At 43.3% G+C, this 118,702-nt stretch overlaps 4 protein-coding genes across 11 annotated transcripts; 3 read left to right on the forward strand and 1 right to left on the reverse strand.

Moving 5' to 3' along the window:
* Positions 1 to 15,162: 15,162 nt before the first annotated feature.
* On the reverse strand, positions 15,163 to 40,067 carry sbk1 (SH3 domain binding kinase 1). The gene is made up of 4 exons (XM_020454628.2): positions 39,300 to 40,067; positions 18,796 to 19,043; positions 17,962 to 18,164; positions 15,163 to 17,523 (listed from the first exon to the last, which is right to left on the reverse strand). The coding sequence occupies exons 1-4, from the start codon at positions 39,335 to 39,337 to the stop codon at positions 16,681 to 16,683; spliced, it is 1,332 nt and encodes a 443-aa protein (XP_020310217.2). The 5' UTR covers positions 39,338 to 40,067; the 3' UTR covers positions 15,163 to 16,680.
* Positions 40,068 to 45,046: 4,979 nt separating this feature from the next.
* LOC109865732 (retinol dehydrogenase 13) lies at positions 45,047 to 51,424 on the forward strand. Of its 2 annotated transcripts, XM_020454136.2 has the most exons (7): positions 45,047 to 45,264; positions 45,535 to 45,653; positions 47,875 to 48,030; positions 48,205 to 48,309; positions 48,463 to 48,675; positions 48,834 to 48,935; positions 49,123 to 51,424. In XM_020454136.2, the coding sequence occupies exons 1-7, from the start codon at positions 45,200 to 45,202 to the stop codon at positions 49,452 to 49,454; spliced, it is 1,092 nt and encodes a 363-aa protein (XP_020309725.1). In that variant the 5' UTR covers positions 45,047 to 45,199; the 3' UTR covers positions 49,455 to 51,424. The 2 variants fall into 2 exon arrangements, with proteins under 2 accessions (XP_020309725.1, XP_031655575.1); XM_031799715.1 differs by lacking the exons at positions 45,047 to 45,264; positions 45,535 to 45,653 and adding an exon at positions 46,065 to 46,102.
* Positions 51,425 to 52,400: 976 nt separating this feature from the next.
* On the forward strand, positions 52,401 to 57,950 carry decr2 (2,4-dienoyl CoA reductase 2, peroxisomal). Of its 4 annotated transcripts, none has more exons than XM_020454438.2 (10): positions 52,401 to 52,625; positions 53,226 to 53,346; positions 53,538 to 53,606; positions 54,016 to 54,067; positions 54,175 to 54,310; positions 55,410 to 55,534; positions 55,726 to 55,819; positions 56,019 to 56,123; positions 56,900 to 57,088; positions 57,496 to 57,950. In XM_020454438.2, the coding sequence occupies exons 2-10, from the start codon at positions 53,249 to 53,251 to the stop codon at positions 57,528 to 57,530; spliced, it is 903 nt and encodes a 300-aa protein (XP_020310027.1). In that variant the 5' UTR covers positions 52,401 to 52,625; positions 53,226 to 53,248; the 3' UTR covers positions 57,531 to 57,950. The 4 variants fall into 4 exon arrangements, with proteins under 4 accessions (XP_020310027.1, XP_031655634.1, XP_020310028.1 ...); XM_031799774.1 differs by having other exon boundaries at positions 52,408 to 52,625; positions 53,230 to 53,346; positions 56,900 to 57,143; XM_020454439.2 differs by having other exon boundaries at positions 52,408 to 52,625; positions 53,230 to 53,346.
* A 1,651-nt stretch (positions 57,951 to 59,601) lies between these two features.
* rab11fip3 (RAB11 family interacting protein 3 (class II)) lies at positions 59,602 to 105,040 on the forward strand. 4 transcript variants are annotated; one of them, XM_031799214.1, is made up of 13 exons: positions 59,602 to 62,920; positions 76,369 to 76,462; positions 79,043 to 79,119; positions 84,772 to 84,944; positions 91,094 to 91,297; positions 93,662 to 93,799; positions 94,961 to 94,996; positions 95,202 to 95,295; positions 97,196 to 97,440; positions 98,837 to 98,918; positions 99,205 to 99,342; positions 99,672 to 99,968; positions 100,849 to 105,040. In XM_031799214.1, exons 1-13 carry the CDS (start codon positions 61,247 to 61,249, stop codon positions 100,960 to 100,962), a joined length of 3,366 nt encoding a protein of 1,121 aa, XP_031655074.1. In that variant the 5' UTR covers positions 59,602 to 61,246; the 3' UTR covers positions 100,963 to 105,040. The 4 variants fall into 4 exon arrangements, with proteins under 4 accessions (XP_031655074.1, XP_020309306.1, XP_031655075.1 ...); XM_020453717.2 differs by lacking the exon at positions 93,662 to 93,799 and having other exon boundaries at positions 59,603 to 62,920; XM_031799215.1 differs by lacking the exons at positions 59,602 to 62,920; positions 76,369 to 76,462; positions 79,043 to 79,119 and adding an exon at positions 81,734 to 82,078.
* Positions 105,041 to 118,702: the final 13,662 nt, after the last annotated feature.

Genomic DNA, 118,702 nt, shown 5'->3' on the forward strand with positions numbered 1-118,702 from the left:
GCCCAATTTTTCAGTTTTTGATTTGTTAAAAAGGTTTGAAATATCCTATAAATGTCGTTCCACTTCATGATTGTGTCCCACTTGTTGTTGATTCTTCACAAAAAAATACAGTTTTATATCTTTATGTTTGAAGCCTGAAATGTGGCAAAAGGTCGCAAAGTTCAAGGGGGCCGAATACTTTCGCAAGGCACTGTATGGTGTCATTTCATGGGGCTGGCCTTTTACTCCGCCCATTCCATTGGTGGCTGAATCACATGTGCACTTACTGCACTACAGAAAACTCTTTAACCAGACAACAGTGCAGGTCATGCTCACTAAATTAAAGGGCAACTACACTCAAAACTACACTCCCAGTGTCACAGGTGTGTACGGGAGGCGAAGTAAGGTGTAGGAGAGCAGAGTGTAGTGCTTTAATTCCGTTCCAAAATACACAGCACATAAAAACAATAACGTGCCAAAAACACGGAACATCAAATGTATTTATACAGCCCTTCTTACATCAGCTGATATATCAAAGTGCTGTACAGAAACCCAGGCTAAAACCCCAAACAGCAAGCAATGCAGGTGTAGAAGCACCGCGGCTAGGAAAAACCTAGGAAGAAACCTAGAGAGGAACCAGGCTATGAGGGGTGGCCATTCCTCTTCTGGCTGTGCCGGGTGGAGATTATAACAGAACATGGCCAAGATGTTCAAATGTTCATAAATGACCAGCATGGTCAAATAATAATAATCACAGTAGTTGTCATGGGTGCAACAAGTCAGCACCTCAGGAGTAAATGTCAGTTGGCTTTTCATAACCGATCATTGAGAGTATCTCTACCGCTCCTGCTGTCTCTAAACAGTTGAAAACATCAGGTCTGGGACAGGTAGCACGTCCGGTGAACAGGTCAGGGTTCCATAGCCGCAGGCAGAACAGTTGAAACTGGAGCAGCAGCATGGCCAGGTAGACTGGGGACATAAAGGAGTCATCATGCCAGGTAGTCCTGAGGCATGGTCTTAGCGCCAACCCAGACAAAAGTAAAGTGCCCGACAATGATCCACAATACCAAACAAACAATTACACACAAATACATGATGGGAAACAGAGGGCTAAATACATGTAGAATGATTAGGGAATGAAAACCAGGTGTGTATGGGACAAGACAATACAAATGGATATATGAAAAATGGAGCGGCGATGGCTAGAAAGCCGGTGACGTCGATCGCTGAACGCCGCCAGAAAAAGGAGGGGAGCCGACTTCGGTAACACCCAGACCCCAAAAGTCATCCCCTGAAGTGGTATAAGTGTTGTTGTGATCACAGAAAAACATTTTTTTTTCTAATAAAAAATGTGTGAAAAAAACTGGGGGAAACAAGAAAAAAATGGGGGAAATTCGAAACCTGGAAAAACAAAACCAAGAAAATGGAATTTGGCAACAAAAAATAGAAGTAGGCAAAACATACAAATTGATTTTAAAAGGCCCTACCAACTTTTGAGTGTGTGTCATCCTGCAGCACAGCATTTTGGGGGAAGTTGAGGTCAGGTCCAATGTTGACTATGCACCCAAGAGGGAAAGAGGTTGGGTCATCCTAGAAATGTTTTCGTGAAATATGATATATAATATTTAGTAGATGCTTTTATCCAAAGCTTGAGTCATGCGTGAATACATTTTTACATATAGGTAGTCCCAAGAATCTAACCCAATATCCTGGCATTGCAATTGTCTACCAAGATGCATGACAGGGTTATAAATGCTTTGTGAAGCCTCCATTTAATATGATTTATAAGGCCTTTATTAAGCGGTGCTTATGACACTTTATAAAGCAGAGGTTTATTAGCCCTATAGGGCGGCGCACAATTAGCCCAGCGTCGTCCGGGTTTGGCCGGTGTAGGCCGTCATTGTAAATAATAATTTGTTCTTAACTGACTTGCCTAGTTAAATAAAGGTTCAATAAAACTTTTTTTTTTAAATGTCATATTTGACATTGCTTGTTATGTCACACAGTTATGCCACATTTATGAACCCTTTATAAAGCATGTCATATGATTATAGATGCTTTGTAAGACATTTATGTAGTTCTTATCAAGGCATTATGAATTCTTTACAAGCTGGACGTAATTTAAGAGGGACCGATTTAAGAAACACACTTTCAAACTAAAGGAAACTTCTTGGCAGCCATAAAATAACGCAATATATGTCACAACAGGTATAAATATATAGGTCGTGACAGTGTTATGACAAGTTATGTCAGCTGTCATGACCTATTATGACACGGTTATGATCATGTTATGACACTGGGTGTCAAGTAAAATGCTACTCTTTTTTTTGTCAGGATTTGTTCACACTTCAAGGATATCCATACAAGATGTGTTTTCGACGACCTCCGGAAGTGGTCAGGAAGATCTAATCACAATCAGATCACAATATCTTTTGATTGTCTACACCTGTGTGCCTCTGCTACATGGCCTCTCTTTCTTACAGGTACATGTTATTTTCTTTTATTGTCAATGTAGCTCTTCAATGTAATTCAGTCTATTTTTTCATCCCTTGCTGTTACTCGAATGGACTTCTTCTCTTCTCTCACTTCCTTGGCTGCTATCTCAACAATCTCAAGGGGCGCCGGACCCCTGCTTGTTTAACCTTTCTAGCGACAACATTCCACTGAAAAGGCAGCGGCGCGAAATTCAAAAATAATTTTTTGAAATATGTAACTTTCACACATTAACAAGTCCAATACAGCAAATGAAAAGATAAACCTCTTGTTAATCTACCCATCGTGTCCGATTTCAAAAATGCTTTACAGCTAAAGCACAACATATGATTATGTTAGGTCATAGCCAAGTTGAAAAAACACAAAAACACAAAGCCATTTTTCCAGCCAAAGATAGGAGTCACAAAAAGCAGACATATAGATAAAAATTAATCACTAACCTTTGATGATCTTCATCAGATGACACTCATAGGACATCATGTTACACAATACATGTATGTTTTGTTCGATAATGTGCATATTTATATCCAAAAATCTCAGTTTACATTGGCACCTTACGGGCAGTAATGTTTTGATTCCAAAACATCCGGGGATTTTGCAGAAATACTCATAATAAACATTGACAAAATACAAGTGTTTTTCGAATAATTAAAGATAAACTTCTCTTTAATGCAACCACTGTGTCAGATTTTTTAAAAACTTTAATGTCACGTCCTGACTGTAGTTCCTTTTTTATGTCTTTTATGTGAGTTGGGGTGGGCATTCTATGTTTTGTTCTGTTTTGTATTTCTGTGTTTGGCCTGGTATGGTTCCCAATCAGAGGCAGCTGTCTATCATTGTCTCTGATTGAGAACCATACTTAGGTAGCCTGTTCCCACCTGTGTTTGTGGGTAGTTGTTTTCTGTCTCTGTGTCTGCACCAGACAGAACTGTTTCGTGTTGGTCTATTTTTGTTATTTTGTCTAAGTGTTCTGAGTTAAAATAAATATTAACATGGACACTTACCACGTTGCGTTTTGCTCCGATCTTGACTACTCTTCCTCAGACGAAGAGGAGATTCGTTACACTTACGGAAAAAGCATAATCTGAGAACAGCGCTCAGAACCCAAAACAGCCAGAGGAATATCCGCCATTTTGGAATCAACAAAGTTAGAAACAACACCATAAATATTCACTTACCTTTGATGATCTTCATCTGAAGGCACTCCCAGGAATCCCAGTTCGACAATAAATGACTGATTTGTTCCATAAAGTTCCATCATTTATGTCCAAATAGCCACTTATTGTTAGCGTGTTCAGCCCAGTAATCCATCTTCATGAGGCGCGAGCATTTGGTCCAGACAAAAACTCAAAAAGTTCCGTTACAGTCCTTTAGAAACATGTCAAACGATGTATGGAATCAATATTTAGGATGTTTTTAACATAAAACATCAATAATGTTCCAACCGGAGAATTCCTTTGTCTTCAGAGAAGCACTGGAACGAGAAGTAACTCTGTTGAGAGCGCGCGTCATGAGACCAAGGCTCTCTGCCAGACCACTGATTCAAGAGGTCTCATGAGACCCTCCTTTATAGTAGAATCCTCACACCAGTTTCTAAAGACGGTTGACATCTAGTGGAAGCCCTAGGTAGGCCAAGCTTTGAAAAACTACGAACCTCAGATGTCCCACTTCCTGGTTGGATTTTCTCAGGTTTTCGCCTGCCATATGAGTTCTGTTATACTCACAGACATCATTCAAAGAAAATTGTGTTTTCTATCAAATACTAATAATAATATGCATATATTAGCATCTGGGACAGAGTAGGAGGCAGTTCACCCTGGGAACGCTATTCATCCAAAAGTGAAAATGCTGCCCCCTATCCCAAAAAGGTTAACGTTTGTAATACGGGGAATGATGATATCTGCTCTGTAAAAATACAAATGCACATCTTGAGTTCATATCTATGACACGTTACACAAATACTATGCATATTATGCATAAAACTGACCAAATCTACTTGGTTTAGACTCAAGCAATTTGAAACCTATAACACAATAAATTAATTTGGCTTCCTAGAAAATCAGTTTTGGACATAACTTGCTTACCACTTTTTCCATGTGGTTTGTTCCTTGACAAACTCCATGAAATTATGACCTCATCCTAAATATTTGGTCACATGATTAATTTTGTATATGGTTTCCTAGAAACAAGGTGTGGCTCAACTAACCCTTTGGCTCAACTAACCCCACTCTCCCATACCATAAGCTCATGCCACAGCTAGCTTGAAATGTCGCCGATGGAGCTATTGAATTAGATTTGATAGCTCAAACGGTTGGCATGTTACCAAGGAGGGCCGTCACATGTGCTAGCAAAGCAGAGGTCCTGGGTTTGAGCCTCGGTGTCAGCCGAATTAGGAGGAGGAGGCACTCGTTAAGCAAGCAGCATGATGTCTGTAACACTCACAAACCAGTCTTCAATTTCTGCTAACTGCCTTGCCTCCTAACAATTAAATGTAGCATAGCCTAGCATCTCCCCATAGCCTGGGCTTAACAACTCAGCACCTCTACTGAGCTTGACAACTCCATCCACCCATGAAACATCTTGGCTCCATCCATCCTTGCCTATCAGCTCCACACCGCTTGTATTTAGAGACCCTATTCCTCTCCGGCAAGACCCGAGGTATAGGCTGCTGGAGCAGTTAATGCTAACTCAACTAGTCTGCAGTTCAGTCGTTATGCTACTGTAGCTAGCTAGCTACCTCAGGTCACCTGCCCTTCAAAGAGCGGGAGAACATTCTGTTGCACATTACAAGATTCCACACGCCAACTTCAGCACTCTCTCTGCCACATTGACCTTTCCGGAGCTTTTGTATTGTGTGACCTAATTAGCTTAGTACAGCAGCTGCTACAACCCACCATTTCCCAATCATCCAACTCAGCCCCATTATGAATATACCACTAATGCCTCAGATCAAAGAAGACAACATTAGCACGTGCTGAAGGGTGGCGGCTGATAATTATTTTCGTCCACCGTGGCATATACCAATTGCTCTCGACCTCTTTGAGGTCCGCCAGATAACTCCTATCTACGGATGTGTTAATTGGTCTTTCAGCAGGAAGTCGGCTTATTAAAGCAGTCTGAGGGGCTAGTGTACACACCAGACCAAAGCCTCGGGAAATGAGACGTGCTTTGAGCTGACCTTCAGCTAATGTGCAGTCGAAAGGACAGTCTAGGACTGGATTTGCATACACAGATAGACCGAGTGGAATTAAATGCAGGGAAGAAGGAGGATAAACTAAGACATTCAGCCATTTGTAGATGTTAATGTTAATGTTAATTGTCATTTTAACATTATATAAAAAGTTGGCATCAGTGGTGTACAGAAAGTTTTATTTTAGCTCGATATTAAACATTTTTATTTGTTTGCATGTTAAAGACATTATACATTTGTACATTTACATAATTCAACTGGCTGGTGATGACCAGTGTAGGATCAGGACGTAACTGGGGTAAACAGTAGGCTACTCAGTACAGAGCTAAAATCAACACTACACAATGTGATCATAATGCCTACACAACCTAATAACAGTCTGTGACAACTGACTTGACACTTATGACAACTGACATGACACTGTTCTGATGTATAATGTTGTGCGATGTTGAACGAAACTATAAATATTCACCATATCACACAGCAAAACAGTGTGTGTCATAAGTGTAAGGCTACACATAAGCAAGTTATGCAAGCATTGGGACCGCCATTTCAAGTGTCTCTAGACTACCCCTGTCATTATCTACTTTATTGCACAGACGGACAGTGGGACCTAAGGCAGAGCTATTAAGCGTTCTTACAACCAATGGGAGACTGATGCTTCACCCTTTGAGTGATCACAGAAAAGCTGCGCCCAGATTGAGGTCTATGAATCATCGATCTCTGACTACGGTCACCCTTAAATTGTGACATCTGACCAGGGCACTGCAGGACTAGCAGGTAGGTGTTCGAGAGACGATGAAGGACTAATTAAGATGAATTGGACATATTTTGACAATGTAATTAGTACAACAGATGTATTTACATAGCATATGTGATGGAATGAGACCGACTTTGATGAGATAGAGATAGTAGAACAGACGTACTGTATAATACGTAGTGACTTCAGAAAGTATTCATACCCCTTGACTTATTCCACATTTTGCTGTGTTAGAGCCTGAATTCATATAGAATGAAATATTTGTTCCTCTTCTCTCCTACACAATACCCCATAATGACAAAGTGAAAACATCTTTCTAGAAATTCGTGCTAATTTATTGAAAATGAAATACAGAAATGTCTCTTTTAAGTATTCACGCCCCTGAGTCAATACATGTTAGAATCACCTTTGGCTGTAATAACAGAGTCTTTCTGGGTAATTCTCTAAGAGCTTTGCACACCTGGATTGTACAAAATATGCACATGATTCTTTTTAAATTGTTCCAGCTCTGCGAAGGTGGTTGTTGATCATTGCCGGACAGCCATTTTCCAATCATGCCATAGATTTTCAAGCCTATTTAAGTCAAAATTGTGACTAGGTCAGGAACATTCAATGTCGTCTTGGTTAGCAACTCCAGTGTATATTTGGCCTTGTGTTTTAGGTTATTGTCCTGCTGAAAGGTAAATTTGTCTCCCAGAGTTTGAACCAGGTTTACCCTAGGATTTTGCCTGTGCTTTGCTATATTCCGTTTATTTCTATCCTAAGAAACTCCCTAGTCCTTGCCAATGATAAGCATACCCATAACATGATGCAGCCACCATAGTGCTATATAAAAATATGAAGAGTGGTACTCAGTGATGTGTTGGATTTGCCCCAAACATAACGCTTTTTATTCAGGGCATAAAGTTAATTTCTTTGCCACATTTTTAGCAGTCTTACTTTAGTGCCGTATTACAAACTGGATGCATGTTTTGGAATATTTTTTATTCTGTAAATGCTTCCTTCTTTTCAGTCTGCAATTTAGGTTCGTATCAATGCTTCTATCACAGCCATTCAAATGAAACTTTGAACCTGTTTTTCACCATTGGCCTCATGGTGAAATCCCTGAGGAGTTTCCTTCCGCTCCGGCAACTGAGTTAGGAAGGACCCTTGTATCTTCCAAGTGACTGGGTGTATTGATACACCATCCAAAGTGCAATTAATAAGTCCAGCGTGGTCAAAGGGATATTCAATGTCTGCTTTTAAAAATGTTTACCCATCTACCAATAGTTGCCCTTCTTTGTTAAGCATTGGCAAACCACCCTGGTATTTGTGGTTGAATCAGTGTTTGAAATTCACTGGTTGACAACTGAGGGACCTTACAGATAATTGTATGTGTGGGGTACAGAGATGAGGTAGGCATTCAAAAATCATGTTAAAAACTATTATTGCACACAGAGTGAACCCATGCAAATTATTATGTGACTTGTTAGTCACATTTTTACTCCTGAACATATTTAGGCTTACCATAACAAAAGATTTGACTACTTACTGTCTCAAAACATTTCAGCTTTATATTTTTATTTAATTTGTAAACATTTCTAAAAACATAATTCCACTTTGACATGATGGGGTTTTGTGTGTAGGACAGTGACACAAAATATAAACTTTATCCATTTTAAAATCAGGCTGTAACACAACAACATTTGGATAAAGTTAAGGGGTTGTGAATACTCTCTGAAGGCACTGTATGTATGTATGTATGTATGTATGTATGTATGTATGTATGTATGTATGTATGTATGTATGTATATATATATGTATATATATATATATATATATATATATATATATATATATGTATATATATATATATATATATATATATATATATATATATATATATATATATATATATACATATATATATATATACACACACACACACACACACACACACACACACACACACACGACCAAAAGTATGCAAACACCTGCTCGTTGCACATCTCATTCCAAAATCATGGGCATTAATATGGAGTTGGTCCCTCCTTTGCTGCTATAACAGCCTCCACTCTTCTGGGAAGGCTTTACACTATACGTTGGAACATTGCTGCAGGGACTTGCTTCCCTTTAGCCACAAGAGCATTGGCAAAGTCGGGCACTGATGTTGGGGGATTAGGCCTGGCTCTCAGTCGGTGTTCGTTCCAATTCATCGACAAACCATTTCTGTATGGACCTCATTTTGTGCCCCGTGACATTGTCATGCTGAAACAGGAAAGGGCCTTTCCCAAACTGTTGCCACAAAGTTGGAAGCACAGAATCGTCTAGAATGTCATTGTATGCTGTAGCATTAACTGTGACCTTAATTGCCTACCGTCTGTAAGCTGTTAGTATCTTAACGTTAACATTAGTGCTGTTAGTGTCTTACCGACACTAACGTTCCCTTCACTGGAACTAAGGGGCCTAGCCCGAACCATGAAAAACAGCCCAAGACCATTATTCCTCCTCCACCAAACTTTACAGTTGGCACTATGCATTGGGGCAGGTAGCGTTCCCCTGTCATCCACCAATCCCCAATTCGTCCATCGGACTGCCAGATGGTGAAGCGTGATTCATCACTCCAGAGAACGCATTTCCACTGCTCCAGAGTCCAATGGTGATGAGCTTTACACCACTCCAGCCGACGCTTGGCAATGAGCATGGTGATCTTAGGCTTGTGTGCGGCTTCTCAGCCATGGAAACCCATTTGTTGCTCCTAGACGTTTACACTTCACAACAACAGCAAATACAGTTGACGGGGTAGCTCTAGCATGACAGAAATTTGACGAACTGACTTGTTGGAAAGGTGGCACCCTATGACGGTTTCATGTTGAAAGTCACTGAGCTCTTCAGTAAGGCCATTGTATTGCCAATGTATAAATATATAAACTCAGCAAAAAAAGAAACGTCCCTTTTTCAGGAGCCGGTCTTTCAAAGATAATTCGTAAAAATCCAAATAACTTCACAGATTTTCATTGTAAACATTGTTTAAACACTCTTTCCCATGCTTGTTCAATGAACCATAAACAATTTTATGAACATGCACCTGTGGAACGTTCGTTAAGACACTAACAGCTTACAGACGGTAGACAATTAAGGTCACAGTTATGACAACTTAGGACACTAAAGAGGCATTTCTACTGACTCTGAAAAACACCAAAAGAAAGATGCCCAGGGTCCCTGCTCATCTGCGAGAACGTGCCTTACGCATGCTGCAAGGAGGCATGAGGACTGCAGATGTGGCCAGGGCAATAAATTGCAATGTTCGTACTGTGAGACGCCTAAGACGGCGCTACAGGGAGACAGGACAGACAGCTGATCGTCCTCTCAGTGGCAGACCACAACACCTGCACAGGATCGGTACATCCGAACATAACACTTGCGGGACAGGTACAGGATGGCAACAACAACTGCCCGAGTTACACCAGGAATGCACAATCCCTCCATCAGTGCTCAGACTCTCAGCCTATTGCGGACAGAGGCTGGACTGAGGGCTTGTAGGCCTGTTGTAAGGCAGGTCCCCACCAAACATCACCGGCAACAACGTCACCTGTGGGCACAAACCCACCGTTGCTGGACCGAGACAGGACTGGCAAAAAGTGCTCTTCACTGACAAGTCATGGTTCTCTCTCACCAGGGGTGATGGTCGGATTCGCGTTTATAGTTGAAGGAATGAGCGTTACACCGAGGCCTGTACTCTGGAGCGGGATCGATTTCGAGGTTGGAGGGTCTGTCATGGTCTGGGGCGGCGGTGTGTCACAGCATCATCGGACTGAGCATGTTGTCATTGCAGGCAATCTCAAAGCTGTGCGTTACAAGGATGACATCCTCCTTCCTCATGTGGTACCCTTCCTGCAGGCTCATCCTGACATGACAATGCCACCAGCCATACTGCTCATTCTGTGCGTGATTTCCTGCTAGACAGAAATGTTAAATGTTCTGCCATGGCCAGCGAAGAGCCTGGATCTCAATCCCAATGAGCACATCTGGGACCTGTTGATCGGAGGATGAGGACTAGGGCCAATCCCCCCCAGAAATGTCCGGGAACTTGCAGGTGCCTTGGTGGAAGAGTGGGGTAACATCTCACAGCATGAACTGGCAAATATGGTGCAATCCATGAGGAGATGCACTGCAGTACTTAATGCAGATGGTGGCCACACCAGATACTGACTTTTGATTTTGAACCCCCCTTTGTTCAGGGACACATTATTCAATTTCTGTCAGTCACATGTCTTTGGAACTAGTTCAGTTTATGTCTCAGTTGTTGAATCATGTTAAGTTCTTGCAAATATTTACACATGTTAAGTTTGCAAAAATAAAACGCAATTGACAGTGAGAGGACGTTTCTTTTTTTGCTTAATATATATATATAAATATATGTATATTTTCAGTTGAAGTCAGAAGTTTACATACACTTAGGTTGGAGTCATTAAAATTTCTTATCAACAAACTGTAGTTCTGGCAAGTCGGATAGGACATCTACTTTGTGCATGATACAAGTAATTTTTCCAACAATTGTTTACAAACAGATTATTTCACTTACAATTCACTGTGTCACAATTCCAGTGGGTCAGAAGTTTACATGCACTAAGTTGACTGTGCTTTTAAACAGCTTGGAAAATTCCAGATAACTGTTTGGCCATAATGACCATTGTTATGTTTGGAGGAAAAAGGGCGAGGCTTGCAAGCCAAAGAACACCACCCCAACGGTGAATCACGGGGTGCTTTGCTGCAGGAGGGACTGGTGCACTTCACAAAATAGATGGCGGAAAAGGAGGGAAAATGATGTGAATATATTAAAGCAACATCTCAAGACATCCATCAGGAAGTTAAAGATTGGTCGCAAATGGTTCTTCCAAATGGACAATGACCCCAAGCATACTTCCAAAGTTGTGGCAAAATGGCTTAAGGACAACAAAGTCAAGGTATTGGAGAGGCCATCACAAAGCCCTGACCTCTGTCCTATAGAACATTTGTGGGCAGAACTGAAAAAGTGTGTGCGAGCAAGGAGGCCTACAAACCTGACTCAGTTACACCAGCTCTGTCAGGAGGATTTGGCCAAAATTCACCCAACTTATTGTGAGAAGCTTGTGGATGGATACCCGAAACGTTTGACCCAAGTTAAACAATGTAAAGGCAATGCTACCAAATGCTAATTGAGTGTATGTAAACTTCTGACCCACCGGGAATGTGATGAAAGTAATAAAAGCTGAAATAAATAATTCTCTCTTATTATTCTGACATATCACAATCTTAAAATAAAGTGGTGATCCTAACTGACCTAAGACAGGGAATTTTTACAAGGATTAAATGTCAGGAATTGTGAAAAACTTTGAAATGTTGAAATGTATTTGGCTAAGGTGTATGTAAACTTCCGACTTCAACTGTATGTACAGTACCAGTCAAAAGTTTGGACAGACCAACTTATTGCAGGGTTTTTCTTTTTACTATTTTTACTATTTTCTACAATGCAGAATAATAGTGAAGACATCAAAACGATGAAATAGACATATAGAATCTTGTAGTAACCAAAAAACTGTTAAACAAATGAAAATATATTTTATATTTGAGATTCTTCAAAGTAGCCACACTTTTCCTTGATGACAGCTTCGCACACTCTTGGCATTCTCTCAACCAGCTTCATGAGGTAGTCACCTGGAATGCATTTCAATTAAAGGTATGTCTTGTTAAAAGTCCATTTGTGGAATTTTTTTCCTTCTTATTGCGTTTGAGCAAATCAATCAGCCAAGAAGATAGCCCTATTTGGTAAAAGACCAAGTCCATATTATGGCAAGAACAGTTCAAATAAGCAAAGAGAAACAACACGCCATTATTACTTTAAGACATGAAGGTCAGTCAATACAGAACATTTCAAGAACTTTTAAAGTTTCTTCAAGTGTAGTGCAAAAACCATCAAGCGCTATGATGAAACTGTCTCTCACGAGGACCGCCACAGGAAAGGAAGACCCAGAGTTACCTCTGCTGCAAAGGATAAGTTCATTACCAGCCTCAGAAATTGCAGCACAGATAAATGCTTCACAGAGTTCAAGTAACAGACACATCTCAACATCAACTGTTCAGAGGAGACTGCGTGAATCAGGCTTTCATGGTCAAATTGCTGCAAAGAAACCACTACTAAAGGACACCAATAATAAGAAGAGACTTCCTTGGGCCAAGAAACACGAGCAATGCACATCAGGCCGGTGGAAATTTGTTCTTTGGTCTGATGAGTCCAAATTTGAGATTTTTGTTTCCAACCGCCATGTCTTTGTGAGAGTATGTGAACGGATGATCGCCGCATGTGTGGTTCCCACAGTGAAGCATGAGGAGGTGTGATGGTGTGGGGGTGCTTTGCTGGTGACACTGTCTGTGATTTATTTAGAATTCAAGGCACACTTAACCAGCATGGCTACCACAGCATTCTGCAGCAATACGCCATCCCATCTGGCTTGCGCTTCGTGGGACTATCATTTGTTTTTCAAAAGGACAATGACCCAACACACCTCCAGGCTGTGTAAGGGCTATTTGACCAAGAAGGAGAGTGATGGAGTGCTGCATCAGATTACCTGGCCTCTACGATCACCCAACCTCAACCCAATTGAGCTGGTTTGGGATGAGTTGGACCGAAGAGTGAAGGAAAAGCAGGTCACAAGTGCTCAGCATATGTTGGAACTCCTTTAAGACTGTTGGAAAAGCATTCCAGGTGAAGCTGGTTGAGAGACTGCCAAGAATGTGCAAAGTTGTCATCAAGGCAAAGGGTGGCTACTTTGAAGAATCTAAACACTTTTTCAAATGTAACAATTTTTTGGTTACTACATGATTCCATATGTGTTATTTCATAGTGTTGATGTCTTCACTATTATTCTACAATGTAGAAAATAGTATAAATAAAGAAAAACCCTTGAATGAGCAGATGTGTCCAAACTATGTATACACACACATACATACATACATACATACTGTACATACATACATACATACATGTGAAGATGGCAATTGCCATGAGAACTCATGGCTAGCAGGATGGTGTTGTTATTCATACTAGGGAGGTGTTGTTGCAGAACAACCAGACAAGTCAATTATGTTTGATGTTTTGGGAGTGGACAGGAGCTGAGAAACTAACCAGAAAAACACTGACTGTCACTATAGCAACAGGGATGATGGTCTGTCATCATTGAAAGGAAAGGAAGGGAAGGGTGAGACTCACTAACAAACAAATACATACACACACAAACACACACCTGTAAGACATGACAGTAGCGGCAGCTTAGCAGATAAATAGAGACGAATGCTCGATAAAGCAGCATACAGAGTGCTTTTTAGATGCTTATCTAGCACATGTGGATGTGTGAAACTTACACGGAACCCAAACTGGCTGCGTGCGTGCTCCATCCTCCCCCCCCCCCCCCCCCCCCCCCTCCTTCACACCAGACTTGCAGCGCGATCTGCGTAACAAATAGAACTGACTTCTATTTTAGCCCTTGGCAGCGCAGATGCTTGTTGGCGCGCGCGAGCAGTGTGGGTGCACTGTTTGAATAATATAGATTTCTAATTTTATTTTGCAACACTTGTGCACGTGAACGCGAGCGGTGTAGTCGGGGTATTACTCCTCGGCCTGTAGTGTCCCCATTTGCGCCAGCAAATAGCTAGCTTTTTGCGTGGCGCCGACGGGTAAGACGCTCCAGGAGAGCAGTCACGTGTGCAGAGGTCCTGGGTTTAAGGAGGAAGTTGTACTCACTAAGCAAGCAGCGTGACGTCCTTTACACTTATGTAACTCATTTTCTTTTTTTCCCCGTGAGATGAGACTCTCGCCACGCAACGGCCTCTATTGATCATCAGCCCACAGCATGCCAAAGGGGAGAGAGAGATCATTCCACCAGACAACACAACATGGCTCAGAGACTCATTCGCAGGAGAAAGACAGGCAGATGAGAGGGAGGAATGAGCGAGCGAGAGAGAAAGGAGAAAAAGGTGAAGGACAGAGAGTGGGAAAATTGGGTGGCTGGGGGTTTGAGGAGCCTGGAGTGAACATGGGATCTTTGAACACTTGTGTTGGAATTGCTTTGGTAATGTTATGCAGTATGTATGTGTGCAGTAATACAGAAAAGCAGTCATTCAGTAAAGTACTTGATTGAATTGAGTTGTGAGTAAGGCGAAGGGGACTATTGATGGTCAAGATGTGCTCAGGTCATGATGGGGTCACGGTGTTCAGAATGTGCTCGGGGAGAGACATTACCAATGTTAAACAGTACTATTCCAATGGGCCCTGGTCCGATCCCTCCCACACTCTAAAGGCTGCTACTGTCCACCAAATATCGTCCCGGGTTTCTGCACCATGATTCACCACTACAGAGCATTATCTTTTTATAGCTTTCCTATACTGTACATACTTTGCCATATTCCTTTGCTACATACAGTGCATTGCTCTAAAAATAACATAAAATCCTGTATCCCCTCCCAGTAGTAAAACTAAATTAGTAAAGCTACATGGTTGAACTACCTGATGATACAGAGTACCACTTCACATATGAAATATTTACAGTATAAAGTCCATTTTTCCTTTGAACATTTCTCCCCCATTACAAAGAGCGTGTGATTTAGTTGTTCAAACACACACATATACACCCATATACATACACACCCACAGTCCCACACACACACAAATAGCGGGTATAAAATAAGCAATCGCTGGACTCTATTCTATAACAGCTTCCAAGCATTTGAATGTCAATATAATAAATCATTTATTTTCACACCTGAAGATACCTGTGCCTGTATGAACCAATGAGCACACTGTTACTGTATGAAATGTGTCCTTTTAAACTGTTTGTCTACCAGAGGAAATCACTTGTAACCCTAATAAGGAAGTCATTGTGAGACAGGAGGTGACCCGCTAAGATGTCCTGAGATAATGGGGGAATCTCATTTGGATTTGCTCAACTCCTGTGTCCTCTCTCCTGCGTCCTCCCTCTCTCGCTTACTATATATGAAACAAGACTCTATCTCCACTCGCGCAATATTAGGCAAATTATGTTTACAAGGGTGGAATCATAGAGATATATGTTATATATCCATGGGTGGAATCCCCAAAATAAATGTTTGAAGTGATTAAAAACGAATTTAGATAGTTGTGCAAGACATTTTATAGATAAAAGGATAAGTAGCATATCATTTTTAAATGTTTGCATGCTTTTCACCTTCAAGAAAACAACAGCTGATTCAAAGGGGCAGGTATTAAAATACTTTGGCGCTTGCCACCACGAGGATACACCTGTGCTTCCTCTGCAGAAGTAGGTAATCGAGGAGGTGAGCAGGCTCCTTCGTTCGCCTACTAACGAATTGACACTCTCCTCCACCACTCGAACACTTATCGGTTTTCGGATTATGGAGAGAAGACGGAGGAGTCGAGGAGAGGACAAACTTTTACCTAAATTAGAATCTCCCGATGTCTGACAGCAAGGTCCTATCTCAGTCCAGACAGTCTAGATGAGCAATGTCCTGTCGTCATAGTAACTGCTCCATTGGAGAGTCACTTTCACATATTTTCTTCTTTTGAAAAACGATCCTTCTCCCCTATTGTCCATTTTCACACTTTAGAAATGTTCAGAAAATCTGTGAGATCCCATTGGTTCAGCGATATGTCAGCTAGAAGATCAGTTTTCCCTATTGGATTACTGGCCCTCAGATCAGCTAGTTTTCTAAAGAAAGTCACCTGACCAGCTAACGTTTCAGCCTCCCCAGGTTAAATGTATTCATAGAGAGAGAGAAGTGTAGGAAGAAAGAAAAAAAAATGAGAAAGGGGGGAGAAAGGGGAGAATAGATGTGACATCAGAGCATTGCTGTGTTTTTACCAAACTCCTTGTTTAGAAATGGCTAGCGTTGTTTCTTTCATTAGCATCAGTAGCAGTGTTACTGTGTGGGCTTAGAAGCAAAATGGCTGAACAGCAGAACGAGTTGCTGTGAGAAACGGTGTCTGTCAGTGGACTCTTGAATGTTGCTTCTCCAACTCTTAGGTCACAAATCAAAATGACAAATGCATGCTCTAGTGATGACTCGTCCTATAGTACGCTCTTGTGAGTGATGACACCAATTTCTGTGGCACAGTCAGGATTTTGACATTGGGCTTCTTCTCGGCAGCGTTGTAATCCCTCCAGTCTCAATGGCAGTCACTATTACTTTGCACAGCTTCCGATCGCTGTGGCAACAGCCACAAACACTGCTGCTCATCCCCTCATTCTCAGACACAGATCTCTATGGCAGTAGCCATCACCATCTGGCTCTTGGTCTTCTCCCGGCCCGGAGAAGAGTGGTGCTGGCCAGGAGACTCCTCCTGAGGGGAATGGGTGTCAGAGAGGACACTCCTCTTCAGGGGCGCTGGGCGCAGGAGTGAGGTCGTCCCAGGGGGGGTGGAGGGCTCTGGGTGTCTGTGGGAGCGTGATGAGGAGGAAGACGAAGAGGAGTTGGAGGTACAGCTTGCGGAGCATACGCCAGACGAACTGGACCTCTCGCCTCTCTTGGCCCGGCAGGAGGCGCGGCGTCGGAGCTCGCTGACTAGTTCGTACTTGACAAAGCAGAAGACGTCCTTCACGCCGCAGCGCTTCTCTGGCTCAGCGGCGAGCAGCCGCTGGAACATGCGTAGGGCGTCATCAGTGAAGCGGCGCCACTGGGACGGGTAGGCCGCCGTGGGGCACCCTGCTCGCTGCCAGCGGCGGAATTCCTCGTAGAAGGCATCGGCGGGCAGCGCTGCCTCCCAAGGGAAGTTACCCGTCAGCATGCAGAAGACGAGCACACCGAAGGCCCACACGTCTAGACTGGTGGTCACCAGGAAGCCTTCAGCACGACTGGCACGGCACACCTCTGGCGCCGTGTACGGGATGGTGCCGCTCACACGCTTCACGCGGCAGCCCACGCGCCGTGTCATGCCGAAGTCAGCCAGCTTGATGCGTCTGCACTCGCGGTCGAAGAGGAGCACGTTCTCGGGCTTGACGTCACGGTGCACCAGATTCTTGCTGTGCATGAAGTCCAGAGCCAGACCCAGCTGCTGCATACAGCGCTTCACCATCTCCTCCGGAAGACCAACCTATAGGGAGGAGGATAGGAAAGGAGGAAGGAGGGAAGAAAGAGAAAGGGGTGAACAGATTTGTTTTAGTGTACAGTGGAGGGGAGGAAAACCAAGTGCAATAAATTAAATGAGATAGAAACAGAATAGAGGTGTAGAGGGAGTAAAGTGGGACCAAATAGGTTTTGTTAAGCATTATATTTGCACTCATATTTAACAACCTAGAGTAAGAACCTTTGAGTCAAAGGTAGCCCTCCACTGAAAAGCACTGGAATTAAATGAGAGCCTTACAGTGCACACTAAAGGAGCAAGCTCAAATCTGAGTAGGGACTTAGACAAGGCGCCAAACCCAGAAGGGCTTGTTAAAACCACATTGCTTTGAAACACTGCGCTTGATTGGCTAAGGTGTGGGAGAACAGGGATTGGTGGGCAGATGATCAGCATGATCCAGTACAGTACCTGGGGGGGAATGATGTCGAACAGGTCTCCCGCGGGGGCGTACTCCTGTCCGAAGACGTAGCTATCCTCGGTCTCGAAGAGTACATCCAGGACTTTGATGATGAAGGGGCTGCAGCTCAGTGTGCCCGTCAGGCTGTACTCCCTCAGGAAGCTCTTCAGCTTCGTCTTGCTCTTTGTCACAAACTTCAGAGCCATTTTGGTGCCTGATATGTTCACACAGAGAAGAACAGTATGAATGAATGAATGAATGAATACTTTAATGTCCCATGGGAAAAGTTGTTTGGCAACACTTCAGAAGATAGACAGACTGTATCAAAATACTGTACAGTATCAGAGCAATATTTTAGAGTCAAGGCAAACGTATAAACTAAACTGACATTTATTAAGTGAATTTAACTAAATATGCCTGTGCAATCTGATTCTGTGTATCTGAAACCTCCTCCACTCCCCTCTCTGTACCAGCTGCCTCTGTGCTCTGAAACACACCCTCAGCTGTTGACTAGGCACACAGCTGTGCAATCAGAGCATCTTAGAAATCTCCCACTGCACTTTTACCCGGTCTAGTGCCCTCTTCACCTTAATGACATGTAACCTTTTAATGAACTCTCAACCTAAAGAGCCTTTTCACCCCGAATTCTTACACTATTGTGACCTTTGACCTCACAAACACCCTGTCACTGTAGTGCCCCGTTTAATTGAACTCTTGACTTAGCCTACATTCTATTGCACCATCTGGCTCTCTGGTTCTGTTGTGGTATGACTGTGTAAACTCTATTGAAACCTTTGCTCCCAACAAAGTCCCTTCACCACACCCATGCATGCCCTCTGACTCACCCTGTGTGCGGTGTGCCACCAGGTCCACCTTGCCGTAGGTGCCCTTGCCCAGCTTGCGAATATGCTCGTAGTGTTTGGCCACATCTGCAGCCGACAGGGAGGTTATGGCCAGAGCCTGCATGTCCTCCACAGGTACACCGCCACCACCGCAGTAGCCCACCTTGGAGGTGGGAGAGCCCCTGGCGCTGCCCACCTGGCCCGGCCCCAACGGAGACAGAGACAGGCTCGCCTTGACGCTGTGGGGCACACTGGGGACAGAAGAGAACACACAAACATAACATTACGTAACATTATGTCATGTCTGAGACAGTAAAAACTAGGAGAGTTTCGTACTAAATACAGTAAGCTTATTGGCGATCAAACACACACACGTGACAACTTTGACTTAGTGTGTGTGTGTGTGTGTGTGTGTGTCTGTGTGTGTGTGTATGCGTGTTTGCCTATGTGCAAGTGAATGACTACACTGAGGTGAGAGCTGTGATCCCTTATTGATGTCACATGTTAAATCCACTTGAATCAGTGTAGATGAAGGGGAGGAGACATGGATTGAGACATGGATTGTGTATGTGTGCTATTCAGAGTGTGAATGAGTAAGACAAATGATTTAAGTGCCTTTGAACAGGGTATGGTAGTAGGTGCCAGACGCACCTGTTTGAGTCTGTCAAGAACTGCAACGCTGCTGGGTTTTTCACGCTCAACAGATTTCCGTGTGTATCAAGAAAGGTCCACCACCCAAACGACATACAGCCAACTTGATACAGTAGGAAACATTGGAGTCAACATGGGGCAGCATCCCTGTGGATGCTTTCAACACCTTGTAAAATCCGAATTGAGGCTGTTCTGAGGACAAAAGGGGGTGCAACTCAATATTGGGAAGGTGTTCCTAATGTTTTGTCCACTCAGTGGACTCATTTGTTGCTGTCGAACCGACAGGTTCGAGTACATCTTCATTTGCATACAATCAATGCAGTGGCAGGGGAGTAGAATGGGATTGGGTTGTGTGCCTGGTAGTGGAGGCTGGTGGGAGGAGCTATAGGAAGACAGGCTCTGTGTAATGGCTGAAATGGAATTCATAGAATGGAATCAAACATGGTTTCTATATGTTTGATGTGTTTGATACTGTTCCATTGATTCCATTCCAGCCATTACAATGAGCCCGTCCTCCTATAGCTCCTCCCACCAGCCTCCTTTGTTGCCTGGTAAACATATTTGACATAGAGTCCCTCTGGGAAGTTAGCCATGTGTCTTAGACTGGGTCTAAGGGTCGCTGATCTTCTAGGAACTCATGCAGACAATATTGACAGTACACAAGTTGGATGTAGGGATAGAAACAGCTGACAGAAATGGTAAAGACAGTGGAGGATATAATATAATACTAATAATATAATCCAGATTATACTCAAGTGCCTTTTCCAATAGAAATGCATTTCTATACAATCGATAGCGTGAAGGAAGAAAAAGGGATTACTTTAGTTGTGCCCAGTAAATATTATTTGGCTTGTAGTGTCTCTGGGCTAGCTGTTGGAATGTTGGTTGTCGACTCCAGTTGCTGAACCCTGAAAAAGTTGTCGCCGAGATGTTTGGTAGGACTTTGCAATAGGGCGGACTGACCATTGGAGGACATTGTGGTCTTATAGGGCATCAACACTTCATTACACTCTTTGACACAATAGATAAGCTTATTCGGAATGCAAGGCTGACCTAAAAAAACGAACAAATGTATACATCTCTACCATTGTCATTATGTGTGACTGTTTGTACGTGCTGTGTGTTTACTTGTACTGTACACACAGATAGGGTTATTGATAAGGCAAGGCTGATCTCACATGGAGATGTCGTCTATTGTGCATGAATATCAACACACACACACACAAACCCAAACAGTGTGTACTTCACACAGAGATGGACCATTGGGCCTCCCGGGTGGCGCAGTGGTTAAGGGCGCTGTACTGCAGCGCCAGCTGTGCCATCAGAGACTCTGGGTTCGCGCCCAGGCCCTGTCGTGACCGGGCGGTGGCCTACCCCGGCCTCCCCTAACCCAGACGATGCTGGCCAATTGTGCGCCGCCCTATGGGACTCCCGATCACAGCCGATTGTGATACAGTCTAGGATCAAACCAGGGTCTGCAGTGACACCTCTCAGGAGCCATGCTGGGACTAAACAAGGCCAAAGTGACCCTAAGTATCTTCCATAAGAATACTAATTTATCAGTCACGTTTAGAGAGATATATACTAATAGACATACTGTAAGTTGCAGCATGTCTTCTGCCTAGGAGTGAAAACTGTACCGTGCAGTGTATATCTATGTTGCTCATTTGTTGCTATCAAAAAAACTGCTTTGAACAAGTTTGGTTCAATTGCCCAAATAGCCTTTGAAAGTTAGAGGACCGGATCCCCCATCCCGCTCCTGATCCATCAATCATAATGAATGTTTGTTTACTGGCTCTCCTTCAGCTCTAGCATGCTAGTTGCAGCCACCTAGGGCTCCACGGGGAACATGTAACGCTCCGCCATCAAGTCTAATCGCATTACTCAGCCTCCACTAAGACAAAAACATCCCGAACCAAAGACGCTGCTACCTCATTTCCTTTGCAGAGCATGATTAAGAGGCCCAGAATGTGATGAGGGGAAGAGATGCATCAGCTGCAGTCTAAAGTTCTAAATGGGAACCAGGAAATGGGAACCTGCAAAGTGCTTTGTGAGTGTGTTGATGGAGGGTTATGTGTGAGTCTGGGTTTGGATGAATGCGTGTGTGCATAAGTGTGTGACCGAGCTACGTTTGCATGTGTATAGGTTTTTGTGTGAGCGTCTGTCTATGTGTGTCTGTGCACTCATTTGCGTATGTGTGATTGCCCCCCGTACACACAGTCCGGCAGTGACACTATCAAAGGGCCATTGTGTTTTCTATCTCTCCCAGAGAGCAGCTGCGGCGCTGCATGAGGGAGGCAGAGCGTCTCCACCGGGTCTCTTTCCTCACGACTCAGCGTAAATGTTCAGTTAAGGCCACATGCCATACTGTGCTCCCATACTGCTCTCTGATCCCACTCTGTCTTCGGCAGCTATAACAGAGTGGCACCGTGGATATATACGGATTTCACTGGTGTGAGATCCTTATGTCCCTTGCTTTATTGAGCCAGTGTAGATCATTAAAATAACTGAATAAAGTCTGCACACTCAAATGATCCATACACACATGTAATACATTTAAACTCAGTTTTCCACAATTCCTGACGTTTAATCCAAGTAACAATTCCCTGTCTTTGGTCAGTTAGGATCACCAATTTATTTTTAGAATGTGAAATGTCAGAATAAATCGAGAGAGAATGATTTATTTCAGCTTTAATTTCTTTCATCACATTCCCAGTGGGTCAGAAGTTTACATACACTCAATTAGTATTTGGTAGCATTGCCTTTAAATTGTTTGACTTGGGTATCCTTCCACAAGCTTTCCACAATAAGTTGGGTGAATTTTGGCCCATTCCTCCTGACAGAGCTGGTGTAACTGAGTCAAGTTTCAGATCTGCCCACAAATTTTCGATAGGATGGAGGTCAGGGCTTTGTGATGGCCACTCCAATACCTTGACTTTGTTGTCCTTAAGCCATTTTGCCACAACTTTGAAAGTATGCTTGGGGTCATTGTCCATTTGGAAGACCCATTTGCGACCAAGCTTTAACTTCCTGACTGATGTCTTGAGATGTTGCTTCAATATATCCACATAATTTTCCTCGCTTATGTTGCCATCTATTTGGTGAAGTGCACCAGGCCCTCCTGCAGCAAAGCACCCCCACAACATGATGCTGCCACCCCCATGCTTCACGATTAGGATGGTGTTTTTCGGCTTGCAAGCCTCCCCCTTTTCCTCCAAACATAACGATGGTCATTATGGCCAAACAGTTATATTTTTGTTTCCTCAGACCAGAGGACATTTCTCCAAAGTGTACGAGTTTGCAACTGCACATGGCTTTTTTATTGCGGTTTTGGAGCTGTGGCTTCTTCCTTGCTGAGCGGCCTTTCAGGTTATGTCGATATATGACTCGTTTTACTGTGGATATAGATACTTTTGTGCCTGTTTCCTCCAGCATCTTCACAAGGTCCTTTGCTGTTGTTCTGGAATTGATTTGCACTTTTCGCACCAAAGTACGTTCATCTCTAGGAGACAACGCGTCTCCTTCCTGAGCGGTATGACGGCTGCGTGGTCCCATGGTGTTTATACTTGCATACTATTTGTTCGTACAGATGAACGTAGTATCTTCAGGCATTTGGAAATTGCTCCCAAGGATTAACCAGACTTGTGGAGGTCTACAAAAATATATATATTTTGATTTTCCCATGATGTCAAGCAAAGAGGCACTGAGTTTGAAGGTAGGCCTTGAATACATCCACAGGTACACCTCCAATTGACTCAAATTATGTAAATTAGCCTATCAGAAGCTTCTAAAGACATGACATTTTCTGGAATCTTCCAAGCTGTTTAAAGGCACAGTCAACTTAGTGTATGTAAACTTCTGACCCACTGGAATTGTGATACAGTGAATTATAAGTGAAATAATCTGTCTGTGAACAATTGTTTGAAAAATGACTTGTGTCATGCGCAAAGTAGATGTCCTAACCGACTTGCCAAAACTATAGTTTGTTAACAAGAAATTTGTGGAGTGGTTTTATTATTTTATTTATCCGTTATAAACTTGAAAAACTAGTTTTAAATGACTCCAACCTCATTGTATGTAAATTTCCAACTTCAACTGTATCTACTACGATCAAAACACTTACATAAAGGTATGTTAGTTAAATAATACAGTATGACTGCCATTAAAATGGGTGAGCGGATTGCAGTGAGAAATCTATTCCAGTTTATCGTTCCCAATTCATGTCATTCTTAGCACCTCGCAAGCCCTTCATTTGCGGCTCGCAGTGATTTTCCTATTTCCATTCATAGTGCATAACAATGATACAATTTCAATTCAATGTGTTTAATGCAGGCCTGAATCACTTCATTGGATATTTCTATTGTTCCCTGGATGGCAGATAGATGGCAGTATAGCACAGCTGTTGAACAGTAAGGCCGAACTGGAACGTTTGCCAAAATAAAACGCAACTGCTCAGCTACAGGGACCGACACATATCAGTTTGCTACTAGCTAATTTTGCAGTCTGGTCGACATGGATCGATTTATTGTAAAAAAGAAACGTAAATCTATTGACAATGAAAATGAGGGGAAAGAGCTGGAGAACAACGTGACAGCTATGAACAAACAACCACCGGAGAACCAGGAAAATGAGGAAGATGGCGGCAGGGAAATGCAGCTAGCTAACGTAGCTAACATACAGTGCCTTGCGAAAGTATTCGGCCCCCTTGAACTTTGCGACCTTTTGCCACATTTCAGGCTTCAAACATAAAGATATAAAACTGTATTTTTTTGTGAAGAATCAACAACAAGTGGGACACAATCATGAAGTGGAACGACATTTATTGGATATTTCAAACTCTTTTAACAAATCAAAAACTGAAAAATTGGACGTGCAAAATTATTCAGCCCCTTTACTTTCAGTGCAGCAAACTCTCTCCAGAAGTTCAGTGAGGAACTCTGAATGATCCAATGTTGACCTAAATGACTAATGATGATAAATACAATCCACCTGTTTGTAATCAAGTCTCCGTATAAATGCACCTGCACTGTGATAGTCTCAGAGGTCCTTTAAAAGCGCAGAGAGCATCATGAAGAACAAGGAACACACCAGGCAGGTCCGAGATACTGTTGTGAAGAAGTTTAAAGCCGGATTTGGATACAAAAAGATTTCCAGAGCTTTAAACATCCCAAGGAGCACTGTGCAAGCGATAATATTGAAATGGAAGGAGTATCAGACCACTGCAAATCTACCAAGACCTGGCCGTCCCTCTAAACTTTCAGCTCATACAAGGAGAAGACTGATCAGCGATGCAGCCAAGAGGCCCATGATCACTCTGGATGAACTGCAGAGATCTACAGCTGAGGTGGGAGACTCTGTCCATAGGACAACAATCAGTCGTATATTGCACAAATCTGGCCTTTATGGAAGAGTGGCAAGAAGAAAGCCATTTCTTAAAGATATCCATAAAAAGTGTTGTTTAAAGTTTGCCACAAGCCACCGGGGAGACACACCAAACATGTGGAAGAAGGTGCTCTGGTCAGATGAAACCAAAATGGAACTTTTTGGCAACAATGCAAAACGTTATGTTTGGCGTAAAAGCAACACAGCTCATCACCCTGAACACACCATCCCCACTGTCAAACATGGTGGTGGCAGCATCATGGTTTGGGCCTGCTTTTCTTCAGCAGGGGACAGGGAAGATGGTTAAAATTGATGGGAAGATGGATGGAGCCAAATACAGGACCATTCTGGAAGAAAACCTGATGGAGTCTGCAAAAGACCTGAGACTGGGACGGAGATTTGTCTTCCAACAAGACAATGACCCAAAACATAAAGCAAAATCTACAATGCAATGGTTCAAAAATAAACATATCCAGGTGTTAGAATGGCCAAGTCAAAGTCCAGACCTGAATCCAATCGAGAATCTGTGGAAAGAACTGAAAACTGCTGTTCACAAATGCTCTCCATCCAACCTCACTGAGCTCGAGCTGTTTTGCAAGGAGGAATGGGAAAAGATGTCAGTCTCTCGATGTGCAAAACTGATAGAGACATACCCCAAGCGACTTACAGCTGTAATCACAGCAAAAGGTGGCGCTACAAAGTATTAACTTAAGGGGGCTGAATAATTTTGCACGCCCAATTTTTCAGTTTTTGTATTGTTAAAAAAGTTTGAAATATCCAATAAATGTCGTTCCACTTCATGATTGTGTCCCACTTGTTGTTGATTCTTCACCAAAAAATACAGTTTTATATCTTTATGTTTGAAGCCTGAAATGTGGCAAAAGGTCGCAAAGTTCAAGGGGGCCGAATACTTTCGCAAGGCACTGTAGCTAATGTGGCTTCGATGGCTAAGAGAAGGAAATCGAACGGAAGTTCCAAGAGAAATGGACAGACAAGTATTTTTTTTAACTGCATGATGGGACCAGCTCACTTTGTCTTATTTTCCAGAAGGCAGTCAATTGTTTTAAACGAGCAAATGTAGAGTGACATTTCCAGTCACATCATGCCCACTTTGACAAAACATATCCGCCACAAAGCAACATCAGAAACAACAAAATAGCGCAGCTCAAAGGACAGCGACAAATGATGGACAGATCTAGCACTGTTGCAGAGATTGCTTGGATATTCGCGAGAAACAAGGCTTTCACAGATGCAGAGATTGCTTGGATATTCGCGAGAAACAAGGCCTTCACAGACGCAGAGATTGTCAAAGAATGTTTTTGGGCCTCAGCGCTAATTATTGTATGCTGATTTCACAAACAATGAAGCTATTTTAAAGCAAATTAAGAGACTGCAACTCTCAATAACAAGACGGATAGAAGACATTGACGAGGACATCGGTAAGCAACTGATTACTGACATGTCCGTGGCGTTGTGTTTTAGTATTGCGCTTGATGAAGGCACTGATGTAAGTGACATTGCCCAATTATGTGTTTGGGTCCGATTCCCTCAAAATGAGTCATTCAGAGAGGAACTTCTATGCCTCTTTAGGGACAAAAATGAGGAGAGGATATTCTGAAAGTCCTTGTTACATTGTTTGCTGATAATATTGACTGGTCAAATCTGGCATCTGTGTGCACTTACGGTGCCCCAAACATGCGAGGAAAGGAGAAAGGACTCATAGGCCTGATGAGAAAGATAGAGGATATTCCCGAATTTGTTACGTTTCACTGTATCATTCATCAGGAAACACTCAAAGACTGTGACTTACAGAATGTGATGCAGCAAGTCGTGTGCGTGGGTGAACATTCTTATTGCGAGGGCATTGAATCACCGGCAATTCCGCGAGTTGCCGGAGGAACAAAGACTTGATAATTCACAACGAGGAGAGATGGCTGTCTCGTGGCAGAGTTTTGGAAAGATTTCTCTCCTCCTTTAAATCCGCAAATTTGTTGCAAGCAAGGGGAGAGACGAGCCAGAGCTGGATGATCCACAGTGGATACTGAAGCTTTCTTTTCTAACTGACATCACCTGCCACCTGAACACGGTGAATCTCCAGCTCCAAGGGAAAGCTAAAACTCCAGGCAAAATGCTGCGTGTGGTCACAGCATTTCAAAATAAAATCACCACACTGTTTGTTTGACAGACAGTTTGTTCAGTTCCCAAAGCTCAGAGCAGTCACCACATCCAACCCAGACATACTGCAACATTTTAGCTATGATGTATTTGTGCGTGTGTTGGAAGAGTTGAAGCTGGAGTTTGAGTCAAGATTCAAGGATATCATGGAGTACAAGGAGTTTTTTCAACTTCATTGAGAACCCCTTTCATGTGCCAGTGTCATCTCTGACCCCAGTCATCACAGCCCTCTGTCCTGACCGTGCTGGAATAGAGAGTGAGATAGTGGAGCTGCAGGCACATGACACATTGCAAGGTGAACTAAGATCAGGTGTTACCCATCTCTAGAGCCTTGGGTCAGACACAGAGTATCCACTTCTGAAGCAGTGTGTGCAAAAGGTAACACCATTTCTGGTCAGCACTTATTCATGTGAAGCAACATTTTCAACAATGAACATTGTGAAACAAAAACAGAGAAAGAGACTGACCAATGCACACATGGATTGCCTCACAAGGATAACAACAACAGACTATACATTTAGAATGAATTCAGTCAAGGAGCAGAATGGACATTTTCGCTCATCCAACTACTGCGGTAACCCTTAATATGGGTCTTATACATGTGATGTAGCCTATTTGATGTGTGTACAGTGGGGAGAACAAGTATTTGATACACTGTTGGTAGGTTTTCCTACTTACAAAGCATGTAGAGGTCTGTAATTTTTATCATAGGTACACTTCAACTGTGAGAGACGGAATCTAAAACAAAAATCCAGAAAATCACATTATATGATTTTTAAGTAATTAATTTGCATTTTATTGCATGACATAAGTATTTGATCACCTACCAACCAGTAAGAATTCCGGCTCTCACAGACCTGTTAGTTTTTCTTTAAGAAGCCCTCCTGTTCTCCACTCATTAACTGTATTAACTGCACCTGTTTGAACTCGTTACCTGCATAAAAGACACCTGTCCACACACTCAATCAAACAGACTCCAACCTCTCCACAATGGCCAAGACCAGAGAGCTGTGTAAGGACATCAGCGATAAATTGTAGACCTGCACAAGGCTGGGATGGGCTACAGGACAATAGACAAGCAGCTTGATGAGAAGGCAACAACTGTTGGTGCAATTATTAGAAAATGGAAGAAGTTCAAGATGACGGTCAATCACCCTCGGTCTGGGGCTCCAAGCAAGATCTCACTTCGTGGGGCATCAATGATCATGAGGAAGGTGAGGGATCAGCCCAGAAGTACACGACAGGACCTGGTAAATGACCTGAAGAGAGCTGGGCCCACAGTCTCAAAGAAAACCATTAGTAACACACTACGCCATCATGGATTAAAATCCTGAAGCGTACGCAAGGTCCCCCTGCTCAAGCCAGCGCATGTCCAGGCCCTTCTGAAGTTTGCCAATGACCATCTGGATGATCCAGAGGAGGAATGGGAGAAGGTCATGTGGTCTGACAAGACAAAAATAGAGCTTTTTGGTCTAAACTCCAATCGCCGTGTTTGGAGGAAGAAGAAGGATGAGTACAACCCCAAGAACACCATCCCAACCGTGAAGCATGGAAGTGGAAACATTCTTTAGGGATGCTTTTCTGCAAAGGATGGATGGGGCCATGTATCGTGAGATCTTGGCCAACAACCTCCTTCCCTCAGTAAGAGCATTGAAACACACATCCAGGGCAACTAAGGAGTGGCTCCGTAAGAAGCATCTCAAGGTCCTGGAGTGGCCTAGCCAGTCTCCAGACCTGAACCCAATAGAACATCTTTGGAGGGAGCTGAAAGTCCGTATTGCCCAGCGACAGCCCCGAAACCTGAAGGATCTGGAGAAGGTCTGTATGGAGGAGTGGGCCAAAATCCCTGCTGCAGTGTGTGCAAACCTGGTCAAGAACTACAGGAAATGTATGTTCTCTGTAATTGCAAACAAAGGTTTCTGTACCAAATATTAAGTTCTGCTTTTCTGATGTATCAAATACTTACAGTGGGGCAAAAAAGTATTTAGCCAGCCACCAATTGTGCAAGTTCTCCCACTTAAAAAGATGAGAGGCCTGTAATTTTCATCATAGGTACACTTCAACTATGACAGACAAAATGAGAGAGAAAAAAATCCAGAAAATCACATTGTAGGATTTTTTATGAATTTATTTGCAAATTAGGGTGGAAAATAAGTATTTGGTCACCTACAAACAAGCAAGATTTCTGGCTCTCACAGACCTGTCACTTCTTCTTTAAGAGGCTCCTCTGTCCTCCACTCTTTACCTGTATTAATGGCACCTGTTTGAACTTGTTATCAGTATAAAAGACACCTGTCCACAACCTCAAACAGTCACACTCCAAACTCCACTATGGCCAAGACCAAAGAGCTGTCAATGGACACCAGAAACAAAATTGTAGACCTGCACCAGGCTGGGAAGACTGAATCTGCAATAGGTAAGCAGCTTGGTTTGAAGAAATCAACTGTGGGAGCAATTATTAGGAAATGGAAGACATACAAGACCACTGATAATCTCCCTCTATCTGGGGCTCCACGCAAGATCTCACCCCGTGGGGTCAAAATGATCACAAGAACGGTGAGCAAAAATCCCAGAACCACACGGGGGGGACCTAGTGAATGACCTGCAGAGAGCTGGGACCAAAGTAACAAAGCCTACCATCAGTAACACACTACGCCGCCAGGGACTCAAAACCTGCAGTGCCAGACGTGTCCCCCTGCTTAAGCCAGTACATGTCCAGGCCGGTCTGAAGTTTGCTAGAGAGCATTTGGATGATCCAGAAGAAGATTGGGAGAATGTCATATGGTCAGATGAAACCAAAATATAACTTTTTGGTAAAAACTCAACTTGTTGTGTTTGGAGGACTAAGAATGCTGAGTTGCATCCAAAGAACACCATACCTACTGTGAAGCATGGGGGTGGAAACATCATGCTTTGGGGCTGTTTTTCTGCAAAGGGACCAGGACAACTGATCCGTGTAAAGGAAAGAATGAATGGGGCCATGTATCGTGAGATTTTGAGTGAAAACCTCCTTCCATCAGCAAGGGCATTGAAGATGAAACGTGGCTGGGTCTTTCAGCATGACAATGACCCCAAACACACCGCCCGGGCAACGAAGGACTGGCTTCGTAAGAAGCATTTCAAGGTCCTGGAGTGGCCTAGCCAGTCTCCAGATCTCAACCCCATAGAACATCTTTGGAGGGAGTTGAAAGTCTGTGTTGCCCAGCAACAGCCCCAAAACATCACTGCTCTAGAGGAGATCTGCATGGAGGAATGGGCCAAAATACCAGCAACAGTGTGTGAAAATCTTGTGAAGACTTACAGAAACGTTTGACCTCTGTCATTGACAACAGAGGGTACATAAAAGTATTGAGATAAACTTTTGTTATTGACCAAATACTTATTTTCCACCATAATTTGCAAATAAATTCATTAAAAATCCTACAATGTGATTTTAGTTGAAGTGTACCTATGAGGAAAATTACAGGCCTCTCTCATCTTTTTAAGTGGGAGAACTTGCACAATTGGTGGCTTACTAAATACTTTTTGCCCCACTGTATGTCATGCAATAAAATGCTAATTACTTACTTAAAAATCATACAATGTGACAAATTAAAGATCTGTGCGGCCCTCTGAATGATTGTCTCAACCCAAAGTGGCCCCCTTACAAGAAATAGCGAGTAACACTGTTCTAGACTCTAGAGATCACCACATGCAGCCATTTGGTGTTTTCTGCAATGTTTCCTTTGCTGTGAACTGAAAAATGACCTCTAGCAGCAATCAGCGCAGAGGTCGTCTACTTCGCTAACCTAACAGATAAGACATCCCCTTTAAAGCCCAGAATGCCCTAACAGACAAAAGCATACCATTTAAGGTCCAGAATAGTCCACACTAACAGACAGAAGAAACTGCGTGAACCACACACACACACCAACATTTCTGCTAAATTGCAAAAACTGTATTATTATATTAAAATGGTCTACAGCCTGGACCTCCATATGCCCAGACACGAGATGGCTAGTGAAATAGCCAGACGACCTTTACTGAACAAACTCTTGGCTTGAGATGAGAATAGAGATGAACCCTGCGAGACTAATGCCAAAATGTTTTATTTTTTGTCTCAGTTTGATTGGCTGGGCCACTCAAGGACTTTCACATTCTTGTTCTGATGCCAATCCAGCATTGCTTTGGCTGTATGCTTGGGGGTCATTGTCCTGTTGGAACATACATCTTTTTCCCAGTCTAAGGTCGTTTGGACTCTGAAGCAGGTTCTCATCAAGGACTTCCGTGTATTTGGCATTCATTGTTCCCTCTATCCTTACCAGTCTCCCAGTCCATGCCGCTGAATAATCCCAATAGCATGATGCTGCCACCTCCATGCTTCACAGTAGGGATGGTGTTAGACTGGTGATGAGTTGTGCCTTGTTTTCTCCAGACACAGCGCTTTGCATTCAGGCCAAAATGCTCAATAGTATCATCAGACCACAGAATATTTTGTCTTATCTCAGAGTCTTTCACGTGTCTTTTTGGAAACTCCAGGCGTGCTGTCATGTGCCTTTTTCTCTGGAGTCACTTCCGTCTGGCCACTCTCCCATAAAGCCCAGATTGGTGGAGTGCTGTAGAGACTGTTATCCTAGCCAAGAAACTCTGTGGTTCTGTTAGAGTGGTCATTGGGTTCCTGGTCAACTCTCTGACCAAGGTCCTTCTTGCCCGGATTTTTGTAGTTGTTGATATGATGGAGACCACTGTGCTCTTGGAAACTTTGAACGCTCTAGAAATTGTTTAATAGCCGTCCCTAGATTTATGCCTCATCCCAATTAGATCTTGGAGCTCTACGGAGAGTTCCTTGGACTTTATGGGGGTATATTTTCTGCTCTGACATGCACGGTCAACTGTGGGACCTTATATAGACAGGTCATGTCCAAACAATTTAATTTACCACAGGTGGACTCCAATCAAGTTGTAGTGAGTGACATCTCAAGCATGATCAAAGAAATTGGATGCACCTGAGCTTAATTTGTGGTGTCATAGCAAAGAGTCTGAATACTTATGTAAATAAGGTATTTCTGTTTTTTATTTGTAATAAATGTGCAAACATTTCTAAAAACATGATTTCACTTTATCATTATACGGTATTGTCTATAGATGGATGAGAAGTGTTTTAATCTATTTAATCCATTTTGAATTCAGGCTGTAACAGAACAAAGTGTGGAAGAAGTCCAAGGGTATGAATTCTTTCTGAAGGTGCTGTATGTCTCCTTTGTTCTTTACTTTAGTAAAGAAGCGTTGTTTTGTGTAAAGATTGTTTGGTCTTGAATCTATAATTGATCCCTTGTGCCTCATCTCATCCTTTTCCCATATTCACTGAAATGTTCTATCTGTACAATATTGGCCTCGTGTTTGAGTGCCTATTCATCTCCATTCATCTCAACATGAGAACACATCAATAATTAGGCTCTTTTGTCTTTCATATTGGTGTTAAATTAAAGGCCCAGTGCAGTCAAAAATATGATTTCCTGTGTTTTATATATATTTCTACACTATGAGGGTGGAATAATACTGTGCAATTGTGAAGATGGATGATGCCATGTTAGTGTAAGAGCTGTTTGAAAAGACCGCCTGAATTTGAGCCTGTTTTGGCAGTACATTAGTTAATAGAACAATGGGAAAGAGAGTTTCAAACCTCTCTTCCAATAACAGCTAGTTTTTCGTTTTACCCTCCCCACGCAGACCACCCACTGGACACAGATGTCAGTTCAACGTCTAGTTTTGATTTACATTTGGTTGAGTTGTCAACTAATGTGAATTCAATGTGAAATCAACCCCCAAAAAATAGGAAATTCCCTTACGTTGATGCGTTTTTGAAAATTCAATCAGTTTTCCACATCATCACCAAAGACATCATGCCCATAGGGGGCACAGGGGCACAGGGGCACATGCCCACTCAGATTTGTCCTGTTTTAAAAAAATAATTGTATTTGTATATTTTGGTTGTTGTTTCTCTGTAATATTACTTGCCATCTAGCAATTTTATGAAGTTTCCTTTAGGTAGCCCAGATAGGTTCCCAATCTCTCAACCTCATAACTAGCTACCAAGAAGCCATTTCAGGCTATCAATCAAGTTAGAGTAGCTGGCTTGTCGAACTATCTTAGCTGGCATGCCTGCTGACAAGGTTGGTAGACTTTAGAAAAGCAATTACAAAATGTACTGAATAGGATTCACATTCCTTTCAATCATTTACAGATTTTGCAAAGATGCATAGAAACATATTTAGTTTCTAAAAATAAAAATAAACACCAGTCAGGAGGATACAGACAGCTCAAGAGGTATGCTTAGATATGCAGAAAAATACTTATTTTTTAAAAATGGAATTAAGCATAACGGTTTTGTCTCTAGATAGCAGGAAAAAGCTGTTTCAGATGTTTGAAAAATGATTCCCCTGGTCATCACAATGAATTTTGGGTTGAAATGACTGGAAACAATGTTGATTCAACCAGTTTTTGTCCAGTGGGCACTCCCAGACAGTCCTAGCAAAATTCTTGCTTGAGAAATTGCTCTTTGCAAAGAAGCTATTTTTGTTTATTTTTGACCATTTTAATTGAAAACAATCACAGTAAGGTACTTAATTGTTACATAGAAATGATTTGATATTGAGATAAAAACGGCTGCATTGGACCTTTAACATTACATTTCCATGGGAACCGTTTCCCCTGATAATAGACGCAGCTTGGCAACTTCAAGTGGACATCTCACTCTTACACTTTAATACTGCAGTAGGGATCTCATCTACACAGTAGCATCCTATACTCTGAGTCTGGCCATTTAATTAAAACTGTATGAATAACGCAATCAGAGTTAATTGTAGCCTGTGAGAAAAAAGTTCTGTGATGAATGGCATGTCATAAGCTTGAGTTGAGGCGAATCAGCCGATATAAAGAATATTTTAAAAAAGCTTTATTTAAAAGGTATTGCTTTGGACAGCTCACGTTATTCAATCATAGCTGTATTAATGTCACCATTAGGTCTGCTTGTCATGCCCTGGCCATAGAGAGGCTTTTATTCTCTATTGTTGTTAGGCCAGGGTGTGACTAGGGTGGGCATTCTATGTTCATTTTCTATGTTGTTTGGCCGGTGTGGTTCTCAATCAGAGGCAGCTGTCTATCGTTGTCTCTGATTGAGAACCATACTTAGGAAGCCTTTTCCCCACCAGTGTGGTGTGGGTAGTTATTTTCTGTTTAGTGTGGTTTGCACCTGACGGAGCTGTTTCAGTTGTTCTTTTGTTACTTGTTGTGTTCAGTTTAATAAATAACATGAACACGTACCACGCTGCGCTTTGGTCCTCACCTTCTTCCACCAACAGCCGTTACAGAACTACCCACCACCAAAGAACCAAGCAGCATGGTAAGGAGGAGCAGCGCTATCTGGAGAAATGGACATGGGAGGAGATACTGGAAGGCAAGGGACCCTGGGCACAATTTGGGGAGTATTGCCGTCCACAGGAGGAACTGGAGGCAGCTAAGGCTGAGCGGCAACACTACGAGGAGTTGGCACGGCTGGCAAGGAAGCCCGAGAGGCAGCCCCCCCCCCAAAAAAAAACATTTTGGGGGGGGGTTACATCTCAGCTCCCCGCATCTGCCGGGCTAGGGTGAGGATCCAGCCAGGACGGCTGGTGCCAGCCCTGCTCTCCAGACCTCCAGTGAGTCTCCTCGGGCCAGGATATCCTGTGTCGGCGCTGCGCACTGTGTCTCCCGTGTGTCTACACAGCCCAGTGCGTCCTGCGCCCCGCACGTGCCGGGCTAAAATGACCATCCAGCCAGGACGGGTTGTGCAGGCCCGTAGTTCGAGACTGCCAGTGCACCTCCACGGCCTGGTCTATCCTGTGACTCCTCCAAGGACCAGGCTGTCTCTCCGTCTCCTCCCGCCTGTCCGGCGCTGCCAGAGCCTCCCGCCTGTCCACGTCCCGCACCAGAGCCATAAAGAAGGCCCACCCGGACCCTCCCCTTTAGAGTCCACACCTTTGGGGGGGTACTGTCACGCCCTGGCCATAGAGAGGCTTTTATTCTCTATTTTGGTTAGTCCAGGGTGTGACTAGGGTGGGCTTTCTATGTTCATGTTCATGATGGAGCTGTTTCAGTTCTTTTGTTACTTGTTGTATTTAGTGTTCAGTTTAATAAATAACATGAACCACGCTGCGCTTTGGTCCTCACCTTCTTCCACCAACAGCCGTTACACTACTTTAGCTGCTGTGTTAGAGGTGTCAAACCTTCAATGACATGAAACATGGCCGCTCTTTACAATCCATTCTGAGGAATTGGCCTACTGATTCTAAAAAGTGGGGGCGTGGGTGTCTGACACAGCAAATCAATATGGAGAGTTTGCGCTCTTCATAGCTTCTAAAGTCCACCTCCTCAATTCCCTCTTCTCTATTCTTGAGAAATGTAAACAGGAGACTAATGAAATAAATAATTTGATTGCATCGTCTGACTCACTTCTCTCTCCCAGGCCCTAATGGACTCTACATTTTGTCTCAGCTGAAAATTCATAATCTCTCACACACGCGTGGGTAGGTGGGTTTTCTATTACAGCATATTGGATGACCATCATTCATATGACATTGATAGGTTTAGGCTACTCACATTTGCTGTATACCCATCATGCGGTTGCTACAACCTAGCCTACAAATAAAAGTTCATAATGTAGTTGCACAGGTCGAGAGACAAATTGGAGTAATCAAGGTGAGACAGTGACGTGTTCAATACCGTTTCACACTCTTGCCTGTATCTAGCTGATCTGAGGGGTAATCAATAGTCCAAGTAGTTGCATTCCGTTTTGCAACTAAAACGAGAGTTTCTATTGGACAAATTCAGGTAGGTTCATCCAAGTTTCGTTCCGCTTCTGTTTTAAGAAATATTTTGCAACCGAATCGGCAGAATGAATACACCCCAGATAACCCGCACACACCTTTCACTTTCATAGGATCCACATACAGCATCATCACTTTGCTCGTATAATTCTCTCACATCTACGCACTCCTCCTCTCAGCTTTTCCCTTCACTTGTGGATTTCAGTGCACAACACAACGAAATATAGCTAGCTCTCTCCCTCTGCATCTCCTTAATTTTTAAAGATCAACCATTTTGAGAAAATTAATTTAACTATTGTCCTCTCTCTTTGAGTCAACAACTCACCATACTGCAGTGCTAGCTAGCTGTAGTTTATACAGCTTATGCTTCCGGTAATAGAGTAATTCTCTGAACCTTTGATTGCTTGGACAACATTTCAGTTCATGCTGCAAGAGCTTTGATAGGTCGGAGGACGTCCTCTGGATGTAGTCATAATTACTGTGTAAGTCTATGGAAGTTGGTGAGAGCCATGAGCCTCCTAGGTTTTGTATTGAAGTCTCCTACCCAGAGGAGGACGGAAAATAGCTGTCCTCCGGCTACACCATTGGTCTACCCTAGAGGGTGCTGTTGAGGCTACTGTAGACCTTCATTGCAAAACAGTGTTTTAACCAGTTATTTGGTGACGTGAATATGTTTAGTATAGTTTCAACTTTACATTTAAAGAAATGAAATTCACTGAGTAGGATGGTCCTTCCCTTCCTTCTCTGAGGGGCCTCCACTGTCTCACACACACACACTGTATCACAGTTTGTGAGCACTGAGGACATGCTTGAGAGGAACAACAAAACACTTTATTCAATATAACCTCAATAAACAACTTGTTAAATAGGAGCGCCCTGTGAGTGTTATCTAGCTCCACGGTCCACCACTCAGTAGTAAATAACTGAATCATCTACCTTAACAGCACGAGTGCCAGTAGAGCCAGGTAGGAGGAGAGCTAGCTACAGTAGCACTCCTCAGTTTTCCTCACACAGGCCCATAACATTGGAGACTTCCTGCTGGCCGGACTTCCTACAGACCAGCAGCCGGGGCCACATCCACTCATTTTGACAAATCACCTTCACTCTGCTGATCCGGCTCTCTCTTCTCTGTCCTCCACCCCCCCACTGAGCCTCTGAGCCGTGCGGGTGCCACTTGACTCCCTCTCTCTTTCTCTCTCTCATGCCTGCCTCAACACCTGCTGCTTCTGCTGAGAGCTGTCAGGGACGGTCAGGGACAGTCAGGCATAGTAAGGCATCACCTCGCCACCACGCCGAGTGGGACTGGACAACACGGACCACAGCACAGAGCGGTAACCCTACCCGAGGGTAAACATCCAGAGAGCAGTCAACTGTCCACCTATTATTGCTCTATTGTGAGCAGAGCAGCTAGATTCAAAGAAACTAGACCGTGTGCTACTGCTAATTACAATGGATTGAACTATAAGGATGTAGAGCACCATTCCCCATGAAATGTCTAGTCTACATCATGCAAAAGCAATTATCAAAACAGTAGAGCCACACAAAACCACTCAACAGTCAAAAAGCTGTGCTCAGCCAGCCAATAGGAAAATATACCGTATGCCCCCTCACCCTGTATGCACACTACAGTGTAGGAATGTTTTATGTCATGACTGACACTATAGGATTGAGGACATGAAATGGGAGCGAAACACAGCAGCCTTCCCCAAGGCAGGGAGGATAATTAATCTCTTTGATATGAAATGGATGGGTAACCGTGACTCCACAGCTGTACTGACAACAACTGTAGCAGACTAGAGTCTAGAAGAGTCTACAACAGGCTGGGAGAGACACAGTTTGGCTGTATTATGATGAGGAGGATCTAAAGAGAAACTTGGCCATTGGCTGGAGGGGACCACTGTAACCAGAGAATCAGGCCTTGATGTATTACCATGACGATGGGGGGATCCTACCGCCAAACGCCAACCCTGTGGTGACATCAGGCTGGATTGATTGCTGAGGCTGCTGAGATCACTGAACCAGATGGGCTGAAATCCAATCAAGTCCAATCCTCTCACTCGTTCCTTCCCCTTTCCTCTGGCCTCATTGACTTCGGATGGAATGCCTCCGCTGTAGATGCCTCCGCTGATCTAACATCACGCCTATCCATTCAGTTAAGCACATCAATTTACCTGCCACCGAAGCGTGTCATGATTTACCAGCCCACCAGGTCTGTCGTGTCCAACCTGCCCCCTGTCTACACGCTACACAGGCTATACAGTCGGTGTACTGCTCAGTGCACTGTGTTAATTGCAAAACAGGGCAGAGTGGTGTGCATGCTGTCGACAGGACAGCGTGTTCTATTATATATATGGTACGTTACAGTGTATGATAGCCTACCATGAATTATACAGTATGGGTATTTAACCATTTTCCAGTATATAGAGTGAAACTGTACTGTGATTTATTCATATAGTAGAGTAACGTACTGGCTTCACGAAGTTGTTGATGAACACTTTGCAACGCTGTTAGTGAACAATGGTCCTGTGATTGCCCTGCAAGGTCAAGGAAGTAACGCTGTTTCATCAAGCAATAAATGGTGAATAAAATGAATGTCCAACTCTTCGCCGTCATCATGTTTCATTTAGAGTCCATTACACCCCAGAAGGCCTGCTGCTTTTATAGATTTTTGTTCAATACATGCCATTATCAGTGAGATATTTACGCCACTGACCAGAGTGTACACTCGCTTTATGGTGCTTCCGAGAGCCCATTGTGTTACTCTATTAGTGCATAATGAATGGTGCTAAATAACAAATGCAAAGTGCTGGCTGGGAAAGGAAATCCTGCCTGATTTAAAATGTACATGCACTATGGAAATGTGTGGAGGAAACCTCAATCACATCCACCTAGAGAGAGAAACACACATTCAAGTTCACCTGGAGAATATACTGAATAGCCCGTCTACCTTGAAGGTATGTCTGTGCTCATCAAATTGTTTAATTGTAAAAAATAATAATACGTTTAAAAAAAAAGACAGGTACAATAGAGACAATTTTGAAGATGTCACCTTTTCCTCAAAGAAAACATATTGCATAGGTGCATAGGTGAATAGTGAAAGAAATATGGTTCTTAAAATCTGTGAAATAATGATCACAATTTGTTGAATGAATTGTCCACAATCCACTTGCAAATAAATAAAGACCACTGAAAACCTTTAGAGACTAGGCTACACTAAAAATGATGCACATAGCCTAAAGCACAATACACAGAAACAAACACAATACATAGAAACAAACACAATACATAGAAACAAACAAGCAAACACAGACTGACCAATAAATAACAGTTCATTGCGTTTATGATTCAAGTTGCCATTGCATCATATTTCCCAAGATGTGTGCATATGCTAATGAGGGAACTTTCACAAGATCTGTGTGATAATGAAGTCCGATCAGAGGTTGTAACTTAACTCACCTGCTGGCGACCTGTCTGTCTCCTCCATGGTCCTGCATTTGCGCAGCGCGAGGAGCCCCTGCGCTCTTCAACTGACCGGTTGATTCACCGGGGTTTGGTGGCAATAAACCGAAGAGATCTCCTGTTTTTTTTAACTATTCTATTTTAAATTAAATGAATCATATTTCAACATCAACGAATGAGTCCATATATGAACGTTTTATTTTTAAACTGCAGTTGTGTTTTTGTTTAAACTATGCAGGGTTCTCTTGTCTGAAAAATGAATAGCCTATAGTGTGAACGGACTTCAGGTCCGTCTTTGTGTCTTGTTTTCCCCTCTGTGTTGGTAGTAATTCTCTGTTTGGTTCCGTGCGTAAAGGCGCTCTTCTATTTAGGGTTATTCGGTGCCAATGGAGAATTGACTCCGTTATCTTCTATGGTTTGGCGAATGGTCGGTAAGATTGCCCGTTTGTCTCTTGAAAGCGCACATCCACCCTCAACCTGCGAGGCAACTAGAGGCGGGTGTGTGTTTATCTTTCGCTCTTCTTGGGGTCTGCATGACCCAATTCAACACCACACCAAATCCATTCATTTGCAGCATACTTTTCAGCCTGCGTGGAAAATGACCCGACTCTCTATCTGCACCTATTCACCGTTTCTCCATGTGTCCTCTTTGAATCAGAGTGCTATTGTTGCTTTTCGCTCTCCTTTTCACAGCTGTTCCAATCTCTCTGCTGCTTAGCACTACCAGCCAGCTCTTTCATTGTTCCCTCCCGTCTCGTCGTCTCCACCACTCCACCTTCTGGCAGCAGAAGCGCGCTCTCACGTGCACTGGGTCCTAGTGCCTGGGGTTTGTTCCCAATATGTCTGTGACTTACCACACCAATGACTGTTGCGTAATTCAGTAGTTTATGGCCTCAAGTACTGTCAATGAATTTACTGGTTGGTGGTTCCCTGGCCTTGTTTAACAACAGGCAGGCATGCAGGCATCTTTGTCATCCTGAATAGATTGGATTGGTGGAATGGGATTAGAATAACAGGGATAACCTTATCAACCTTAGCGCATAGTCGCCCACTAATCCTTCGTGAGCAGTCATCAGAAATCACGGATCAGAAAGGTTGACGAGTAGAGGAGTTGAACGGTTGGGAACTCGTCGTCGCCATATCCCCCTCAGGCTGGCCATTTGTTCCACTCAAGACCCACTGCTCCAGAACTAAGACAGCCTAGGCCTACAAGGTGCAGAAGATAAGCTGGTTACACACATAACCAGGACTGGATCAGCCCACGGGAAGAGGGAAGAAAAAGGAGCTTCAGCCTCTGTAACAACTACACGGCCAGTTTATTAGGTACACCACCCCGTTCACGAAAATGGATCGCTCCTACAGACAGTGACTCGCCTGGCCATGGCTTGCTATATAAAACAGGCAGACAGGCATTGAGGCACTCAGTTACTGTTCGATAGAACATTAGAAGGGGGAAAAAGAGTGGCCTAAGTAACTTTGATCGTGGTATGATCGTCGGTGCCAGGCTCGCCGGACCCAGTATCTCAGAAACGTCCGCCTTCCTGGGATTTTTACGCACGACAGTGTCAAAGTGTTACCGAGAATTTTGCCACAAACATGAAACATCCAGTCAGATGAGGTCCTGTGGGCGAAAACACTTTGTTGATGACATAGGTCTAAGGAGAATGGAAAGAATCGTGCAAGCTAACTGACGGGCCACAAACAGACAAATAACGGCGCAGTACAACAGTGGTGTGCAGAATGGCATCTCGGAATGCACAACTCCTCCGTCATGGATGGGCTAACGCAGTAGATGACCACCCCGGGTTCCACTCCTATCAGCTAAAAACAAGAAGAAGCGGCTCCAGCGATCACCAACACTGGACAATTGAGGAGGGAAAAAAACATGGCCTGGAACATGACAGCAAGTTCAGTTAACTTGAGTGGCCTGAGCAGTCCCCAGATCTCAACCCAATAGAGCATCTTTCGGATGAAATGGAACGGGCTGCTCGCAGCATGAATGTGCTGTCGTCCAATCTGCAGCAACTGTGTGATGCCATCGCGTCAGCAAGGACCAAGGTCCCTGGGGAACGATTCTGACACCTTGTAGAATGCCCCCAAGAATTCAGTCTGTTCTGGTGGCAAAGGGGCATCCGACCCGGTACTAGATGGGCGTACCTAATAAAACTGTTCGGTGAGTGTATGTCAGTACTGAGAGTATGTCTGCCTCTACCTATGTCTTGAAACAATATCAGTGACCTCTATTGTATTCTATTGCAGTCTTTTCCTGTTTAAGTAACATGTATTGAAAAGACAGTTATTTGATCAAGTATCATCAGTTCGATGATCTCACCTTTTGAGAGGTTCAAGACTTCTCACACTCTTTGGGAATTGGGCAAGAAGCAGTGAGGCAGAGAGTGAGAACTAGGCTGTCATAAATCATGTTGAAGGTCAAGTACTGTGGACTGACAAAAGGGAGCGGTGTGGGTCAAGTAAGTCCAGGGGGGCTTGAGCCGTGAACAAATAGAGCAACACTACTTGTCTGCTCTCCCCTCTCTCCCTCTCTCTCTCTCACACTCTTTCTCTCTCCAGAGAAGTTGCTCTGTATCCTTCCTTCCTTCCTCCATCTCTCTCTCTCCTCTTTTTTCAGACACCAGACCTTCATTGCTCTTGTCCTAGTTTTCACTTTTGTGTGTCACCTCTTCCTCTCATTTACAGGGGTGGCCTCCTTTCTCTCTGTTCTCAAACTTGTTTTCTTGTTCCCCAAAGTGAACTATAAAACAGTGGACTGTTTCACTGCACTGTTTTTCTTTCTAAAAGGATATAATAACATCAGTGGCCTGTCATGCTTACATTTGTTCTCTAATTCCTCTGAAAATAAATCAAAGCTTGGCAAAAAATGTCATCATGAAATATAATCTTCCTAACCTTTATTGTCTCTCTCTATTTCCTATTGCCAGTGCAAGAAGGTCTGTGGATATCCATCCTTACCCCATAAATTGTTTGTAATGTCCCAGTGTTATATAACAAGAGGAGAGTGTTCAAGGGGAGGGTGGTCTAGATATGGAGAGCTTAGATGTGTGTTATAAACAGGGGTGCAACTTTGGTTTTAGAAGTGGTGGGGGACATAATTTTTTAAATATATATTTTTATCCAGTCGGATAAACACTCCAAACAGCCTATTCGACCGCTCGGGGGTGTCCGCATGGTCCTAAAACACACCGTTGCCTCGTTTTGTTATCACATTCCAATGATAAAACTGGGGAGACGAAAATGCAATTTCAGAATATGGGGGGGACATTTCCCCCCTGTCCCCGGTGAAAGTTGCGCCCCTGGTTATAAATGTGGCTCAGACACTGAGCTGTTCTGACAGCATAGGAGACTTGTTTACTCCACTGATGTTGGGTCAGCTTGAGAGGACGTGTCTGGGATCATCAGCATCTCTTTAGAGAACATCAATAAGACATGTCCTAATGTACAATGCAGACAGGGGGTCACCCTGTACCAGAGAGAGATAGAGAGAGTGAGAGCAAGAGAGAGTGAGAGCAAGAGAGAGAGAGAGAGAGAGAGAGAGAGAGAGAGAGAGAGATAGAGAGAGTGAGTGAGAGCAAGAGAGAGAGAGAGAGAGAGAGAGAGAGAGAGAGAGAGAGAGAGAGAGAGAGAGAGAGAGAGAGAGAGAGAGAGAGAGAGAGAGGTCATAATAATGGCATTAGAGCCATAATAAGGAAAGAATAATAAAAGCCAAAAATGTATTTTGTTTGCACTGGACCAAAGCCCTGTGTGGGTGTGACTGTTCAAGTTTTTTTTAAAGGCACTTACCAGAGAAAGTGTATCACCTACAGTAGAGGTTAGTACAATAACCACCTATTCAAATCAAATGTTATTTGGCACATGTTTCGTAAACAGCAGGTGTAGACTAACAGTGAATTTCTTACTTACGGATCCTTTTCAAACAATGCAGAGCTAAAGATAAAAAATATAAATAGTGACATGAGGAATAAATACACAGTGAATAACGAAAAACAATAACAAGTAAAAAAATAACATGGCTTTATACAGGGAGTACGAGTACCGAGTTGATGTGCAGGGGTAGGAGGTAATTGAGTTAGTTATGTACATATAGTAGTGCTAAAGTGACTAGGGGACAGGAACGATAATAAACAGCAGCAGCAGTGTGTGGTGAGTATGAAAAGTGTGTGTGTGTATGAGTGTGAGTGTTTGTGTGGCATCAGTATGCATTTGTGCGTGTTATATGTGTGTGGGCATATGTAGTGTGTGTGTTTATCACAGGAGGTTGGTGGCACCTTAATTGGTGGAGGACGGGCTCGTGGTAATGGCTCGAACGGAATAGGTGGAATGGTATCAAATACATTAAACACATCGTTTCCATGTGTTTGATGCCATTCCATTTCCTCCATTGCAGCAATTATTATGAACCGTCCTCCCCTCAGCAGCCTCCAGCGGTGTGTATGTATGTGTTGGTGTGTCAGTGTAAGTATGTGTGAGTGTGTAGGTGGAGTCCAGTGTGTGTGCATAGAGTCAATGCAAGAGAGTTAATGCAAAAAAAGGGTCAATACAGGTATTCTGGGTAGCCATTTGATCATTTATTTAGCAGTCTTGTTTAGCGTTCTTATGGCTTGGGGGTAGAAGCTGTTCTGTTGGTTCCAGACTTGGTGCACTGTTACCGCTTGCCGTGCGGTAGCAGAGGGAAAATTCTATGGCTTGGGTTGCTGGAACCTTTGACAATAGTTTGGGCCTTCCTCTGACACCTCCTGGTATAGAGGTTCTGGATGGCAGGGAGCTTGGCCCCAGTGATGTACTGGGCCGTACTCACCACCCTGTGTAGCACCTTGTGGTCGGGTGCCTTGCAGTTGCCGTACCAAGAGGTGATGCAGCCAGTCAAGATGCTCTCAATGGTGCAGCTGTAGAGCTAGTGCTACACTTTCACAAAGACTTCATTGATGCTTGTTCTTAAAAAGCACAAAAAACTGACATCGATACAAAAAATGAACAGTTGGGAAACATGCACAGACATCGGGTTTATAACCCATCACGAGTGGGAATATCAAAATGTCACACCGCACTTCAGGCTTCTGCAGGGGTATTCGTCAGTTGGGACACCTAGTCCAAAGACTTTGATTTAATAGCAAGTAAGCCTAGTTCTTCTTAATTTGCTGAATTAGAATGTTAACATCATAGAGATCCTATTAAGTATTCTAATGACTAATTCTGTGGTTAAAGCTGCCATATGTATATTTTGGGCACATGTGAGTTATAAATCTGTCATTCTCATTGAAAGCAAGTCTAAGAAGAAGTAGATCTGTTCTATATGTGCTATTTTTATACTTCTGGTTCTTAAGTTTCGTTTTTGGCCCTAATAATTGGAGTCATTGTCCACAAGGCAGCACTATGGGCTGTCTAGTTCCTGCCTATCCTTTCTTTGGATTGGTGGATGCATCTCCGCTGAATTGGGCCTAGCTCTTCCTCTCTAGCTGATTAAGATTATGTCATAGAACAAAATGTATAAGATCTCCTAAGCCTGTGTTGAACACAGACCTTAATTTCGGGGGTTTATCCTACAAAACGCCATTAAATTCCCCATAAGCTTTGTCCAACTGACCATTGTGGAGTTAGTGCCTACAAAAATACGTAATTACTATTTCTCTCCATAGCACTTTCAACATTTTGTCGTACATGATAGTAAACGCAGTTATATATTTTTTTAAAGTATTACACTATAAATCCCATAATGCTATTGGCGAATGTTTTCGTTGTGATTGGTCAGACGCCTGTGAACTGGTTGACGTGTATTACCGTGCGCCTTTAACCTTGTCCATGAGGATATTATGAAAGTCTCCTGTTTGTTCGCAGTTTTATAACCTGTCTTATGTTATTTGTTTGTAAACCTTCGAAAAACGATGAGCAAATATATTCTGCCCGTCTCGGTCTTTGGAACAGTGTTTGGGTCCGCTGTTTTATTGAAGTGAGTCGCCAAAGAAATTCCTTCTCAAAAAGCTAGAAGAATCCTAACAACTATACCTTTTGCCATCCGCTGATGCTTCTGTAGTCTTATGACAAAGCTCCCCAATCCATCAGGGGTTTGATGTAATGAAACTGCCAGTCACAGTTAAAGATATATAATGCACAGTGCTACTTAACATTGCATGTTGTAATGTGTAGCCAAAACCTTTCTAAACCATCTCTTACAGCTTGAGTGTCACTCTGAATTATGATTGTGTCATTCTCCCCATAGGAACCATGTTACTGGAGGCCCTTGTCCCAGTAAGGCTAAAATTCCAGGGAAGACCGTGGTCATAACAGGAGCCAACACAGGGATTGGTAAAGAGACAGCCAAAGAACTGGCCAAGAGAGGTACAGAGAATTTGGCTACATCATAGCGACAACTAACCACTTATTTTACGCAAGGGCTTGTTAGTAGGCCACATATTTAGACAATGCAATTATATTCCATTTTGGTCACTGTAAGGGATCTCGTCCTCCTCTTCTGAGAAGGATCGGAGGATCAATTTGCAGCGTGGTAAGTGTTCATGATGTAAACTGAACACTGAAATACAAAAAAAACAAAGTGACCGAACGAAAACCGAAACAGTCCTGTCTGGCGACATACACAAAGACAGAAAATAAACACCCACGAAACACAGGTGGAAAAAGGCTACCTAAGTATGATTCTCAATCAGAGACAACTAACGACACCTGCCTCTGATTGAGAACACAGAAACCAACATAGGAAAACAAACAGACTGCCCACCCCAACTCACGCCCTGACCATACTAAAACAAAGACAAAACAAAGGAACTAAGGTCAGAACGTGACACACTGGCTATTATTATAGTTTTACTATTATTATGTAATGTTTGTCTTTACTATTGTGTGATTGGCTAGTTGTTACAAGTAATTCAAGCAACCATAATTGCTTGAGAAAACAACCAGAACGACCTTAGTATTAATAATGAGTTACCTACAGTTGAAGTCGGAAGTTTACATACACCTTAGCCAAATACATTTAAACTCAGTTTTTCACAATTCCTGACATTTAATCTAAGTGACAATTCCCTGTCTTAGGTCAGTTAGGATCACCACTTTATTTGAAGAATGTGACATTTCAGAATAGAGTGATTTATTTCAGATTTTATTTCTTTCATCACATTCCCAGTGGGTCAGAAGTTTACATGCACTCAATTAGTATTTGGTAGCATTGCCTTTAAATTGTTTAACTTGGGTCAAATGTTTTGTGTATCCTTTCACAAGCATCCCACAATAAGTTGGGTGAATTTTGGCCCATTCCTCCTGACAGAGATGGTGTAACTGAGTCAGGTTTGTAGGTCTCCTTGCTCGCACACGCTTTTTCAGTTCTGCCCACAAATTGTAAATGGGATTGAGGTCAGGGCTTTGTGTTGGCCACTCCAATACCTTGACTTTTTTGTCCTTAAGCCATTTTGCCACAACTTTGGAAGTATGCTTGAGGTCATTGTCCATTTGGAAGACCAATTTGCGACCAAGCTTTAACTTCCTTACTGATGTCTTGAGATGTTGCTTCAATATATCCACATAATTTCCCTACCTCATGATGCCATCTATTTTGTGAAGTGCACCAGTCCCTCCTGCAGCAAAGCACCCCCACAACATGATGCTGCCACCCCCGTGCTTCACAGTTTTGATGCTGTTCTTCGGCCTGCAAGCTTTCCCCTTTTTCCTCCAAACATAACGATGGTCATTATGGCCAAACAGTTATATTTTTGTTTCCTCAGACCAGAAGACATTTCTCCAAAAAGTATGACCTTTGTCCCATTGTGCAGTTGCAAACCGTAGTCTGGCTTTTTTATTGCAGTTTTGGAGCAGTGGCTTCTTCCTTGCTGTGCGACCTATCAGGTTATATCTATATATGACTCGTTTTACTGTGGATATAGATACTTTCCTCCAGCATCTTCACAAGGTCCTTTGCTGTTGTTCTAGGATTGATTTGCACTTTTCGCACCAAAGTACGTTCATCTCTAGGAGACAGAACGCGTCTCCTTCCTGAGCGGTATGATGGCTGCGTGGTCCCATGGTGTTTATACTTGCATACTATTGTTTGTACAGATGAACGTGGTACCTTCAGGCATTTGGAAATTGCTCCCAAGGATGAACCAGACTTGTGGAGGTCTACAATTTTTTTTCTATAGTCTTGGCTGATTTCTTTTGATTTTCCCATTGATTTCCCAATACATCCAGAGATACACCGCTAATTGACTCAAATGATCAGAAGCTTCTAAAGCCATGACATAATTTTCTGGAATTTTCCAAGCTGTTTAAAGGCACAGTCAACTTAGTGCATGTAAACTTCTGACCCACCGGAATTGTGATACAGTGAATTTTAAGTGAAATAATCTGTCTGTAAACAATTGTTGGAAAAATGACTTGTCATGCACAAAGTAGATGTCCTAACCGACTTGCTAAAACTATAGTTTGTTGACAAGAAGTTTGTGGAGTGGTTGAAAAATGAGTTTTAATGAATACAACCTAAGTGTATGTAAACTTCCGACTTCAACCGTAGCTACTCTTTCCCATTTTCTATCCTTTTCCATCCAATCAGGTGGTCGAATCATTATGGGGTGCAGGGATATGGAGAAATGTGAGGCGGCTGCCAAAGAGATTCGGGGGCAGACACTGAATCCTCATGTTTACGCACGCCACATAGACCTGGCCTCCATCAATTCCATCCGCCAGTTTGCAGAGAGAGTCAACCAAGGTCAGTTAAAATACGCACTGGAGAGACATCAACTCAAATGAGACCCATTGGAAGTAACGGCCACTTTATGAGTTGAGCTACACCCAGACAATGGTGTGTGTGTGTGTCTCTCTCTTTCTCTCTGTGTTTCTCTCTGTGTCTCTCTGTGTGTGTGTTTTCTTCATGTCATTGCAGAGGAAACTCATGTGGATGTGCTGATAAACAATGCAGGCGTAATGAGATGTCCAGCAGGGAAGACAGAGGATGGGTTTGACATACAGTTTGGAGTGAACCATTTAGGTATGTTCCTGACTACTCCCAAGTAGTGTGCACTTTCTGCAGGGTTTTATTTCGTACTGTTGCTTTACATTGTATTATAAATACATAGCTATAATATAGGAGAATATGGGCATTGTCATATGTTCATGTTACTGTGTTCCTCTGTTTCTTCAGGTCACTTCTTGCTGACCAATCTGCTGCTGGAAAAGCTGAAGGACTCTGCCCCTAGCAGAGTGGTCAACCTGACCTCTCTTGCCCACATCGTCGGGGAGATCGATTTCAATGACCTCAACTGGGACAATAAGAAGTTTGACACCAAACGGGCCTACTGCCAAAGCAAACTCGCCAACGTTCTATTCACAAGAGAACTGGCCCAAAGGCTAGAAGGTAAGTCCAGTAGCTCTGTGTATGTGTGTGTGTGTTCTCTGTGTGGGTGGATAGGTTTGTCCTCTGTTTGGGTAGGTTTGTTATTTTTGTGTTGTTGGGTTTGTATTTTCCATTGATTACAGTATTGATTACTGTGTTGTTAATCTTTGTTGTGACAGGTACTGGGGTCACTGTGAATTGCCTACACCCCGGGGTTGTTGCCACAGAGCTGGGGAGACACACTGGCCTCCACCAATCGCAGTTCTCCAGCTCAGTGCTCAGTGAGTCCGCCGCCTTCTCATTGTCTATTACACTTGGAGATCCACTCACGTGAAAATGTTTGCTAAACCATCATATCAGTTTAGATTAATAGGCTCAGTAGGTCATAGTTGAAGCTCCCAATCTCTCAGGAAAAGTTATTCACAAAATGCTTCAAATGACCCCTAATGTCTCTGCCTCTCCCTGAAGGTCCGTTCTTCACCCTCCTGGTGAAGGGGCCAGAGCTGGGGGCACAGCCTAGTGTCTATCTGGCTGTGGCCGAGGAGTTGGAGGGGGTTACGGGCTGCTACTACGACGTCATGATAGAGAAGGAGCCAGCACCCAAGGCCCTCGACCAGGAGGTGTCCCGGAGGCTGTGGGAGGCCAGTGCCAGGCTGATGGGGCTGGAGCAGGCAGCATCAGCAGCAGTGCCAGCCTCAAATAGGGCCCAAGAGAAGCCCAGCACAGACCCAGACACAAAGATCATAGCCAAGCACTCACTGTCAGCGCTTGAGCAAACAGGAATGAACCCTGGAGTATGAGCCCTGATATGGAAAGAAGTCACAGTGAACGGTTGACTTTGCATAGGCGCCATTTTCTCTTGACAAGAGCATGTACAATATGAAATCGGAGCTAGCTGGAGATTTCGATTATGGCTCGTGAGACATATGCATATGCTACAGACTAATGCTTGATTTCACCTGCTTGTCCAATGTCCATACATCTGGAGATGTTATCGAGGCAATGATACAAGAGTGACTTGTCCAACATCACAGTGAGTGTTGGCTTACAGTAGGTTCCAGAGGGAGCAGGTTTTCATTCCAACCAATGTCAAGTTATATTTTAATGAATAATTATGGAAACCTTTCATGCCCAGATACTCTGAGACAGAAGGAGATGGAAATCACTGTTATTAAAACAGTTGTAATGTGTTATGAACTGAACACACAGGCTCAAGTTCACTGCATGTATTGTAATGAGTAAAGTATAATGTTGCCTCATCTGGCCATGATGAGGCTCAAGGGAAATGGTTCCCCTGTCATATTATTTTTTACATTTTTAACATTTATTTAACTAGGCAAGTCTGTTAAGAAAAAAATCTTATTTACAGTGACGGCTTTCTCCGGACGACCATGGGCCAATTGTGCGCCGTCTAATGGGACTCCCAATCACAGCTGGATGTGATACAGCCTGGATTCGACCCTGGGACTGTAGTGACGCCTCTTGCACTGAGATGCAGTGCCTTAGACCACTGCGCCACTCGGGAGAAGCAGTTGCTTATCATTGATTATACTATTATTCACTGAGCTAATCTAACAATACTAGAGTGAAAGTCGGAATCAGAAAAGTGGATACGCAATAATGAGATACCTAGAGTCGCATTATAGATCCCAAACTTAAAAAATATATATATATTCTCGGATTTCTTTAAGACATGATTAAGATAAGCACATACTGTGGAATCTGGAGCTGTATTTATGCTTTAACCCTGTCATGTTTGTTTGGGCTGGTTTATGTATTATTAATCGTTTGTGAGGAAGAGGGTTAGCATTCTACAGGCAGTGTTTTAAAAACTGTAATCTGCCAATTACCACCACCTGGTGGTGAGCTATCAAACTGAGGGCAACACATTTTGACCACTTATGTAATGAAGAAAATGGAGACCAAAGAAAACATTTCTTAACCCCCCCACAGAGCTTCTGCAAGCTTTGACTGCGTCTCACCAAAAATATGTTACTTACATGTCTTGATGTTTTCCTGTAGCTACATTGTTGCTTTATAACAACACATCACCTCACTATCTGGAGTCAGAAAACTGTTGATAAAACTGTCCAGGCTGGCATGCATTAATGGATACTGTTGGCATACACACAGCTTAAGTGCTTTGGATATATTAGCCCTGAACTCTCGGAGGGATCCATTTCACAGGGCTCTTCCTGTCAATAAAATCCCTAAATTCAGATTGAGAGAAAGACATCCACCATCTGAATGTACTCTGATGAGCATCGATCCCTGGAAACTAATACCGTTCACCAGCCAAATCTGGTGTCAGTTTACCAGCAATGACACTCCCTGGTGCCACCCTAAAAAGCTGAGGGTAATAGGAGATCAAGGGTTTTCCACATCCCTCTGATTTGGAAAAGCAGGTAATGTTTTGTAAAGTGGAATACCAGAAAGACTTTAACATATGGTTGTGAAGGGCCATAAAAGAGACACTGTTATTGCTCTCCCTAAACATGCACAAACATACAAAATCATATTCTTTAATGGCCATCTAGAATATGGTGTTATGGAAACACTTTTGACAATGAAAACAATGACCTTTTTGTTTCTGTATCTTATCTGAAGGTTCTGCAGTGATTTATTCATTCTTGCCTTGTGGTAGAATTTAGAAACATGTCTATCATGTCTGTGTGAGCCTTGAGGCATTTGTATACTGAACAAAAATGTAAACGCAACATGTTTTGGTCCTATGTTTCATGACCTGAAATAAAAGATTACAGAAATGTTCCCTATGCACAAAAAGCTTATTTCTCTCAAATTGTGTGCACAAATTTATTTACATCCCTGTTAGTGAGCATTTCCTTGCCAAGATAATCCATCCACCTGACAGGTGTGGCATATCAAGAAGCTGATTAAACAGCGTGGTCGTTACAGGCACCGTGTGCTGGGGACAATAAAAGGCCACTCTAAAATGTGCAGTTTTGTCACACAACACAATGCCACAGATGTCTCAAGTTTTGAGGGAATGTGCAATTGGCATGCTGACTGCAAGAATGTCCCCCAGAGCTGTTGCCAGAGAATGTAATGTTAATTTCTTTACCATAAACCTCTTCTAACATAGTTTTAGAGAATTTGGCAGTACGTCTAACCGGCCTCACAACCGCAGATCAAGTGTAACTACCTCAGCCAAGGACCTCCACATCCGGCTTCACCTGCGGGATCGTCTGACACCAGTCATCCAAATTAAACTGAGGAGTATTTATTTTTGTAATAAAGCCATTTTGTGGAGAAAAACTAACACCCATGGCTGCGTCCCTGTCCAGTCATGGGAAATGTGTTTAGTATACTTACATTTTTGCCAAAGTTTTTTTTATGGTGTTTAGTAGTGCAAGGGCACTTCACAGACTATTGCACACGAGCACTTCAGACTGCCCTCCCAGGCCCACACATGGCTGCACCCCTGCCCAGTCATGGGAAACCGATAAATTAGAACCTAATGAATTAATTTCAATTGGCTGATTTCCCTATATGAAATGTAACTCAGTAAAATTGTTGAAATTATTGCATGTTGCATATATATATATATATATATATATATATATATATATTGTATTATTTAAGCATCTCAACAGAAAAAACAACACTAGATATTCTATCCCAGTATTTTTATGAATAAGCAAAGAACACATGTTCTATCCTCTGCATGGATGACAGCATGAGTATGACGTTTGCGCTCTTGAACAGACTCTCTTGAACTACACATCCCAAAATGCACTTGTCGTTTCACAAAAAAATAGGTTCAAAGTACAGTATTTTCATGACCAGAGAGCAAATTTGCTGTTTGACAATTTAGTGAATTTGTAAACGTCTTGGGTCGCAATTTGTGAAGTTAATCTGCAACATAGTGCATTTGGTCGTCAAGAGACGTTTGTGAGGCGGTGTCATTACAGAGGAGAAGCTACAACAGGAAAAACACAACAACACTGTCGGTGAGTGCAACTTTACCATAGAGAGAACAATAAGCCAGATGTTTTACCGGATGTAGAAATCTGAAGCATCCGGTTGGCGTTTCCACTCAACACCAAATATGGTGATGAGAGGAAGCCCAGTGGCCGGCAGTGGGAGAAGACGGAGCGAGATGAATTTTGGACGAGATTCTGCAAATTTCCTCATCGATGAAACGTTTGATCTCAATACAGTTTTCTGTTCCCAAAACTAAAATATGTTACGAACATAGTACTTTTTGCCAAAGTTTCAAAAAAAAATTGCGTTGTTTTGTAAGTGCAAGGGCGAATTGAGATTCAGGCTAAGCGTTCCCTAACTGAAATATGCAAATACATGCTAGAACGCGCCAATAGGATCTCGTTAGTTCGTGCTTGTTCTGCCCACTATGATTAATTGTCTACCATTGGAAACGATTGGCTGTGGTCTATCTTTGGGTTATAAAAAAATCTTTGACTTTACTTTGTCAACTTTAAATTCTTCCATGCATCTTCCGCTGCAGTCTGCAATGCAGCATATGTCCCAGCGATTGCTACATAGCACAAAGTGTGCCTTAGAAGTGTAATAAATGTATATTTTTGTTCCAGCCAGGCACCTTTGGAACATCAGTATGGCAGCGCCACAGAGGGTGAGAGATTTGCCTGAGGATGTAGACACAGATGACTGCATGACTTCATACACTCACATTTACAGTCCAGATTTACTCAAGTAAGTGGAAATACAACCTTAACGTACCAACTGTACTTGAGCTGTGCATTGTCATTTGGAACAAAAGCAATGGCCAGTAGATTTTATAGGGAAATGTTATTACCTTAAGTGATGTAATAGGAAAAGATGACATAGGGCACTCTGTATAATACTGGTACTGTACATAAATTTTTAACAATATCTTTTCACAGAGACCAAGTGGCGTTCATAACTGGAGGGGGAACTGGAATTGGACTGCGCATAGCTGAAGTGCTCATGAGGTACTGTACCTGGAGTCTCTTGACGTACTACTCCATGCTCCCTGAGACTGTACCTTAACCCTCTGGTTGGGTTATCACTGCCTATCTTCTTTGACCTATAGAGCATGTTACTCTTCACCTAAGACCTTGTCACGTTTGGCTTTCTGGTACATCACATGATCTCAGCCTTAACCTTGCACCTTTCACTTGACATGTCCCTGCTCCCCTCACCCCTCATCTATCACATTCCCTTGGCCTTTACCCTGCCTACACCTGGGACTGCTCACCTCATGCCACTGTGTTCTACCTATAGCTTACTTGTGTCATCCGCAAACCACCATTAGAGGCAACTAAAACCTTATGCCGCATGTCATCACACACGGAACACCTTGCACCTCACCCCTAACCTCTCACCTCTCGTCTCTTTCAGGCACGGCTGTGACACAGTGATTGCCAGCAGAAACTTGGAAAAGCTGACAGAGGTCTGCTACCCTTATATCGTGTAGTAGACCAAACAAAAACGATGTTGATTAAATGTTGAATAAATGTTGATTTATCATGCTGATGTCTCGTCTATGTTTTCTTCCAGGCTGCTAAGAAGCTGATGGCAGCGACGGGACGCCGCTGTCTCCCTCTGACCATTGACGTGCGACAGCCCCAGACCATCTCCGCTGCCGTGGACGAGACGCTGAAAGAGCTGGGCAGGATTGATATCCTCATTAATAGTATGTAGAACTCACACGTGTGCACAGACAAACATGCACATGCACCCATACAACAACATTGTAGGTATGGGGGGGAAATTAAATTGGCTCTGCTGTGAAATTGTGTGCGACATTGATTTTAAGAAGCCATGTCGCGGTGAAAGCAGTGTGATTTTTGTTTAAATTATGACATTTTCTCAAGCAATGTCAATCTCTCTTTATCAACTGTTATCATATAGGCCTGTTTCAGATCACAAAGTCATCATCTGTTCTAGCTTTTATCGTTTTTGTTACGTTTATAACTTGATTTGCATTTCACAACATTTCAATCTCAGTCTTTCTTTACATTTGTACATTTTCTTTTTAATACCCAATTTTGAATGGAAACGTGTTAACGTTGGTTGTTTGAAATAGGTATATCTCTCTGGTCACCCCCAAAACCAATTCTTCCTTTGGCCGCCTCTCCTTCCAGTTCTCCTGCTGCCAATGACTGGAACGAACTACAAAAGTCTCTGAAACTGGAAACACTTATCTCCCTCACTATCTTTAAGCACCAGCTGTCAGAGCAGCTCACAGATTACTGCACCTGTACATGGCCCATCTATAATTTAGCCCAAACAACTACCTCTCCCCCTACTGTATTTATTTATTTATTTAGCTCCTTTGCACCCCATTATTTCTATCTCTACCTTGCACATTCTTCCACTGCAAATCTACCATTCCAGTGTTTAACTTGCTGTATTATATTTACTTTGCCACCATGGCCTTTTAAAACATTTTTTTTGCCTTTACCTCCCTTATTTCACCTCATTTGCTCACATTGTATATAGACTTATGCTTTCTACTGTATTATTGACTGTATGTTTGTTTTACTCCATGTGTAACTCTGTGTTGTTGTATATGTCAAACTGCTTTGCTTTATCTTGGCCAGGTCGCAATTGTAAATGAGAACTTGTTCTCAACTTGCCTACCTGGTTAAATAAAGGTGTTCTCAACTTGCCTACCTGGTTAAATAAAGGTGTTCTCAACTTGCCTACCTGGTTGAATAAAGGTGAAATAAAAAAATGAATGTAAAAAAAAATATGTAAGGAACTGTCTAGCGATCTATTTTATTTTATAGATGCTGCTGGAAACTTCCTGTGCCCTGCAATCTCCCTCTCCTTCAATGCCTTCAAGACAGTCCTGGAGATTGACACCATGGGTACATTTAACACCAGCAAGGTGGTCTATGAGAAGTGGTTCAAGGTACGGTACACTCTCAGTATGCACTGAGATTTTTCAATCAATTTCCTTCAATCTAACTACCTACCTTTTTCACATGACTTGCATGGATATTCCTGTTTGTTTTTCATTGTTGTGCTATTACCTCAGATAGTCATACTTCTGGTAAAATGTATGGATAGATAGACTTGATCATGTCTGATGTTTGTGTTCAGGACCACGGGGGTGCCATTGTAAACATCTCTGCCACCCTCGGCTACAGGGGTCAGGCTCTCCAGGTGCATGCTGGCTCTGCCAAGGCTGCCAACGGTAAGAAACGTTACAGTGTTATAACTCTATGATTGTAACTATATTGTTGTGTTTTTATGTGGTTCTATGTATTTGGTAGAAGTAGCTGTAGTCTTTTGAGTCAGCACTATTTCTCAGATATAACAGCAAGCCCACTAACAACTTCCCCTCTCTTTATTCATCCCACTACTCTTTTTCTTTTCACGTCTCTCTCCCTCAGATGCCATGACCAAGCACCTGGCTGTTGAATGGGGACCAAGTGGGGTAAGGGTTAACACCCTGGCACCAGGTCCTATTTCTGGGACAGAGGGCTTCCATAGACTGGGTAAGGATCTGTGGCTGCCTGGCTGTGATTTGATAAACATGTTTGGTTTGATTAAGCCGTGAGCCAAACTCACACATGGCCACACATACTTTTTAGTGATAAATCTTGCCACTCCTCTCTACCTTTTAATGAAGTATGTTTTATTACACACTTAAGTAGATCTGGGTAATTCTGTGTTATTTCTCTGCTAGTGAGGTCAAAGTTATCAAGAGCAGAGCCTTAGGGGCTTCCCGGGTGGCGTAGTGGTCTAGAGACTGTGCCACCAGAGACTCTGGGTTCGCGCCCAGGCTCTGTCGCAGCCAGCCGCAACAATTGGCCTAGCGTCGTCCGGGTTAGGGAGGGTTTGGCCGGTAGGGATATCATTGTCTCATCGCGCACCAGCGACTCCTGTGGCGGGCCGGGCGCAGTGCGCGCCAACCAAGGTAGCCAGGTGCACGATGTTTCCTCCGACACATTGGTGCAGCTGGCTTCCAGGTTGGATGCTCGCTGTGTTAAGAAGCAGTGCAGCTTGGTTGGGTTGTGTTTCGGAGGACGCATGACTTTCGACCTTCGTCTCTCCCGAGCCTGTACGGGAGTTGTAGCGATGAGACAAGATATAGTAATTACTAACAATTGGATACCACGAAAGTGGGGAGAAAAGGGGGTAAAATTAAAAAAAGATATAAAAAAAAAAGAGCAGAGCCTTAGGAGAGGTAAACTAAATTAAGTCCTCTTCAGTCTCATTTTTCTTTGCCCCAAATACTTGTTCTCACCCTCCCCTCCCCTCTTGTCTTCAGGTGGCAACATAGCAGACAGCATGGGCGCCTTCTCATCCATTCCGCTGCAGCGGGCAGGCAACAAGACTGAGATGGCCCACAGCGTGCTGTTCCTGGCCAGCCGCGCCTCCTCCTATGTGACGGGCCACATCATGGTGGCTGACGGCGGGAGCTGGCTCACCTCAGCCAATGATGTGTCCATGCTGCTCGGTATAGCTTCCTCTCAGTCTGCTAAACTCTGACACGGCCCCTCTCCCCGTCCCAGGTGTGTAGTACAGGGAAGGAGGTGCAGCTGTAGGTGTAGGGGAAGAGGACGTTGTGAAGTGTGTTGTGGATAAGTAGAGTGCATTTATCTTTAATCTAGAAAAAATATTCTTCTGCACTTTGTGACATCGGCTGATGTCAAATTTGATTGATTGATTGGAGTAAAGTGGCATAGTTATAGGGGTAGTGTTTTGCCCTGAGTTGGGAATAACTGATTGCTTAATTTGTCTGGCTTGTGTTTCATTTTCTTCTGTGGCCTTTCGCCTAAGGACACTTTAGATAGAGAAGCATCAACTTATTATTTGATATGCAGATACTGTCTTCAAATTAAATTGTGTTTATTTTGCTTTCAGGCTATTGGTCAGCTGAACTGAAGAGAGACAAGTAGATGGTGAAGAATCTGCTAAATATAAATCTATGGATTTGCCATGTATGATCTTTGAGACTGGAAAGCTACCATAGCTGATAGTGGTTAAGTGGACAATAGGAGGTAAACACAAATATTGACTGGAAATGATTGACCTAAAAAGACACATCACAGCCACATGTTGAAAATGAGATAGATTGGCCCAATCATGTTTCAAGCGTTGGATAATGAGTTAATCCACACCATTTAAAAAAATTGTAATGACTAAATACAATAACTACTTTGGATTAAGAATCAATATGTTGATGAACGTGATTAGTAAAATTGCCTTCTGTAGTTGTTGAATCATGTAGGCTAGTTGTTGAAATTACATTGTAAAGCACTTACAATTTCCATACACAATGTCCAGAAATGTTCCTAATAAACCTTGACATAATGACATTTAAAAACTCTGCCTCCATTTCAAACATCACAACACTTTTCTAACCTCATCATACATGTACTGAAATTGAGTATTCAAAATGAATCCTCCAAGCAAACACTGAGTTTTCACATAGCATGCCCTACTGTATGACCATATTGCTCTAGATAAATGGCGAATGAAACAGTAACACCAATAGTATAGCCAGAAAGATAATACATTATTAATATGCATTGATTAAAATCTGCCAGAGGGGGGCGCCAACGTACAATGCAGTAGAAATTGGGACCTTTGCTTTGGATTCAATGTGTGTTGTGTTGCTAAGATGTTAAACTTGCCAATATACCCTTTACATTATTCGTTCACCATTATTATGCTAAACAAAGCCCAAGAAAACCAAGAACATTTAATCTATTGCCTACATGAGAAAGGCTGGGTACCACTCACAATCACTGTTGGTGCTAGTTGAAGTCTTTTGGAGAATGTGCATGGCCATGGATGTAAAAATACACTACATTACCAAAGGTATGTGGACACCTGCTCTTGGAACATCTCATTCCAAAATCATGGGAATTAATATGGAGTTGGTCATCCCTTTGCTGTTATAACAGCCTCCACTCTTCTGGGAAGGCTTTCCACTAAATGTTGGAACATTGCTGTGGAGACTTGCTTCCATTCAGAGCTTTAGTGAGGTTGGGCACTGATGTTGGGCGATTAGGCCTGGCTCGCAGTCAGTGTTCCAATTCATCCCAAAGGTGTTCGATGGGGTTGAGGTCAGGGCTCTGCAGGCCAGTCAAGTTCTTCTACACCAATTTCAAAAACCATTTCTGTATGGACCTCACTTTGTGCATGGGGGCATTGTCATTCTGAAACAGGAAAGGGCCTTCCCCAGACTGTTGCCACAATGTTAGAAGCACAGAATTGTCCAGAATGTCATTGTGTGCTTTAGCGTTAAGATTTCCCTTCACTGGAAGTAAGGGCCCTAACCCGAACCATGAAAAACAACCCCAGACCATTATCCCTCCTCCACCAAACTTTACAGTTGGCACCATACATTGGGCAGGTAGCATCCACCAAACCCAGATTCGTCAGTCGGACTGTCAGATGATGAAGCGTGATACTCCAGAGAATGCATTTCCACTGCTCCAGAGTCCAATGGCAGTGAGCTTTACACCACTCCAGCCAACGCTTGGCATTGTGCATGGTGATCTTAGGCTTGTGTATGGCTGCTCGGCCATGGAAGTCCATTTTATGAAGCTCCCGATTAACAGTTATTGTACTGCCGTTGCTTCTAGAGACAGTTTGGAACTCTTTAGTGAGTGTTGCAACCGAGGACAGACACTTTTTTACACGCTAAGTGCTTCAGCACACAGCCGTTGTGTGACAGCTCTTAAGTAAGGCCATTCTACTGCCAATGTTTGGCTATGGAGATTGCATGGCTGAGTGCTCGAGTTCATACACCTGTCAGCAACGGGTATGGCTGAAATAGTTGAATCCACTCACTTTAAGGGTCGTCCACATACTTTTGTATATATAGTATATGAAATAAACAATGGTTAGACAATGCAATTAAAAGCCTACACAGGTATTTTGCATCGTATTTTGGACTGCGGTTCGTTCTGTGCGCGTGCGTGAAACGTCACCGCTGTATGCGGCTGAGGGATGGCAAGGGCCGGGTATTTGCTGCTGATGCTGATGACAGTGTGAACGGCCTCTGCGCTCCTTTATATCGTTATACCTCAGTGCTGTAATCACGGTTTAGAAATGTGGCAACATATTTTGTATGTTTGACCCATACAGAAGCATCTTCAGACGGAGAATCATGTCTTTGGAGAGCGTTAGGATGGTAAATACATTTCGGGAGGCCGGGAGAAGCTGAAGAGATTTTAAGCAAGCGGACTGAATTTGTTCCTGACACAGGTGGATGATTGTTGGATCCGAAACGTCTGGATAAAAACACAAAACGCGGATGTAAATGAAAATTTTCGTCAGAACGAATAAACTGACTTAAATGGGAAAAGGAAATTAGCTGAAGGTCTTCATATTCAGTCTAATTTTGCTTCAGAATCAAGGGCTGACGAATTGGCTCGTTAGCTAGCTAGTTAACAAGCTAACTAGCTCGAGCTTCCTTCAGGATATTATAGGGATGTCGGACGCCTTCCCGTTAAATCAATGTTAATATTGCCAAACATGTTATTGTCAGTCTGCAAGCATTGGCATGCTTTACATGGAGTTCAGCGTTGCTAGCTAACTAAGTTAGCAAGCTAGCTATTTATTTACTCGAAGGTTGGCGTATTATAATCCACTGTCAAGTTAAAACACATCTCGCATTGGCTAAAAGCTAGCTAGCTAGCTGGTTAACCAGTTGACGTTAGCTACAGTCACACTTTGAAACCAAATAGTCGATAACCCAGTGGCAGTGCCACATATTAGTACATGTTAAAAGTAGTTAAACGTTGGTGATATTATTGCATCCAATTTATAGCACGAATCCAATGTTCTGCTTATTTTCAGACTGAATTTTTTGGCAGTCAGCCTTATTAGCAAGACGATGCTTGACAACAACCGGGGCAACTGACAGCTAAAATTAGTCCGTCCCAATGATGCTGGAGATGGGGACAGTGAATTTATATAGCACGCCGTGTTTATCATTTGCTTCCTTTTTCCCTGATCAGGTTGGAACATTTTCTATCAAGCTAAACTGATCAATTCCCTTACTATCACAGGAACTCATCTTTTTGTCTGTTATGTCACTTCATATTGTCTTGTAATATTATAGTCATTGTATGACATTGGCATGAAATTAGAATACTAACTATTAGAATATAGTAATTTAATAGGATCGATATGGACATTAGCATGTTGCCCCAGTAATAGTTTGGTTCTTAGAACATTTCTATTTAGTCTGTGCTATTTTGCTAAGCCACATGTCACCAATTAATGTTGCATTCTAAAGTATACATCAAAGTTCATAATTCTATGGAATGAATTATACATTTTTCTGAAAATGCACATTGGATTAGTTGACAACATTTAAAAAAAAATGCAGGGTTAGTCACTGTAAATGCATGAGTAGTGGATCATTTAAGGCAACATCAACAATTATGGCAAGTAGACAAATCAATGAATATAGGGAGTACACTGGTTATAAGCACTAAGGTGTTTACACAGTGCTGAGATGTCATAAATTCAGAGCTAGACAGGCAGGTTTTTATTTACCATCATGCAACATTTGCCTATGGATCTAATCAATTTTGACTTTAATGTAAGAGGAATTATAAGCTTTCTCAAATTTGCTCAGGAATTATCTATTTAAATGGAACAGACTCTGATGTCTAGCCCTCTGGGGCATTCTGAGTGGGATCCAGAAGGCACAAGCTCCCATGGATTCATCCTCTTGGATTCAGACAAAGGAGCCATAATGCCTCAGAGAAAAGGTGGTCAGACAGCTTTGGATTTCCAGAAAGTTGACCAGGATGTATCTCTATGCCTGGAAGAGCTTTTCCAGGAGAACGCCTTAAATTTAGACAGTCTTTTCAGGACCTCCAGTTACTCTGGTGGAGACAAGATTTTGCCATGGGAGGGAGATCAATCTAATCATTCTCAAGATGTTCCCCTGGACAAACCTCTAGAGTTATCACCTCTCAAAGACAAAATTGAGGAACATAACAATGTAAGTGACAGTCCTCTACCTTGGCTGTTATTCTCCAAAACCACTGATTTGCTCAGGGACGACTCAGTGTGTGAGGAACTAAATTCCCTGCAAGATCCACCTGTGAGTTACACAGACTCTGTTAACAGTCACAAGGAGCTGATAACCCTCAGTGAACCTCCTTCTCCTGTGAAGGTTTCAAATAGGACTCCAGATACCAACACAGAGACTTCCTCTTTGTTGGTAGATCACCTCTCATCTGAAAACTTCACCTTCCCCCCCAGCCCTGCCCCTTCAGGTGAGGTGAACCCACAGGGTGTCAGTAAGGAGCTTTTACTCCTGTCACTGGATGAGGACAGTGGCTTCCCTCCTCCCTTACAGGGCGGGGAGACTGTGTCACCTGAAACCGGGGACAAAGGTTTATTCCTGGAACCTGTGACTGATCTACCCACAGTCAGTAACAGTACCCCTGAAGGTTTACCTGAGAGCAGCTTCTCACACAACAACATCCATACTGACTGCGCTAGAGAATCTCCAGGGGTTCAGGTGGGATCTGTGCCTTTGCTGGATCTGGAGATTCCTGACTGTGACAGCAGCCTCAGCCTCTGCCCTACTCCTCTTGAGTCACCAACCTGCACGGGTGCATCACCTGCAGAGGATTCAGAGCAGGAACACACTTTGGCTACTTCAATCCTGACTCTATCAGAGCACAGAGGTGAGGGGGACTCGTCCCTCCTTCTGAACTCTTCACCATCGATTGAACCCCCGTCGCCAAAGTTCCTCTCCAACAGAGATGCTTCGGTCCTTGGTCAACTGCCCAGTGGCTGCAGCTCCGAGGAGAATGGCCCCCAAGATTTGATGGAAGACAAAATTATCTTTGATTTTACCAAACATGAGGGAGAGGAGGAAATGGCTCTGGATCAGTGCTTGACCTCAGACGTGCTGCCCGATGAGGAAACGTGGGACTTGAAACCACCTGAGGCTGTACAGGGTGACAGTGTTCCTGCCTTACAAACTGAACAGCGTGATGGGGAAAGGTTGGCAGACTTGGACCTGTTTGCCGGAACCACGGGTTGTCACAAACGTGATAGTTTTGATTGCCCAGTTCTGGAGTTGAATGGTTTGTCTTCTGATTCTGGATGGACTAGTGAACAAACAGTAGAGACGCTGTCACTCTCTAAAATGGTGGGGTCTGACTCCATGGTCCCCATAGTGAATCAGAGAGAGGAAGACCCATCACCTCTGAAGGCAGTGTTTGATGCTCTGGACCAGGACGGTGATGGATTTGTACGCATTGAGGAGTTTATGGAGTTTGCTGCTGCCTATGGGGCTGACCAGGTGAGACGCATCTCTTTTTAGATTTGTGTCTGTGCATTGTTTTTGCTATTCAGTTCCCAGTCAGTGCATGAGGGAGTGTAAGGTCATGGTGAATTGGTCATCTGAAAGGGTTCTGCATGCGTGTTAACCTAGAGATCATAAGCCTCATTCTGTTTAAATGATTTACTATTGATTTTCCGCTTTACTGTAGAGCTTCCTGTAAAATCTTAGTTAATTCCATCAACTGCAATCCATCCCTCAGTGTTTCCTCAAAGGGCGAGAGGCTTTAATTTGTAGGCTATTTTGTAACAGAGACTAGGCAGCCAAGCTAACTGGTAGGCCTCTGTTAATGGCCATTATTACAACTAGTTTCAGATTGAGTAAGAGGAGCCTAGATTATAAACGTCAGGTAACATGTTCTCACATGGGATAGGCATACTCTTATTTGTTATTTTCCATGAAGAGGGAACGCACTGGGGGGATTTATGTTACCCCAAAATGCAATAGAACCCAGGAAACCTGAGCACTTGGACTTTTGTGTACGATACTGAAGAACACCGGGCAATGATTTTATAATTTAAACCCTAAATGTAGCGTTTGCCGGCAGAGGGCGATATTGAGTCATGTCCTTTTACCGTCCAAACTCATTGTATGCAGCCTGCAATACATTCGTATCCCTCGTAGACCGTACCGAAAACATTATCTATTGGCTTAGATTTCCTCCTTAACTTTATTTAATGGCGAGGAGGCTGGTAAAAAAGGGAAATATGCGAACTTTCCATGTGAATCACCATTTTTCACCACCATGGTGGCTAAATGCCAATCCTGGTTGTGTATCGTGTTCAGCCAATCAAGTTGCTGCAGTCTTTTTTCACCGTTAACCTAACGCAGCGCTGTATCGCGGAAAACTAAGACTGTTCTCAGGGCGAGTCTGCCGGTTTTGACTAGCAGAAGTGACTTTTCGCAGCAGGTTAGGAGAATTAGGTTAGGGTTAGCTAAAATGCTAAAAATAGTCTCTGGCGTGACTCAAACATATCTAGCAACAACCAGGTCTGCCCTGAGAATAGTCTTGGTTTCCACTAATGCGATGAAACCCTTGGTCTGATAGTTTCAACCGTAGTGGCTGAACGCGATACAACACATCCAGGATTAACATTTAGCCAGTCCAGTCCCGCCTTATCGCCATCGAAGCCCATGCAGCCTGAATGGAGAATGTATATATATATATTTTTTTCACAAATTGGTTCACGAGGGATACAACTGTATTGCTGGCTGCATATGCATTTGGACGGTAAAATGACTTGACTCAATATCGCCATCTGCCGGCCGTTGGGCTACCCTAAACACAAACTTTCAGCTTTGCATTTATCAGCAATAACAGTAAACTAGGCTACAATAGGTCACAAATGGTTTGTGAACACACTATTGAAACATGATCAGACAAGGCTTGAGAGTAATTTCATGCTCTATAGCTTGGGTTTGAAATGAATTATCAGAGGATGAACTCGGGTCACTTATTCCCGTTAAACCCAGAGAATGCTTTTTGGCCAATGGATTTGAGAATAGATTTGGCCAATACTGCCACTCATTCTTAACCTTGTTTTGATTAATATTTTGCCTAATCTCTCATTGGTCAGTGTTCAATAGCTGGGATTTGGCATGAAAATCGTGATAAATCTGAAGGAAAATATACGGGCTGAAATTAATTCTGACTGGACAGGCCTGGTACCTCCTGCCCTCTTATTCTACAAAACAAGCCACGAAGATGGTCAAATCTGCCCATAGGCAACATACCTCACTCCATTGTACTGCATAATCTCATGTGTATTGGCTGTTCCATCCTGCCCCAGCTATGACCTTCACCCATTCTCCATCCCAGGCATCTTGCTTTACACCCAAACATATCACTTAAATTCTGTGGTTTTTCTTCGCTAGGAAGTGAGGCCAATTAAAGAAAAACATTGAAATGCCTTCCACAGCTGTTGGGAGGTGAAAGGTGTAAAATAAATAATTTGATTGGCATATATCCCTTTTTGTGAAAATAATTGTATGTGGGTATAGTCTAGAGTTTCCCCCTTAGCTTTTTTTCATAGTCCTTTGGTTTTACTCTGAATCCACCCTGCTTTATTTCTCTATAAGGCCATGGAGTTAATTGTATTATTTGTCTACGAGGACATGGCTGGGCCTAGGTGTTGGATGTGGTTATATGTACACAAACTCAGTACATAAACAATAAAGTTAAAAGGGTGTCAGGTTGTCCAACATTCTTGCCTTTTGTGCCAGTCACAAAAGTATGTTTATAACAAGTAGTCCTTACTTCCTGTAAGCACCCAACCTTTCAGTTGCAAATAATGGGCGAAAGGTTGGATGCAAATACCATTGTAACTGGTGACACACACATTCGCAATTTCATTATCTTTTCAATGATTACCATTCCGTATAGGCCTACTTCAGCACATTTAGCCTATCTTGCCAATTGTAGGCTAGAACAGAATTTTAGGACTGACCCTGAATGTGGTTGCTGAAAGGAAGATCTTGGAATGTGTGGTGGTGGTGGGGGTTTAGGCAATTAAAGAACTTCCATTATAGCTTTATCCACAATTCTTTCAGAGGAGACATTCTATTTTGTTAACCTCATTTCCCTGATTTTAGATTTTACCATGGCATTTTAAGCACAGATGCACTCTACATTATACAAGTTAGTGCGTAGTGGTTGGCAAACAAAAGTCACTCGAGTCAAACCACCATTTAGGCCTAGTCAAAACATTTGACAGTGATTTCTTTGCAACAGGAACAGGATAGATTAGCAGGCTCTATTGCTGTATTGCTGGCTGACTAATCGTCTCTTTAAATCCCCTTCCCCCAGTTCATAACACCATTGTCAGCCCTGTTTTTTTCCTGTACACCCCATAGGTATCTCTGGCTCCCCAGACTGAGTGGTTAGGGAGGCTTAAGTAGAATGTTGTATTTCCCCAGAGTCAGAGGGGCTGAAATGTGTAGGGTACCATCACCTCCCTACGACCCTGTTTTCTGAGAGGGAGGGGGGACTGCTTCACTCTGGACCATCACCACGAAGTACCATATCTTGTTTTTTTATGGCGTGAGATAAATGAACATGACATTTGGGAAACCCTCCCAGATCGCTGGTGTAGTCTAACTAACTCTGTGTTATTCCATGGTGTTTGGTTTCTGGTGGCCTCTTCCATGAGTAGCTCCATAGTATCCTTGTGGTTTTCCTGACATCCATGTTTATCAAGGATTTGTTTTGGATCGCAAACCAGGTTGTGCAGATTTGATTACCTCAGTGTCTCTTGTTGAGCTGAGGTATTGCATGTCTGGTTTCCATGAGCTGTGGGAAAGCTTGCACCCTTTACAGCTTCGCTTATTCAATTGCTTCTCAGATGTCCGCCTGGCCTATCATGACTAGAGAGAGAAAGATGGGCTTAGACTGGTTTGTGTTCTTCATTAAGGAAAGTAAGCAAGCAGTAGACAGACTTATCTCTAGAATTTGAAGAATGTTATTTAATGACCTTATGAGTGGGTTTTGTATTTGCCGATTCAAGGACAGTTTGGCATAGTCCTAGTTAGTGACACAAATTTTCCACCCAGTAGGATAGACAGACCTATAAAAGCCATAGAAGCCCACCTAACTTTCCATTTGGTTTCGGGTGAAAGGACCATGTGACTAGGCCTAGCTATATACAGATCAAACTTAGGCTTAGTTATTCCCTCCTTGCTCGGTGGTAGTACAAGCTTCTGAGTAACTAGGTTGCAGAAATGCAATGGCCTTTCTGGCATCTGCATCACTATTCATGTGAAGGATGCCATTTCACAAACAAAATATACCTATGAAAAATCTATAGAAAGTGGTGTTCAGCATGACAGTGTGGGCAATGGGCATATAAAATTTGTTTACAGCAACTTATTTTATATGGTACATTTAGTCTGTCCTTGTGGATTTTTATTGTGCCTGTAAGCTTCACAAATCATTTTATTTTCCTTGTGGTGGAAGCTCTTGGCAAATCTCTCATGTACCTAAAAACGTTTCACAGGTAGGTCTGAGCAGAGGATAATTAATATCTAACCTAGCTAACTTTACACTGCTAGGTCTGCATAGGACATTCCCTGCGTTGATAGTTGCAGACGAGGGAAGCTATTGCATGTACAGTGTGATATCAGATATCTGATATTTGCATGGATGTCCTAATCTGTTAATGGGGCCTCAGAGTTGAATGCAAATCCCATCACGGAAACATTCCAGGAAGAGGTGTGTGTGTGTGTGTGTGTGTGTGTGTGTGTGTGTGTGTGACAGTCAGGCAACCGTGTGGATCGGAGGAGAGAAAATGGAACAAGAAGAGTTTGTAGAACATGGCGCTTGCAATGCCAGGGTTGTGGATTCGATTCTCATTGGGGACCAGTATGAAAAAAGTATGAATGTATGAACTCACTACTCTGGATAAGAGCGTCTGGTAAATGACTTGAATGTAAATGTATATACTCCATCACGGAATGACCTTTGACAGTGGCTAAGCCCCTATACTGGGGTACTGATGTAAAAAAGTATTTCTGTCTGTAATAAAGCACTTTTATTCATTCTGATTGGCTGGGCCTGGCTCCCCAGTGGGTGGATAAATGGGGATAAATTAGACATACATTCGGTCTTTGTATTACTGTAGCATAGACTATGCTGCAGCAAATGTAGGCATACCTGTTCCAAGAAAAACCATGAGATGATAGGTCTACATGCATTGTGAGCATTGCTCCATACTGAGATGGGCTGTCTGTCCCCACCCTGAGCGTTGGTGATTCATCATGCAGAGGCCATAGAGAAGCCAGATTTAGACTTTGCATATAATTTAACAGTTCCATTTCACGCCTTGCTGTTCATATAAATCATTTATTATAATTTACTGGTTTCTCGCAGTTATTTATCCCAGGAAAAGGAGTGGTTTTGGGCAGTAAATCTCGGTAACCAGGTTCCCGCCGTTCAACCCTAGATCTGAAGGGTTAGACAAGTTAGTGGCAAGGGATAAAAATGTAACTGGGCTGAGAAAAGAAGACTGAGAAGACAACGGAGATGAAGGAAGAGCCTGAATGTGATGTGGTGGAGTCAATGAGAATGAGAGGGAAGAGCGGAGCAAATGAAAGAGATGAGACTGCAGGCGGGGATTCATGATGTAGCCAGTCTAGCCACCTCAGCCTTTTAGTCTGTCTCACAGTTGTTTTGATTACCCTGAGGTCTGATGATCAGAAAATGTTACAGTAAATAAGTAACTTATGTGCATTGTACAGGAAGCCCTGCCGCATATCTCACAGCCACAATCCTAACCCTCCGTTATCGCACATTGATCACCCTCAAAATAAGGTCACCCCAGGAGTGAAGACATGGCAGTATCAGGGAATTGGAAGATCACAAATTGGACAAGGTTTTATTCAACCAACACTCCAGTGGGTTTTGACCTAGTTTCCACACAAAGCTCTTGGCCCTGCATTGTGATGGTGGCAGGCAGCTCTTGTCCATCCACCTCCCTCTCCCCTCTACAGACAGCCAGCCAGTCAGCCTCCCCTGTCCTGCTTTTATGTACATTCCCACTAATCCTCAGCGGAATGTCCGATGCCCTGTCCCAAACCCCCATCCTGTTTCTGTGTGTGTGTGTGTTCCATTGTTGTTCACAGAGAGAAACTCCCATTAGCTCCATCTCCCTATCCATCTAGGCTATTGCTAGTGAAGTGTCAGGAATAGTTATTCAGCACAGTAATACTTTGTTGAAGACGAGCTGTTGTGAAACCCCCCATAGGAATAAGCATCTCACTCCCGTTATGTTACTGCGTCTTACTGCACAACTGTGGCCTGTGTGGAGCACTGATTAGACACAAATAGAGGAAACCCAGAAAAACCACCATCCATCCAGGCTCTCACTGCCATGTAAATGGAAGGACATGCCCGTTTTGGCCCGTGAAGTATTCTGACTAGTGCTTTCCTCAGACTGTCCCCTCAGGGCTGTTCTCTTTGAGCTACTGTACATATGGTGGGGTCTTTCTTCCCAGCCTTTTTTGCTGTCAGGACTACAAAAGTACAGCACTGACAGTAGTGAAACCCCCACCTACGTGTGCTGGTCTCACCAATTCTCTAACTGGAGGTGTGAAGAGAGGTGTTTTTCCTGTGCTGTGGTGACCCGGCGCTCCGGTTGTCTGTGGCCTGTTCTGAGGAGGATCGAAAGCTCAAGTGCAGGGAGACACCCACTCACTCTCACCTCTCAAATGTCATCTCATTTACTGCTGTTTATAAACTTCCAACCCCTTTAAACGACCCATCTATTCACCGCCATCCACTTCCTGACCAACCTAATTTATGAAAGATTTGCATAGCAGCGAGCACTTGGCTATGAAATTTAACCTGAAATCTTATATCAACATTTCAGTGTTAACCCACCAATAAGGCAAACAAGTCTGATCTTGCCTTTCAAACTTCAGTTGTGTTTAAAGACATGCTCCAAAACTTTGGCAACTAGTAAGTCTTTTTTTAAACCTCCCGCTTTGGGCTGGATGTGTCAATGTGTAGTTCGTACATGTATAATCTATGAGCAGAATTACTGTTTTACCTCAATTAGCCTCGAAATCCCTGATTTGAAAGCAACTGTTTACTGGAAGTTGTTCAGTGCCATTTTACCCCACCTGGGCCAGCCCCCTAGCAATTTGAGTTTCAGCCAATGAGGTTCAGCCCCTCTTCATTTGAGTTACAGCTAGCAAGATGCACACACAGCAGAGCGTGAGAGCGCAATGACATGGTGCACATATCTGCACGTGGCTCGTGAACGCTACTTTCAGAACTGCTGGCTAAAAAGTATACAAAAGTACTGGAGAATCTCTTTAATATTCAAGCAGGTAAAGTGAATCACCTTGAGGGCTGTAGTTCTCAGGCTAAGTCAATCCACAGTTTGCTAAGAGTTTCAGCTGCTACCTCTCTAGATGTAGCTTATGTTTGCTAAGCAGATCGACTGTTTGGGTGTGTGTAACTGATACAAAAGTGCAGAACAGGAAAGTCTATTCACAAAGTTAAAGCCTCTGTTGAATGGTCATGTTAAGCCCAGTCAGATTTGTACTTGTGGTACTATGTTATCTATTGTGGCACTATGTCATCTATTGTCTCGGTTTACTCTCATGTTGATGTTGAACATTTTCCCAAGGCCTCTGCTTGTGTTTTGCCCACAAACTTCCGTAACCTCCCAGCTAATTGTAAATGATACATGTATGGAATGACAGCACAATGAGTATGGGATGTGTAATTGCAACATACTGCATTTGTATCAAAAACTTTATAGAAATTGGGTCACAACTAGGAGTGATATTATTTTTCGAGACCTATTCTTAAAAGAGAACTGCCTCCTAGAACCAACTTTTCTGGTTATAAATGTGGTATCGATATGAGTCAGAAACATTACAAAGTGATCACTTGACAGAGAGCCATGTGAGTGAGAGGTGCTTCGGCACACAGCCAGGAGAAGGTAATTATAATTATTATATTCAGCCCAAGGGCACAATGGCCACTGGCCACAAAATGCATTGATTTTAGGGGGCATTACAGCCACACAAACGGGATGGAGGTGGAAATTTGAGGCATTATGAAATGCTTGTCAAATTGTGAATGAGAGTGTGTATAGCCTGCGCAAAAAACAAAGAAGAGCTCATGCCTTTCATGCGACTTTTTCAAATCATTATTAGTCTCATCAAAACATATAGCCCAACATTTGTATCACATCTAAAGTTACATAACTCTAAATTAAGCGTATATAGGAGGACATGTTTCTATGTTAACCACTCAACACAGAGCGCACTCCCCCAAATCGTTTGGAGAAAATATCCTTTCTATTTTATTCAGCTATGTTCATTGGATTCTTCATACTATAAAATAATGCCACGAAATTCTAAGCAAATCTTGTTTGCTGCATGAGTGGAAGATGTAGCACAGACCCTCTGCTGGTGCAAAACACTGAGCAGTCAATAATGTATGTACAGTGGCAAGAAAAAGTATGTGAACCCTTTTGAATTACCTGGATTTCTGCATAAATGAGTCATAACATTTGATCTAATCTTCATCTTAGTCACAACGGATAGACACTTACAGTGTGCTTAAACTAATAACACAAAAATTATTGTATTCTTCTTGTCTATATTGAATACATAATTTAAACATTCACAGTGTAGGTTGGGAAAAAGTATATGAATCCCTAGGCTAATGACTTTTCCAAAAGCTAATTGGATTCAGGAGTCAGCTAACCTGGAGTCCAATCAATGAGATGAGATTGGAGATGATGGTTAGAGCTGCCCTGCCCTATAAAAAATACTCACAAAATATGAGTTTGCTATTCACAAGAAGCATTGCCTGATGTGAACCATGCCTCGAACAAAAGAGATATCAGAAGACCTAAGATTAAGAGTTGTTGACTGGAAAGGGTTACAAAAGTATCTCTAAAAGCCTTGATGTTCATCAGTCCATGGTAAGACAAATTGTCTATAAATGGAGAAAGTTCAGCACTGTTGCTACTCTCCCTAGGATTGGCCGTCCTGCAAAGATGACTGCAAGAGTACAGTGCAGAATGCTCAATGAGGCTAAGAAGAATCCTGGAGTGTCAGCTAAAGACTTACAGAAATCTCTGGAACATGCTAACATCTCTGTTGACGAGTCTAGGATACGTAAAACACTAAACAAGAATGATGTTCATGGGAGGACAACACGTGATAAGCCACTGCTGTCCAAAAAAACATTGCTGCACATCTGATATCTGCAAAAGAATACCTGGATGTTCCACAGCGTTTCTGGCAAAAAAGTAGTTCTCACCAGAGAAAGTCTCAGAGCAAATGAAACAGCACCCCTCTGTTCATTTAAATAAATAAATTAGGCCCTAATCTATGGATTTCACATGACTGGGAAGAGGCACAGCCATGGGTGGGCCTGGTAGGACAAAGGCCCACCCAATCAGAATGAGTTTTCCCCACAAAAGGGCTTTATTACAGACACAAATACTCTTCAGTTTCATCAGCTGTCCGGGTTGACTGGTGTCAGATGATCCTGCAGGTGAAGAAGCCAGATGTGGAGGTCCTGGGCTTATGTGGTTACACATGGTCTGTGGTTGTGCGGCCGGTTGGACGTACCGCCAAATTTTCTAAAACAACATTGGAGGTGGCTTATGGTAGAGAAATTAAATTATCTGGCAACAGCTCTGTTAGACATTCCTCCAGTCAGCATGCCAATTGCGTGCGCTCCCTCGACTTAAGTGTTGTGTTGTGTGACAAAATTGCGCATTTGTGACTGACCTCCTTGATTCGCGTCTTCTGTAGAAAAATTTTAAATTGCGTTTTTTACATTAGATTAAAGCAGAGCCAGAGCTACAAAATGGCATATCATACACTGCATTTGAGGAACAATTGGAAAGTTATTCTGCTTTGAAAGTTGCTAACTTGTAAACTCGACTTTTGAAAAAAATGGCCTTTGAATGTTTTGGTACCTCCTAGAGAGCTCTCCTTTGTCTATACTCATTCTGCATTGTTCACACCCTCTTAAGCCAGTCCCACCCATCTCTTTAAGGATTCACATGTGAAGTCATGTGCTAAACAGTGAGTAGAGTAGTAAAGATTAAGACTAAAAGTTGTAAAATTAGTAGCCTACAGTAAGGAAAAAATCCAGGTAAACAGAAAGTGTCCAGATAAAAATATTTTATAAATATTAGATGATGCTTACCCAGACACACTGGGTCGTGAAAATGCAATAACCACCAGCCACATCTTGCTAAGTGGATAAGTCTCTACAGAAGGTGTAAACGGTACAGCGAAATGGTTACGCCGCATTAGACAGGATTACCTACACATTCTGACCAGATCAACTAGACAGAAGCGTGCTATATGGCAGACCAATCCAAACTCATCTCTCGGCATGTCCATCCCAATCATTATCTTAGCCAATCATGGCTAGCGAGAAGGTTGCTGCCTTTTGCTGTGACTTAACCAACTGGGCTTGTAATTTTACAATTTTATTCGTATTTACAAGCATACAAGTTTGTTATTAAGGCACGTGAAAGTTCACGTGTTCAAAAAAACCTTAAAAACGTTACGTTCAAACGGCTCTCCTGTGAAGTAGTGACCCACAACATACGCCTAGTTTATTGAAACGGGTCACATTTAAGAGTGGCCTTTTATTGTACCCAGCACAAGGGGCACCTGTGTAAGGATCATGCTGTTTAATCTTCTTGATATGCCACACCTGTCAAGTGGATGGATTCTCTTGGCTAAAGATAAATGCTCACTAACAGGGATGTACACAAATTTGTGCACAACATTTAAAAGCTGAAATGTATTAAACTCCTTTATGGCAAGCCTAAATATGTTCAATAGTAAAAAGTCACATAATAAGTTGCATGGACTCGGTGTACAATAGTAGTTGTTAACATGATTTTTGAATGATTATCCCAGCTCTGTACTCCACACCCAGTTACTATAAAGATACAGGCGTCCTTCCTAACTCAGTTGCCGAAGATGAAGGAAACCGCTCAGGGATTTATCATGAGGCCAATGGTCATTTTAAAACAGTTGCAGACATTGTAGTTACTCCACAATACTAACCTAAATGGCAGAATGAACAGAAAGAAGTCTATACATAATAAAAAATATTCCAAAACATGCATCCTGTTTGCAATAAGGCACTGAAGTAATACTGCAAAACATGTGGCAAATTAACTTTTTGTCCAGAATACAAAGCATTATGTTACAAAGCATTAGCAAATCCAACACAACACATCACTGAGTACCAAGTTTCATATTTTCAAGCATGGTGGTGGCTGCATCATGTTATGGATATCCTCGTCATCGGCAAGGATTAGGGAGTGGTTTTAGGATCAAAATAAATGGAATAAAGCTAAGCAACAGACGCTAGGAGACATTCACCTTTCAGCAAGACAATAACCTAAAACTCAAGGCCAAATATACACTGGAGTTGCTTACCAAGACAACATTGAATGTTCCTAAGTGGTCTAGTTACAGTTTTCACTTAAATCTGCTTTAAAAAATATGGAAAGACTTGGCTGAGAGCTGACAGAGCTTGAAGAATGTTTTTTTAAAGGCAAATATGATACAATCCAGGTTTGCAAAGCTTTTAGACTGTAATCGCTGCCAAAGGTGACTGTATTGACTCAAGGGGTTGAATACTTATCTAATCAAGATGCAGTCTATTATTGTTTTATTTTTCATTAAACTTTTCAAAAATGTCACAGCAGCAATTGATAAAACAGGACCATGTTTGCAAAACAAAACAAGTGTTTCTGAGCTTATGTCAATATTACACAGGTAAGCTAGCGATTACGGAAATCAGGAATGCAGACAGGCTCAATAGACCTTTAATAAACGAGGGACTGTGTCCACACCACCTGGTGTTATGTTGGGCACCTACTGACCCCAAAAAGATTTTATGATTTTTTTTATTCTCAATGACATGTATTGCTAAATAAAAATGTTGTAAGGAAATACAGTTAGGCACCACATTACAACAAGACAAAACATCTTGCTGAATCAAGTCTTATGAGTATAAAAGCATAGCTTGTTTTCACATCATAAAAAAAGCTTGAAAAGATAATGGAATGGGATTAGTGTAGTGTGTAAAGAATCCAATACGGTACAATTCACATTATTGTCGGACCTCCTCTAAGAGTATGAATGAGGCGATTTGAGAAACATTCACGTTGTTTGAAGTACAATAGCCCAACATCGCTACTGTAGTAGGTCAAAGCTGTGTGCTGGAAAACCTTAGTAGAGCATGGGTGGAGTATGCATTGTGGTGCTCATGTGAATATCCTTTATTTTTCAGACCAATGCCTTTTTCTCATTTAAAACTGTATTTTTGTGTGTTTTTAATAGAAATTTGTGTTGACAGCTGAGCTGACTGAAGACCGGGAATTCAACTCGCAGTTGTTATCATTTCCACGGTAACATGTCTTTAGATGACGTGATAAAACTTCAAGTTGCAAGCTACTCTAGTAGCAAGGTGTTGTCGAATGAGTGTCTCATGAAACACATTCCAGACACTGGTACTTCTTGCTATGTTGATATAATTGGGATTTGACAGATAAATATTGCGATGCTAGCTAGCTGCTCCCAGGTTGGCTAAACATAAGGTCAGCGCGGGCTTTAGCCTACACCTAGAACTGAATCAGCAGATCATCTTGAGATGGCGAGTCAGTCAGGAGGGCAGAAGTCTTCAACATCAACTTCTCTCCTTAGCAAAGCTATCTTAGCTTACCTCGCTGTCACTGAGTTACTCACTACTGCTTTTGTTTGTTTGTTGTGACTTGAATGGCAAAGACACACACAAGATACACCCACATTAAGCCACACCCCAAAGACGACTCGTTTGGGCTTGAGTAATGGCCGCTGAATTTCTTAATGAGCACCGGAAGAAAAACATGCGGAATCAGTGAGTGCAGTTCACCTTTTGGAAAACAAAACAATAAAGTGCATTCCATATTCCCCATATTTCAGCCCCACAACAATGTTTATGTTGGCTGTTCAGTCTAGTTCTTATACATTAGAGTGTAAAGAGCACAAACACTGGTCTCCTTGGATACCACCTCTTGTTGCCAGGTTACCCGGGGAATGGATACAGGGACATCACGTAACTGATTGTATCTTGTCATTTGAGTGCCAGGTTAGGTGCACTCTGTCTCGTTGTGTATAGAAATCTTTATTTAAGTTGTAAAATGGAAGTGGTAGCAAGGTTTTGCGTTTTTTGTGTGTGTGTGAGAGAGAGTGCATGCGTGTGTGTGTGTCTTTTGGTTTAAGTAGGTTTATAGAGACGTGTTGGGCTTGTGTTGAGGGAGGTGAGACACATGGAGCTCAACACATAAGCTCACCTTGTCTGAGGACACTGCAGTCCTGTAAAATTGAAGCGCATTCCCATGTACCTTTTATGAAAGAGTTATGAAATCAGAAATATGTCTACGTGTGCAGAAACATATGATTCTGTGGAGGTCAGAGCACTTTGTTATTGGTTCTCATTGTCTTGTCTTGAAAAGAAACAGCATACCGGTTGAAGGAGCCTAACCACAGAAGGCTCAGTGAGACAGTTTAGTCATTTTGCAGATTCTCAATTATGTTTTTGCCGTCCCTGACAAATTTCCATTACGTGACCGAGCTCAATGAAATCAGTAATTTTAGGTAGTCCATTTGTTTTAATGTCCTTAGTGTTCGCAAAGCTACAACCTTTCAATTTGAATGCATTCCCCTGTTCCTTAATTCTATTCGCTAATTTTTACCACGTGTAAGCATTGCCCGTACATCACGTTAATTTGGACAGAATGAAATGTGATTTATTCACAAAGCACTCGGGGCAACACAGCTGATTTGATTATATGATGACGTTAGCTTTTTGATTGCTTTGTCTAAGTGTGTTTGAAAGGTCCATCATGGCTGTCTCATTATTACAGGTGAAGGATCTGACCAAGTTCCTGGATCCAAGTGGGCTGGGGGTGATCAGCTTCGAGGACTTCCATCGAGGAATCTCGGCCATCAGCAATGGAGGTGAGTCAGAGGATCTTCCTTACAAAGCTGTGATGACCATGACTGCCGTCATAGCTTGGACCTTTATTTGGAAACGCCTTTGAAAGCTCGAAAATGAGGCCTGTGCGCCCTCACTGACATGCCAAGAAAATCGGACAAAATGGGGCGTCTTTTGTCAATCAGTTGGTATCGCTATCCACTAGATGGACTCCAATACATCATCATTTGAACTATTTGAAATTGCTATCATTTCTGCTACTTCTGACAGTATGGAGAGCTGTTCAGTTTTAAGATCAGGGCCTCCATTGATCAGTACCATATGTCGGTCCTATCTATCCCAGCGTCTTCCTGATGGCAGCGGCCATTGTTCATCTGCTCACATTTAGCTAAGGTGAAAGGTTTCGAGGAGGGGAGAGAGAAAAAACAGTGACCCAATTTCATTCAGACTGCACTCAAATCACATTGTTTTTCTTTCACGGAACATTTTCCTCTTCAGCTCATTTCATGAGTTGAGAAAAAGTGGGAGTGTATACAAAGGCCTAGCCTACTATAAACCTTCCTTTTCTAAACAATGGAAGCAATGTATCATGTGCCTGACTACTGAGTCATCAGGTTTTTCTCATCCACTTCAAGGACGGGTGAGAGATATGTCCTGAAAAGTATGTGTAGGCCGTAGACTGCTTGTTTACACAATGTCCATTTTTCAGCCCACCCATGAAAATCATAGGTTGCTGCAAACGAAACCAGTGGAATACTAAAAACAAATATTCCACTGCAATCCTGTTATGAGTCACAATATTGCCATTATGGTAAAGAATGTCACCCTGGGGCTATGCTGACATCATCATCATCAACACAGAGACAGTGTTGACATCACACACTAGCTGTGTTAGCGTGCTGCAGAGGTTTCATCGCAACAGTGTTGTTGCCCTGGCTGCCACCACAGCTCTTTGCTTTGATGTTAGTCTGTGTTGGAGTTTTTCCCTGTGCTTTCTGGGTTACAAACGCTCCAGTTACCCGGACCGTTAATAAGTAATATTCTGGAAAGCATGAGACACGAGGCACATGGACTTCTGCTAGGCCAGGTTTCAGCTAGAGAATGAAGGAAGGAGGGAGAGGTACTGGGCTGAGTCCTATTCACCTGAATAATTCAGTGTCTCCTCTTTCTCTCTCTCACTCTCTCTCCCCCCCACTCGTTTCTGATCGTCTCTCTGTCTTTCTTCTCATGTCAGCTCCTTATCCGTTTCATGAGACCTCACAAAGGACAGGAGAAAGAGTCACCCTTAACTTCCCAGGCCTCTCACACTTGGTTGTCAGAATTCCAGTCCATCTGTCTGTATAGCTAACCTAGCTCAGGGCTACAAGTGTTCTGCACTGGTCACCCCCACCTCGTTTCTCTGGAGTCACATCAGAAAACCTGCTATTCCAGCTCCAACTGGAATCCCAGTTCATTTAGAATGTTTACTTATTTTAATTTTAACTTTGTTTTTCCTTGTCATTTCTCTGTCGGTTACTGGCTCGATGTGTTTTTTTTATAAAGAAAGCCTGTTGGCAGTGGAAATACCTTACCCCCTGTGGTGTCTATGGCATGTCTGGTAAGCCAGTGTAGCACAGGGAGACAAGTTGAATAAAGTCTGTCAACTCTTAGAAAATACAATGTCTCTGTCCATTGTAACCCTTTTTGAGTCGGTGCCAAGCGACCGTCTTATACGGAGGGACAGGCAACCCTCTCAAGCGAACCTCCTCCCAGCACAAAATGAGACTTTATGTTCTAGTTAACTGGCCAGTCATTTGTATCAGTCCTGAACAGCAGCGGTTGTTACGTAAGACCGAGGTACAACCTGCATGTGGTCCAGCGACCGCTGCTGTCAAGAGCACTGTTTGTGTTCTTAGCTCAGCAGCAGGGTGTTATTCAGAGCATTGTTAACTAGATACAGGAGCCTGCCCCAGTGGCTGCTGGGAGTCTGGCCCGACACCCTACTGTCCACTCCCGATTGGTTGGTCTCGGGTTTCACAGCACTTATCTGCAGGTGCTTTCATTGGAGTCTCCAAATCTGAATTTGATAGGGGTCATTTCGTGTTCTTTTTATTGGTTGATTTAGCTGACACACACTTCACACACTCGCATTGTGTACATGGCAGCCCTTGAAATGTGACTGTTACATAATGTTGATTGTTACTCCAAGCATAAAGACTGTTTTTCTAAATAGGTTAGCGAAGACATGTACAGTAAAAGAAGCACTGTATTTGACCATTGTACATTTGACTTTTTTCCCGACATTTACTCCCCCCCCCTCTGTATACTTTCAAGTTTTGCCCTTTTAATAAAAAAGCTGAAATCCTTTTTTGATTTGCTTCACTTATACAGTGCAGCCTATTATTAGTTCTCTAACGTGCAGTTAAATCTGTAACTCCCAGAGTGGACCCTACAGTATTTCCTCTGTTTACTGTATTACACCTGTGTAGTGGCGCTGTTCTACCATGTTTTCGTTGGCACATTGGCTCGGTGTTTACCATCGCATTGTGTTGACTTTGCTCTGTATGTGTTTGCTGTGTGTTATTGGCCTGCGTGTGTTGACCTTGTCCTGTCTGTGTCTGCAGGGACAGAGCCCCAGCTCTACGATGTGCACTTCAGCCCAGGGGACGGAGCCGTGGGCTGCTCAGAGGAGTACGATGAGGTGGGTGATGTCATTGGATATAGTCATCGCAGTTCTCGGTGACATTAGTTACTACCAGCGATATGACCACTCACACAGACTTAAGTACATCAGGAAAGCAATGTGACTGACTGCACCACAGTATATGAACCCCCAGCATAAAGCAGCATAATATGGGCCAGGGTGGTGAATGAGCAGTCCTGTATAGCATGGTACACCACTGTGACGGTCCATTGTAATTTATTTTGGTCTTGTGTGGTCCGGTTGTGCTGTCCCCATTGTCCCTTTGCATACAGCTCCCAGGCTGAAGTCTCTGTGCACTCACACATCCCACAGTATTTTCAGCAAGTGGCCAGAAAAGCTATCATTACCCCACTGGGAATATTCCGCATGCTGAACACTACAGTTTGGCACCCGTCATATTTTTCTTTTGACTAAATATTGAATGGTTGGAGTCTGGTCGTACTTTACACACGCATGCTGTTATGTTTTTTCAGCTGCGGTGGACATATCTGAAATTCCTGGCTCCTCTTGTGTATGGACTTGTAAATTCAAAAATGTCCTTCATATTCATCCTCACCAGCACCACCCCAACATCAACATGGTGAAAATTGTGGGTTTCTATGTTTGTAGTAAAAAAATAAGTGTTTTCCAATGACATCGGTGGACATTGTGTGATTTTGATCAATTGTGAGTAGGTGTTGATGTCATTGGAAATACTTATCTTTTTCTATCTTTTTTACTACGAAACATAAACGCGCCATTTTCACATAGGTTGACGTTGGGGTGGTGCTGGAGATGATGAATATGAAGATTAGACCTTTTCTTTCGACTGTTTTTACATTTTTTACATTTATTTCACCTTTATTTAACCGGGTAGGCCAGTTGAGAACAAGTTCTCATTTACAACTGCGACCTGGCCATGGTAAAGCAAAGCAGTGCGACAAAAACAACAACACAGAATTACACATAAACAAACATACAGTCAATAACACAACAGAAAAACCTATGTACGGTGTGTGCAAATGTAGAAGAGTAGGGAGGTAAGGCAAAATATAATTCAGTCAGTTTGCTTCCAACACTGTAGCATGTGCACACTGTGTAGTTTCAGCGCCCCCTATTGGTATGGCTAATTAGTGCAGTCTGTCATCTCAGTATAATATACAGCAGTGGTCTGGCCAGGCAAGCTTTGGCTCTAACCTAGCACTTAAACCGTAGCGTTTACTTGACAGGTTGAATCAAGTCCAACACTGTTTTTCAATGGACTTTCATTTGTATTAGCCCTCCAATAATACCTATCTGGTTTGGGTACCTTTTAAATTGACATTTTAGTCCCCTGGGGGAATTGAACCTACAACCCTGGCGTTGCAAGCACCATGCTTTACCAACTGAGCCACACGGGAGAGGAAAATTACAACTAATAGCCTTTAGTTATTGCACAACCTCCAAAAACACAGTGAAGATAGTTGCAGAAACGGTTTGCTTAAAATCAGTGTTGGGTGTCCTCTCCATGACATTGAATTAAACATTACCTGCTGTATCACTACAGTATACATTTCTAACAAATGTCCTGCCCTAAGAAATAGCGGTAGCTGTATTGGATGGAGTTTGGGGAGAGTTGGTGGTTGGTGCTTTTAATGTCGACGCCACACCTGTGTCCCTGAACTCGTTGTTTTCCCCCTGGGGTCCTGGCAGTAAGGTTCCTCACTCAATGGCCACACTGTTCTAACCCTGTTTGCTCTCAAAACAGGAGAGGTGAGGTAGCTGGGCGGAGGGCCTGCTTGCCTTGAGAAAACCAAACACTCCACCCTCCTCCTCCTACTTTTCCTCTTCCTTGTCCTTCCCGCTCTCAGCCGGCTTGTTTACGTCCCCAAAAATACCCAACCAGTGTGTTGTTACCCCTTGTTATATTGAGAGTATCTCTCCCTGTCAATACTTAGCCATTGTGGCCTAACCTCTTCTTATAAGGAAGAGATGCATTATTAACACAGCCAATCCAGACCCCTCTCCTCCAATGGCTCGATCTCTGGGCTTACAACGTGCTGGTTTTGCCTCCTTAAAGGTCCAATGCAGCCGTTTTTATCTCAGTATCAAATCATTTCTGTGTTAACAATTTTGTACTTCACTGTGATTTGTTTTTAATTAAAATGGTCCAAAAAATTAATAAATGCTTTTTTAGCAGAGACATTTCTCAAGCAAGAATTTTGCTAAGACTGTCTGGGAGTGGTCTGAATGGGTAGGGGGAAAGTAAAAAATAGCTGTTATTGGCAGAGCGGTTTGGAACTCTCTCTCTCATTGTTTTAACTAATTTACGGCCAAAACTCCGTCCCACCAAAACAGGCTGACGTTTCAGACAGTGTTTTCAAACAGCCCTTACTCTCTTTTTCACAGTATCCAACCTCATAGTTTGGAAATATATATATATAAAACACATGAAAATCAAATGTTTTACTCCACTGGGCCTTTAAGGTAAACAACTAGTCAGTTTATGGCTATGCACGTACAGTTTATATGGCCCTCTTCATCCAATCATACAAGACTGTAAAGACAGGTAGAACAGGCGGTGGCTTAATGATTCACCCTGTCACATTGGTCCAGGAGCTAGAGACATTGAAGTAGAAAAAGTTAAAGGGAACATTGCTCCCTTTCTTTCATATGACATTTTGATCATCAAATTCCATGAGAGGGGTAGTTGGGGTGGTAGTGGCAGTACGGGCTGTACCCTTGCCTTCGGACTCTTTCAGTCTCCAGACTCCACCCCTTTTGAGAACCCACTGGAGCTGAACTAGGTGTTGGGCATTCTATGTTTTACACTTTTGCTTTCTGAGATTGAAAAGGAGGAAGCGCTAGGAGGGGAAATTACTGGGGGGTTTCATTACAGGCCAGTCTTCCTGCCCGTGAGCCCCAGGCAGACAGCATGGTTTTGGGCATGGTGGACAGCCTTCTGGGCCCGGTTCCTCCTGGAACTCAACACAGACAGGTATGGGAGGGTCTCCCATGATGGCTCTCTTGCTCTGGACTCATTGAGACTCACCTGGCAGGCTCTTGTTATAGCTAAATGTCTTATGAAGTTCTATTGAGTGTCTATTTGAACATTTTGATGTTTTTTTGTGCTTTGAGCTTTAGGAAGTGAAATCTCTGTGTTAGTCAATGTTGACCCAAGGTGTTGACACAGTAGGCTTTGCTTGGCACGGACATCTGAAACCTGACAGGTTGGAACTGAAATGTGTTTATGCCGCATCAGTTGTTTGGACGCGGCTCTAATTGGCTTTTCACTGCCATTGGCAACAGTTGAATTGCGACTACGCTCTCCAATGAGAATACTGTTTCTTTGCTTGTTTTCTTTGATGAACCGTCTATGATTGGTGATGTGAATTTTTTTTGCAGACTTATCTCAAGATTTACACAATTTGGCCTATACAATCTACGACGATCATAATTCATCTGTTCTGCTTGGTTTCATGATATACGTAACAGCTTGTTAATCATTACCATCGTTTGTTTCTTTCCATATCTGCTCAGGATGCGTCACAGATAAACATCTTTCCTCTGGAGTCATAATTGATATCAATGAATGCTGTCAGCAAAATTATAGCTCGGAAAAAAGTAGGCCGTAAGAGTCAACCGTATCCAGGACAGCCTCTAGTCATAGGTGTTTTTAATGTTGATTTGCTTATACAGTCCACCCACACATTAGCTACTGTATGTACAGTGCATTCGAAAAGAATTCAGACCCCTTGACTTTTTCCACATTTTGTTAGGTTTCAACCTTATTCAAAAATGGATTCATTTGTTTTTGTTCCTCATCAATCTACACACAATGTCCCATAATGACAAATCAAAAGCAGGTTTTTAGAATTTTTGGCACATTTATTAAAAATAAAAAGCGGATATATCACATTTACATAAGTATTCAGACCCTTTAGTCAGTACTTTGTTGAAGCACCTTTGGCACCGATTACAGCCTTGAGTCTTTTTGGGTATGAGGCTACAAGCTTGGCACATATATATATTTGGGGAATTTCTCCCATTCTTCTCTGCAGATCCTCTCAAGCTCTGTCAGGTTGGATGGGGAGTGTCGCTGCACAGCTATTTTCCAGTCTCTCCAGAGACTGTTTCGATTGGGTTCAAGTCTGGGCTCTGGCCCTGCCACTCAAGGACATTCAGAGACTTGTCCCGAAGCCACTCCTGCGTTGTCTTGGCTGTGTGTTTAAGGTCGTTGTCCTGTTGGAAGGGGAACCTTTGCCCCAGTCTGAGGTCCTGAGCGCTCTGGAGCAGGTTTTCATCAAGGATCTCTCTGTACTTTGCTACGTTCATATTTCCCTCGATCCACACTAGTCTCTCAGTCCCTGCCGCTGAAAAAAACATCCCCACAGCATGATGCTTCTACCACCATGCTTCACCGTAGGAATGGTGCCAGGTTTCCTCCAGATGTGACGCTTGGCATTCAGGCCAAAGAGTTCAATCTTGGTTTCATCAGACCAGAGAATCTTGTTTCTAATGGTCTGAGAATCCTTTAGGGGCCTTTTGGCAAACTTCAAGTTGGCTGTCGTGCCTTTTACTGAGGAGTGGCTTCCGTCTGGCCACTCTACCATAAAGGCCTGATTGGTGCCTGATTGGTGGAGTGCTGCAGAGATGTTTGTCCTCCTGGAAGGTTCTCCCATCTCCACAGAGAAACTGTTGACCTCTGTCAGAGTGACCATCAGGTTCTTGGTCACCTCTCTGACCAAGGCCCTTCTCTCCCAAATGTTCCGTTTGGCCGGGCGGCCAGCTCTAGGAAGAGTCTCGGTAGTTCCAAACTTCTTCTATGTAAGGATGATAGAGGCCACTGCGTTCTTGGGGATCTTCAATGCTGCAGACATGTTTTGGTACCCTTCCCCAGATCTGTGCCTCGACACAATCCTGTCTTGGAGCTCTACGGACAATTCCTTCAACCTCATGGCTTGGTTTTTGCTCTGACATACACTGTCAACTGTGGGACCTTATATAGACAGGTGTGTGCCTTCCCAAAACTTGTCAAATCAATTGAACTTACCACAGGTGGACTCCAATCAAGTTGTAGAAACATCTCAAGGATGATCAATGGAAACAGGATGCACCTGAACTCAATTTCAAGTCTCATAGCAAAGGGTCTGAATACTTATGTAAATACGTTTTTTTATTTTTTATAAATTATCAAAAAAACAGTTTTCACTTATTCATTATGGGGTATTCTGTGTAGATTGATGAGAATTTTATTTTTTAAATACTTTTTAAAATAGCACTGTAACATAACAAATTGTGGAAAAGGTCAAGGGGTCTGAATACTTTCCGAATGCACTGTACCTACCAGACATCATACTGCTGTTTTTAGTCACCTGTTAATGATTTCTCAATTCAAACAATGTCCACTTAACTCTCTTTGTGTACCAGGGCGGCAGGTAGCCTAGTGGTTTAGAGAGTTCTGACAGTAAATGAAATGTCGTTGGTTCAAATCCGGGAGCTAGGTAAAACATCTGTCGATGTGCCCTTGAGCAGGGCACTTAACCCTAATTGCTATGTAAAGTCGCTCTGGATAAGAGCGTCTTGCTAAATAACAAAACATGTACGTACTTTAGACCACAATTTTGACATTATATGATTACTAACTTTGTCTTAAAGGATAACTATAAATGTCCTATTTCCCTCCTGTAGCAAAACGAGGTGACGGACAGTGCATACCTGGGCTCGGAGAGCACTTACAGCGAGTGTGAGACGTTCACCGACGAGGACACGGGAGCCCTGGTCCAGCCCGAGATGCACGAGGATGTGGAGACGGACAGCGGCATCGAGGCCACGCTCCACGACCCAGAGGACAGTAGCAACAGGTCAGTTCTGGCTTACTTTTGCCTCTGCATGGTCATTCACAGTTTTCTCAGGACAGGCCCCTGGCCCAATAGTTAGTCCTGATCATCACCTCTAACCTCGGCCCCTTAACTCGACCCACATATGGTTGGCCAAAATCAAACCCTAACTATACCCCTTCACCCCGTACTTAGAACTACCATAATCATTAAAGGTAGACTCAGCGAAATGGCGTTGCTACGCGCAGCACAGCGGATATTGCGATGTGCGAAATGCAAGACAATCGCACACAGTATCTGCGCATGTGCACGGGTACGCTTCATGATTTTACCACGTGCTAGCCACGGGACCAAAACAGCGACGAAGTTGAGCCTCTCGCTTCAACACTCTTTGTTGCTGCGGAAATTGATCCACCGTGCTGTTTACTTTCTGCATCTACGTCATATCGCTGAGTCTACCTTGCGCTAAAGTTGTAATTTCGTATGTAGCTAAATCGAGGTGAGTCAAAGGTAGGTCGAAGCTGTCCTGAATACCACCCACGTTGAGTCACTGCTAATCACTCAGACACCAGGGTTTGACTGTAACATTATGGTACATATAGGTCGAAATAGTAATGGTAATTAACTAGGATAAGTCAAACCAACGCTAGCTCCAGTCATCACAGCTTCGTTAGCATCAAGCCTCTGTATCCCTTCTTAGTTTCTAGAGACGACTTGGAGTCTTATGTGGGTCACCAGACAGATTAGAGGCAATAATAGCCACCATTGTAATGGCCCTGGGCTTAAAATACCTTTCGTCTACCGAGAACAAAACGTCTTATCATATCAATCTAACTGAAGATGCCTTTTGTTTATGGTTGCTCCAGGGTGGTTGGTCTTGGCTGCTCCTCAAGTGCATGCAGGCTCTAATGTGCCTCTAGTCTAGTTATTTGAGGAACAAAGCCTGGAGATCGTAGTTATTTTGAGTGACGATTGTTTTCATTTGCTAAGGACCAGATGGTAGGTAGAGAATCGAGATCTTAGGTCATCGATATCATTTTCAAAGGCGTAATAGATCACCGACAGTTTGAAATGAACTTGCTTACCCCGTTATTAAACTACACTTTGGTTGTTGAACATTCTGCCCTCGTTTTTTGCTGCACGATATTCGACGTGACCTCACACTCAGACACAATGTAAAATCCAGAGACCTTGAAGAGACAGCTACGTGTGCCCTGATCTATCCACTGTATGTTTGAGTTTGTCTTTTGGTTGACTGTGAGCTTTGAGACAAGTTGATCTTCAGTGGCCAAGGGTTATGTGTTGCTGCAATGATTACAGTAAGTTAATCTTCTATGTTGACTTTTACCTGCACTTCTACCTCAACTTTTCTGGTTAGCGGAAATCAGGCAATAGCATGACACCTCTTGCCTTTTGAGCTCTATTTGTGTAGTATTATCAATGCCCAACGAGTTTGTTTCGAGTCAATGCTACTTTATTTGTCCCCTTAGGGCAAAAACTAGACATATTGTCCCTTCGGGGCAAATACTGATAACATATACCATTGTCTTGTGCTCTTTGTCTAAGGATTTGTTTTGGTAGGGTTCTTCCACCCCTAAGGATTTAATTGAGTCAATGGTTAGAATGAAGCAAAGATTATCAGCTGTGGTCACTCTGTAGTGCGTAACCCCAACACCCTGTCCCTAAAATGTCAGATTAGTGCCCGCCACCTGTTTGGAACAGCCACTTGACAACGTCCTTTTCACAGGCAGTTCCAGATATCTCTGTCAAGAGCTTATGCGTTTAAGTGTTTGATACCTAATTGTGGAAGTTTACATTGACTAATTGTTGATGTAGGCTAATTTGGCCGCGAGTGATTTTATATGCCCCCCCCCCCAAGTAAAAACAGCTCCAAGTGAATTTATATGCCCCCCCCAAGTAAAAACAGCTCCAAGTGAATTTATATGCCCCCCCCCCCAAGTAAAAACAGCTCCAAGTGAATTTATATGCCCCCCCCCCCCCAAGTAAAAACAGCTCCAAGTGATTTTATATGCCCCCCTAAGTAAAAACAGCTCCAAGTGATTTTAATTTTGGAAATCTGTTCCAAAGTATTCCCATGCATAATAGAGAGATACATTTGATCGGACACAAAGGTTAAGGTTTGAAATGATAATGTATTAGTCATCTTATATCTGTTTGGGCTTCTTGCGGTCAATATGCAGTCTACAAATTATTTGGAAATATGTTCTGGCCATCCGCTCAAAAAAGTAAATCCGCTCAAGAAAGTAGCTACTGTTTGGGTCTGTATTCTGACTCTATAAATGAGTTGTTTTTGCCTGTAGTGCTGGGGTCAGTCACGAGGGAGGAGGAAGTGTAGGGGAATGAGGTCTTATCTGCTGACTGTGTAACCTGTCTGTCCGGGTAGATGACAGATCTGGGGGGGTGGACCAGTTAACAGGGATGTGTTTGGACTTCCTGTCAACAGCTGTGCCTTGAATTCCAGGAAGTGTGGAGTTTGCTCTTTTTTTTTGCTCTTTTCCTTTTTTTTTTCTGGAAGGGGCCCTATCTTTACTTCGTGCTGATGGGGGCCAAAGCGCGGCCGGCAGGCACTTCCACTTTCTCCTGTTTCAGCAGTCCTGCACTATCAGCGGTTTGGCAGGAATCATGGAAGGTCGTCCCCTGACTCACCAGGGCTGAACTTCCCAAGAAATAAAGGACTTTCAGTGTATTTTGACCTTTCACTGGGCTGAATCGTGTTGACACATTTTGAATAGAAATGTATTCCACTGCCAAACTGCAAAGTCTATCCAACATCCATTTTCTACTCTGCTATGTCAGATCATGCCCCTGTTACTCTTGCCATACAGGTGTTTTCTTATACAACTTTCTAGATTTCACTTGTTGTGGCTATCTCAGGTCTCTCCTATCAATTCGTCCTTGAGGCAGATTCCTCTGCGTTTCAGCTCAGTTCCTTCTTTGAGTTCCATATTTCCTGTGTTGAATTGCCCTGTCTGTCACCGAGTCAGAAGAGCACTGCAGGTGAGTTACACAAACCAACCACAACCATTTTGAGTTGACGTCACGGTGAAAAGGTTTACAATGGGTGTCACCGCTGACAGCAATCAGAATGTGCTACTCTAAAATTATAAATTTTAGACGCTGCAATTGTTGTACAGCAGCCCTGTGTGTGTATCTCACATCATATCCCACTGGAGTCCACTGGAAACATGTGATGAGTCCCATGATGATCCTGCCCCATTAAAAAAAAAAACGAATTAAGTGAATCAGAACAATAACAACACACTCCCACCTCCCTGTCATGTGCTCTTGCATGAAGACCTAGACAAATGTCCTATTCCTACACATGATGACTCAACACTGTCAGTAACATTTAACAAAATGTTTAAGCTTCGGTTTTTCAACTCCTCCTAGTAGTTTCTGTGCCCCGGGAGACGGCCGTTACATGAATGAGTCTATGCTCTTGGCTGGGGATTAGGAGTTTAACAGGATTACCCAGCCCCAGCAACGTCCGCCCCTCGTGTCCTACCCCAGCACTACCTCACTCGGCTGGGCCCGGGCCGGTCACCGCACCTGCCTGGTGCCTCTGCTTAGCCCTTAATCGTATTAACCCTCAGCCACTCACAGCCTGCCTCCCCGTCTTGCCACAAGTCTATGGGGACGAGCCCATGGTAACAGGGGACAATCCGGCTGGTCACTTGTGAGGACTGATCATTTGTGGTTACAGACTGTGAGGAAGACTTTCTAGACGACCAAGTTGGCGGTAACCTATAAAACGTGCAAAGAAAGACGAGTGTGCGACTCTCAGTAACATGTTCTGGGTACCATGGACTAATCCCTTGAGTGGACAAGGTCTTTGGGATCGTCTCCTTAACTGAAGAACTGAGCAGTACTCCTCTTGGGTTGGTGTGACCAGTGAGCATTCAGGATTCCACTCTGGTTGACTGGAGGTCGTCTGTCTCCAGTTGCTCCGAGGTTGAGACGCGGGGGCAGCGGGCGACGTTTAAAGATGCGGTCTCTCTCCTCACCTGCCCTCCATGTGCGGGACCTTACTAGGGACCTCAGTGTCGGGCTGAGTAGTGGGTAAGTGGGCCCCGAATGTTGGGCTGCGAGTCAAATGTATTGAGGTTGAGGTTTTGAGTGCTATGCTATATGCTAGAGTGTTCAAGTGTTAGGGTGTCGCAAGTTTTGTGCTGAGTCAGTGTTAATTGTTTTTTAATGTTGGGTTGAGAGAGGCTGAAGTGTATCTGAAGTTGATCAGTGTTTAAGTGCAGGCTACCCTGTCGGTGGTTAGCGCACAGTGAATTTGAAGGTAGGATTGAGTGGGTTAAAAGTCTGTTGACTCTGTATGTGTAAACACAAGAAATAGAACTAGGCTTTGTCATTGGATTGACAGCAACCCTTGGAATGGTGCTGAGGTGTATATCCTGTGTGTATGTAGCTACAATCCAGCCACCCTTCATGTCCTGTTGGGGTACAAAGGAAAGTCTGGCTATCTAATACCCTTTCTTGTTACAGAAAGCAGGGCCACTGTATTGTATATCATCTGAACTCAGGTGAACCTACCAATTTGGCCGTCGCAGACCAGCCAAGCATGTCTATTTTGGTGGCTAAACATGACTAACTTTAGCTTTCCATGTATTTGTGTGAAAATTTGCCTGCTAATTTTAAACTTGACGAGAAGCTTTCGCCCAGTCTCTTTTCAATTAAGGTCACCCCTTAAGCTTACACTACATAGAACCCAGTGAAAGCGCTACTCTCATGCAGCGAGTGTAGCTAGACATTAGATGTATATTGCCGGTGGACCACAAACATTAAATGTGCTTCATCTTGACCAACGAGTCTGTGGGATTAATGAATTATCAGATTACCCTTAAAGACAACTGATTTTAAAACTTGTCCAGATTGCCGGGCGCTTTGTAGGGCTGTCTTAATCTGGGATGCCAAATATTCTATTGGTTGGATTTAGGCTAGTTGCTTTCAATGCATCACAGTTCAACACAAACGGTGTGCTAAGGTCTGCATATAGAACTTGGAACATATCCACACTCGTACTGTGATAGTTGAGCGCTTCTAATTTGGTTGAAGCCGTGTTAAAATAGATCATCCGTGTTACGGAAGCGATGCCTCCGTGGTCTGTTGGTGAAGGAAATTCAGACCTGTTTTTACAGTGAAGTGATAAACATATAGTCAGGTGTAAAAACTAAGCTCTAGCCTCATCCCTAAAGCCAACACCTCATTTGGCCGCCTTTCGTTCCAGTACTCTGCTGCCTGTGACTGGAACGAATTGCAAAAATCGCTGAAGTTAGAGACTTTTATCTCCCTCACCAACTTCAAACATCAGCTATCTGAGCAGCTAACCGATCGCTGCAGCTGTACATAGTCTATTGGTAAATAGCCCACCCTTTTCACCTACCTCATCCCCATACTGTTTTTATTTATTTACTTTTCTGCTCTTCTGCACACCAATATCTCTACCTGTACATGACCATCTGATCATTTATCACTCCAGTGTTAATCTGCAAAATTGTAATTATTTGCCTACCTCCTCATGCCTTTTGCACACATCGTATATAGACCCCCCCTTTGTTTTCTACTGTGTTATTGACTTGTTAATTGTTTACTAAATGTGTAACTCTTTGTTGTATGCTCACACTGCTATGCTTTATCTTGGCCAGGTCGCAGTTGCAAATGAGAACTTGTTCTCAACTAGCCTACCTGGTTAAATAAAGGTGTTCTCAACTAGCCTACCTGGTTAAATAAAGGTGTTCTCAACTAGCCTACCTGGTTAAATAAAGGTGTTCTCAACTAGCCTACCTGGTTAAATAAAGGTGAAATAAAAAAATATATAAAAAATATAAAAAACCTTACACAATCTAAGGAACAAACGCAGATACAGGCATAGAACCACAAACCATGAGTAGGTCAATTCAAGATTTTTCTGGCATTTCCACCCCTGAGACACCATTGATACAGACACCAATACAGTCACAAATTTGGGTAAATGTAGAAAAATACCTCCGTGAACGTGGCTATATGCAATTTCTGTGTGTGTACCTGAAGGGGTATTCTTCCTCCTATGTTTCCCTCTCCCCCTCTCTCTCTCTCTCTCTGTCTCTCTCTCTCTCTCACACTCTCTTTTATACACAATCATCCCTCTTTTCTCTCTCCCTCAGGTTCTCCCTGAGCTCTGAGTTGCACAGCCACACCCTGGTGACAGTGATTGGCGGGGATGAGGAACATTTTGAGGACTTTGGGGAGAGCAACACCTCGGAGCTGTTGCTGGACACCACTGAGGAGGGAACCGAGGGAGAGGGGGACTCATCCCACCTCCAGACCCCCGACCAGAGCAACTGCTCCTCCCTGCTACTCTCTCCCAGGTACGGGCCACCCTAAAGAACAGCAGCCAGGGTCATACTGAGCACTCAGAGTAAGACTGTGACAGCCTACACGTTCATATACGACACAACTGCTATGTTTTTAAGTGCCACGAATCAGTTCAAAACTCTGGCGTGTCGGATGAAGGTCACCCACAGTAGCTGCCACATTGTTACCAACAATAACATTACTTTATCCTAGGGCATCGTCTCTAAAGTCAAACACACAGCGCAGTTGTTGGCTCCTGTCAGGGAACAGGGAACGTGTTGTCTTGCTGGATAGAGTAGCACGGTGGATTTAGTCTCTGGAAATGGTGGTGGCACATTCCCAGCTACATTCTCAGCTCTAGTGTCCTAGCCACAACCTTCCCTGGTGCTGTTATAACAAGACTGACTGGCTGTATGTTTGGAAAGACTGGAGGTCAAACATGGATAAGAACTCTCTGGAGACCTCATTTCCAGTCCACTCCCACTGACTCCTGCTCCTGAAGGGCGAGGTAAAAAGGGAACAAGTGCAAAGTTCAATTACTTAGAACTCTTCCTGTTGCTGCTTACTCTTTAGAGCTACTGCACACCATACACTTACACATATCCAGTCATCAAGGGTAGACTTAACCAAGCGTGTTTATTGAGTGGAATTCAGACCAAACGGAGAGTTACAGGATTTCCATAGGCTCGCTAACAAAGCTGGCGTTTGAGCCAGCCAGTATGGACTGTGTTAAGTCTGTCTCACCTGACCACATCTGATCACTCACTCCCCTCTCTCTTTCTTCTGACACAGTACTGCTCTGCCTGAACACTCCTGAGCACTTTCCCTCCTCTTTTTCTGCAGCCGCTCCACCCCCTCCTTCTCCCACACTCTGTTTTCATCAGAGACCCTAAGCCGGATAATGCGTAATTCCCATTTGGGTGATATTTTTCCCTATCTTTCATGCCTGCAAATTCTTAGCCAGCTAACTGCCTGGGTTTTTCTCGGTCACAATATGGAAATAAGCCGGCCCAAGTGGATTGGCTTTAATGATTCCTTCCGAGTTACCAGTAATTCTAAACCTTTCCCTCCCTCTGTAAGTCACCCTTACAACCGTCAATTCCTTCCAACCAGAATGAGTGGGCACTAAGGCAATTTGAATGAGGCCATTGTGATTCAGGAGCATTGTGGTTAGTGCAGTAGTGTATGCGGTGATGCAGAGAAAATTTCTCTGACCCTCTCCACACTGCTGTGTGTAAACACACTCCTCTGTACGCACAGGACGCTAACCACTCTCCTCATCTTACTAGACACACACACACACACACACACACACCTAGATGTTACACTGCTGTTTCACTGCCACTCTGTCTACAAACCTACACTTCTGCATCACTACTACTGCTACACACAAACCCTACTGCAGCTGTTACTTCACATAAGTGTCCTTCACTACAGGCCAGCCAGCAGAACATGCCTGAGACAGCACAGCAGTGATTCTCAGGAACCTATGACCACCTCGAGACACACACGCCACACTTACAGGAATCGAGGCACACGCCACACATACAGGAATCGAGGCACACGCCACACATACAGGAATCGAGGCACACGCCACACATACAGGAATCGAGGCACACGCCACACATACAGGAATCGAGGCACACGCCACACATACAGGAATCGAGGCAAACGCCACACATACAGGAATCGAGGCACACGCCACACATACAGGAATCGAGGCACACGCCACACATACAGGAATGGAGGCACACGCCACGCATACAGGAATCGAGGCACACGCCACGCATACAGGAACCGAGGCACACTCCACGCATACAGGAATCGAGGCACACCCCACGCATACAGGAATCGAGGCACACTCCACGCATACAGGAATCGAGGCACACCCCACGCATACAGGAATCGAGGCACACTCCACGCATACAGAGGCGCACTCTTCTGAATAAATTATCAGCCAGAAAAGGTGTGGTGAGGAGAGGCTGCGGCGACCACACACACTCCAGTTAGCTATTGATGTTTGTTTATGTGCTAGTTATCGTGAGCTGAATATGAACCTCACTGCAGCTCCTCGGGGCCAAGTTACTAAAGTAATACATGAATATACATGAATACAGATAAAAGTGTTCCCCGTGACAGTAGCCCTTCTGTTGAAGGGGCGGGAAGAACCCTTGGTTGGAACAGTGCTCTTAGAAGGAGTTCATCCTTTCAGTTTACCCCCACACAGCTCAATTACTCACAAAAAGTTTCACTTTTCACAAACTCTCATGATCCTGCACTCTTGATCCCCGACGCTTCCTCTTGTCCTTCACCGTGCACCTCCCTTCTCTGTCACTCACTCCCCTTCTCCTCCTTTCCTCCTCTCTTTTTCTCCCCAGCACCCCCACTACTCTCCCTGCCAGCTTTCAGAGCTTCCTCAGGGAGGAAGCGCTGGACTTTTTCTGTAACCAATGTCACAAACAAATCTCTCGCCTGGAGGACCTCTCCACTCGCCTCAATTTCCTAGAGATGAATAGGTAACATTCCCCACCACTAAGGTTATCCCGTGTGTATGTGTGTGTGTATTGCCGTGTTGACTAGGTAACACACACTGCTCTCGCTCTCTGTGCGTGTGCTGTCCTGTTGTGTTCCGTTTGTAAGATGCACACAGGTGTGTTGTGTTTAATACTGTCAAACAGGCGGACACATGCATAGAGTTTGACAGCATTTGTGTGTATGTTTTTGAATAGGTCGTCACACACATCTCCACTCCACTCATCTTGACTCTTCAGTGCACGTTTGTGTGTGAGTTGCGGTGTGTTGACAGCGTTAGTGCTTGGTTGACTCGGCTTTGGGGAGAACCTCTCACTCAAACTCAAGCTTGCTCGTGGTGTCTGTTCTGTGGCGTTATAAATAAGGTTTCTAAGGTTCATAATCGATGTTGGTAAAGGTGAGTTTGGTGGGCCGCCGCTCTTTGCTCTAGCTGTTGGTGCCAGGTGGCCAACAGAAGGTTTGCCCAGAGTTCCCATTGCTCGTATCATTGCATGCCCTATGAGTTCCATGCATACATATCTCGCATCCTGTCAAGGTCATGGAAACAATTCCATGTGTGCAGTGACAAACGTTGCAAAAAGAAATATATATGCTAAACCTGAATTTACTTCCAGGTAATTGACGTCATTGGCAGTGGTGCATGGCTTATCATTGCTCTCATATTCCATTTAAAGTACTCACTCTATTACAGCCTTACAAATGGATTGAATCATCTTGTACCTGTTCAAGCATGAGTGCTGATGGAAAACCCAACCTTTTTAACTGATACACATGCTTTTGTGTCTGGGTTGTGTTCATTAGGCACCAAACGGATGAAAATGGACTGAAACAGGGAGTGACTAGGCCTACCTCCTAGACCAGTCCAATAAAAAACATGCATTTTTGTTTTCGGGTTGCATTTCAAATGCGGGCGTGTGTGTGTTTTATTGCTGTGGCGTATCTGCAGACGTGCATATGAACATGTACCTTACATTAGGATCCTGTGCTCCCCGTATGACAACCTCTTTATCCCTCTGCTTTTTGGAGCGAGGGATGAGGGGGTGGGGAGGAAGGACACCAAGAGACAGACGCTGTCTCTTTCATCTGTCTTTTCTCCCTTCTGACTGGTCTTCTGTTGTTCTACCCCCCCCCCCCCCCCCATTCAGCTCCAGCAAGAGGCTGTCCAGCAAGAAAGTAGCACGGTAGGTCAAAATGAGTTATTTTAATCAATTCAGTAGAACATTCTTTTAGATTGAACGTGAAAATATGGTGGATTTTGACGAACACAACTAGCTATCTTGACTTATCGTGAAGTTGTAAAGTGAAAGTTTTCTAGGACGGAACAGTTTTGAGCTGCTTTTTAAATTTTTTATCACAAACATTTATTTCTTCTCCCTGGCGTTTCAGACACCTCCTCCAGAACAGCTCCATGACGCTGGACAGCATGAGTGAGCTGTCCCGTGACATACTGGACCTGGCTGACACCGACATCACTGACAAGGTCAGAGTTCAACGTCATAAGATTATACCGCATCCTACCGAGTTTATCAACCGTGTCAAACAGCATTATACAGCACTGTATGTCAATGTAAAGAAAGAGTTCAGCGTCAAACAACACATGCAGTGTAGGATACACAGTGTCATACACAGTATTTTATTTTATTTATTTTTATTTTACCTTTATTTAACCAGGTAGGCAAGTTGAGAACAAGTTCTCATTTACAATTGCGACCTGGCCAAGATAAAGCAAAGCAGTTCGACAGATAAAACGACACAGAGTTACACATGGAGTAAAAACAAACATACAGTCAATAATGCAGGATAAACAAGTCTATATACAATGTGAGCAAATGAGGTGAGAAGGGAGGTAAAGGCAAAAAAGGCCATGATGGCAAAGTAAATACAATATAGCAAGTAAAATACTGGAATGGTAGTTTTGCAATGGAAGAATGTGCAAAGTAGAAATAAAAATAATGGGGTGCAAAGGAGCAAAATAAATAAATTAATTAAAATTAAATACAGTTGGGAAAGAGGTAGTTGTTTGGGCTAAATTATAGGTGGGCTATGTACAGGTGCAGTAATCTGTGAGCTGCTCTGACAGTTGGTGCTTAAAGCTAGTGAGGGAGATAAGTGTTTCCAGTTTCAGAGATTTTTGTAGTTCGTTCCAGTCATTGGCAGCAGAGAACTGGAAGGAGAGGCGGCCAAAGAAAGAATTGGTTTTGGGGGTGACTAGAGAGATATACCTGCTGGAGCGTGTGCTACAGGTGGGAGATGCTATGGTGACCAGCGAGCTGAGATAAGGGGGGACTTTACCTAGCAGGGTCTTGTAGATGACATGGAGCCAGTGGGTTTGGCGACGAGTATGAAGCGAGGGCCAGCCAACGAGAGCGTACAGGTCGCAATGGTGGGTAGTATATGGGGCTTTGGTGATAAAACGGATTGCACTGTGATAGACTGCATCCAATTTGTTGAGTAGGGTATTGGAGGCTATTTTGTAAATGACATCGCCAAAGTCGAGGATTGGTAGGATGGTCAGTTTTACAAGGGTATGTTTGGCAGCATGAGTGAAGGATGCTTTGTTGCGAAATAGGAAGCCAATTCTAGATTTAACTTTGGATTGGAGATGTTTGATATGGATCTGGAAGGAGAGTTTACAGTCTAACCAGACACCTAAGTATTTGTAGTTGTCCACGTATTCTAAGTCAGAGCCGTCCAGAGTAGTGATGTTGGACAGGCGGGTAGGTGCAGGTAGCGATCGGTTGAAGAGCATGCATTTAGTTTTACTTGTATTTAAGAGCAATTGGAGGCCACGGAAGGAGAGTTGTATGGCATTGAAGCTTGCCTGGAGGGTTGTTAACACAGTGTCCAAAGAAGGGCCGGAAGTATACAGAATGGTGTCGTCTGCGTAGAGGTGGATCAGGGACTCACCAGCAGCAAGAGCGACCTCATTGATGTATACAGAGAAGAGAGTCGGTCCAAGAATTGAACCCTGTGGCACCCCCATAGAGACTGCCAGAGGTCCGGACAGCAGACCCTCCGATTTGACACAAGTATCATACACAGTATCATACACAAGTATCATACACAGTATCATACACAGTATCATACACAGTATCATACACAGTATCATACACAGTATCATACACAGTATTATACTTGCATTGTTGGGTTTAGAGCTAGCAAGAAAGGCATTTCACTACCTGTGCATTTGACATTAAAACTTGAAACCACTGAACATAAAATAAAAATATCATCCAGTTCTCAATAGCATCATTTAAATGCAATAAATCACCGGTCAATTCCACACAGTGTAGTGCCACTTGTAGCCCCCCCCATTGTGGGCTTAAAGAGATCGTAGACAACACTGTTCTGTGCTAACCCTCACCCCGTCCTCCTCCCAGGTGCTCCTACTGGAGCGTCGCGTGGCGGAGCTGGAGAAGGACTCGGAGGCTAGCGGGGAGCAGCACGCGCGCCTCCGCCAGGAGAACCTGCAGCTGGTGCACCGGGCCAACGCCCTGGAGGAGCAGCTCAAGGAGCAAGAGCTCCGCGCTGAGGACCACCTGCACCAGGAGACCCGCCGCCACAAGGACGCCCTCACCAAGCTGGAGCGGGAGAGGGGCCTGGAGCTGGAGAACCTGCAGGCTAGGTATGTGGGGGGTGGGTGTGTGGTGTGCGTGTCCATAAAGACGAGGAGAAAGGTTAGCAACCTGTGCGTAGCATCCTCAGCTCTGCCCAGGTGTGTGTGTGTGTGTGTGTGTGTGACTGTTGCAAGGCTGGCCAGCAGGTTGCCTGGTACATAGGCCTTTAGAGGCTGTGATTGTCAACACTGCTCCAATGATTGCGTCGGTCAGTGACATTGTGGGGCTTCACTGACACCTACTGGTTTACAGCTGATTCAAATCATCCAAGCTTGATGATGAGTTGGTTATTTGAATCAGCTGTGTAGTGCCAGGGCAAAAACTGTGCACCCGGGAGGGGCCCCAGGACCACCCTCCCAAAGCTCTTGAACCCAAAGCTGTTTCTCAGTAGAGTAGACTTGTAGCAGGTAGCTGCCAAAATAAAGGAAACACTTGAGTAAATACACTGCCATTCTGAGTGATCACCTTCAACCTATGGTGAATCATGTCTATCCTGATGGGAGTGGTTTCTTCCAGGATGGCAATTCCCCCATCCACAGGCACCGAGTGGTCAGTGAATGGTTTGATGAGCATGAAAACGATGTAAACCATATGCCATGGCCGTCTCAGTCACCAGATCTCAACCCAATTGAACACTTATGGGAGATTCTGGAGCAGCACCTGAGACAGCATTTTCCACCAACATCAACAAAAACCAAATGATATAATTTTCCATGGAAGAATGGTGTTGCATCCCTCCAATAGAATTCCATACACTTGTAGAATCTATGTCAAGGCTCAATGAAGCTCTTCTGACGGCTCATGGTTGCCCAACTCCTTAAGATACTTTATGTTGGTGTTTCCTTTATTTTGACAGTTACCTGTAGGCGTCACAGCAGGTCAGTTGTTGCCTGACTACCCAGACTCCTTGCTTTGGCCAAAGGCCACGCCCACGGACATTAGTTTCTTCTCCGCAATGAATCTGGATGTGAGTACTTCCCTGACCTGGCCGTCTGATTGGTCCAGAAACCGATGGGTTGGGCCAGAGCAAGAACGCATGCGGGTAAAACGGTGGTTTGAAAATGTGTCATTGGCTTTGATACTTCCAATCCAAACGATCCAATCTCTGATGACTTTGTTTTGTACAACGCCCCTCGTCACCACAAACGGCTTCAATGATGGCAGTCTCAGACTAAAGCATGTCGCGAACGACAGAGCAGCGGAAAAATGGAGTGTGAGTCGTCAGGCTAGGTCAGTTGTACTGTATCTGCTCAGCTGTGAATGTGCCAGTGTGTGGAACAAGAATGTTAATTTAATTTGTTGAATGAATGATTTGAATAGATTGAATTGGTTTTGTCAAATGTGTTGTGTACCGCGGCTCTAACATTGATGAATGTCATTTAACTGCGCAGTTTTCTGCCCTAGGCTGCAGCAGCTGGATGAGGAGAACAGTGAGCTGAAATCCTGTGTGCCCTGTTACCGCGCCAACATCGAGAGACTAGAGGAGGTAAGAGCACTGTCTTCTCTCCTCCTCCTCGTCTTTCTTCCCCTCTTCCTACTCCTCCCTTTCTTCATTCACCTCCCTATCACCTCCAGTTTCCTTCTCTTCCCCCATCTCCTTTCTGTTCCCTCCAATCCCTTGTCTATTTACATCTCCTCTCATCCTCCTCTTCTTTCCATCTACCCCCATTTCCCAAGTTTCCTTGGGAAGTTTCCTTCTCTTCCCTCCCATACCTTGTCTGTGTATTTCTCCTATTATCTCTCATTCCTCCTCCTTCTCGTTCGCCCATCAGGAGAAGAGGAAGCTGGAAGACGAGGTGGAGGACGTGACGGAGCGGATGAACGAGGAGCTGGAAACCCGGAGGAAGACGACCGACAAGCTGACCCACGAGCGCCACCAAAACCAGAAGGAAAAGGAGCATACGCAGGAGGTGAGAGGTCACGAGGTGATACCTGTACATCGCAAACTGTATGTCTGTCTGACTCGGAAGGCACGTCAAATGTGGAGGGCTGTCCTGTCTATTGTTTAGTTTTGGTCTGTCGATGAGTAGGGTTCGTTTTTGCTTTTCGTTATTTCTCTGCTGCTGGGTAGAACTTATGTAAAAAAAAAAAGTTTTTTTAAGTCATTAAATTACGTTTTCTATTTGTCAACCTACCCCTCCCAACGGTTGGTGACTAGTTGCTCTTGCAGAATAGACTATTGCTGTATCTCTCTCTAACAGCGGTCTTTCTCTCTCTCTCCTATCCCCCCCTCCACCAGCTGATTGAGGACCTGCGGAAGCAGTTGGAGCACCTGCAGTTGTACAAGCTGGAGGCAGAGGCTAGGAGAGGACGCTCTCCCAGTGCCGGGCTGCAGGAGTACCAGAGCCGCACCCGCGAGGCCGAGTTGGAGCAGGAGATCCGACGCCTCAAGCAGGACAACCGCAGTCTGAAGGAGCAGAACGATGAGCTGAACGGCCAGATCATCAACCTGAGCATCCAGGGAGCCAAGAACCTGGTGACGGCCTCCTTCTCCGAGTCGCTGGCTGCCGAGATCAACTCTGTGTCCCGGGGAGAGGTGAGTCACAATATAGATAGATACATGTAAACAGTAGATACACATAGATGTACATGCCATAGATATACAGAGAAGGCTAAGCATAGATACAAGGCCATAGATATGCAGAGAAGGCCAAAAATGTACAGGCCATAAATATACAGTACCAGTCAAAAGTTTGTACACACAGCTGGCAGATGCAGTGCAGGTATAGCCTACATAAGGAGATTATTATAGGCAAAAGAACAGAGCGAGATTATTTTAATTTGTCAAACGGCAGCCAAGCATCAATCATTACGTCACCAGAATAAGACCCTCGATATTTATTGGAAAGCAGAATCAAGCTCATCGCTGTGCACTTTCACCACCCTGTGAAGTTCATCATAACTTATTTAATCTGTAGCCTAATAAACTGCATGATTTCCCGCGTCGTAGTGGGAGGACCACACGTCATCGCGTGACTCCAAGTTTACTTCGATATTATGGTTATTATATCAATGTTTGTGCTTAAAAGTGTTTCTACTGCCATTGGATAGAAACGTGGTTAGTGAGACTAACAATTAAGGCAGCCCCCGCACCTCTCTGATTCAGAAGGTTGCGTTAAATGCGGAAGACACATTTCAGTTGAAGGCATTCAGTTGTACAACTGACTAGGTATTCCCCTTTCTCCCTTTTAACCTTGATGATTAAAGGTAGAATCAAATACATTTCTTAAGACTCCTGGTGCCCAGATGGCGGCCTCATCACAGTTCTGAATCTTTCACGTTTATTGCAGAGCTCTGTATTGTATATCTTGTTGTGCCGTTTTACCATCTTGAATCATTTTTCAGTGCAAATGAAAAGGTCTCAATAAGTTACTATCCTTGTAAACATTTGATATTTTTTGTGTTTTTTTTTGCAGTTGATGGAGGCCATCCGCAAGCAGGAGGACGTCAACTTCCGACTACAGGACTACATCGACCGTATCATCGTGGCCATCATGGAGTCCAACCCCTCCATGCTGGAAGTCAAGTAGAGGTGGCCGTCTTGGAGTAGGGCAGCCTGGCGGCCTCTCCGCCTCGCTGGACTGCCATACTAGGACAGACTGGCTAAACACTTAAAGACTGGCTACTGAGACTGACCACAGAGAGAGCAATACCTATTGAACTATACTAGGTGGGGGAAAAGTACTCCAATTATCATTAAAGAAGATGTATTTTTTTGTCACTGTTGGTGGCTGTTGTCTATGAGAAAATAAGCTACATGGTTTAACGTCCCTAGGATTTGAGCTTTGCTTTGTGTGTGTGTCTGTTCCCCCTGTATACAGTAGGCTTTGGTTCTAATGACTTCCCTGCATTTGGGTAGAGGGACCTGAGTTTTCCTTGTGTGTCTGAGGTTGTGTGTGCAAATGTGTTTTCTCTGAGGAACTCTTGGAATCCATGGAAGACCTGGTTAACGGGTCACTGTCCCCTTAAATATCTTCTTGGCAATGAAATCTTGTGAGCCCCAATGCTAGCATGATTCTAAAATGTTTTGTCCTTGCACTACATATCAGCCGATACCATCTTTCACCATGAGCTCAGTAAATGAACTCCTGGGGTGTTTTGGGAGCGTTCTCCTGTATCGGACTGAACCGTGTTTAATCCACGTTTAAACCGTATGTAGCACTGGTCAGGGGACGAGGTCAGATGAAGTTGACCCTGGCTGCTCTCTTGAACACAGACTTGCGGTGGCACCTACTACATAAACCGTGTCACGTTTGCAGTGTAAGTCTTTATCCTGGTTTGACTTTTGACTTGGATTATATTCCCAGTGTGAGTTAACGCAACCCAGGTGAGGGACATTTCCTGGGGTAGAGGACAAGAAATGCCCTGAGGGTTAGTGTGTGTGTGAGTGCATGCATTTGTGTATGTGTGTGTTACGTTTTTTTCTGTGTTGCTTGCAATACTTTGTTTTGAAAAAAGGTTAAAAAGGTTTGGTGACTACAATGGTAGTAACACGAATGACATGTTCATTCTTGTGAGCCTCAATGTCTCCACAGTGAAGCTGAGTGGCTCATTGTTTGCTGTATCTCCGTTTGTTTTTACAATGAAACAGAGTCCTAGGGGGTCAGGCGGGCTAAATACTCCAATACGAGAACACTTCTCCATCACATCAATTCCTTTTACTTTGAGGTAGTTAAAAACGGACAAATACTGACATAAATGTTGGTCATACAGACAGGAAATAATTGGATTGTCTAACTTGGACACTAAATCAAATGGAGAGAAAATGTTGCTGTGTTGTTTTTATTTGAGCTGAGTGCGCTGGGAAGTGTTGTTCTTTTATAGTGTGACTGACCCACCTGATCCTTAGTGGAGTCTTGCTGAGTGAAAGTGAAAGGGAGCCAGTTTATCCAGTGGGAAGGACATGTCTGGTCTGCTTGTAACCAAAAACATTTACTGGATAAGTGACTTACTTTCCGTAAAGATGTTCAGACAGAAAATGCTGAATAATTTGACTAATGAATAATGTCTTATTGAAGGAATAGAATCTGTTCATTTTTTGGGGGGGGTTTAGACAAAAAAGTATTATTTGTATAAAAAAAAGATATAAAAAAATGTAAAGTTTATTGTGAAGGGATCCTAATATGACGATATATTGTTTTAAAACAATATGAATGAATTAAGAATGCTGAATTGATTTGAAAACGGACCTTTTTTGAAGAGGTTACGTGTCTTTACTCTCCCGCAGCTTTTTGATTTAAAGGAGTGGAACATGTTCAACACTTAGATGAAGCAATAATGTTTTGAAGAACAGTGGAGAACGAAGAAGAACAGACGTCGTGGACAAACGGACGTCAGCAAACCAACAAAACTCCCTTCTTTTACTGTATGAGCCTCAGTTGACTAAGCACCAATCTGAATTTCCCGGGAACTTTTCGCCACATTTCTGGACGTAAGCAAGAGGAAATGAGAATGGCAGACTTTTAATACACGTCATCAGTGCTACCTATTCACTAATGCACTCCCTGACACTGAGATACTGGACACATTGAAGGATATCACTGTTGCTGACTCTTACTTGCTGGAACTGCTGACAGCTTGTGGTTGGTCCCTGGGTGAAAGGGATGAACAGCAACGTATACTGTACCAACCATCGCAGCTATACTAAAAAAAAAACTACCGCAGCCACCTCCACCACCTATAAAACTCTTGCTACAGTATGTCACCACGCTTTTCTCCTCTTCAGCGCTCCATGGAAAATGGCCTTGCGTGTAAACGACTTGTACATGTCATTTTTTCCCCGAACCTTTAGATTCTATGTATTTTTATAGTTGGGGGGGGGGGGGGGGGGGATTGCATTTTTCATCATTTTCTTTTTGGTCTTCTGCTGAAAAATAATATGATCCTCCCCCAAGGGAGGGTCTTGTGTACGCCGCTCTCGCATGTAGCCCGTACACGTCAATTTCTCCCGTCTGTGAATCACATCCAGATATTTATTCTGCATTTCACTTCACAGTCCCTGCCCTGTTGTTTCTCTCTAATAGCAGTTGTTTTTGAGGGAAAAGTTTGTAAATAGTTTTGGAATCTATGGATTCTCAAGGGAAACTGGCATTCAGCGGATTTAATGGTTGAATGCTACTCGAAGGGGAAATTGTTGATTTGAGAAAAATAGTTGATTATTTTAGATTGAAATGTATATATTGTACTCAAGGTAGCATACAGTACATTTCAAAAGTGTTGCATTGAGCACCCATTGAATTGGCAACACTGGCGTGCTTCAGTCTCGTCTGACCAATTCAAAATGTCTGTTTATGGTGAGGTCTTTCCACTTCAACCCAACTGAGGTGTGATCTACTGTAATGCTGAGGTTGCAGACAGTGGCCTCATGAAGGGCATTGTCATTGTAGTCAACGTCAGTGACACATGCAAACTCTTATCGCCCCAGCTGAGAACAGGCACTGCACAGAACTACTGATCACTATTGTATATCACTTTCTGAATCTTTAAAACCGATCATTAGGTTCACCGAACCATATCATGAGGAGGTCAGTGGAGTTGCACTGATGCCTCGGGACAGATAGTGAGGCCTCAGAAAGCCAGCCCACAGAGGGCTGAACTGTCTGAGTGGTTCAAGTCATTCTGCCTTTGAGTGTATTAGGTTGCTTTCCCCAGCAGATATGAGGCTCAAGAGGCTTCAGCCAATCATTTACTACTACAGTACCCAGCAGCCAGTGGTGCATTCCTAGGAAGAAACCATAAGACATATCTTCCCCTATCTTACATGGAGACAGCAGCAGGATTACCCTATTTTCTGTTTATTCCTTGTTTATTTTTCATTTCAGACTGTCTACTGTAGTTTAGACAGCTAGTTGTGAGACTTACACTAGCATGATTGCTAGCTGACTGATTAGACTAAGACCAGAGTCCTGTCCAGACATTACACTTGAGTCAATGGGATTCTCTAATGCACTTTAAACACGTTCCAATTTCTTTTTAACCACATCATTTTAAAACTGACCAAAGAACAGAAGTTTTACTTCTCACTGACCATTTTAACTATCGGCTCACGCTCTCTTCCTTGCTGAAATTTGAAAACGTTATCATCAGAAGAGTAATTCATTATCATTGCTGAGTCCAACTCTGCCCTGAAAAAAACTGGCCTGCTAGTCTTAACACTGTGCCTCTCTCTCATAATTTTCCCTCTTACTAACCTGATGACGAGCCCTTGGAAAGCACTGACCGTATGTGACTGTCAGTTTGTTAAATTATACTTATAAAAACTTAAATGTGTATATAAAATGGTTTGTGATTTTCTTTTGCTCACACTAGCTTCCAATGTCCAAAGAAAGTTTTGCTCAAGGCACAAACATCACTACTATAGTAGTGCATGGCTTGCCATTTAAAATGAATGGGAAGGGAAAAAGAGAACATTGTAGAAACAAGAATTGTACAACTGAAGTTTATTCTTATTCTGAAGGATAATGTATTGTTTACTGCTCTATGTTTTTCTTTGAAGGTCCTCTGAATGATGTAACCCTTGTTCTTGGGGAATTATAATTTCAAGTCATTGTAAAAAGGTAAGAGAAAACAATGAAGTAAGATTAGAAAATAAATCAAATAATAAAATGATATTTTGTTTGATCTCGTTATTTCGTGTGATATTGCTCATCACATTTCCATACAAGAGACTGCGTACATGAAGACATAGTGGTATCTTGTAACCATGATAAGAATGTTTTTTCCGTGGAGAGAGAATGCAGTGTACTTTGAACTTTCTTGACCAATAGTATTTGTAGACAATTATATTTCCTGGATTGCTGCTCATTGGAGGATTGTACCACTAATCTATTTTCTCACATCATTTTGCTGCAAGTCCAGTGATTAAGAAAATGATGTCCCTCTATATGACAAGAGAGAACTGAAATTGAAAGTTCCATAGTAAATTGTTCAGGCATTCTAAAATTTGCCCAGTGTTATTTACAGGTTATTTATAGCAGCCTAAACACTGAGTGTACAAAATATTAAGAACACCTGCTCTTTCAATGACAGACTGATCAGGTGAAGGCTATGGTCCCTTATTGATGTCACTTGTTAAATCCACTTCCATCAGTGTAGATGAAGGGGAGGGGACAGGTTAAAGAAGGATTTTTAAGTCTTGAGACAATTGAGACATGGATTGTGTATGTGTGCCATTCAGAGGATGAACAAAATATTTAAGTGCCTTTGAATGGGGTATGGTAGTATGTGCCAGGCTCACTGGTTTGTGTCAAGAACCGCAACGCTGCTGGGTTTTTCACGCTCCAAAATTTCCCATGTGTATCAAGAATGGTCCACCACCCACAGGACATCCAGCCAACTTGACACAATTGTGGGAAGCATTGGAGGCAACATGTGCCAGCATCCCTGTGGAACACTTTCGACACCTTGTAGAGGCCATGCCCAGACAAATTGAGGCTGTTCTGAGGGCAAAGGGTGATTAATAGTAGCTTATACAGTGCATTTGAAAAGTATTCAGACCCCTTGACTTTTTCCACATTTTGTAACATTACAGCCTTATTATAAAATTGATTACATTGTTTTTTCCCCTCATCAATCTTCACACAATATCCCATAATGACAAAGCAAAAACAGTTTTTTAGATATTTTTGCAAATATATATAAAAAATACAACTGGTATCACCTTTACATAAGTATTCAGACCCTTTACTCAGTACTTTGTTGAAGTGCCTTTGGCAGTGATTCTTCTTGGGTATGACGCTACAAGCTTGGCACACCTGTATTTGGGAAGTTTCTCCCATTCTTCTCTGCAGATCCTCTCAAGCTCTGTCAGGTTGGATGGGGAGTGTTGGTTGGGTTCAAGTCCGGGCTCTGGTTGGACCACTCAAGGACATTCAGAGACTTGTCCCGAAGCCACTCCTGCGTTGTCTTGGCTGTGTGCTTAGGGTTGTTGTCCTGTTGGAAGGTGAACTTTTTCCCCAGCCTGAGGTCCTGAGCACTCTGGAGCAGGTTTTCATCAAGGATCTCACTGTACTTTGCTCCGTTCATCTTTCCCTTGCAGGTGGACTCCAATCAAGTTGCAGAAACATCTCAAGGATGATCAATGGAAACAGGATGCACCTGAGCTTAATTTTGAGTCTCATAGCAAAGGGTCTGAATACTTATGTAAATAAGGTATTTCTGTTTATTATTTTTTATAAATGTGCAAAAATGTTGCTTTGTCATTATGGGGTATTGTGTGTAGACTGATGAGGAAGAACAACGTAACAAGATGTGGTAAAAGGTAAGGGATCTGAATACTTTCCGAAAGCACTGTGTAAGTTTTGAATATAAAACAACTTTGTCTAATACAATGGCTTGGCCTTAGCTCTCTCTCTCTTGTGTTGCCCATTCAATCCAGAGGAAGCCTTTCCTTCTTTATCACCCACTCCCCTGACCTATGGATACCCTCTCCATCCCAATAACCAGAACCTCCCCAGCCAGGTCCCTGCCTTTTCCCACTATGGGGAGTCAGGTAGCCTAGTGGTTAGAGTGTTGGGCCAGTAACTGAAAGGTTGCTAACTCGAATCCCCGGGCTGACAAGGTACAAATCTGTCATTCTGCCCCTGAACACGGCAGTTAACCCACTGTTTCTAGGCCGTCATTGTAAATAAGAATTGGTTCTTAACTGATTTGCCCAGTTAAATAAAGGTTAAATTTAAAACGATTAGCCTTTTCAATACTGGCCCCCTCCATCTCCAACCCATCATCCCCACCTGCAGGCTTTGGACATGTACTACCAGAGCCCACAACAAGGCTTTGCCCCCTGGAAACAGCAGTCTTAGCTTTACTGACTACACACCATCCTCTCATACTGAGCAACAGTAGGGCCATTTCTACAAGTATACCCTGTCCCATGGAGATCACTACCGTACAGTATCAGGGGGCTTCATTCTCACCACCACCGATAAAGGTACCACAGACCACCACCTACAGTATGACGAGCGTGTGTTGGAACAGATGGGGCCTGTGTGTCCTCTGATGGAAGTCATGATGGTGGGAAGTATACCAGTGGTCCCTGTGGATGGTATAGGCTTGGGAAGTGTGCGGTTAACAGTCCAACGGTTCATGGATATTAACCCAAGAATGTATTTTTTTATTTTTTTATTTCACCTTTATTTAACCAGGTAGGCCAGTTGAGAACATGTTCTCATTTACAACTGCAACCTGGCCAAGATAAAGCAAAGCAGTGCGACAAAAACAACAACACAGAGTTACACAATAACAAACGTACAGTCAATAACACAATAGAAACGAAAAATAGAAAAATCTATGTACAGTGTGTGCAAATGTAGAAGAGTAGGTAGCCACTCTAACCACTAGGCTACCTGACTCCCCATAGTGGGAAAAGGCAGGGACCTGGCTGGGGAGGTTCTGGTTATTGGGATGGAGAGGGTATCCATAGGTCAGGGGAGTAGGCAATAAATAGGCCCTAGTGGTTAAAATTTATTACAATTTAGCATTAATACTGGAGTGACAGATGTGCAGTTGATTTTGTTCAGGTAGGGATACTGGGGTGCAAAAGCGCAAGAGGGTATGTAATAATATGGGGATGAGGTAGTTGGTGTGCTATTTACAGATTGGCTGTGTACAGGTATAGTGATCTGTAAGCTGCTCAGACAGCTGATGCTTAAAATTAGAGAGGGAGATATAAGACTCCAGCTTCAGAGATTTTTGCAATTCATTTCAGTCATTGGCAGCAAAGAAGGGAGAGAAAGGCGGCCAAAGAAAGTGTTGGCTTTGGGGATGACTACAATATACTTGCTGAACCGCGTGCTACGGGCGGGTGTTGCTATGGTAACCAGTGAGCTGAGAAAAGGCTGGGCTTTACCTAGAAAAGACCTCTAGATGACCTGGAGCCAGTGGGTTTGGCGACGGATATGTAGTGAGGGCCAGCCAACGAGAGCATACAGGTCGCAGTGGTGGGTAGCATATGGGGCTTTGGTGATAAAACAGATGGCATCCAGTTTGCTGAGTAGAGTGTTGGAGGCTATTTTGTAAATGACATCGCCGAAGCCAAGGATCAGTAGGATAGTCAGTTTTACGAGGGTATGTTTGGTGGCATGAGTGAAGAAGGCTTTGTTGCAAAATAGGAAGCCGAATCTAGATTTAATTTTGGATTGGATATGCTTAATGTCAGTCTGGAAGGAGAGTTTACAGTCTAACCAGACACCTAGGTATTTGTAGTTGTCCACATATTCTAAGTCAGAACCATCCAGAGTGGTGATGCTAGTCAGGCGGGAGGGTGCGGGCAGCAATCGGTTGAAGAGCGTGCACTTAGTTTTACTAGCATTTAAAAGCAGTTGGAGGCCACGGAAGGAGTGATGTATTGCGTTGAAGCTCGTTTGGAGGTTTGTCAGCACAGTGTCCAAAGAAGGGCCAGATGTTTACAGAATGGTGTTTTCTGCATATAGGTGGATCAGAGAATCACCAGCTGCAAGAGCAACATGTGCAACCAGAGGGAAAAATAATCAAATGGCTACCTGGATTATTTGCATTGTGTGCCTCCCCCAACCCCTCTTTTTACACTGCTGCTACTCTCTGTTATCATATATGCATAGTCACTTTAACTATATATTAATGTACATACTACCTCAATTGGGCCGACCAACCAGTGCTCCCGCACATTGGATAACCAGGCTATCTCCATTGTGTCCCGCCACCCACCACCCGCCAACCCCTCTTTTATGCTACTGCTACTCTCTGTTCATCATATATGCATAGTCACTTTAACCATATCTACATGTACATAATACCTCATTCAGCCTGAATAACTGGTGTCTGTATGTAGCCTCGCTACATTTATAGCCTCGCTACTGTATATAGCCTGTCTTTTTACTGTTGTTTTATTTCTTTACTTACCTATTGTTCACCTAACACCTTTTTTTCACTATTGGTTAGAGCATTTCACCGTATGGTCTACACCTGTTGTGTTCAGCGCACGTGACAAATAAACTTTGATTTGATTTGACATCATTGATATTTACAGTGAAAAGAGTCGGCCCGAGAATTGAACCCTGTGGCACCCCCATAGAGACTGCCAGAGGTCCGGACAACAGGCCCTCCGATTTGACACACTGAACTCTATCTGAGAAGTAGTTGGTGAACCAGGAGAGGCAGTCATTTGAGAAGTCAAGGCTATTGAGTCTGCCGATAAGAATGTGGTGATTGACAGAGTCGAAAGCCTTGGCTGGGTTGATGAAGACGACTGCACAGTACTGTCTTTTATCAATGTACTTTGGCATCATTGCAGAGTTCTGAGGAGGAGAGATACTGGAGTGAAGGATCATTCCTTATACAGCAGTCATATTCCTCTTGGCCGGTTTGGCCACTTCACTTGATAAAGCTGGTAGAGGATTGTACAATAAAAAATCATTAGTACAATATTGAGGTTTCTATATGACCAGTACAATATTATCATATAATTGTATATGTATTTTTATATCGTTCAAAGTAGCCTACCGCTGTACAAATAAAGATGTTGAATATTGCTTATGCTAAATTGCACCTAGTATGTTTATTCGTGTTTTCAATTCAGGTTCATTCAGAATAAATTAAAAGTCTGAATAAAAACTCTGACTTGTTACCAACATGAATGCTATTTAAAAAATCCTCACCCTAAACGTCCCTTGCTTCATACACAGTACGTACTTTTATTCAGTAAGGATGTATTTTGTTAGCGCACTCATTGAGCGCAGGAGGCGATTGCTACCATCGTGAAAAATAGCTAGCTATTACTAGCTAGTTCGAATAATAAATAATAACTTTTTCAAGCAATTTGAACCGTAGCTTGTTTTCAGCTGGAGTATTTGTTCATTTCTGTTCATTCACTGCTTCAAACAATTTAAAATGTGTCGTTTATCACCCACGGTGTGGAAATACAACCTGTCAGGCTGCCTAATGGTGGCTATTGGCTAGCTAGCTAAACATTCAGGTGAGTGCCTATCAAGTGTCTATCACTAGTATCTCCACGTGGGACCTCTTCTGTTGATGTATGTGTGAATGTCAATAGCAATTGGTCCAATAATAGCTATTATGGGATTGCGCTGTCAGTAGTTACTTAAATAAAATCTCATTATGCTGTTACCAAATGTATGTGTACTGAACAAAAATATAAATGCAACAATTTCAACAATTTTACTGAGTTACAGTTCATATAAGGATATCTGTCAATTGAAAAAAATTCAGAAGGCCCTAATCTATGTATTTCACATGACTGGGTAGGTGCATAGTCATGGGTGGACCTGGGAGCCAGGCCCAGCCAATCAGAATGAGTTTTCCCCCACAAAAGGGCGTTATTACAGACAGAAATATTTATCTGTTTCATCAGCTGTCCTGATGGCTGGTCTCAGACGATCCCGCAGGTGAAGAAGCCGGATGTGGATGTCCTGGGCTGGCATGCTTACACGTGGTCTGCAGTTGTGAGGCCAGTTGGACCTACTGCCAAATTCTCTGAAATTATGTTGGAGGCGGCTTATGGTAGATAAATTAACTCTGGTGGACATTCCTGCAGTCAGCTTGCCAATTGCACGCTCCCTCAAAACTTGAGACATCTGTGGCATTGTGTTGTGTGAACAAACGGAACATTTTAGAGTGGCCTTTTATTGTCCACAGCACAAGGTGCACCTGTGTAATGATCATGCTGTTTAATCCGTTTTTTGATATGCCACACTTGTCAGGTGGATGGATTATCTCGGCAAAGGAGAAATGCTCTCTATCAAGGATTTAAACAAATTTGTGCACAACATTTGAGAGAAATAAGCTTTTTGTGCGTATGGAACATTTTTGGGATCTTTAATTTCAGTTCATGAAACATGGGACCAACACTTTACATGTTGCGTTTATATTTTTGTTAGATATATTTAATATGTAGCTAGGTAACGAGCTAGCTAAGTTATTTGAAAGTAGTGATAGAAGTTAGAACACATGATCTATTATCTAACATAGATAATGTATGCATTGAAGCTCATCTTGTCATGAGTGAGTGTGTGTGAGAGAGAGAGAGAGAGAGAGAGAGAGTGTGAGTGAGTGAGTGAGTGAGTGATCTTCTATCTACAGCAGCCCCAGTGCAGGTCTGGACCGTTTGGTTAGCATCCTAGAGCGGGTTCCTTCAGAGCGGTCCTCTGACAGTCCTACTGCGGTCCCGCTGTCAGGTGACTGGTCCGCGACTCTTGGCTCTGCTTGACCTGACTGCCAACCAGTTGCACAACCACAACAAGACCCTCTTCCTCCCCCAGCTGTACTACCTACTACTGGCCAGAGGAATGCTCACCACGCTGGAGAGAACCTGCCAGGCTCTGAGAGGTTTGTATGTCTACTTTATATATTGCAGAAGATAGTACATTCTGTTTTAACTTTAACTGTCCTATCGGAAATGTATGTTATTATGTGTGTCACTCACTGTCAATACACGTTGTTCCCAGATGGAAAACACTGCTCCCTGACGTTTTTCGGCCAAGGCACTGGGCAAGGCCTGTGTTCAGGGACATGGTATTTGGGGTTATGGCCCCTCGCCTCTCCTCCTGCACGCGTTCAGACATGGTGTGGCAGAGGCTGTGCTAAAAGCCGGCTGGCTAGAGTGTGCTCACTGGGCTGGTGCAGGCAGTCAAACGCTGAGAGAAAGGGAGATGGCTAGAGGTTATTGCAATTTAAGTCTTCTTTTTCCCCTAGGCCTGATGCTCTGTCCAGGATCATGGAGAACCTGGTGTTGACGAACAAAAAGGCCCAGTTTGTCGTCACCTGTAAACTGCTGCTGCTCCAATACAAGTATGAGGTGAGAAAGTGAACTAGACTATGAATCTAGTCAATCTGTCATTGTTGGGATTGGAAAAGCCTCTGTAATAGCAGAAGTCTTCATCTTATTTTCTTCCAGACTCATGTGTTAAGGATTCTTCTCGGCTACCTGGCACAGGATAGTGAGAGAAGGTCATTACTTATATAGGTGAGTGTACAACAAGTAAGTATCAGGATAAGGTAAGACCCAGATGCAGACCGTGTCGAAGTAACAATGTTTATTACAGCAAGAGAGGCAAAGGTACAGGATGGCAGGCAGGCTCAGGGTCAGGGTCAGGTCAGGCAGAGGTCAGAAATCCAGATAGGGACAAAGGTACAGGAAGGCAGGCAAGCTCAGGGTCAGGACAGGCAAGAATCAAAAACCAGGAGGGCGAGAAAAAGAGAGGCTGGGAAAGAACAGGAGCTGACAGAACAAACGGTGGTAAGCTTGACAAACAAGACTAACTGGCAACAGATAAACAGAAAACACAGGTATAAGTACACAGGGATAATGGGGAAGATGGGCGACACTTGGAGGAGGGTGGAGACAAGCACAAAGACAGGTGAAACAGATCAGGGCGTGACAGTACCCCCCCCCCCCCCCCCTCTAGGGGCGCCACCTGGCGTCTTACCTGGGCAGTGGAAGTCGGCGATGAGGGCTGGGTCCAGGATGTCTCTAATGGGGATCCAGCATCTCTCCTCCGAGCCATAACTCTCCCAGTCAACCAGGTGTTGGAAAGCCCTGCCCCGTGGTCGAACCCTCAGGAGGCGTCTCACCACGTACGCCGGATGACCATCGACAACACAGGAAGGAGGGGTGGGCCTGGAAATGGAAGACAAGGGACTGTGAGACACGGGCCTGATACAGGACACATGAAAGGTGGGGTGTATACGAAGGGTACGGGGCAACAGAAGAAGAACAGCAGAGAGACTATTGACCTTGGAGATGGGGAAAGGGCCTAGAAGCCGCGGGGACAGTTTGCGAGATCCCGGGTGTAGAGTCATACCTTCTGCCCGAGACGATACCGGGTAGCCGGGTATCCTCCAGGTATGATGACAACGCCGGACAAACATCTGGGCAGAAGGTATGCCGACCTCCTCTTCCTGCTCAGGGAAGAGCGGGGGCTGATCCCCTGAGGAACACTCGAAGGGTGATAGGCCCGTGGCAGAGCAGGGAAGGGTGTTGCGGGCATCATTCAGAGTTTCAGAGTATGGGTCTCAATTCTTATGCAAATAAGGTATTTAAAATATAAGAATTAGCAAACATTTCTAAAAACCTGTTATAACTTTGTCATTACGGGGTATCGTGTGTAGATTGATAAGGTAAAAAAGTAATACATTGTAGAATAAGGCTGTAACGTAATAAAATGTGGAAGAAGTCAAGGGATCTGAATACTTTACCGAATGCACTGTAGATCCTGGTGTGTCCTCATAAGATGCCACCCTTGTTGTGACTAAACTAGTATGTGACTGAGTGAGGTGCCTTAAACATGTCCATCGTTCCTTACTGCGTATTCTGGTGTCGCCTCAGACAATGTCCCCATTGCTGGGACTTGACTATGTGATTCAATGGGGTGTCTGGTGTTTTGCAGGTGGCCACTTAGATGGGCAGAGCTCTGTTGGACTTTGTCTGGGCTGTACGCTACCGCGTTGACCAGCGAGTAAATCTGAAAACAGGTCATAAATAGGAAACTGTTTTCGTCTTTCGTCCAATTGGTCTATGGCTTACCCAACCTCTTTATTCCTAACACAGGATGGTGCGACAAGGAGTCCTGTTAGCTGTCTGCTCTGTCTTTCTGAGCATGAATCTCAACGTATTGGGCGGAGTTGGAGTTAATTTACCCAGCCAATTCAGGAAGTATGTATATCGACCATAGTAGTAGTTTATTATGAATATTAAATGTAGGCCATATTTGGCTGCTAAGAGCTGTATTGCAGTGAATGATGATCATTCAGTTGGCTGCTGGTATGATGTACCGGGAGAGGTTAGTTCGGGTTCCAGCCTGAGTCATGTTAAATTGCTCTCTGGTCCCCAGGTGATCCTCAGTCCTCTTCAGCTTCTCTGCATCCACACGGGACTTTGTAGGCGTACTCCTCTACTAATGGGCAGCACCCACTAGGGTGATGCTTAAGCCGCCACTGGTGCTAAAAAGCTCGAAGCAGTGGTCATCTACGTGTCCTTTGCCATTTCCACACTGCACTCTGCAATCTTTGGGAAGAATGTGGTTAAAAAGAGCACAGTCCACATGTTCATGCAGCTGCTCAGTGTGCGTCAGTCAGGGAATCCAGGATATCCTGTCCTGCAAAGTTTTGTCGGTGACATCGTTCACTTATCAATGGGAATTTAAATTCTCCCAAGGATATTACCAATAGTCCAGAAGACTCTACATGTATGCTAGAAATGTTCCAATTGCAGGATCATGGAAACTTTAATTTAATGTACACGTTTTCAATGTGAATCAACTGTGTTAAATGTAGCCTTGCGTTTAAATGGCCACACCAGTAGAATTCCACTCTTTTGAGCTGGAAAATGATGGCCAGAGCTTACCCATGATATTGCACAACGATGTAAGTCATTAAGTCATCGTTTTAGTCAAAGTATGATATTTCAGGCTTGAAGTGACTAAACCGAACTCCCCGATTCATGCAAATTCGTGCCAATGATGTGTCTTTTTCCTATGAAATTATGTGTAAATTCTTTGAGAGTCAACGTTTAGTTTCAGGGCTAGGTTTTATTTGAATGATACCACCCACCATCACGGCATTGTTTAGTAATCAGAAACATCTGCGAGGTTTGCGAGTTGCGACTGAGCTGAGCAATATAATAGATAATATTGGGCTACGGCAAAGATGGTGGATAAATGAAGAGAGTTCCCTCAGGCCATTCAACATTGAAAATAATTGTCAGTTCCAGTCTACTTAACGGAATGGGTCTCCCATAGACACCAATGCAATAGCAACTGGGTCTGATCTACTTAGTTCATTGACTTTCATTGAACCAGAAAAAAACAACAGCAAGTGGGGTGTCTTGCTTTCTTCTCCATCTCTAGCTACAGCTTTTCACTGTACCCTACACTTGGCTGCCTGGGCCAATGAGCAAATTTGGTGGTAAGGGTAGGCAACAACACGTCTGCCATGCTGATCCTCAACACTGGGGCCCCTCAGGGGTGTGTACTTAGTCCCCTCCTGTACTCCCTGTTCACCCACAACTGCGTGGCCAAAAACGACTCCAACACCATTAAGTTTGTTTACGACAACAGTGGTAAGCCTGATCACCAACAACGATGAAACAGCATATAGGGAGGAGGTCAGAGAACTGGCAGAGAACCTCTCCCTCAATGTGAGCAAAACAAAGGAGTTGATCGTGGACTACAGGTAAAGGAAGGGCCGAATAGGCCTGCATTAACATCTACGTGGCTGTAGTGGAGAGGGTTGAGAGTTTCAAGTTCCTTGGTGTCCACATCACCAACAAACTATCATGATCCAAACACACCAAGACAGTCGTGAAGAGGGCACAACAAAACATTTTCCCCCCAGGAGACTGAAAAGATTTGGCATGGGTTCCCAGATCCTCGAAAAGTTCTACAGCTGCACCATCGAGAGCATCCTGACCGGCTGCATCACCGCCTGGTATGGCAACTGCTTGGCATCTGACTGTAAGGTGCTACAGAGGGTAGTGCGTACGGCCCAGTACATCACTGTGGCCAAGCTTCCTACCATCCAGGACCTACAGTTGAAGTTGGAAGTTTACATACCCTTAGGTTGGAGTCATTAAAACATATTTTTCAACCCCTCCACAAATTTCTTGTTAACAAACTATAGTTTTGGCAAGTCGGTTAAGACATCTACTTTGTGCATGACACAAGTAATTTTTCCAACAATTGTTTACAGAGAGATTATTTCATTTATAATTCACTGTATCACATTTTCAGTGGGTCAGAAGTTTACATATACTAAGTTGACTGTGCCTTTAAACAGCTTGGAAAATTCCAGAAAATGATGTCATGGCTTTAGAAGCTTCTGATAGGCTAATTGACATAATTTGAGTCAATTGGAGGTGTACCTGTGGATGTATTTCAAGGCCTACCTTCGAAATCAGTGCCTCTTTGCTTTACATCATGGGAAAATGAAAAGAAATCAGCCAAGAACTCCAAATTGTAGACCTCCACAAGTCTGGTTCATTCTTGGGAGCAATTTCCAAACGCCTGAAGGTACCACATTTATCTATACAAACAATAGTACGTAAGTATAAACACCATGGGACCACGCAGCCGTCATACTGCTCAGGAAGGAGACGCGTTCTGTCTCCTAGAGATGAACGTACTTTGGTGCCAAAAGTGCAAATCAATCCCAGAACAACAGCAAAGGACCTTGTGAAAATGCTGGAGGAAACAGGTACAAAAGTATCTATATCCACAGTAAAATGCATCCTATATCGACATAACCTGAAAGGCCGCTCAGCAAGGAACAAGCCACTGCTCCAAACCGCCATAAAAAACCCAGACTACGGTTTGCAACTCCACATGGGGACAAATATCACACTTTTTGAAGAAATGTCATCTGATCTGATGAAACAAAAATTGATCTGTTTGGCCATAATGACAATTGTTACATTTGGAGGAAAAAGGGGGAGGCTTGCAAGCCAAAAACACCATCCCAACTGTGAAGCACGGGGGGTTGCAGCATCATGTGGTGGGGGTGGTTTGCTGCAGGATGGACTGGTGCACTTCACAAAAAGATGGCATCATGAGGGAGGAGAATTATGTGGATATATTGAAGCAACATCTCAAGACATCAGTCAGGAAGTTGAAGCTTGGTCACAAATGGGTCTTCCAAATGAACAATGACCACAAGCATACTTCCAAAGTTGTGGCAAAATGGCTTAATGACAACAAAGGCAAGGTATTGGAGTGGCCATCACAAAGCCCTGACCTCAATCCTATAGAACATTTGTGGGCAGAACTGAAAACGCGTGTGCAAGCAAGGAGGCCTACAAACCTGACTCAGTTACATCAGCTCTGTCAGGAGGAATGGGCCAAAATTCATCCAATTTAATGTGGGAATCTTGTGGAAGGCTACCTGAAACATTTGACCCAAGTTAAACAATGCTACCAAATATTAATTGAGTGTATGTAAACTTCTGACCCACTGGGAATGTGATGAAAGAAATATAAGCTGAAATAAATTATTCTCTCTACTATTATTCTGACATTTCACATTCTTAAAATAAAGTGGAGATCCTAATTGACCTAAGACAGCGAATTTTTACTAGGATTAAATGTCAGGAATTGTGAAACTATTTTTTAATGTATTTGACTAAGGTGTATGTAAACTTCCTTCAACTCTATATAGTAGGCAGTGTCAGAGGAAAGCCCATAAAATTGTCAGACTCCGGTCAACCAAGGCGGCAAGCGGTACCTGAGCGCCAAGTCTAGGTCCAAAAGGCTCCTTAACAGCTTCTACCCCCAAGCCATTAGACTGCTGAACAATTAATAAAATGGCCACCGGACCATTTACATTGACCCCCCCCCCCATTTGTTTTGTACACTGCTGCTACTAGCTGTTTATTATATATGCATAGTCACTTAAGTTTGACTTATTTTTGTTGTAGTCTGTATATGATTGATTGAATTTCGGAACCCCGCTCCCCCTGTCGCCCCAAGATGAATGGTTTTGACCATGCTCCACTGCTTTGAGTGGTGCAGCTAGAAATCACACGTGTTTATCCTACACTGAAAAGGCACCTGCAAAAGAAGATTTCACAAACTTGTTCATCTATTTTGTGCTGTTGTTACATCACATATTGGTGTTTCGTGTCTGATGTGCTCAGGGTGTTGTTGCATATCACTTGCGGCGAGCATTATGAGCAGTTATTGTAGCCCAGTGTTTCCCAACCCTGGTCCTCGAGTGCTGCCAACAGTACACATTTTTATTGTAACCCTGGACAAGCACACCTGATTCAACTTGTCAACTAATCATCAAGCTGTCAATGAGCTGAAGGAGTTGCGTTTCTCCAGGGCTACAACAAAAATGTGTACCGTTGGGGGTACTCGAGGACCAGGGTTGGGAAACACTGTTGTAGCCTATCATTCCACTTCCCCTAGCTGTGAGAACCATGGCATCATCACCGTGTCCATTACAATGTAGAAAAATACTTTTTGAGATAACCATAGATAGCAAAGTCAAAGATACTGTTTTCCCCTATCCGTCTGTTGCGAAGTTTTCCCACATGCTTAAGACAAATCCAGCTCAAGAACCAGCCATAGCCTAGCTGGATAATCTTTTAAATAAGGTGTAGCAACAACAGATAACATGAGTTACCTAGATAATGTTAGCATGCTAGCTAGCTACACTGACAGCTGTCAGTGCACTACTTGTTGTTATTTCTCCACTCCACGTGGAAATCCCCCATGTGTATTAGCAGCCTGCGTCATTCTTCGCAGGTGGAACCTAAAGGACGATTTCTGCTATTGGACAGGAATT

Source organism: Oncorhynchus kisutch, linkage group LG20 (genome assembly GCF_002021735.2).
Source record: "Oncorhynchus kisutch isolate 150728-3 linkage group LG20, Okis_V2, whole genome shotgun sequence".
Taxonomy (NCBI): Eukaryota; Metazoa; Chordata; class Actinopteri; order Salmoniformes; family Salmonidae; genus Oncorhynchus; species Oncorhynchus kisutch.

What these genes read in the sequence shown, in the direction of transcription:
- sbk1 (XM_020454628.2), bottom strand. Translation starts at nt 39,337, where the DNA reads ATGCAGGACCATGGAGGAGACAGACAGGTCGCCAGCAG. An exon ending in GGTGGCACACCGCACACAGG is followed by an intron (nt 18,165 to 18,795) that starts GTGAGTCAGAGG and finishes TGAACATATCAG; the next exon opens with GCACCAAAATGGCTCTGAAG. An exon ending in TCGACATCATTCCCCCCCAG is followed by an intron (nt 17,524 to 17,961) that starts GTACTGTACTGG and finishes TCCTCCCTATAG; the next exon opens with GTTGGTCTTCCGGAGGAGAT.
- LOC109865732 (XM_020454136.2), top strand. Translation starts at nt 45,200, where the DNA reads ATGAGCAAATATATTCTGCCCGTCTCGGTCTTTGGAACAGTGTTTGGG. An exon ending in GGGTCCGCTGTTTTATTGAA is followed by an intron (nt 45,265 to 45,534) that starts GTGAGTCGCCAA and finishes TTCTCCCCATAG; the next exon opens with GAACCATGTTACTGGAGGCC. An exon ending in GTTTGGAGTGAACCATTTAG is followed by an intron (nt 48,310 to 48,462) that starts GTATGTTCCTGA and finishes CTGTTTCTTCAG; the next exon opens with GTCACTTCTTGCTGACCAAT.
- decr2 (XM_020454438.2), top strand. Translation starts at nt 53,249, where the DNA reads ATGGCAGCGCCACAGAGGGTGAGAGATTTGCCTGAGGATGTAGACACA. An exon ending in ACTTGGAAAAGCTGACAGAG is followed by an intron (nt 54,068 to 54,174) that starts GTCTGCTACCCT and finishes GTTTTCTTCCAG; the next exon opens with GCTGCTAAGAAGCTGATGGC. An exon ending in GATTGATATCCTCATTAATA is followed by an intron (nt 54,311 to 55,409) that starts GTATGTAGAACT and finishes TTTATTTTATAG; the next exon opens with ATGCTGCTGGAAACTTCCTG.
- rab11fip3 (XM_031799214.1), top strand. Translation starts at nt 61,247, where the DNA reads ATGGAACAGACTCTGATGTCTAGCCCTCTGGGGCATTCTGAGTGGGAT. An exon ending in CCAGAGGACAGTAGCAACAG is followed by an intron (nt 84,945 to 91,093) that starts GTCAGTTCTGGC and finishes TCTCTCCCTCAG; the next exon opens with GTTCTCCCTGAGCTCTGAGT. An exon ending in ACATCGAGAGACTAGAGGAG is followed by an intron (nt 98,919 to 99,204) that starts GTAAGAGCACTG and finishes TTCGCCCATCAG; the next exon opens with GAGAAGAGGAAGCTGGAAGA.